Source organism: Hemicordylus capensis, chromosome 1 (assembly GCF_027244095.1).
Source record: "Hemicordylus capensis ecotype Gifberg chromosome 1, rHemCap1.1.pri, whole genome shotgun sequence".
Classification (NCBI taxonomy): Eukaryota; Metazoa; Chordata; class Lepidosauria; order Squamata; family Cordylidae; genus Hemicordylus; species Hemicordylus capensis.
The window spans coordinates 67,992,774-68,136,952 of record NC_069657.1 but is presented as its reverse complement, the minus strand read 5'-3'; the positions used below and the strand labels follow the sequence as shown (position 1 = coordinate 68,136,952).

Sequence of the window (144,179 nt, the reverse complement as noted above, 5' to 3'; positions counted from 1 at the left end):
CAAGCTTTTACACCATATTGTACCATATTACTATCAGAGCAGATGCATATATTTATTTATTTGCATATGAGGGAACTAGAATGAATGGAATTAATAAACCAAATGGGATTAACTGCTCACGAGAATAAATAAGTTTGGAGTAAGTATTAAGAAAACCTACCTTAGCTCTGTTCAGCTATCGAACTGGGTTATACAGAGAGTTACAGGTCAAACAGGATGATCTTATGGTCTTGCTTCACTAGGCAGTTACTACACGAGGCAGCCTCTATGCCAGGGCTAATACAGGCATGACAATTGTGCTCATCTCCTGATCAATGAGTGTAACTGAAGAACAAGATCACTCTGGGAGATTTGAATCATTTATTTTATTTTATATTTTATTTTTACATTTTATATCCCGCTCTTCCTCCAAGGAGCCCAGAGCGGTGTACTACATACTTAGGTTTCTCCTCACAACAACCCTGTGAAGTAGGTTAGGCTGAGACAGAAATGACTGGCCCAGAGTCACCCAGCAAGTCTCATGGCTGAACTGGGATTTGAACTCGGGTCTCCCCAGTCCTAGTCCAGCACTCTAGTCACTACACCACGCTGGCTCCATTTAAAAAGGAGAATAAAGTACGAAAACATCTAGTAGAATTCATAGTATAATACTGGGAGTAAGCTATGCTACATAGTTTAATAGGCGTTTTCCATATCTAAATTCACACTCTAGGTTTTCCTAGAAATTTGTTCTGCTGCTGAATTTGGAGATTGTTTCTGGGCACTCTTCAAAGGCAGCTTCACATATAATGCATTGGAGTAGTTTGATCTAGAAGTTACCAGTTCATGGACAACTGTGTCAAGATGACATCTCTACAGGAGGGGCTGCAGCCATGTTCGCTGCAGTTATTAGGCCTGGCCCAAGGCCTGGCCTCAGTGCCTGAGGTGATGTGGTGAGCTGCCATCCATAGCCCCAACCCGTGGCACACAGAGTAAAGCACACACCAAGCTGTCCCCCCACTTCCACAGTACTCAGCATGCTAATTCCCCTCAAAATCCCCACCCCCCCAGGACAATCTCTTCACCCTCACCCAATCTCCCCCTTGATCGCTTTCTCTCCCACCAGAAACAGCAATCAGGTTTTTATACTAGAACTGTGTTGTGCGTTCCTAGGAGGGCTGTCATGTGATCATAGGCTTTGGAATCTCTTGGACAGTTTACTGAATGGCCATAGAAAAAGTATTGCTATAGTTATGGACTTAATGGACTTAGCAGAAAGAATTTCCAATTCAGAAGCGACTATTTGGAATATTTTCTTTAGTAGGATGAAGGAGATCAGCCCACTGCAAAAATTCACAAGATCGTATCATTATGTATAATGCTGACGGCTTTCTTGGCACCTATGGCAAGCCTGCATTTTTGCTTGTGATGACTTGCTTCCTTGCAATTTTAGTTATTTGCTACTTTTTATCCCATCCTTCCTCAAAATAGCTCAGAGCTGCATACATGGGGCCCACTTTAATCCTCACAATGTTCCTACTGAGGAGGTTAGGATGATATTTAGTGACTTGCGCAAAATCACTCAACAAGCTTTGAGGGTAAGTGGGATATGACTCTGGTCTCAGTCCAGTCCTCTAACCCAGGGATTCTCAAACTTGGATTCCCAGTTGTTGTTGACCACAATTACCATCATCCCCAGCCACAATGGCTAAAGGGTTATGAACATTGTGGTCAGGAATGATGGGATCTGTAGTCTAACAACATTTGGGGACCCCAGTGCTCTAGCCACTATACAACGTGGCCCTGTGCTAGCCACCTTCTTTTTTTATCAAATCTTTGTCCTTTTATTATCTAGGCCCATTGACATAGTAACAGTAGGTTCTTTGGGTAGAGTTGCCACAGAGGACTGTATAAATGTGTTGCATGTTATCAGGATTATATAAACATTATATTTAATGCTCTGTCTCTGTTTATATCTGGTAGGTTCTTTAGTTTTTATGGGCCTCAGTTTTTAGCTTTTAAAATAACTTTTAATTTGAAACTTTAAAAAGCTTGTAATTTTAAATGTGGATTTAGTCTGGTCTTTGACATTGTTTAACTTAAATTTGGTTAACTTTATTAGTCTTATTTTAAATTGTATCTTTTTCTTCATGTTGTGAGCCGCTCCCACTGGAGGGGCGGGGTATAAATATTTCAAATAAATAAATAAATAAATTGCAGTCCCCCTGGGGGTCATCATACTTGCAGCATATTCAATTTTGTCCCGTCTTTCTTTACTTTTTATTGATATGAGGAAAGTAGCAATGATATTAAGTCTGTGTGATGAGCATTTGGTCTGAACAGGCACTACACATTATGACAATTTGGCATTTGTATGGCAATTATCAGTCTGCACCTTAGAAAGGGTCATTCACGTGAATAATTGCCCTTCACCTTCATTCACATAAAATGGTTGTAATGTCCCCACAAGCATGTGTTAAAAACACCTTATGATGACTTCAGGATACCAAAAAGAAACCTGAGAACCTGTCCTTAGATTTAGTAGCATATTGTCACTAAAATGGACTGTTGCACCTCATCTTGTTTCCCCCCAGGAGAAGCTACTTTGAAAGAGGGCGACTGTGAATATAGAAGCACTATTTACAGGGGAGGGGGCAGTGTTTTCCTCCTCAGTTACGCCCTCCAGCCTTCTTTACCACACATAGGGTTCCAGCCATGTATAGTTAGACTTGTAGTTCTCTCTCAACCAGACAAAACCTGTTGGCAGATCCATGCATATAAACAGTGTGGCTCAGAGGATAAAACCTACATCCAGTGCCTGCTCACCTGAAAAGCTGTCAGGCACACTCTCAGTAACCCAAATGATCCATGCTATGGGGTACTCCATGTGGTTTATTGCTGACTGGAGCTATAAGATGCCTTCTCTTTCCAGCTCCATGTGTGTGATGGCTACATTTGTACTCCATAGAGCTCAGAGCCACTTGCATAGACTTCACAGGTGGTCTGCCCTCCAGCAGTTGCTTAGAGAAAGGCCACGTTGCTCTGTGAGAACCACAAGCAACAGGAGTAGGCTGCTGCACCCAACATTTTTTGGATCCCAGCCAATGTTTGTACTTCTTTGGTACAAAGGAATAGAATCTAGGAATAGTAATACCTTGATATTAGAAACAAATTGCTTTGGCTTATTTTTCTCTTTTTGACATTAGAGCAAGAAATTCTTTCATGAGACAAGTCATAAGTTATTGCACAATGGCTTATTCAGACTGTCCCTCAGCTCTGTAGGTCTGCAATAAATTATCCCTAATCTAAAACCCAGATGTGAACTTATCTTTGTTAAATAATCTCTTTGCCTGGTAGACTCAAATTTATATATAAATTTATATATATATATATATATATATATATATATATATATATATATATATATATATATTCTAACACTGATATTTCTAGGCAGTTTGCATATGTTTGGGGCTGCTACCAGCTAACCAATATTCTATTCATCACTTTAGAGTCCATATGTGGCAAGAAAGTATACAGCAAGGTTACCTTCTGCCTTTACCTGGTCCAACAGCCCCTTCATCCATCCTTCTCTCTCTTCCAATGGACAAGTTTGAAAGTCCTCAGTGTAGGACTAAATTTCAAACCCAAACCCCTTCCCTTTCTGCTAAATGCCTTCTAAACAAAGGAAGAACTAAAACAAACTCAAGCAGTTAGCAAACAATCACTGGTGCATTCAGAGGTGCTGTTACCCCTGGACTTCTGGGCCAAAGTCCAGGGCCTCCACAGCCCCTGGAGCCTCCTAAATCCTCATTCATCTGCCCCAGATGGTGTGGTTGCCCAACTGATCAAGATGATACTTAATTTGCAGGGGAGTGGGGGTGTTCAAAGACCTCTAGCACCACATTCCAAAATTACCTAGGTGTACCTCTGGGTGCATTTAAATTATCCCCCCATATTTTGGAATATGAAGCTAACTGAAGGCATATGCATTGTTTTTAAGCATGTAGAGGCAGAATGCTGGTTTATTGCTCATAGTCATATTTATGTGGCATATTTATATCCATTGGCATTAGAAACTAGGGGGGAGAAATACAGTGAGTGAAAAAAATACAGTGAGCTAATGGAATTTATTTGCAAAAACATTCTATCACTGACAAGAAGCCAGATAAGTACAATTCCACTATGTGCATTTATAAAGTCACAAGAAGCAAAAAAACCCAAATTGATAACTGAACATTCATGGTGAATCGGTTCATGAGTATGATTATATTGCTTTGTTTATCAAATTGATAAAGTTATCAATTTGAAGTTTTAATAATGCTTTATCTGACAGTATGCTGGTTTGGTATCTGATATGCAATGTGGAGGGATCTGTCCACTAGGGGTGTGCACAAATCAATTTTTGCAATTTGATTCAAGCTCAGATCGAATTGCTTGACAAATTCGCAGCCACTTGACAAATCAACCTTAAATCACTTGAATAAATTTGAGTTATTTGAGTGCCATTTTGAGGCCCATTTTTCCAGGGAGACCTGGAAAAATGGGCCTCAAAATGGTACAATTTTACCAGAGAGAGCTGGAAATTTGGGTTGGCAGGTAGACCAGACCTCTGCTCTGGACTTGGCATTTCAGCCAGCCTCAGAGGACTGGACTTTCTGCTCCAAAGTGGGCAGACACATGAAGGCCAGAGCAGAGGACTGGTCTACCCAACAACTCCAATTGATAAACCAGCTCTCCCCAGATAAGTGGCGCCATTTTGACTCAAACGGGCCTCAAAATGGCACTGTTTTTCTGGGGGGAGCTGGTCTACTAAGTCTGTTCCAGACTTAGCGTGTTGCCCACCTCGGAGGACTAGTCTATCCATAGTGGAGGGCTGGTCTACCTGCCGACCCCAATTGGTAGACCAGCTCTCCCCAGAAAAATGGTTCTTGGATCACCCGAATTGATTCGGGTTCAATCAGGGGTGATTCTCCTTGACCCCAAATCACACCCTTTATTTTTGGAGCAATTCCTTTAAAGGTCAAACCTGCAAATCACCCCCGAGTTGACCTGAATCAATTTGACATCAGATTGCACTTTCTTCTGTCCACAAGGACAGTACTGTAGCTGGTGGACCACTATCTGAAACAGGATGCTGGACTAGATAGGCGTTGGGCCAGATTCAGCAGGGCTGTTCCTGTGTTCTTACATTAGCCAGTAGCACTGCCCTAAATGTCACTGGTTATCCTCAGAATCAAAGTATTAGTTTATTATGCTCTTGCATTCAATTGCATCCTAATAAATAGTTTGGACTGCAACATTTATTCCATGTGTCTCCTGTTCTTGTTACCATCATTGTTGTTGCTGTCTGGTTTAGTGGTTGGGAGGGTGGGTGCTGGTCTATGGATATACAACCTATGTCATCGCTATTGCTTGTATACACAGCAGTAACTGCCAAGAAATGATGCAGGCAACAGTGGGGGAGAAGAAAATATTCTTTTTGGCAGAAAATGTTTTTGTGCCTAAAGCTTCCTGGAAAGGATGGACTTTGAGGAAGGATTTGAGGGAACTAAGAGAAGAGACTTCATACAAGTTACCTGGGAGGAAGTTCTAGGCATAAGGGACAACAAGGGAGAAAGGATGGAGCAAGGGAGAAAAGTAGGGCTGTTATTTCCCCCTGGTTCATTCTAGCCTGATTTCATTTGTAAGTAGAAGCACACATTTTTAGGCATACGTAGTTGGACAAGTCTGGGAAAGAGGCAGTAGTCTTCAGACAGCAACAGGCTCAGAAGCAAGATAGCTGCTTCGGGGGGAGAGGAAGGACCTTATTCAGTGGTGCTAAGTCTGCTCTCACAGACCACAGAGAACAAAAAACACACAATGAAAGGAAAGATTTTGTTCTCCTGCTGCTACTTCAGCTTGCAATCATGTTCAAGAAGAAGGCAATGACTACCAAAGGACTATCTGCTGGTGATGGTTCATTCACTCATAACTGTTAGGAATATACAGTACTTAAATCCTTGATGAAACAGCCATTCCTCTGTTTGCTCTATTTTCTTGAGTAAAAATATATCTTGTTTTCTCTGATTAAAAAAAAATTAAACTGACTTTTATTCTCATCTGGAGAACCTCAAGGCAAAATGAGCCTCTGCAGCTCAAATTTGCATTCTTGAACTCAGGCACAGATGGGACCCCCTCCACGGGCCACGAAATTCGAACCCTCTCACTGTTCCTGAAGATTATTAGAACTACAGACCTCAGTGAAAAGCAGGCATACTTTCTAAATGTAGCAAGAATTGTTTGGACACACATGGCCTGAAAACAAATGCTGTGGAATGAGACAAATGTGTGCTTGAAATGTTTTCACCACAGTTTGGAATATGTGGCTGTCATCACCCTTAAACTTCTCATTTCAGGAAGTAATTGCTACACTTTAGGTACTTACACTTTATATAAAGTCGCCTTGCAGAATCAGATCATAGCTCCATCTTGCCACTATGGCAGGGGCTCTCCATGCTCTCAGACACAGATCTTTTCTGGATCTGTGGATAAAGGGACAAGTACATGTGTGGATTGCTAACTGGTTGAAGGACAGGAAACAGAGGGTAGGTATAAATGGAAAGTTTTCACAATGGAGGGAAATAAGAAGTGGGATCCCCCAAAGATCTGTACTGGGACTAGTGCTTTTTAATTTATTCATAAATGATCTAGAAGCAGGGGTAAGCAGCGAGGTGGCCAAATTTGCAGATGACACCAAACTATTTAGGGTAGTGAAATCCAAAAAAGTGTAAAGTGATGCACATGCAGATGAAAACCCCCAACTTCAAGTATGTGCTGATGGGATCTGAGATGTCGGTGACTGACCAGGAGAAGGATCTCGGAGTCATGGTGGACAGCTCGTTGAAAGTGTCGACAATGTGCAGCAGCTCTGAAAAAGGCCAATTCCATGCTAGGGATCATTAGGAAGAGGACTGAAAATAAAACTGCTAATATTATAATGCCTTTATACAAAACTATGGTGCGGCCACACTTGGAGTACTGAGTGCAATTATGGTCACCACATCTAAAAAAGGACACAGTAGAACTTGAAAAGGTGCAGAAGAGGGCAACCAAGATGATCAGGAGCCTAGAGCACCTTTCTTATGAGGCAAGGCAACAACACCCTGGGGCTTTTTAGTTTAGAAATAGATGACTGTGGGGAGACATGATAGAGGTCTATAAAATCATGCATGGTGTGGAGAAAGTGGATAGAGAGAACCCCCCCCCCTCACATAACACTAGAACCAGGGGTCATCCCATGAAATTGATTGCCAGGAAATTTAGGTCCAACAAACGGAAATACTTTTTCACACAATGCATAATCAACTTGTGGAATTTTCTGCCACAAGGTGTGCTTAGAGCAAACAATCTGGAGGGGTTTGGATAACTTCATGGAGGAGAGGTCTATCATCGGCTACTAGTTGGAGGGTTAGAGGCCATCTCCAGCCTTGGAGGCAGGATGCTTCTGAATACCAGTTGCAGGGGCGTTACAGCAGGAGAGAGGGCATGCCCTCAACTCCTGCCTGTAGGCTTCCAGTGGCATCTGGTGGGCCAGTGTATGAATCAGGATCCTGGACTAGATGGGACTTGGGCCTGATCCAGCAGGGCTGTTCTTATGTGGATCTACTAACAGAGATCCTGTTGGTGGGGACTAGAGACAGGGCCACACACACCCCAGTCTTTAAAAAAAAAAACTTCTTAAAACACACCTTTTTAAGGAGGCTTTTGAATATCATTATTTTGTTATATCTGGTAGGTTCTTTAGCTTCTTTAGGTTCTTTAGCTTTTTATAATTTTCAGTTTTAATTTGAACCTAATAATTGTTTTTAATCTGACTATAAAAAAATAATTTTATTACTTGTATCTGTGTCTATGTTATTGTTGTAAGCCGCACCAAGCAGTATTGCACTGGAGGGGCGGGGTATAAATATTTTAAATAAATAAATAAACATTCTTATCTGTACTGGGGATCCACTTTATTAGATACTAGTATTTTTAAGCCCGTTATGATAACGGGCGCTAGCTTTCTATCCCGTCTTTTCTGTCTCTCTCTCTCTCTTTCTGTCTCTTTTTTCCCCCCTTGTCCCCCCTCTCTCTCTCTCTCTCTCTTTTGTTGTCTCTGTTTTTGTTCTTCCTTATTTTGCTTTTACTTTTTGGGTGTGTGTGTGTGTGGATGAATAACGGCCAAAATGGCCCATGAGAAGGTGGCCGCCCCCGCCTATCGCCCTCCCGCGCACCCAGCTGCCGGAGCCCACCTTACCCGCTCCAGCCCGAAGGAGAAGAGAGGAACTCGGGAACAGAGCTACTCTCTGTGTTAAGCTGCTGCCCATACTGTCGCAATGGACGCAATAGGCGTCCTTTGTGTCCATAGCAGCAGTTTGAGCAGTGACTTAGCACAGAGAGGAGCTCTGCTCGTGAGCTCCTCTCTTTTCCCTCGGGCTGGAGCGGGTAAGGTGGTCTTCGGCAGCTGGGAGGGCGATAGGCGGGGGCGGCGACCTTCTCATGGGCCATTTTGGCCCTTAATCTTTTTTGGGGGGGAGCGGGGAAGGTGATTTTGGGCAGCTGGGAGGGCGGGTGAGCAGGCGGCGGCAGTGGCTGTGAGCGGGCGGGGGCCTCGTTGGCGGCTGCGCCACCACCTCGCCCAGCTTCATTTTGGGCAGCTGGGAGGGCGGGTGAGCAGGCGGCGGCAGTGGCTGTGAGCGGGCAGGGGCCTCGTTGGCGGCTTCGCCGCCACCTCGCCCAGCTTCCCTGTCCCCCGTCTCGGTCTTCCCCCGCCGCCATTGCCCTCACCTTTTTCAGGGCGGCCGCTTCTGGTTGCCTCGGCCTCCTCTTGCCGTGCCGCAGCTCATGGCCGAGGCGGCGGCAGAGCCGCCGCCTCGGCCACTTTCCCCCGCCGCCACACACCGGCTAATGGCCGCCCGTGGCTGTGGGACACTGGTGTCTGCGGTCCTGTGTCCCTTGGGCTCAATGGCCGCCCGTGGCTGTGGGACACTGGTGTCTGAGGTCCTGTGTCCCTTGGGCTCTTCTGGGCCTGCGCTTCGCGCAGGCCCAGAACAGCCCAGGGAGGCAGGGACGCAGATCCCCAACGTTCCAAAGCCACGGCCACTCACTTAGCCTTTTATTATATAGGATGTCAGAGGTTGAACTTTGTACCTAGTACATAGCAAGCACAATGTAGGGCATGTGTCCTACCACTGAGTTATGGCCCTTCTCTTATTTTCTTTGCTCTCCAAATTAGTCATGGATAGCTGCTAATTTTGAGTGGGTCACACATTATCTAACTGGTTCTAATATTAATTTGTGTTCTGCATTCAAATATGGACACACCCACTGCTATCTCTTGTGGGCTGAGGTGAAAGTGAGGTGATTATGTTCACACATATTTTCACCAGCACTGAAAGGTGCCCCTTTGGTGATTTTTAGCTTGTCTTATACAGGCTTCATTTGCCCTCAGTGCCCTCCCCATGTTCACTGTGTGATCCCTGACTGGCTAGTATAATGAATCTGATCAATTTGGGGAGCATTACCATTAGATGAAAAGGCTTCATTCATGCTCAGTAATGTCAACACATAGCCAAATTACATAGACTATATAGCTTCTTGATATCACTCTCCTCTGTCCATATCATATAACTACTCTGCCACCAGTCTCTAGTTATCCTTAATATTAAATCACCTTTGAATCCTCCCGCTCCTGCAATAGGTAGCAATAAGGCACTGGCATGGTTTGAATCACTGGTGATATGCACACACACACACATAAACACACACCCCAGAACAACTGCAAATAAGAAAAACAAACTGCAGCAAACACAATAAAAACTGGACATTATCATTAATGAAGTGGGATTTTACATCTGTTTATGTACCCACCAACTTAGAATACTTCATATATCTGCTTTATAATTATCACAACTGCCAAGAAGACCCTCTCTTTTCCATTGCACCTCTCATAGTGACTTGTGGGATATTTAAATAGAAATTGTTGGAGTTCTTTATATTCTTTACATGTTTGTCAATATTTGAATGTAGCTATGTACTGACCTGGGGAGCCACCTAATGATGTAGCAGAGAAAGGACTTGATTAGCCAGCCAGAGGTTGCCGGTTTGAATCCCCGCTGGTATGTTTCCCAGACTTTGGGAAACACCTAGTATATCAGGCAGCAGCGATATAGGAAGATGCTGAAAGGCATCATCTCATACTGCGCAGGAGGTGGCAATGGTAAACCACTTCTGTATTCTACCAAAGACAACCACAGGGCTCTGTGGTTCCCAGGAGTCAACACCAACTCAATGGCATACTTTACTTTACTTTTACTGACTTAGGGGTGGAGTCACAATTTGTCTGCTCCTCACTTGTTGCACAGAATTCAAACTGAGAGGTTCTCCATCTTGCCTACATAAAAAACAGTTTATTGTTTTCTTAGCCTATGATTAATTAGTAATAAATATCAAAATTGTGTTTCTCAGTTAAAGTAAGCTTCCTGTGTAACCACTTATGCAAGATAAGTAATTTCTCTGAAACATTGGGTTATGGGCCAAGTTGTGAAGCAATAAGTTGTGATATAACAAAGAGTTTTTAGGCAAGAAAGCGAGACAAGATTACCACTTTTGCATCTGTGGTGCAGTATCTCACTGTTGAATTGCTCCATGAAACAAACTACAGAAAATGGTCCTTGAGAATAAAGATGTTGCTGAGTACTCATGAAGATGTTGCATAAGCTATCTTATGTTCTGTAGGAACAAAGACCAACAGAGAATGAAGAGAAACAGCAAGAATGGGATTCTGCAAACAAACAAGCCATGGGACACATATCTCTGACTGTAAGTGATCAGTTAATCTATTATATAGAAGACAAAAATACAGCAAGAAAGATGTGGGAGAGACTGAAGGAGGTCTTTCAAAGAAGAACTATGAATAGTCAAGTTTATCTTATGCTGCAGTTGTGTGATAAGAGATTCAGAGAGGGAGAGAGTCTGTAAGGGCACATATGCTCATTTTTGGGAACACTGAAAGAGTTGGAACTGCAAGAGATAAATATGCCTGAATCAGTAAAAATTAGACTTTTGCTTAATACCTTGTCTAAATAATATGAGAATATTGTTAACTTCCTACAAATCAAAGAAAATGTGAATGTAAGTTTTGTGCATGGGTTTTTTGCAAGAATTCAATTTTAAAAAGGTAGGGATCCATTAAAAAGCAAGCCTACAAAGTTCCTGATGTGGAACGTTCCACAATATCTTATATGTGGAAGCACCTTGCATTTGAATAATGCCTGTCCTAGTAAAGCGCAAGGGGATTATTCCCAAAAGAGAAAAGGAAATAAGACTACATTCCAGAAAAAATGGACTTTCTAACAAACAAACTTGCCTATCCAAAAGCAAAAGCAACGAAAAGGGTGCTGTGAATGATGAAAAATTGTGTGCTGCAAAAGAAATCCTCTTCAGGGTTGATGCAAGTCAAAGCAGAAACAAAACATATTTGGATAGTGGAGCTACTTCACATCTCTTCAATAATTTGTAAGATTTCTCTGAGAAGCATGGAATATAAAAGTCCTATATACTTTGTTAACTGGCAGCAAATTTTTGCAGAAGGAAAAGGGACAGTTTGTCTGAGGTGTTATCTTGGTGCAGAGTGAATGAAGTGTGTATTCCAGAGGTATATTATGTACCCAGTTGCCCAAACAATTTAATGAGTGTAAAAACAGCTACAAGGTGTGGATGTAGAGTTGTTTTCACAAGGGACCATTACTTTATTTTCAAAGGAGAGAAGCCTCTAATGAAATGAGGGAACCCTCTAATCATGTTGGAAAATGAACTGTATGAGATAGATTGCAAAAGAGAGCAAGCTAAAGTTGCCATTTAGTGTGCACACAAAGATTGCATGAGTCTTTTGCATCCCTGATTTGGGCATCCAAGCAAGGAATGATTTCAAAATAGTAAAAGAACAACTGGTCAAATACAAAAGTAACAAGGGGCACATATTTATCAACCACAGAAAGGCAATCCAGTGAGGATTTGGATTTGATTCGTAGTGATATTTGTAGGCCCTTCCCAGAAAAGACATCAGGAAAGAATCTCTACTTCCTGACTTTCATAGATGAGTTTTCTTGCTATACTTACACTTAGCTACTAAAAGAGAAAAATGACATTTATTTATTTATTTATTTATTTATTTATTTGATTGATTGATTGATTGATTTATATACTGCCCTTCCAAAATGGCTCAGGGCGGTTTACAAGTAAAACTTGTTGCCAAAACTTAAAGAATATGTGGCTAGAGTAAGCAACAAGTTTGGAAGTAGTAGTAGTAAGTTTATTGCAGTCACGGACCAGATTAACAATTAATAACATTAATAAGAAAATTCAAAAAACTTTAAAGTTTACAAAATCACAAATTGTTCAAATTATTAATAAAATGTTTATGGAGCTTTGACACCATGAAACAGAACTTTGCCATGTTATCTGAAATTACAGGTTTGAAATTGGTCAGCATAATTTCCAAATAAAATTTATTCTATTCTATTTATTTATTTATTTTATTTGTATACCACCCTTCCAAAATGGCTCAATTCCAAATTGGTCTGTGTGACCAGGATAAATGGCTAAAATAGGAGCAATAAATTTGGTGTGCGCGTCCTTATAAAATTAGCAATAAAGAATAACATAGGTGATAAACTCTATATCCCCTGAACCACAGGGGCAACAATGCTGATCATAAGGAAATTTGAATTTACCATCAAGTACTGCTGAAGGGAGAATGTTCAATCACGTGAGGGTCAAAAATCTCCTAAATTTTGGTACCAAGATCTGGTCTAAATATTCAGCCAGTTTATAGTTAAAAGGTTGAGAACCTAATTATATTCGCTTGGGCAGCCGTGCAGACTCCTCCTGTAAATCTATATCTCAGAGCCGTTGCTTCACAAAGCAAAGAGCCTGCTCTAATCCTCACCCAATAAGAGCTTCTTGAGACGTGCCCAAGTGATGCAATTTTAATTTCAGAGCTGATTTCCATTTGGAAACGAAACTGTCTGATAACACTAAAGGGGCTAGATCGGCCAGAAAGAAGATCAGGCTTAGCCAAAATTTAACTATGCAAAACCATACTTTTGCTTTCAGAGTGGTGTAAGTTTGGAAGGAAACCTAAGATTTTGTGCACTGATAATGGTGGAGAATAAACTGAGAAAAATATTGAGCCGTACTTAAAAGAATAAGGAATTAAACATGAGAGAACAATACCTTATACTCCAGAGTGGAATGCAGTGGTAGAGAGAAAGAACAGAACTTTGACTGAAATGTCTAGAAGTATGCTTCTTGACTCAGGTCTGGAAAGCAAACACTGGGAAGAAGCTGTAAAGACTGCAACTTATTTGAAGAATAGACTTCCAATGAAAACTAAAGGAATAACAGCCTTTGGACTGTGGAATGGGACAAAACCTAAATTGAAACTGTGCAGGGTTGCGTACTTTGATAAGAGGCAAAAGTCAAATGCCAATGTGATGTCTGACTGTGACCTGGATTTTCCAGTAAGTGAAAAGGCTGAGCAGCAACCACATCCATAAAATGTGGTTTTATACATCAATAAGTACTCCACACTCCCACACGATCAGCCCATAGAACTCTCTGCTGGTTTGCTACAACAGATGAACACACTTACCCCTCTGAATTAAGAACTGCAGTACTTATGTAACATGAATAACTGCATTATGCTTACATAATGACTCCTCCCTTCCTGAGATAATGGAATCTCTTGTATGTCTCAAATACATGAAAAATACGTTAAGACACAATAATAATTTTATATGAGGGGTTTATAGTTTATTGTTCTGTTCTGCTTTGCTTACCAAAAGCAAATGAACTTTAGAAACCTAAACAGCCAACCGTTCAGAACTAAAGCCAATAAAACTGTCAAACTTGTTTCCAAATTGTTATAGTCATACAGCCCTCACATTCTTGAAAACGTTTAGTAAGAACTTAAAAATATCTGAGTGAGTATGTTAACAGAACTATTGCATCCACACCCCAAGGAGACACGAGATACAATTTTTTAGTGAAAGGGCCACAATTTTATTGAATAATAATTAACTGGAACTGTAATGAGACTGGAATTGGGGCTCCACACCCTCAGTGGAGTTCCTAAAAGCAAACCACACAAGTGGCCGCCTTAGCCTATTTGACATGGGTGAAAAATCACCTGGCTCCAGGCAGTCCCATAGCTCTAGAGCGGAGGCTGCCCATCTTAGCCAGGCTAAGGTCAGATCTCTGTCCTTGGTGTCACCACCACCCCCTAAGCTGCCAAATCTTTCAGAGGGTTGTTGTCTGACAGAGTAGAGTGGGCTAAGTCAGCATCCCTGATCCACCAAGCCTCAAGGGATCTGAACACCCGCCCTGTAGCCAAACGCTTATCTAAGGTGCTCACCAAGGCTTAGATGTTACTTCCCACCACACTGCACCTGCCACAGTGGAGGTTAGACTAGCTTAACACCCCACACCACCCACCAACGACGAAGGATCGCTGCAAATCCTCACCATAGGTCTTCAACAAAAATCTTAGTGCCAGTAGGCGAAAGATGTACCCTATCACCTCTGTAGGGGCCAGGCACAGAGAATGTTAGGATGCGCCAAACAGCCTCCTCCTAAGGAATCCATGAAGTGAGCTAAGGCCATGTTGACTTTTCTCCTCGCCCTATCAATCTTACCAGGTTGTCTAGCTCCCCTCCAAACCCTGCACTGCAGCACATCAGAACAGATGATGATTAGGTCCAAGAATCAGATCTGAACTACCTCTAAGCCTGCATGCACCTTGCAAATAAGGGAGAGCCCTGACTGCCTCACTAAGTCATTCTCTCCCTCCCTCCCCCAACCCAATGGGGATGGTGGTGGGTTATCTTCCAAAAATGCAAACAAAAATGCAAAAATTGGGCAAACAGAATGCCCTGCCAGCCAAGCCAAGTAACTGAGGCCCATTCTCCAAGGCCCAGCTGTGTTCCGGGTTCGACACCATGTGCCCACTAGTGGGCCCAGAACCCACAGAATGCCCAAGGATGAGAACCCTAGCTTGTTCGGCCAGCAACTTTGGTCCTGTAGGGGAAAGAAAGACACTAGTGACTGCAGTCACCTGCTCTAGTGCACATACCTCCGGTACACCTCAGAATGCCATCGGCCAAGCCGTTGAATGGCCATCCCAGGATAACCCAGCTTAAAAGTGGCAGAAGCAGTGCTGATCTGAAAGGAGTGTAAGGACAGGTGAGCTGTGGACACCCCAGTGGCTCTGAGTGCCTTCTGCACTAAGGCCCAAAACTGATACTGCAAGAGGGGCCGCGCATCAGCGTGAATGAAAAGGCACCCTCCCTGATTCCCTCGCAGGGCAGCAAAATGCTCTAAAGCACCCATGGGGCAGAGTACCAGATTATCTGACCTATGAAGTGTAATAAGCTGTCCCCTGCCCTTCTGATCTGTCTTGGAAAATTTTAAACATAACTCAGCCAATTCTGACTTAAAGGCCAGGCCCCCGCATTGCATCACCCTAGAGGAGGGACTACCCTTACCCTTAAGAAACAATTTGCCAGCTCAAAAAGCCCCCCAAAATGATACCAGAGTAGCTGCGTGGAAAAGGGCCATCTCATAAGGCAATGAACATAAAGACTCGAATTGCCTGATGGTGCCCTGAAGCACTTCTGGTATAAGAGGCAGCCGCTGGTCTCACCGTGCCAACGCCTCACAGGCCTACCCTTCCTTCGCCTAACCTCAAAATCACCAGTCTTGCAAACCCCGTGACTTAGCAAAGAATGAAATTGCTGCCTGATGACCTGAGAGAGTGCTCACAGCCAAACCTTGGGATTGAAGATGCACCATGTACTGCATAAGATGTTCTGGCAGGGCAGGCCAGAGCTGGCTGAGTCCTACCTGAAACCTAAACTCCTGGAAAGCCCTTACTCATTTGTCTTATGCTGCCCGAATACTCGGTGCCAAAGAAGCACCAATTGCCCTGAATGCTTCTAGATGTCAAGGCTCCAAAGCCATTCGGGCATGCAATTGGACCAAGGCTCTACTCCTGGTGCCAGCTGGTGAAAATCATGCACCTGAAAATGAGACAGGGCATCCGCAATGCCATTCTGGACACCGGGGATGTGTCAAGCCACAAACAGTATATTATGTTGCAAGCAGGCTAGAACAAATGCCCTGACTAATCCCATGACTCTGGGTCTGGGATTTTATGGGATTTTAGGTCTGCCAATTTATGACTTTGACTGTAGTGTGATTATTACACCAGAATCTCACAGTGGAGTCCTGAAACAGCTCAGACCAAATGTGGACTGCCACCACTATGGCAAAAAATTCTAGGAAGGTGAGATTCCAGGTGATGCCCTTCTCGGACCAATCCAAAGGCCAATGCTCAGCACACCAATGGCCCCTGAAATACAGACCCAAACCCAGGCCAATGGTGGCATCATCGTGAGCTTACAAGTCAGCCTCCACTAATTGGAGACTGCGCCAAAAGGAAACCCCATTGTAAGAGTAGAGGAAGGAGGCCCAGAGCCTGATGTCAGCCCTCATTGGGGCAATGGCTCTGACGTAAAAGTGAGGCTCATGCACCCCAACTGTTGCATCACGCAAGCACCTAAGGAATGCCCAGCTTGGAGCCACTACCCTACAGGTGAAATTTAAATGCCCAATTAGCTTCTGTAGTTGCCTGAGTGTAATCTTTCTAGCACACCCACATTCGGCCAACAAACCTCGTAAAATCAAGAGCTTTTCATGAGGGAGGTGTGAACACTCCTCCTAGATGTCTAGTTCTATCCCCAAAAGTGTCAGCCTATTCGCAGGACCCTGGGTCTTCTCCTGGGCAAGGAGAACCCCCAACTCTTGACAGAGACTCATGACGGAATGCAGCAAGTGGCCATATTGATCTTTATCTTCTCTGCCTGAAAAAATGAAATCATCTAAGTAATGCACGGAGGATCACAGTCTCGCCCTGCGCTGGACAGCCCATTCTAACATGGAGCTGAAAGATTAGAATGCAGTGCAGGAGACCGAACAACTCATGGGCAAAGCTGGGTCAATGGGCAAAGCTCTGTCAATGTAATTACCCTGGAATACAAATCCCAGAAGATCAAAAACCTCAGGGTGGACTGGTAGAAGGCGGAAAGCAGACTTGATGTCGCACTTGGCCAAAATGGCCCCAGGCCCACAGGTTCGTACCATATTAACTGCCTTGTCAAATGAAGTATACCAAACTGAACAAAGTTTGGGTGGTATGCCATCGTTAAATGAGCCACCCTGGAGAAAAGACAAATGGTGAATGAGCCGTACTCCCCAGGAGCTTTCTTTGGCACCACCCCCAATGGGGAGACTTGCAGCGTGGGCAGTGGAAGGACCATAAAAGGGCCAAGTACTCTACCAAGTGCTACCTCCTTCTGAATCTTTTTTGCAACCACTGTTTCCATCTCTTGTACTAATTTTAAATTCTGAGCAAAGCTGTGCACCCTAATATGCTTATGATTGGCAGGGAATCCTAAAACCCAACATAAACCCAGACAACAAGAACTCCACGTGATCCTTACCTGGAATGTCATGCAATAAACTGTGCAAAACTGGTAGCTTAATTGGGCTGGGGCCCCTTACCACCCCCTTGTGGGGTGGCACCGCCTTGCTTGTTCCCAGCAAATTGATCCCTAAAGCCTCCCTTGAAACCTTTGGTGTGATGGCAGGTAACACCTGAGTGCTTTCCCCTGAAAAATCCACAATCATATCTAAACTGGCAGGGAGAGCGGGAACATTTGCCACTGCTGTTAAATTCCCAGCACACTAGGGAGCTTTGAACCCCTTGAGCATCTGACTGCGAAGCAGCAGGCACTCCAGATGCCTTTGAAATTATATGTCTGCTATCTGACTACTCTCCCTGTACGGGTTGTGATGGAGTCATGATCAGCAGCGACAGCTCTTGGTGCTGCTTGTCCCAGGGGATCTCGGGATCTAGGGCTACCCTTATGCCAAATGAGCAGTTGTACCACTTCCAAGCATTACCCACAAAGTCCATATAGCCCCTGTGGATAATATCAAAATACTTAACCAAAAGCTGAGCCTTTTGAGGGCTGCACTTGCAAAACTACCACCATGTACACAGTAAATGTGGAAACCCAATTCATCCAATTATGCTCTATGGGCTTCCGCTTCATTTTCTCCTTCTCCTTGCCCTGTTCAAAGCTGGAAAATATCTACAAATTAGCCCCTCCAAATCAGCTCTTTGACTGATAGCAGTAAGTGGTCACCCAAAGGCAAAGATGTGTCCCCTGGTGGATAGTGCTCCTGTGGCATAGCTGGCATTGAAGGTGTAATGTGCGGTGCAGGCTATCCCACCAGAACCTGTGTGGGAATGCCTTGCCAAACCTGATTTCAGGCATTATAAGGCACGGGCTGCACAAATGCACCAGGGTACCAGCCTTAGGAATACTCACCCACGTCAGAATCGCCCATCTTGTGGCTGTCACCACCAGTCTCCTGGAACTATCCTTCTCATTTGTCAGGTCAACCAGTGCCAGAGCAGGACTGGGTTTTTCAGCCTCCAGCACAGCAAGTCTGTCAGACAAAGCCTGCATTAATTTTGAACTTTTTTGCCCCCCTAGTGAGTTTCTTAAGCTGCAGTGGCACTGCCAATGGTCCCTCCCATTATCTTTCTCTTCCTGGGGCACCCTGTCTTCTTTCTCTAAGGCTTCAAGGTGGGCATTGAGTGCCCTAATGGTGCCCATATCCCCATCATCATCTGAAGAGGAGGAATCATGAGAGTGAGGCCTCCTAGGGGATTGAATGGGCTCCCCCCCATTTCTTCCCAGATGTTTTCTTGGGACCCATAAGAATATAACAGCTTACTGATCAAAGAGCCACCATTTAAAGTGGTAGTTCTCTTCGATTTAGCAAGGGGAGAGCAATTGGCCCTAGCATCCCTCCACTGGCTGGAGAACAGCGTCCCTCCAGTGGCTGTTTCTAGTGTCAACCTTATGTTTCTTTTTAGATTGTGAGTCCTTTGGGGACAGAGGGTCATCTTATTTATTTATGTATTGTTTATTTTTCTATGTAAACTGCTTTGAGAACTTTGGTTGAAGAGCAGTATATAAAAAGTAGTAGTAGTAGTAGTAAGACCACAGGCCAACATATCAATCAAGGAGGTTATCCGCCCCCCCCCCCCGCCCGCTACCAATAATAGGCCATTAGCCTAGACAGCAGCACACAAAGCCTTGCAACCCTCCAGACAGGGGCCTGGCCCACAGCCGACAAAAACAACCCCCAATAATGCCCCTTCATGGCCAGGAGATCCGCTCAACCCACCATTGAAGAGGCCCGCACTAGCGCCGCAGCACCAGGTTAAAATCGCAGCCTGCAATCCCCTTAAATGTCCTTCCAAACCGTGAGCCAGGAAGGCCCGGTCTGAAACAGCTGCTCACCTCTCCCAGGGCCCCTGAACCCAGCCAGATAGTCCCACTGCCACTCAGCCATGCCTCACCGCTCTGAGCACCGCCACAGGCCCCCGCCTTCACCGCCACACCCTGGCGCTGTCGAAGGAGAGCCGTCCCCACACAACTGCTCTCAATGCCTGAGAGAAACGGACTGAGGGGAATAATGCTGGCCTGATCACTGCGGGCCAAAACTCCGCCCCCTCCAACCGAATGAGCCAATGGGCTCAAGCCGCAGCCTCATGCTCCTTGTTCAGAGGGGCTGGGGCAAACAACCTGCACCACGCATTTGGGCAGCAAGCGGCTGGATTGTGACAACCTGTGTGTTCCCAGAAGTGCTCAACATACCTTTAATCAGGAATGGGATCCTAATCTTTCATTAAATGGATTCAGCAGTAAGCTCCTTTGATTCAAAAATGTTACTCCTGTTTCATTTATCAGAATTAAACTCTTCAAAATGTTCAGGCTAAATTGTCATGTTTACGATCTGCTTTTAGCGAATAGTTCACATGATCATGTATTCATTTATCAAAAGCTCTTGAAAGTGCTTTATAAAGTCCCAGAATTTATAAAACAGAGAAAGGATTAACTTTTTAAAATTATTGTCTGCTCCCTGAATTTCTACAAGCTGTAATTACTTATTTTACTGGCATAAACAATTATGGGTGTGCCTTTTTCTTTTTATTGTTGTTATTACTAAGAAGCCAAACACACTACCGCAACTGAAATGGATTTTTTCCTCTTTTTATTGGTCAACAAAGTTGAATACTGGCTGTACAAGTCTTTTCTAAGTTGCTGAATGAAGTTTAATGTCCACTCCAGCTTTTTCTTTTCAATGTGAGATGCTGGAAGATTTATTATTGTCTAAACTGTCTCCAATTTGGATTTGCAAGAGGTAACCAGAATCAACAAAAATTACACTTAAAAGTGAAAGAGATCATGCAAGAATAGCCTGTCTCTTCTGTTTGCCTTTTGAGTAGGAAGCAAATACACTAGAGGAACCTGTAGGATTATTCTCTCAACACTTTTCACATACTTTTCCACACACGAGAATAAGGATTATTTATACCTTATACCGAGTCAGACCATCGGTTCATCTAGCATAGTATTGTCCACACTGACAGGCAGTGGCTTCTGCAAGTTTTCAAGCATGGGAACTTTCCCAGCCTTGCCTGAAGAAGCCAGTGATTGAGCCTAGAGACATTCGATGTGAAAACCAACTGAGCTACAATCCCAACCCCAACTTCATGAGCACATTTCCCCAGGAAGTTCTTCCGTACAAGCCCCTTTGATCTTTGCTCTTGCACAATTTGCTTTTATTTCCACAAAGCTTGTGCAGGCAAGTGATTCATGGGATTGTGCCCCGACATATACAGAAAAATTGCCATAGGAATCAGCGCTGATGCAATGCAGAACATGTTATAAGTGCCTGAATGTATCAGCTTCTCAGTTCATGTGAGAAAGATACTCATGCCTTCATTCATACCTTATTAAAGGGGCACGGGAGTGCCCCTATAGTTCAGGTGAGCAGCAGCAAAAAAGGTTCAGCCATTATAAACACCACATTCTATTGCAACTGTTGAGCTAACAACTTGAAACTTGGTTTGTGTGGTCTTCTTGATGAGGTCTACCAATATGCCTAATTTCAGGGAGAATTGATAAAAATTGCCACAGCTACAAGAAGTTAAAAAGTGCTGACAACTGACAATCTCACCCTTTTTGCCCAAATTTTATCCAGACATATCAAAAATCAGATATTCAGAAAACCTGCTGGTTTAAAGACCAGAGTTAAGGTTATCTTGTTTTGGCTTATGTTCCACAAAGCTGGGAAATTGGAACTTTAGGCTGATGCCTTAAGAGATGTGCCATGTGACCAGTAACAGTGTTGTGCAATGTCACCTGAGAGTTCACCTTCCATCATTAATAGGCATTGGACTTGCAACACAATCCACCACCTTGCCAGAGAACTGGCAAAATGTGTCAGCATTATGGCTTCATTATCAAACAGTCATGCTCTGATAATTTTGCCAGCACATTATCCATAGATTTTAATGGGGGAGAAAAACCTTAATAACTTTTGAACCGCTGGTTCACCAAACCAACATAGGATTGCCTTCCTAGACAAACCTGAACAGATTTTATCAAAATTTGAAAGATTATGATATGCCTATATGAATTAGGACAAAACAGGACCAAAGTTTTCAGCATTTTTTACCTGCTGTAGCTGTGGCAGGTGTCTTTAATCATCAGCTGGCAGAAGATCATATTTTTCCAGTTCAAATATTTTTCCCCTGGGCAGCTAAGTGCAGTATTCTTCAAAACACACATAATCATAAGTGTGGGCATGTTAGTTCATTGAAAGAAAACCTACAGATCAAAAATGGGCAATACTTTTATAGGGAGTGACTGACTCTATGCATGAGGTGGAATGTAACATCTGTACAGTTGTTCAACAGTACTGTTTAGCAAGCACAAATTACATGAAATTGCACAATAGTGAAGCCATTATGGGTGGGTGGCTGTATAGTGTTACATTCCACTGCATGTGTAACACTGTGCAGTATGTCAGCCACTAACAAAACAAAATTGGTTCTAGTAAGAACTAATCAGCCTACTTTCCTTTCACTGTCTCTACAACTGGACTAAATTTGGTTCAAACCGAGGTCTACAAGTTAGATCTCTTGCACCTCAAATGTTCATGCATCCACCATTTTGGATCGGGGTACAAAGCATCATCTTGAATCAGTGTAGATGACATAATCACAAACTATGCCATTGGGTTGCCCCGTGTGTCACTCACTGAAACTGAAACCAATTTGGTTCAAATGGATTAGACAGTCCACAAATTAGTCCGCTTGTTCCTCAGATGTTCATGTGGCTGCCATCTTGAATTGGAGTGGATGACATCATCACACACCATGCCATTAGGGCATCCTTATGTGTCTCTACAGCTGTAGCAAATTTGATTCAAATTGGTTAAATGGTTAACAAATTAGCCCTCTTGCTCCTCAAAAGTTTACATGTCCGCCATCTTGAAATGGTGTGGATGACATCATCACAAACTATGCCGTTGAGGTGTCCCTGTTTGTCCCTCACTGCAACTGTACCCAATTTGGTTTAAATTGGTTAGACAGTCCACAAATTAGTCCACTTGTAGCTCAGATGTTCACATGGCTGCCATCTTGAATTGGAGTGGATGACATCATCAGACACCACACCATTTGGGCATCCCTATGTGTCTCTACAGATGTAGCAAATTTGGTTCAAATTGGTTAAATGGTTCACAAGTGTGTCCACCTGCGCTTCAAAAGTTTACACATCCGCCGTCTTGGATCGGGGTGGATGACAACATCACAAAATACTCCGTTGAAGTGTCCCTATGTGTCCCTACAGTTGTACCTGATTTGATTCATATTGATGCAGCCATTGCGAAGTTGATGTGGGGGGGGGGGACTCACAGATGGACACACACACACACACACACACACACACACACACAGAATGCCTAGTGATCTCATAAGTCTTCTGGAAAGTAGACTAAAAACAGAATTTTTTAATTATCAGAACCTTCACCAGCCTAGATGTTAAGTAAAAAGACAGGTGAGGGAAGAAGGAAGACTGAAATTGGATTGCAAAGATCGGTAGCTTCAAAGCTTTGAAAGACAACTCTGTGTACCTTGTATAAATAAAAGTGATGACAGTAAGCTAGAAGACAGCATGGTTTAGTCTGATTTTCTTCTAGTCCTGAACATCAGCTGGCACAAATACAAAATCCCATCAGAGTAAGTCAGTGACTGTTGCCCACATGTGCACACAAACACACTCACAAAGTCAAGCTTATCATTGCCAACATCAACATTCCTAGCTAACAAATCACCCTGTATAAAATAATCCATACATCTCTTACAGGAAACGGTGAGATGGTGGGCAAGGTAGAAACAGAAGTTTCAGAGGAGATCAGGGGCAGGTCCCACTCTTGTGTTTCTGACCTCAGGAACAACAACTCTTTCCATCTTGCTGATTATATCATCTGAATGATTATAGGTCTAATTCACTTTGGTGCACTTCAGATGATATTTGACATGATCAGAAAGGGAATGCACTGAAGGCGAGCCAATTGTCTTCCATAGACATCCCAGTGCCTTCTCTGCATGTCCCTTTATCATGATGGGAGCTGTTCATCTGAATGGCTGCTCTACATGCATACCAAATATTTCTTTAAACGGAGCCATCTAGTTTACCTTTTACTTAACATGGTCATTCACACAATCAAAAAAATTGTTCAGTCCAAAGGCGAACCACCCCTGGTTCATCTCGACCCTAACCTGAACCTCTTTCATGGGTTTGGGGGGTTTGCAGACTTTTTAAAAAATGTCAGGCCAGGCCACGCAGAGGCCCATTGCGAACGCTCCGCAAACCCGGTTTTTGGGATCGTGAGTTGCCGCGGCGTGGCTCTGCAGCGTTGCTCCTCGTGAGCAGACCCCCAGCCGGGAGGCTTAAAAGCAGCCTCCCAGCTCGGGGGGCTTAAAAGCAGCCTCCTGGCTCAGGGGTCTCTCCAGTATGCCCTGCGCACTTGCGCAGGGCATACTGGAGCTTCCAGGGGCAGCGCGGCCCCCAAACTCCCCAGCCTCTGCCGGCTCTGTCAAGGAGCCAGCAGTCATGTGGGTGGCTGATCTGGCCGCTCAGGCAGGTCTGCCTGATCATCTGTGGGGAAAGCGGGCTTAGCCCACTCTCCCTGCAAAATCGGTCAAAGCGGGTCTCACTGATCATGAGACCCGCCTCAGTATGTGGAATAGTGTTCTTGTTCTACCTGGCTTCCATAATCTCATTAAAGGGAAGCCAGAAGCAGGATAAAATGAAGAGTCCAGAAAGGAGCCAAGCACCTGCTGTGAACAACTGAGAGCCTCCAATATGAATTAAATTTGCTGGAACTAGGGAAGCTCAACATCCATAGGAAGGCACAAAATACCTGTCGGGTCACACACACACACACACACACACACACACACACACACACACACACACAGCTAAAAGGAAATCTTTCAAGAAATGAGGAAGAAGTTGAGAGATGGGCTGTAATGACCATGTAAATGTATATGAAATTTCCTCTTTGATAACCACAAGCTTTCCCCAGCCTGTGGCCTTGATGTATTTATGGTGTTTTTAAGAAACCCTTTCCTTTGGGTTGTTAAGGCTTCATTGAAAATATACATTTGCCATGCCATGTTTCACACTAATCAAAAGCATCTCACATATGTCAGTGGGAAAGGGTAGTTCTGTAAATGGCATCATGTGCATGATGAAGAAAAATATTGTGTGAAGAAATCTTAGTCATGGGACATACAAATAATCTATCTCTTGTGGCTTTGGAAACTGAATAGATTATGAATGAGAGCCAGTTTATAGTTTTAGTTTGTTCTGTACAGTGCAAGACTTTGGAAGCTTCATTAACTGCTTTCCAAACCAATACATGATTATCTCAGGCCACTTTGATAGAAATTCTAAAGTATTACCATTTCTAAATTATAAATATTGCATGTTGCATGACCTAGTTTTCAGCCAGGAAAAAAGTAACTAAAGGATAACAGAATGACAAAAGGTTTAATATTAGATTATAATGGGGTTTTACATTTATCATCGTGGAATTCAGATTTTGAATAGGAAGACGTGTTGCTAGCGTACCTAAGTTATTATATTCCTTGGATGCCACCCTGAACTTTCTTTCTCTTTATGAAAACTGGAAAATCATTTTGCCATCTAAAGCAGGGCTGCACAACTTTGTTCCTCCAGCTCTTGTTGGACTACAACTCCCATCATTCCCAGACACCATGGCCCAAAGTCAGGAATGATGGGAATTGTCCTACAGCAGAAGGGCCAGAGTTATGCAAACCTGATCTAAAGCCCCTGCTAGCCCCTGGGATGTTAACCGAGTACTCCATCCAGGGTCCATACTAGACAGACCCAAAAAGACATCACTGCACAGCTATCAGGATCAAGGTTCAGATATGAAGTCCAAATAGAGTGAACAGTTCTTCAGGGTTTTTTCTTTTCTTTTCATCCTTCATGACCAAAATGGGAACCATGTTTGGCTATACTATCTAAAATATGCTAATGTCTGCATATAACTTTCTTAATATCATGAGGACTGCCTTCAAACTGCACACTATCTGCACAGGGTGGGCCATGGCTGTAAACTATATGAGCCCTGATCCTAAGCTCTCTGTGGCCTCTGTCTAAGCCCTGGTAAATGACAGCTTGATCAGCCTTCCAGTCTGATCCATGATAATCAAATCTTCGTGTGGAAAAATACTTTATAAACCCAGATTACCTGTACAAATGACTGCTGTGTGAGGAACAATAGACCACATCCAACACACAGTAAGAGAGGCCCAGTTGTATGACTTATAGCACAGGGGTTCCCATAGGGCCAACACATGTGTAGAGTGGGAACTTCACAGCAGCATGCATACAGCCTTCTTCTGCTCCTGTTCTTCATACTAGATCAAGAAATCTGTATGTCTTTCTTGTATTCTTCTGCAGGTTTATTGATGGGAGAATATACATATGGATGTTTATTTAGATAGTCTTATCCCTCATGCTCAGCACGTGGGCTCTCACAAAAGTTTACATCCATCTTTATTTATTTTTATTTCTCTCTGTAAACCAGTTTGGGAACTTTTGTTGAAAAGTGGTATATAAATATTCGCCGTCATCGTCATCTGAAGTTAAAACACATTTAAAACAACCATCAAAAGAAATATTGCCCACTACAAAACATAGTTAAGAGTAAGCTAATAAAAACACAGCAATAAAACCACACATAAAGCTATCCCAGCAATCCAAATGCTTAAATAAAAAAGAAGGTTATGCACTGTCTCCAAAAGCATATGCACCACACTGAGAGTTCCAACGAGAAGGGGCCATCACAGAGGAGGCCAGACATTTGGATTTCCATATCTGTTATGTCAACAAATGAGATGATCCAAAGCAGGACCTTCTCAAATGAACTCAAATCGTAGGGGTCACCCATGGGAGAAATCTTTCCTTCAGATAACCCAGATCCAAGTTTCTTAAGGCTTCAAAGATCAAAATCAGCATTTTTAAATAGGGCCAGAAACAAAATGGTACACAATCCAAACGTTTTAAGAAAAGGAGCAACATATCTGGGGGTTTATGGGACTTCACTATTAAGGGGCCTATAATTACCTTTAGTTACTCTGTGGATGTAGTTTAGTTAGAGTGCTATGAACTAGGGTGAAGTTGGAGCTGTATCTGTCTATAAATTCCTATGACTTAATGAACTCTGTTCTAGTAAAAGAAAGCTATTTAAAAACTTCCGTGTCTCTGCTGAATGCCGACTAGAGGGCATATCCTTTTGGGGCAAAGAAATCTAAGTAAATGCTCCATTCCTGGACCCACATCGAAAGAGTTAATATTTAATGTCCTCTGAAGCCATGCCCAATAAGAACTTTGCTGCCATTATCTAGACAAGTTAACGTTTCCAAGTCCTTTTCAAATGCAGGGTCACCTAGTGCATCTTGCAGTGCTCAAGCCTTGAGTTTGACTTTGCCATAGCATGTTTTCCAGTAGCCAAATCCTTGTTTCCTATGGACCCCTGGTCCACCTAGCTCAGTATTGTCTGCACAGACTGGCAGCGGCTTCTCCAAGGTTGCAGTCAGGAGTCTCTCTCAGCCCTATCTTGGAGATGCCAGGGAGGGAACTTCAAATGTGATGGTATGTACAGTCTTTTCATGGGGTTGTACCACCTTGGTTTGTTCTTTAAAAACACCCCCATAAAATAAATCTCCCAGCATATGAAAAGCCAACATGTGAAGAGAAAGGCTATGACACGGTGGCTTTGTATGTGCTTTTGGTTATAAGGGCACTTTAAAATAAGCAATGCTGCCTGTTCATTTGATACAACATAATTTTGTGAGAGAACTGCATCATATCCTCTTTTGTACACATTCTTTTTTGGCCATGTCACAGACTGCAAAACCCTCAGGGACATAACTTTGGGTGGAACAGAATGCTTCTGGGGGGAAGCTGTGTGGTGGAGGCTGTGTGGTGGAAACTCCCCACACAGACACGAGTACCCAAGTTTCAGAAGCAAGACAGCAGCTGCTGCATAAGTATTTCTTCAGATCAATGCATGCAGCCTTAGTCAGGATGCCAGGCAGTGATATTTGCAGTGCTCAGAACACTGTTAATGCAAAATAAGGTAGTGGCACTACTGTTACATGTTTTGTTGTGCAATTTCTATATTAATCCATACATTAATACTTATCAATAATACATTAGCTAATCCTTAGCACAGGCCGAACTTCAGCACAGATGTTTGTGGGTCAGAGGCTACCTAAGTGGGGAAGTTAATATATGCTGATGCTAGAAATGTTGGAATAGGTTACTTGTGGTTAAAAGGGGTTTCAGCATGGGGCAGAAAAGGAAAACAGGAAAACAGCTAAACCGCAGACATCATGTGGGCATAACTCATAGGGTGTGTGTAATGTGTGCGTGCTGTGTGGCACTACCAGTCAAATTTGAAAAACAACAACTATTGTCAGCAAATTGTAGAAGATATAAAATAATTGTATTCAGGGGCGTAACTATAATAGGGCAAGGGGAGACAGTTGTCTGTGGGCCCACTGCCTTGGGGGGGCCCCCAGAGGCAAGTCACATGACTGACTCCCCCAGCCACGCACCCGCCTGGGCTTCCTTCAGTTGTATTCATCCTCTGAAATTGATGTGAGTGTTAAGACCTGAAGCTACCAGAACAGCATGTCTTTCTCTAGTACCATTCAATGACTTGCATCGTCCACGATGTACAAAACCTTTAAAAAAATAATAATTTAGGATGATGTCCTATTGCGGCATATATATATATGCTTTTTGTTACCACCATCCTCATTTAAGATTGCTTTACTTCATGAGCTGAGCTTCGGGTGTGGGGGGGGACATTTTAAAATCTTGTCTCTGGGCCCAGTCCAACCTTGCTACGCCCCTGATTGTATTACATTTGTTCTTGGTCTGACTGGGTCTCTAGTCAGTCCCAACCGGTTGAGCAGACTTGCTTCTATGCGCTTGCTGAGATAGTGGTGAGGTCGTATAAAGCCTTGCAGAACTTTTACCTAAGTTTCTTACTTGAGGAGGGGTTCCTGGGTACAGCTTGCCAAGATCTCATTCACCACCTGAGATCAATTAGGAGTAGATTACTCAATAGTCCCTAAAATTTGGACCGAAATGCTTCTTTGGAAAAGGCCAAATCCACTTGAACAATTTCTTACAAGTCATTAAATTAAAAAGTTTTTAAATTGCAATTCTTGAATCTGACAGTAGAACAACAACTCAGGTGCATCTTCTTTGTTCTCACTTAAGAAAAAAATGAAATCCAGACATGACTTTGAAAGGAAGAATGTTTGGTTAGGTAAGACATTAGATAAAGTCTTTTGAATCTGGATATCTAGAGTGGAACTCTGCAGGGAGGAGGAGAGAGGAATTCATCATACTTCAAATGCCAGATGCATTTCAGAAACTTGTCAGATTCAGGAAACATTCAGATAGCTTACCCATCTAGTCTGCACTGCATTTTGTCATGAGTTTTTATTTCTGCACTTGAAGCCTCCCAGGCCCCGAGGTGACTAGTGGAGTATAAAAGAGGTTTTGTGGGTTTTCCCCTGTAAAAATGTATGCAAAAATATGGCTAATCTCTTCAGTATGATTTAGAAAGCTCTCTTGCTCCCCACACTCTAACACACACAGGCACACTTTGGTCACAGGTAAAGAGGTGTTCTGTCCTACAAACTCAATCTTTCGTCTACAGCCAGTTGTGCAAACATGTCTCTTGGCAATCAAAACCACTGGAATGGAGCAGAAGAAGGTTAAACACACACATTTGGTGGGTTTTTTCTGTCTCGCAACCCCTTCTTTCAGTGATGTGCATTTATTTATTTATTATCATATGTGTATACCGAGATAGATATAGGTATAGATATAGATATATACACTATGTACACAATCCAAGTTACAATATAAAAATAAAATAAACAAAATACTTTAACAGAATAAAAAACAAACAATTAAAAATAATTCACAGAGTAAAACATTTACCATACCTTTGCACATAGTACTCATTGCACATATACCCATAGGACCTTTGCACATAGGACCCACTCATGGCAAGTGCCCACACCTGCCTAGAGCCTGCAGTTCTTTGGGGTCCTTGTTCAAAGACACTAGTTCAAGGCCCACATTCAGCTGTTCTCCATGGGAAGATAAATGGGGAGGCGGGGAGAGAAACAGAGAAGTGGGGAAAGGCACTGGGGGGGAGGGGGGATAGGGCAGCAAGGGCAGAAACAGGACCGTGAGGAGAGAAAAGGGGTGGCAGGGAGATGCAGTGGGAGAGAAACATAATATGGAGAGAAGCCATCGTGTAGAAATGTACAAGAAAACCTTGTTATTTCACTTGGAAACATATTTGCAGACAGTGCAATTCTTTCAGAATCTGTGTCATATGGTCCCTTCGGGATGTCCCAGAGACCAACCTGGCTGCTGCATTCTGTACCAGTTGTAGTTTCTGGACTATGTACAAAGGTAGTCCCACATAGAGTGCATTACAGTTGTCAAGCAAGGAGGTTACCAGCATATTTACTAATGTTTTAAGCAGGGGCGTAACAAAGCTGGAGTGGGCCCAGAGACAAAATTTTAAAATGGGCCCCTCGCTGATATACACACACACTTCACAATATATAGTGCACTCACACTCACATCCCCATTATGCCAGCTTCTCTAGAAAACTCCACTCCCTCGCTTTAACCCCATCCCTCCACCCTCCCATGGGGAAGAGCGCTCCCGGCTCAGAGTTGCTTCTGCAGACAAGGACTTTGCTGCATGCATGCCGCCTTTGCTCTGAACTTGGGGTTGGCTTTTCCATGGCACCAAAGCTCTGTGGGGGTTGGCAGGGGCGTAACTACAATTAGGCATGGGGAGGCCATTGTCTCAGGGGCCCCCGCCTTGGGGGGGCCCTTAGAGGCTCTCCCCCACCCAGCCTGCGTGTTACAAACTGATGCTTAACTTGCAGGGTGGGGGCTGCCCAGGCCTTTCGGTGCTGGCTCCAGCTGCTGCCCTGGGGCCCCTCCGGGAGAAGCTTCTGGCTGGCGCCCGGCCGCAGGCTCAGCGAGCGAGGTCTTGAGGCACCCCCTCCCTCCAGCCAGAGAAGCCTGCGTGCGGGGGGGGGCTCCCCCGGGGCCGCAGCCGCGGCCTGCTGCCTCTCGGTGCAGGTGAGGCTGAAGCCCCGCAGCCAGCCCAGCGCGCCCCACCGGCGCCTTCCAACGTGCCTGGAGTGGCAAGGTGCTGGGCGCACGTCGTCCTTCTCCTGGGGGCTAATGGGAGCAGCTGGTGCTGGCGGTGGTGGGGGCGCGGTTGCCAAGGTAACCCAGGCGCGCATGGGGGTCTCTCTCATGCCGCCGACGTCGTGCGCCGGCCTCACAGAGCAGCAGATGCTGCTGGTGGAGGTTTCTTGGAGCGGCGGCAGCAGCACACACCTTCCTCGGCTGCCACGGTGCACAGCCTCTCGCTCACTCGCTGCTCGCTGGCTGTGCACGGCCGCCTCCTGACCTGGTCCTAACTGCTGGTGCCTGCTCTCCCTCCTGCCCTGCTCTGTTGCCCCCCGCAGGGCTTCCTGAGCCGCCGGCTGAAGGGCTCCATCAAGCGCAGTTGGTTCTGTTGTATTAGTTGGTTCTGCTTTTCGTGTTATCTATACCTTGCAACTAGTTGGGATAGTTAATCGGGCCAGAGGAAGGAGAGGTAAGCGGTGACAGGGGGCCCATTTAAGAATCTTGTCTCAGGGCCCACTCCAACCTAGCTATGCCCCTGGGTGTTGGGGAGTCATGTGACTTGCCTCTGGGGGGGGCCTCGAGGCGTGGGGGCCCCCAGGCAGCCACCTCCCCTTGCCTAATGGTAGTTATGCCCCTGGTTTTAAGGTCATTTACCTCCAGAAAACCAGAGAGAGTTTTGTATCCAGGAGCACTCCCAAGCTATGTGCCTGATCTTTCAGGGGGAGTGTAACCCCATGAAGAACAGGCAGATCTAAACCATCTCTTGGGTCTTGAAACCCCCCCCCCATCAATATCTCTGTCTTATTTGGATTCAACCTCAGTTTCTTATAGGGATGTGCATAAAACCGGTTCTCCCGGTTCGGTTCGGGTCCGAACCGGGTCCAGACCGGACCGGGGTGGTTCGGTTTTGGTTTTGCCAGACCACCCCCCCGGTCCGGTTCGGTTTCGAACCGGTTCGGATCCGAACCGAACTGGTTCGGATCACAAAAAGTGGCTGGTTTTGAAGGGGACATTGTGTTCTACCTGCCACCCAAATTTCAAGTCGATTGGACCTTCCTCTGATTTTTTACAAATTTTTTTCAAAAAATAAATTTTTGCCCATAACTCACAATGTGGAGCCCTTAGGGGCAAAAAAGCTGGGGTGGGTGGTAGCCACCCATGGGTGTCCTCCACCCCAAAAATCCCAAGGCAATTGGTGGCTCCTAGTATTATTGGTGAATTTCTGAATAAAATTTTTTTTTCCATTGGCTAGAATGGGGGTTTGGGGCTGCCCCAGACCCACCTCTGTGGGGTGGCAGCACCCCCAAAGTGGGTCCGGGGCCATGGAAAAAATGCCCTCAGTCCCTCCCAGCATTCCCTGTAGAGATAGGAGTGATGGTTCTGTTGTTTTTCTGAGGTATTCTGAGTGTAGATTCTATGATAGCTTATGAGATTTCCAATGAGACACCATGAATCCACTCTCATTTGCTATCACAGAATCCACACTCACTCAGAACACCTCAGAAAAACAACAGAACCATCACTCCTATCTCTACGGGGATTGCTGGGAGGGACTGAGGGCATTTTTGCCATGGCCCCGGACCCACTTTGGCGGTGCTGCCACCCCACAGAGGCGGGTCTGGGGCAGCCCCGAACCCCCATTCTAGCCAATGGAAAAAAAATTTTTCTTCAGAAATTCACCAATAATACTAGGAGCAACCCAACAATTGCCACCCCATCTTTTTGGCCCCTCTCTCTGGGCGCCCTAACACGTAACACCTAGTCAGTCCATCTTAATGCCTACCTACTACCACCACTCCTATCCAAGCAAGTAAGAGGAGGACACTCAGAGAGACAACACCCACTCTCTGATCTAACAAAAAGGCCACTGCTGTGCTGCCTGCCAGCACAGCAGCAGCAGCGGAGCAGCACACTAAGCACAAGAGCAGCACACACAGAGAAGAAGCAGGAGGCGGAGCAGCAGAGCAGCGGACCTGCCGCTCTGCATGATGGGTGACGTGATGCCCAAAGAAACCACTGCCTCACTCAGTGCCTGCCACTGATTAGGCCTGACAGACAGAAGCCAGCCAACCTGCTCTGCTCTGCTCTGATGCTCCCCATGGATGATGCACACACACCCTACATCTGCATCCCAATGACCAGACCAGACCAAGTGCGCAGAGTCAGCACAGGCCAGCAGCCACCAGCCCAGCAACAACAACAGCTACTACTGCTACCACCACAACCAGTGTTGCCGCTACAATAACATTCCCAGTCCAGTCACGCGTGCCACAGCCTGAGCCTAGCACACAGCCAACAGCTGCTGCCAGCCAGTGCCTGGCAAGCCCAGCCAACATGAGGAGGAGAGAGCTAAGTAGACGGCGCACGCACATCACCAACCCATCACGACGGCGCAACTGCAAGGGGAGAGGGCACAATTACAGGCAGGAGGAGGAGGAGGAGGCAAGGCAATCCTAGCACAGATTTGAAAGTTTAAAATCCACCAGGACATCTTCTAGAATCTAGACTTCTTTTTTTTCTACCACCAGCTGTAGTGTCTAGTTAGTCAGTGTGCTGTGCAGCTGAGCTGCGTGTGAGGAAGGATGATTGTAGCTAGTTCTTTAGTTTCAGCAGACTGAGCATTGAGCATGGGCAGTGGCCTTGGGAAGCAACACAATTACACGACGACACTCACCTGCTGCTGCTGGTTCTAGAAGTTGCCTCTTCTCGTCTTTTCACCTCTTCGTGTGTGTGTGTGTGTGCAGTGAGTGCATGCCTTTTGCCTTGCTGGAAAGAAATGCTTCTCTGGTCCACCACCACATATCTGCTCAAGGACACAGAGGCCCAAGGCAGAGGTGGTGGTGGCACCAGTGTGAGTGCATGTGTGCTGGTGGTGTTTGCCACCACAGGTGTTTTGTGTGTGTATGTGTGCGCTGCTAGCTAGGAGGGGGGAGGAAGGCAGGGAGGCAGGGGGGAGGAAAGGGGAGGGGGAGAGGGATGTAGAGGGGATTGAAGGGGGGAGGGTCCGGCTCAGAGTTGGTCAGCCACATATTTGTGCACACACGTGCTCACGTGTGTGCTTCGGTGGGAGAGACCAGACTCTCATCATCTGCCAGACCGGGGTTGGGGGCAGGTGAGGCGGTGGTGGGCTGGAAGGGAGGGAGGATGGAAGGTGGTGAAGAGGAAGGGGAGAGGATGAGAGGGGAAGGATGGAGGGAGGCATGGGGGGGAGGAAAAAAAACATGTAGACAGACACACACCACACTACACACAGAAAGCATCCACACACAGAGACAGTGCTAGGCATCCATTCACACAGACAGACAGACAGACACACACACACAACAGGAAGAGACAGACTGAGCCTGCACCACACACACACACACACAGACCCAATTCCCCCCCTGCACAGTTATCAATCAATATGTTGTGTTGGCGGCCAGTTCATTGCTATTCTGATGGTTTTGGGTTTTTTGCCATCAGCCAACATCAACAGTGACCACAATCAAGATGAACATAAGATGATAATAATTCATTTGTTTCATTTGAAAAAATCACCCAGTCATTTTCTCCATGTAAACCAAGCCCCCACACATGATTTCTGGCAACATTTTCAATAAAATCAATTCATTTGGCATTCATCATTTTGTTCTCCCTCTGTCACCTTTTTTTCTTTCTTTTGCATAATTTTGAGGCTTGATTTTGACATGGGGTTTTTAAAGAAAAAATTATTTACATGTTTATTTACATACAGTATTTACATATCTACACTGCATTTTAGAACGTATACCCGCCGCTGCCGCTAAGTCTAGTACTCCGTGGGCTGTGCTACTTTGGGGGGGTGTGCCGTGCCCACGCCAGGTCCCCAAATGCTGACAGGTGGATAGATAAAGGGCCTGTGCTGGTCAGCATTGGGTTTCTTTTTAGGTGGGCGTGGGCATTGTAAACATCTGGCCAGTCGCAGCACTACAACTACTACTACAACTGCATCTCTGTGTGGGCACACTACACGCTGCGACTGGCTGGCATGGCTCAGCATCTGTCACGTCAGCTCAGCTAGAGGTGGAAGGGGGGAGGGTAGGGATAAGCACAGAGGTCGAGCCAGGCAGGTGACCAACCATGGGGCAACCCACGGTAATCACTCGCCCGTCTCAAACTGCAGCTTGGGGTAGCCCAACAGGGGGAGGTTCACCTTAAGGAAGACCAGCTGCTCCACCAGACCAGGGTTCAAGCGGGAGCGAGAGGGTGTCACCACGTCCCCGGCACGTGAAAACACCCGCTCGCTCTGGACACTGGTTGGGGGGCAGGAGAGGAGGCGCACAGCCACCACCGCCAGGTCCGGCCAGACTTGGCGGCGGCTCGCCCAGAACTGTGCGCAGTCCACGCTGTCTCCCTCCACAGGCTCCTCCAAGTACTGCGCAACGCATTGCTCAGCACTGGAGGGGGGCCTGGCAGGTCGAGCCTCCCGCATACCAGGCATGGCGCCATAGCAGAACCGCTGAAACCACTGGGCGGATCTCGAGTCGGTAGCAAATGGCTGCTGCGATGGCGCCGCCTGGGATGCCGCGCTGCTGGACTGGGAAGAGGGAGGGGAAGGGGAAGCTGATGCCGGCTGGCCGCCCATGCTGCTGCTGGGTGCGGGTTGGGCCGCGAGGGCTGCCCCCGCACCACTACCAACACCCTGGTCTCTGCGGGCCCTAGCGGCCTCCTCCTCCCTAACCTTCTCGACCAGGATGCCCTTCCACCTGGGCAAGTCGTCGGCACTCACGGCATTGCCCTTGAGGGCTGGGTGACAGAGACAAGCGAGGACATACTCCTCCCTGTCTCCCAGCACATCAACGAGCCGCTTGTCAACCCCAGACCTCAGCCTCCCAGCCAGAGCACGACCCTCTGGCGTGGTCAGAGAGATATGGAGTCCACCCATCAGCTTCTCGAGACCAACAGCTGTGGGCAGCGCCTGGCTCAAGGGAGTGGTGTCGCCACACAAGCCCTTCGTGGCAAGCTGGAAGGGCTCGAGTGCCGACACCGCCTCGGACATCTGCTTCCACTCTGCGTTCGAGAAGTCGCAGACATCCAAGGACTCGTCCCTCGCCAGGGCGACAAGGGCTCTCTCCTGCTCCAACAGGCGCTGGAACAGGAGGAAGGTGGAGTTCCACCGCGTCTCCACATCCGTAGGGATGAGATGGCGAGGAAGGCCAAGGTCATCCTGCTTCTGGCGAAGCAGTCTCCTGGACTTCTCGCTGCGGTGGAAGTGGGCGGCCAGCTTGCGGGACTTATCCACAAGCGTGGCCGTGGCAGCAACAGCAGCTGGGATGGGGCGGGCCCCCTTCTCCTGGGACGCCCTCAGCTCCTTAAGGCCAAGGGCGTCCCTGACGGTCAGATGGAGCGTGTGTGCCATACACCGTATGTTCACACAGTCCATGACTGTCTCGACAGCGGCGGTAACGTTGGCTCCATTGTCGGTGACAGTGAAGCCGCGGGAGAGGTGTGGACACCCACCAATCCACTCCTCTATCTGGCGGTCGAGTACGGCCGCCACCTCCTCCGCGGTGTGCCTCGTGTCCATCGTCTCCACGTGCAGGACGGCCCACCTGTGCCGTAGTGCAGCGGGAGCCGCGCCGGACCCGGAAGCATCGCCCGCGGAGGTCCCCTCACTCTCCGGTCCCCACCAGTGGGCAGTGAGGGCCAGGAAAGAAGCGTGCATCCCACTGACACTGGTCCAGAGGTCAGTCGTGAAATGCACGCTTGTCCCGGCCGGAGCTGCACGCAGCTCGGCCGACACGAGCTCCCTGCACCGGCGGTACAGGGAGGGGACCACGTTCCGGCTGAACGTCGTCCTTGAGGGGATGACGTATTCGGGAGCCAGGTATTGGAGAATCCGGCGGAAGCCGTTGTTCTCGACCACCTGAAACGGCTGGTCATCGGTGGAAATCATCTCCCCTATGAGGCGGGTGAGGTGATGATGGTCCACGCGAACAATACGCTGGCTGCCCGAGGACTGCGTCCACCGCTGGACGGGCAGTGTAGCCTGCCTGCTGGCTGGCACACTGCCGCTGCCCGCCCTAGTGGCAGATGCACAAGGCGCACTAGCGCTGCCAGCCTGTCCCCTGAGACCTGGGTGGTGACGCTCTAGGTGTCTCCACATAGGCGTCGTACCCAGGTGCGCAGGGTCCCTTCCACGGCTGACAAGCATCCTGCAGTGGACACAGCGGGCGTGGAATGGGTCATCTTGAGGGACCTCAAAATGCACCCATGCACCACTGCCCTTGGCCTCCTGCGCCCTGGGTGCCGTCCTAGGCCGTTTCTCGCAGGGTGGCTGCAGTCCTAGGGGGGGGCGGCCGCCGCTGCCTGCCCACTGCTGCCACCCAACCCGCCCCTTCCACCCTCCACAGCGGAGGAAGGGCCCGGCTGAACTGGCATCGGAGAGGCAGGCCTCTCCTCCACCACCTTGCCAGACCGCTCCCCACCAGAGTGTCGGGCTTCACGAGGGAGGGCCCCACTGAGCGGCGAAAGGATAGGGGGAAGGGGCCCCAGAGGGAGGGAGAACCTGGCTGCATCGCTGCCAGCCGCACGGTCCTCACCGCCCTCTACCTGCTCTTCCAACTCCACAGTCTCCTCCACCTCAACAACTGGCGGTAGCTCAGCAGCACCTGGTGCCGCCGGCGAGGAGGGACCCGCCACAGCCCTAACGGTGCCTCTGCCTCTGCCGCGATTGGCGGCAGCAGGCGTGGGGAACTGAATCCTGCGCACCAAAGATGGGGCCGGAGCAAAGAATTCTCCAATGGGGAGAACTGGGGTGTCCTCAGGCTCCCCGCGTCCTCTCCCTCCCCGTGCCGCAGGCGCACCCCGCACCTGGCCTCTCCCACCTCTGCCTGCCAGCCTTGAGCGAGCCCTGCCCGCCACACGGCGCTCAGACATGCTGCTAGGTCAGAAGGAGGGAGACTTTAGGAGGAAGGCCAGAGACAGGGTCAAAAAAATAATTTGGAGGGGCTTAGGGGCCAAAAAAAAGGCAGCTGATTTGGAGACGGCGGGGGGGGGGAGTTTGTTTTTAAAAAAGGAAGCCAATTGGGGGGAAAGGAAGACTTTTTGATGGGGAGGGGAAGCCAATTGAAGTGAGGGGGAGGGTGTCCTTTTAGAATTTGGGACTCGGGAGTCAACCAAGCCAATTGGGGAGATGGGTCTGGGAGGGTTTTTTAAAAAAAAATAGGGGGTTAAAGGGTGGACCCCTGGTGTGGGTGGCACGGGCAGTTGGGTGGAGTAGTTGTGGTGTGGGTGGCAAGTTTTTAAGTTTTTTGGGGGGGAGAGTGGATGGGGGGAGGGCACAGCACCTACCGGGGGTGGGGGAGGGACGCAGTCAACGCTTGGGAACCTGCAGATCAAAGGAGGAAAGCCTTATTTAGTGAACTGGAACACAAAGTGTGGGTTCTGGGGGGTGGTTCTCAAGTAATGCTCCTGTGGGGGGAGCATCAAACTCAATGCAGCCTATTTAGTGACTCTAAATTGCACACAACCAAAACCAGAACCCAGTCACACCTAAACAGAGGTTGAACCCACCCACTCTGTGACTCTGCCCGCCCAATGCCATGGCAAGCAAGCAGCAGCAAACACTTGATGGCAGCATCATGGATTGAACCTCATCATCATATGTGTGTATTGGCCCAGCATGTAGTGGCAGCATCAGAACCCAGGACCCCACTCAGACTGCCCCAGAGGCAAGGAAGCACTCTGGCATGGCATTGGCCCAGCATGTAGTGGCAGCATCCGATCCCCTGACCCCACTCAGACTGCCCCAGAGGCAAGGAAGCACTCTGGCATGGCATTGGCCCAGCATGTAGTGGCAGCATCCGATCCCCTGACCCCACTCAGACTGCCCCAGAGGCAAGGAAACACTCTGGAAGAAGGCACCTGTTCAAAAACCACCTGCAAGATGCATGCAATGCAACGCAACACACAGCAGCAGCAATTTCTTTATTGGGCATGAAGACACAAGTTGCAACGGTACATCTCCTCTCCCTCCTCCCCACACCCAAATGCATTTCAAGATAGGGGTGTCCCTATTTAAAACCGCCAGCTAGGGAGAGAAAGGGGGCAACAAAAGGTGCACAATTGCACATGCACTAACCCCTCTTCTTCCGGTCCTTCTCCTGCCGCTCACTGCTGGTCACGGATGCGCCGCCAACAGCCAACCCCCTGGGCTGGGACACAACAGGGCGGCCGCACGAGGCACAGGCAACCGGGGTAGTTCAACGATGGAGGGGCAGAAGTGAGGAGACCACACTATTTATGTGTTGTTGCTCAACTCACCCCCAAGCAGAGACAAATGAAATAAAACAACTTTCAAAAGAAAAATAACCGATGGCGGGGACCTCCAGGTGAGGTCGGAGGTAGGATACTGTGTGGCTGCAGCTGTGGGAGGAAGAAGAAGTGAAGGGATGAGGAGAGAGAAAGAGAGAGAGAGAGAGGAAGAAGAGAGGAGGAGCTGTAATGTAGCAGCAGGGAGGGGGATTCGGGTGTGGGAGGCAGCAGCAGCGGTGACGGTCCCAAGAGGGGGAGAGACCAACAGAGGGTGTTTGGGGGGTGGAGTGTGTTTCAGGGGGTCTGGGGTATGTAGCGGGGAGTCGGGGGGCAAGAGGGGGAGAGACCAGAGGGTGTTTGGGAGGTGGAGTGTGTTTCAGGGGGTCTGGGGTATGTAGCGGGGAGCAAGAGGGGGAGAGACCAGAGGGTGTTTGGGAGGTGGAGTGTGTTTCAGGGGGTCTGGGGTATGTAGCAGGGAGTAGGGGGCAAGAGGGGGAGAGACCAACAGAGGGTGTTTGGGGGGTGGAGTGTGTTTCAGGGGGTCTGGGGTATGTAGCAGGGAGTCGGGGGGCAAGAGGGGGAGAGACCAGAGGGCAGGGTGTGTTTTGGGGGGATTAGTATGCGTCAAGGGGGATGAATCTGGGTGGGAGGGGGCAGGCAGAGAAGGAGTGGAGGAGGAGGAGGTGGCAGTGGGGGGAGTGGGTTTCTGGAGGGGAGGGAGGGGGGAAGCTGGGAGCAGAGGGCCACACAGAGAGGGGAACAATCAATGAATCAATCAAAGCAAACCAAACAATATGAAAAAAAAGTCCAAAAAAAAAACCACCTGGGAACAATGGGCAGAAAGTCGGGGGGGGGGAGAGCAACCAACAACAACCAGCAGGGAGGAATGGGACACACACACAGCAAAACCAGAACCAAAAGAAGCTAATTGATTTCACACAAAAAACCAAAGTAACTAAGACAGGACTCAACAGGCAGCAGCAGCACCAGGGAGGATGGGGAACAACACTCAGTCTGGGTGGGAGGGGGCAGGCAGGGCAGGAGTGGAGGAGGAGGAGGTGGCAGTGGGGGGAGTGGGTTTCTGGAGGGGAGGGAGGGGGGAAGCTGGGAGCAGAGGGCCACACAGAGAGGGGAACAATCAATGAATCAATCAAAGCAAACCAAACAATATGAAAAAAAAGTCCAAAAAAAAACCACACCTGGGAACAATGGGCAGAAAGTCTGGGGAGGGGGGAGAGCAACCAACAACAACCAGCAGGGAGGAATGGGACACACACACAGCAAAACCAGAACCAAAAGAAGCTAATTGATTTCACACAAAAAACCAAAGTAACTAAGACAGGACTCAACAGGCAGCAGCAGCAGCACCAGGGAGGATGGGGAACAACACTCAGTCTGGGTGGGAGGGGGCAGGCAGGGCAGGAGTGGAGGAGGAGGAGGTGGCAGTGGGGGGAGTGGGTTTCTGGAGGGGAGGGAGGGGGGAAGCTAGGAGCAGGACCACACAGGGGAACAATCAAATTTGAATCAAAACAATCTATACACAAAGTAAAAAAAAGGAAACCAAAGGGCAGCCAGAAAGTCTCAGGGCGGGGGGGGGGGGGTAACAACTACCAGGGGGAGGGACTGGGGGAGTGGGTGGGACACACACAGGGAGCAAAACCAAAACCAGAACCTAATTCCACAAAGAAATCCAAAGAATGCAAGGCTCAACAGGCAGCAGCACAGGAGGGAAACAATCTTATCTGGGTGGGAGGGAGGGAGGGAGGGGGGAAGCTAGGAGCAGGGCCAGAGGGGAACAAATTAACAATCAAAATCAGAACACAAGGAATCAAATTGCAGCAATAATATAAACTAAATCCTCAGAAACACAACTCAGACAGGCAGCCAGCAATAACAATAGCAGAAGTTATTAATTAAAAACCAAAATCAGCAAATATATAAATTTACACAGAAGCAATAATTGAATGAAACTCAAAAAGTGGAACAAAAGTCAGGCAAGGCACAAAAACAGGAAAGCAATGCAGAAGAGGGGGGTGGGGGGGGGGGAGGAGGGAAAGCCAAAACTTTGGAAGAAGGGTTGAGAGAAAGGGTGAAGAGAACAGAAAACACAACAGGAAAAGTTGGAAAAAGTTGAGGGGAAAGTATTAAAGAGGTTTGGACAGAGACAGACAGAGGGCAGATGGACAAGGTGGCACACAACAACACACAGAGAGAGCAGAGAGACAGACACACACTAATGTGACACACAGTCAGCAGGGACTCACAGCAGACACCAGCAGCAAAAGAGCAAGCAAGGTCTCAGAGATGATCCCACAACTGCAGCCAAGAGAAGTTTCCAGAGAAGAGGCTTGGGTTTATATAGGTTTGAAATTCCCTCCTTTGGGAGCCCCCACCTTTGCACTCCCCCACGGCCAACAGGGTGCCAGCTCTCAACAGTGCAACAGCCAAGCAGCCTACCAGACCAAAGGACTCATTCTGGCCAATCAAAGGATCAATAGCGCAGCCAATACAATGCCTGAAAATAGCATCACAAAATGGATGCTAGGAGCAAAAGTTTCAGGAATGAGCCACAAAATGGAGGACACACTTCAAACTTTAAAGGGACACTCCAGAGACTCAATTGAACTCCCGAACCGGTTCGGGAAACCCGAGCCGGTTCGGAGCCGAACCGACTCGGATTCGGTCCGGATCGGTCCCAGAAGGGCCCGATTCGGTCCGGGATCGAACCGCCGGATCCGGACCGGTTCGGGACGAACCGGTCCGGATCCGGACCGAACCGCACATCACTAGTTTCTTATCCATCATCCAGCCCATTACTGCCTCCAGACAGGCATTTAGGAAAGTTATGCCTTTCCTGATGAAGTTGATAGGAGAAATAGATTGGGTGTCATCAACATATTGATAACACCCTGCACCAAATCTCCTGATGATCTTTCCCAGCAGTTTCATGTAGATGCTAAAGAGTTTTGGAGGCAGTATGGAGACTTGTGGAACTTCATACAGTAACTCTCAATTTACAGAGCAACAGTCACCAAACGACACCTGTAGGGGAAGAATGGCAGTTCAATTCCCATTAGCAGAGCAAAGCCAGTTTGGTGAGAAAGCAGCAAAGCAAAAGGTCTTGAGACAGCTCTTTAGTATTGAAGAACTACAAGGATTTATTTAAAGAAAAGGTTACAAACAAATGTGAAAAGCCTGCAGCTTAATTCCAGCTGCAGCTCATGGCTGAAGAGAGAGACCAAAACAAACAACCATCTCTGGAGAGACAAAATGGAGACTAACACTGTAAGAGCAAAGAGGGGTCGAGTCCAGCACTTTTATCCATGTCCCTAATCCCCACCACCACAATGGTCACTATGAGACATTGCAGCTGAATGCTGATGCTGCCAGGGTCCTAGTTCCAACAACACCATCTCCACGTGACACCGAGAAGTAGGAATGGAAGCACTGTAGAACAGTGTCACCTAATCCCAATGGTCTAATGATAGCCTCCTTAAGACAAGGAGGCATCGTACCCTCCCTCAGAGAAGGATTTATGATGTTTACCAGACCCTGTCAGATAATCTGATTGTTAGATAAAATAAGCCACGCTGGGCAAGGGCCAAGAAAGTAAGTGGTAGGATGCACAGTTCAAAACAACTTGTCCACATCCTCAGGAGTCACATACTGAAAGACATTTCTGGATAAATTGGGAGAAATCACTTACACAGCATAGTTTAGCTAAACATGATTGCTGCGTTTGTTAAATCTTCAGAAGAGGTCAGTGTAATATATAGCTATGTTTGCCTTGCTGTTAAGTCTAAATAGATCCTTCCACTATGGATGTGCACGAACGGCTCATGCAGGTGTGAGTGGGGCAGGGAGCGGTTCCCTTGAGAAGCAGGTCCTCACTTGCTATGCTGCTGCCCCACTGCTCGCATTAGCAAAGGCTACGGCAGCTGTGGCACTGCTCCCTCCAGCCTGCACATGTGGTGTCAGCACACACATGGCCACTGCACATGCACACAGGCTGCAGGCAATGTGCAGGCTGCAGGGAACATCGCCGTAGCTACATCCTTTGCTAGTGTGAGCACCATGCCCGGAGAAGTGGAAAGACAGCAGCAGAGCAGGGAAGGATCTGCTTACCACCTTCTTAAGGGGTCTGCTCCCCACACCGCTGAACCAGTTCAGCTGCAGGCGCCCAAGTCAATTTGACACTTCCCAAAGGAGGTGTTGAACCTTCCATCTTCTTGTCTGTTCTCAAAACCCCAGAAATGAATCCCTGAATGGAAAATGTGTGTTGTGATCCATCCTCTAGATACAGTTGTAGCAGGCCAAGACACAAGGAATGCAAAAAAAAAAAAAAAAGAGAGAGAGAGAGAGATCAAGTAGTGGCATCTTGTAAGAAGCAAGAGAAGCAAATCCACCCTACTTTGTACTGGTTGCAATTTCAAAGAATAGGGTTGCCAGATTGGCAGCCATGAGATTCCTTTTGCCTTAAGTCTCCCAACAGTGGGAAATGCAGCCAGTGAGGTAAGGGGGGAGGTAATACTCCTTGACCAATGCCACTTGGTGACCGAGGGGCAAAGAATCCCACACAAAAAATGGGATCAAGGCAACTGTAATTCAGAATAGAAACACAAAAGTGCAAAGCTGCTGGGACTCATGTTCCTTTTTATTGATGTTCCCAATGCATTTCAAATATAGTATTTCTCAAGGGAATATCCACATGAACATTATATGAGAAAACATTTTAAAATAATCCAAATATAAGACACAGTCAGTGTTCCCTCTAATGCAGCTCCCAGAATCCCCAGCTGCAGAGGGCTTTGCTTGGGGATTATGGGAGTTGTAGTCAACAATATCTGGAAATCCCTGCTAAAGGGAACACTAGACACAGTATATCCACATGATAATACTCTTAAAAGTTCTCAGGTCAAATTGGATAACAACCATTCTAATTCTAGAATTTTCACTACACTTTCTTCTGCTCCATTTCTTGAAAAGGATGTTCCTCCAGCATATACACCTCATTGAACAGATTGGCCTGGTTCAGATGTAACATGGAACTATGGGTCCAGTGGACCTGTGGGTCCACACACCCCCTTCCCCCATTGTCCAGCCTTCGTTCGGACGTGTGTTTGGATATCAGCAAGACTGCAGGGAGTTGGGGGAGCTGGCAGTGTGAGCTTCTTTCTTTCCTGAAGGACAGCCTACACAGCCAATCGAGCCAGAATTGGTTCCTTGGGGCCCAAACTGCAGTGCAAGTATTCAGATGTAATGCTGGCACCACAGAAATGGAGTTTGCAGTGGCAAAACTCCACTCCGACTGAAGGTTCAGAGTGGAATTTGGCAAAGGAAACTGCAGGTTGCTTTCCCCTGCAAACTCCATTTCCCCAAATTTGGATGTTCAGGTTAGGAAACCAGAGGTGAAGGGACCTCTGGTTTCCTGTTATGTTCCTGTTACCAGGCTACAGTAACAGGCTGATATATACACGTTCTTTTCAAAGCTTTATACTTTTTTGTATATGTTCATGGAGATATTCCCTTGATGGATATATTCAAAATGAACATCGTGTGCTTTGGGGAAATTAATGAAAAGAAAAACAGTTCCAGCACCTGCTCTATTTTGGTCTTTCTGGAAGGGACCCCACACCACTATCCATGGGTGCTGAGAGATGGGTTGGCCAGGCCAAAACTGTAAAGGTTCATGATATCACACTGCAGCAAACTCAATCACTCAGAGGCAGGGAAGCATCTGGGGTTGTGCACGGAACCGTCTGATCTGGCTCAGTTCAAGGCCAGACCAGCCTCGAACTGAACTGGGCCAGTTCGGTCCAACACCCCTTGAAACCCCCCGCCCCGGTCTGGTCCGGTCCGGGGGGTCCGCGAATTTTAAACACTTTAAAAAAGTTAATTACCTTTAAAATGATTGTAGAGGTGGTACGGGGTGTGTCCGCGGAGGTCCCCCCTGCCCCCACCAGCCTTCAAAACGCACCCCTCGGGCATTTTCAGCCCATTTTTCGGCCCATTCAGGCCTTGCTAAAAATGGCATGGTGGCCAAAATGGCGGCTGCTGTGCATGCGCAAAAGGCCTCTGTGAGGCCTGGCATGACCCATGGCTTTTCAATTTGCGCATGCACAGTGGTCATTTTTTGTTTTGGTGGCCACTTTTTAAAAACAAAAATGGCCACCATGTATGCACAAATGGCCTCTGCGAACCTTCACGTGCCCCGCCCCCCACCGCCTCAATGATCTTTTTATAGGTAATTTTTAAAAAATTAAGTGTTTACAATTCACAAACCCCCAGAACCATTGGGGTGGTTTTGGTTCTGGGGGCTATCGAGCTGGATGGTGTTTGGTCTGGGGGTAGAACCATCTGAACCAAAACCACGAACCTCAAACCCCCGAATCTGTCTGCACATCCCTAGAAGCATCTTTGCAGTCTGATAGAATTGGTAAGCCTTAACTCTCACCTCCTTAGCCAATATTTATATCAGGGCCAGATCAAGACCATGGGCAGCCATACCCAAATTCAGATTTGTAGTATATATTCCCCTATCTAGGGTCCCGAAGGTCAATGGACTGAGTGGAAGTATGCCATGCAGAACATACAGCCCTGTTGACCAGGCAAGAGTAGAAGGCCAGATTCCTTGTGTTTATACTAGGTAAAATCAATCGAGAGGCTTTGTGCCACCTTCGAATAAGAAATTGTATTTTACCTCTATTCCCTTCTACACCTGAAGAAGGCTTTGAGGCCTGACCATTCAGTGAGGCTATTCACACAATTGCAGAAATTCGGGCTAGCTTTTCTGCAATCGTGTGAACCACCAGGCTCGGCTGCGAGCCTGGTGGTTCTAGAGTGGGTAACCCGCTCAAGTACCCCTCCCCTAAAACTGGGTTTGCGAAGTGAGCGCTCTGCAAATCCGTTTTTTAAAATCGTGAGTAGCCATGGTGCGGCTCCATGCCACAGTTACTCACGAGGAGACCCCCGGAGAGGAGGCAAAAAGCTGCCTCCCGGCTCTGGGGGTCTCGCCAGCACTCCGCACTGCTCCTCAGCATGAGTTTTGATTTGCTATTTCCATCTATCTTATCTGCTATCTTTACCTTCAACAATAAATAGCATATTTACATCAATAAACAGCACGTTTATTCACCAATAAACAGCATATTCAGGTACTTGAAAATGGACTGGGGTTGTAGTCTGCAGTTGGTGAGAAATCCATGACAGCGCTACACACACAGAGTTAATTAGACAAAGTTAGAGAAAGACAAAGTTAAAAACTGAACTTGTATATTAGAAAGTATTGGGACATAAGGTCTGGGTATTTAATGCTCAGGTAAATGACCAGATTAAGAGATTGCTGGTAGATATCCAGAGGAAATACAAGTCAACTGGACAGCAATAGGTTGATTTGAATAATTTGTATAATATGCAAATTTGCAAGCTGATTAGCATAGCATGCAAATTAGGATGCCCAGATTTGGAATGCTTGAATATGGCAGCCCTAATGGCAAGTGGAATCTTATTGCACGGCTGGGACCCCAGTAATCTGCTCCCTAAGGTGACTGCCTCATCTTGCCTTATGAAAGGGCCACCCTGACTGGCACAGTATACTGATCGCCCATTCTCTGATTTGTACTGAGATCATTGCCCAGTTCAGACATAGTGTGGAACTTCAGGTCGGTTCTGCATCCCCCTCCCCCTGCTCTCCTGTCCATGCTTAGATGACAGGGAGAGTTGCCTCTCTGCTTTCAGCGAGACTGCAGAGAGGCAGAGGAGCTGGCTGCGTGGGCTTCCTTCTTGGCAGAAGGACAACGCGCACAGCCAATTGGGCCAGAGTGAGGGAGGAGCTTCCTCCCGCAACTCTGGCTCCATGGGCCCCTAACCACAGGTCATTTGTACATAATGCTGGCACCACAAAACTGGAGTTAAGGGTGGTGAAACCCGACTCTGACCAAAGGTTCAGTGGAGAGGGGAACTGCAGGTCCTTTTTCACCCATGACTCCGGAATTCTGAGTTTGGCTTTGGAAACCAGAGGTGAAGGGACCTCCAGTTTCCTATGTCATCTGAATTCAGCCAATGACTCACCATTTCCTGTTTCAACCAGAGTTTTATAATCCAGACGCCAAGAGGTCCAGGCCCCAATTTCACCAGGAGGTGTTGTCTGGCATCGTAACATCACTGTAGGGAAAACCAAACCTAATTTAATTTAATTTACTATGTTAAAGGTACATTTGCTTTCTCAAGACTCCACCCATGATGTATTGAGCCACATTACATACAATACATGTATGTATTGAGCCACAATACATACTAGGGCATTCTGAAAAGCAGTGGCTTTTCCAAAATGTTAGTGTGAATCACATCTCTATTCTGATGAACAGTAAGTAGCGTACCTCTTATTTTTCTTCTATAAAGAACTACACATGGATAATCTAATGGGCCCCAAATCTTCACTCTGCACTACAGCAACACCAGTCTATTTATGGGTGCAATTAGTAGTATGATTACTACTAGGGTTAAAAAAAATGTACAGTAGTATTTCTTTATGTGTCTAAGCCCAGAACAAAAATATTTCCTTTAAATTTTATTTGAATAATGCTTTCTTCAGGTGAGCTCTGGCAAGCACCATTAAAATTGTAAATCGGGGAACCTAGGAAATATAGAAAAAGGAAGGAAATTACCTCAGTTTGGCATGAAATACAATGTTACTTTCTTTAAATAAAATTTATCCTCTGTCCTTACTAACCCCATACAGTCTAATTTAACATTTCATTGTATTCTCTCATTTAGCCTTACCCTTTGCCAGACACACATGCCTGCTTATGTTATAGTGGCTGGAATTACAAAGAGCCTGTATATCCAGTCCATGCACTATTTCTCACCTCCTTCTAAATCTTTGGTTGACTGGCACTTTTCATTCAATTATGAATATGTCTTTTGGCAACAAAAATCCTGGCTTATATTCTGCACAGCCAGCTGTGCACCCAAGAGGGATGTGATCTTGCTGGCTGCCTAGGATTCACCTGTGCATGGATAGTCCTACTAATGGCGAAGGAGGCTCTGTGCAGCCTATGTGCTGCATCAGAGTAGCTGTGACTGACTCCCATCATTCCCAGTAGGCGTGGGTCACAGCTACTGGGAAGCAATGCTTAGGGTGCATTTAGTCTCTTCCACTGCTGGTGAGTCTCACACAGCCAGCAAGATTGTATCACTCTTGGGTGCATGGCTGGTTGCACAATATGTTAAGTCACTATCAATATTAAATTAGGCACTTATAGCGGCTGTACCATAAGGAAGATTTGTCACCAAATTATTCTAAATTCAAACAAACCATATTTACCCAAAGATGATTCTGAATTTAAGATGACCCCCTTTTAAAATGCAGGTTACAAATAGATCATACCTGTATTTTCCCAAAAGGAAGAGGCCTCTGAATTTAAGATGACCTCCCCACCCCATTTCTAACATCAAAGAACTTGGACAAAAACCCAGTCTTGGATTCAGATAACACAGTATCTGGTTTTTTGCATCACTGTTCCTTCAAAGCTTCCAAAAGCTATTGTCAGATACAGCTCTGGGAGCCAAAAGTTGCTGATACTATCCTAATTAGGTAAAGCCCAATGAGGTTGACAAGACTGAAAGGACATGTTGGAGATGGAGTTCCAGTGCATTGACCTTTTCCACCAACTATCCCAATGATCACTAGGGGCATTGCGAGCAGAGCTAGCTAGTGAGGGTCTTCTTACCTGTCCCTGCTTTCCTCTGCTCTATGACCCCTGCCTTGACTCCTCAGGTACTTCCTGTAGTGAGTCAGTCCTCTTCCTGTCCTCCTAGAGAGAAGATGGAAACATATCTCTCTCTCTCTCTCTCTCTCTCTTCATTATGTAGCTGATAGATAGGATAGGTCTTTCCTATCTCTATTGGTGCTTCACCAATAAATCAATTTTGTTTAGACTCTACAGTGATTTCCATGTGTGTTACTTAATTAGCTGCAACAACTGAACTCTGCACTCTGTAACTGGAGTGGTAGCTTCCTCGATGCTTTGCTAAATAATCACAAACATCAACAGGGTTAGGGCCCAGCAGCCCAAAAGTCTGTAGCAGAGTTAGTTAGTAAGACAGCATGGATCCAGAGGTGAGCAGCATTGCCTTCTCCAAGCTGAATGGAAGGAATTACTATCAAGGGGTCATGAAAATGGAAGCCCTCCTGAAGGCAAAAGGACTTAATGTAGCCCTCTCAGAACCAATACCCACAGATGGGGTGGCTGCCCAAAAGAAGACAGTATGACAGAGCATATGGCTTGATTCTCCTAAATGTGAGTGATGACTTGTTAATGCATTTCAAAGAGACTGAAATTGCCTCAGAGGTGTTGAAAAAGCTCAAAAAGCTGTATGGCAGTATCTCCCCCAACGCTGCTGTCCTTTTAATTCAAAGGATTTGCAAAATGCAGCTGGAAGGGGATATTTCAACCCATATAAATATAATGCAGGAGATTCACAGATTACTTAAACAACATGGACCTACTTTGGATGATCAAGTGTTAATTTATTTGATTCTGAAATCTTTGCCACAAAGTTATAATCATGTAAAAATGGCACTGGAGGTTTCAAATAGTAAGCTTGAATTGGAAACTGTATTCACATGCAAACTGCCCAGAGCCAAGTGAGAAATGCAAAAAGAATCATAGAGGAGGAAAACCTGGTTACCATAGCTACAGAGATTACTCACAGCCTGTGAACACAATAGAAAGGAAGACAAGCGTTTCTCACAGGCACAAAAGCAAACAGCGTGCTGGTTAAAGAACAGGAAACAGAGAGAGAGAGAGCCAAAGAGCCAAGTCTTTCAATGTAGCAAGCAGGAATACAAGAAATGATTTTATTATTGATTCAGGCGCTACCCAAAATATCCTGAATTCTCCTGAACTGTTTGATTGAGAAAAAATGACAAAGTTGTTGTTTGTGTTGCTGATGGGAACAATCTTTATTTGATTGGGAGAGGATCAGCTGAACTGTATTTCAGACAATTTGATGGAAAAATTGAAAAGATTTTGATACGAGATGCACTCTTTGTCCCTGATATGGAGAGTATCTTGATCTCTGTGGTACATGGAGTCAATAAAGGTTGTAAAGTGACATTTGAGGACAAAGTTTGCTACATCACCAAAGATTATGATTTAATTATGACAGCCTATATGTGTAAAGATGGTCTTTTTCAATTGGACAGAACAGGCAAGCCTCTCAGCCTCATGCGAACACAAGAATTGTTCTATCATATGGCATAAAAGACTAGCGCATAGGCAAATAAATGTGATAAATGAGCTCGGGGGAAATGGACAAATTAAGGACTTTAAAGTGGAGTCATGCAAAGAAGCTGCCACAAGATGTTGCTTACTTAATAAAGGGGTGAGACCAAGCTTTTCTGGACAGACACTGATGGAATCACAGCATCCTTTGGAGCTAATATATTCTGATGTATCTGGTCCACTTGAAAAATAGTATGGGTGGCAATCGCCACATACTCACATTTATTGATGATTTTTCAAGATTTACTTATGTATATCATCTGAGAGAGAAAAGTCAAGTATTTGAGAGATTTAAAGAATATATTGCACTAGTCAACAACAAATTTGAAAGAAAGCTTCAGAGGTCAGAAAGAAAGCCTCAGAAAGGTCAGACAATGGAGGCTAATACATGTTAAATGTAAACCACCCTGAGCCATTTTTGGAAGGGCGATATATAAATCAAATAAATAAATAAATAAATAGAATGACATCAAAAGATTCTTAAAGGAGCATGGGATTTCACATGAAACTATTCCTGCATACACACCTGAACTCAATGGGGTGGTGGAGAGGGAATATCTCTCTCTACTAGAAATGACCAGATGCATGTTACATGGTGCTGGCTTGGCAAATAAATTCTGGGGAGAAGCAGTGATGACTTCAAATTACTTGCAAAACAGATTGCCAACCAAAGCAATAGACAAGACACCATTTGAATTTTGGTACGGGCACAAACCCTCTCTAAACCATGTCTCTGTGTTTGAATCAAAGGCTTATGCATACGTCCCAAAGGCCAAGAGAACCAAACTCAATTGCAGATGCTAACTGCAAATGTTGGTTGGATATGCGCCTGCCCCAAAAGGGAAACAGAATCCTTGATCCTGCAAGTGGAGAGGTCTGCACTCAGTAACTGGAGTGGTAGCTTCCTTGTTGGTTTGCTAAATAATCACAAACCCCAACAGGACAGCCTGTTCAAGATAGAAAGCAGAAGAAAGTGTAGTGAGAACTTTAGAATTAAAATATTTTTGGACATTTCTCAATTTTCATTCAGAACTGTTAGGTTGAAAGCCTGGCAATAAATATTGCAGATAAACAAATTGCTCTTTAGATGAAGACACAAATAAATTGCACATTTTTCTATATAAAAGATAAAGGCGATAAATACATTATCTCTTTTATCTATAAAGAGATAAATAAATTACTATCACCAAGATTGTTGTACAGTATGGCAGGTCTGTTAACTTGATTCACAAAGAGCCGATTTGGACAAGTATCCAGCAGCTCACATGTTGGAGGCAGGGACACAACGAGAATGCATGTGCCCTGATATCACTAAATGACATGCAAAAGCACTCTTGCGACATCCTTTAATCACGTAAAAGGGGTGTTCATCCAGATTGATGAACACCTTCAAAACATAATAATAATAATAATAATAATAATGATGATGATGAAAGGTCAAAAAATGTAACCAACAAATGCAAGATCTAATAATAACACCAGAATTAATAAGTGAAAGAGCAAAGAAAATTAAAAATTGGACTGCTCCAGGCGACGATGAACTGCATGGCCTTTGGCTTAAACACCTAACAAGCCTTCATAAACACTATCAAAACAGTTCAATCACATTTTGCAAGGAGGTGATATTGAACAATGGCTAACAAGTGGGAAAACTCATCTCATCGTGAAAGACCCAGCAAAACGTGCAGTTCCAAGTAATTATAGACCGATAACCTGTCTGCCAACCATGTTCAAATTATTAACTGGAATAATAGCAGATGAAGTGATGCAACACTTATTTAGAAACACTTAACTTATTTAGAAAATTGCAAGAGAAGAAAAACCAATCTAAGTGTTGCATGGATTGACTACAAGAAAGCCTTTGATTCATTGCCTCACACATGGATACTAAAATGTTTAGAAACAACTGGTGTCAGTAAAAACATTCAGATATTTATTTTTAAAAAGCTATGAGCATGTGGAGTACACAGTTAACAATCAATGGCGAGACACTTGGACAAGTTAGCATTAGAAGAGGCATTTTCCAAGGGGACTCACTATCCCCTCTGTTGTTTGTAATCGCCATGACTCCACTTTCACAAATACTAAACAAAACAGGCCTCGGATACCAAACATCTAAAACATCAAGTAAAATCAACCATCTGCTGTACATGGACGATTTGAAGTTGTATGGAAAGTCCCAGTCAGAAATTGAATCACTGCTAAACGCTGTCCATATATTCAGTAGCGATATAGCAATGGAGTTTGGACTAAACAAGTGTGCTACATTAATAATGAACAGAGGGAAAATAAAAAAACAGAAGGAATAGAACTGCCCAATGGAAACAAGATCAAGAACCTGGAAGAGAAAGAACATTACAAATACTTCGGCATTCTCCAGGCTGATAACATCGCACACACTTAAGTTAAAAGAAAAATTGGAAGTGAATACATCAGAAGAGTTAGAAAAATCCTCAAGTCCAAACTCAATGGCAGGAACACCATACAAGCCATCAACATCTGGGCTATACCTGTTATCAGATACACTGCAGGAATAATATACTGGACCCAGGCAGAGCTAGAGATGCTAGATCGTAAGGAAAATCATGACCATCAATCATGCTCTGCACCCCTGCAGTGATGTAGATAGGCTATACCTCCCTCACAGCTCAGGTGGAAGAGGAATGCTGCAAGTCCATCAAACAGTAGAGGAGGAGAAAAGAGGCCTTGAAGAATATATCAAGGACAGTGAAGAACATGCACTTCAAATGGTCAATAACGCGAAACTATTCTACACAAATGAAACAAAGCAGGCCTACAAGAAAGAACAAGTCAAGAACCGAGCAGAAAAATGGAAAAACAAGCCCCTGCATGGTCAATATTTGCACAATATAAGTGGAAAATCAGACATCACCAAGACCTGGCAATGGCTTAAGAATGGCAACTTGAAGAAAGAAACAGAGGGTTTAATACTGGCTGCACAAGAACAGGCACTAAGCACAAATGCAATAAGAGCAAAAGTCAAAAAATCAACCACAAACAGCAAGTGCCGCCTTTGTAAAGAAGCAGATGAAACCGTGGACCACCTAATCAGCTGTTGTCAAAAGATTGCATAGACTGACTACAAACAAAGGCATGACAAGGTAGCAGGGATGATACACTGGAACATCTGCAAAAAAGACAAGCTACCTGTAGCCAAAAATTGGTGGGACCATAAAATTGAAAAAGTTGAAGAAAATGAAGATGTAAAAATATTATGGGACTTCCGACTACAAACAGACAAACATCTGCCACACAATACACCAGATATAACTGTAGTCGAGAAGAAAGAAAAACAAGTCAAAATAATCAACATAGCAATACCAGGGGATAGCAGAATAGAAGAAAAAGAAAGAGAAAAAATCACCGAATACAAAGATCTACAAATTGAAATGGAAAGGCTGTGGCAGAAAAAGACCAAAATAATCTCCGTGGTAATTGGCGCCCTAGGTGCAATTCCAAAAGACCTTGAAGAGCACCTCAACACCATAGGGGCCACAGAAATCACCATCAGCCAATTACAAATAGCAGCTTTACTGGGAACAGCCTATATTCTGCGACAATATCTATAATAACAACAGCAACAACATTGACAATAAAATTCTGGCATCCCAGGTCCTTGGGAAGGACTCGATGTCTGGATAAAACAAACCAGTCAATAACACCTTTCTGACTGTGTAAAATAATAATAATATATTACATTTTCTATCCCACTCTTCCTCCAAGGAGCCCAGAGTGGTGTACTACATACTTAAGCTTCTCCTCACAACAACCCTATGAAGTAGGTTAGGCTGAGAGAGAAGTGACTGGCCCAGAGTCACCCAGCAAGTATCATGGCTGAATGGGGATTTGAACTCGGGTCTCCCCGGTCCTAGTCGAGCACTCTAACCACTACTCCACACTGGCTTTCACACATGCTACAGGGTTTAAACAGGGTTTTGTAACAGGATGTACAGGGTCAATTCAGATGTCAGTTCATTGAGACATCCTTCAGTGATGTCAGGACAGGTATGCTCTCAGTGAAAACTTGTTTTCTTCATGTGAGCCACTAGACACTCACCTGAACCTGCTCAGAGTAGAGTTACTCAGGTCCAGGGATTGTACCCAGTCTGAGAAGGGGAGCAGTTCTTGGACTCTACATGTTTTCTTCATGACAAATAGAAGGTAGGCATTGCAGATCCTGGGTTGGATCCTGAGCAGTGCAGGAGGAAGGAAACTTGAAGAAAGATTCCCACCCCCTTCTCCCCCTGCACTTCTTGAAAACCTACTTCTGATGGTTGGGGAACCTTCAGGAATATGAAGGCATCAAATCCTCTGCAATCACGTGGGGACACCTAGCACAAGCAGAACTCCCATTCATTCAAGACTCCTGTAAGATATCTCCACCCAGTTTTTGGAGTCTGCCCTTCCCTTTGCTGCCTTCTGCACCACATGCTATCCTGTTCCCCTGCAGATGGTGAACAGGACTACAGAGAGGTTTAGAAGAAAACAAAGCCTCCTAAAGTAAGCACCCTTCTACTCATACTTCTCTGAAATCAACACGTTGCATTTGACCAATTTATCTGATCCTAAGAAATAAAACCCTCTAGAATGTGTCACCTGTTCGATTGTTAACTTCTACACACCATGAGGAAAAGGAGAAGGGCTATGAAGGAGCAGCATGAACCCAAGGCCTGCATATGTTCTCACCCAGGAACTAAATTGTGCATGAGCAACTCTTGGCTTACTCATGTCAGAGCTGAGATCTTATATGAATGCCAATAAATCATGGAGATAGAGGGATCTTGCAGGTCATCAGCCCTTTGCTCAATACAGGAAATCGAGAGCTAAAGCATTCCCAACAGATAGCTGTCCAGCCTCTGCCAGAAGACTTCCGGAGAATGTCAGCCCACCACCATTAGTTTGGTTGCCATATTGCTCTTACCTTAATACGTTCAACTAAAATCTGCCCTCTTGTAATTTAACATTAAAGGCCCATTCACACGACTGTTTGGGAGAGCAGGAGGGTGGGCGAGGAGGAAGACTGCTTAGCTTCTGCACAGATGATTACCAAGAAGTTGCTGGGAGCATGGGTCGCACAACCAGCCAGTCATCTGCTGCCCCAGGCAGTGAGGAAGCCCAGGGGTAGGGATGCTTCATCCTGGTCCCCAGAAATCCCACAATGCATTATGCAATTGATGATGCACAATTGCATGGTACATTGTGGGGATCTCCCTAGCAATGGCCAGGAGCCCGCTCTGGTGCCAGCGCTGGCTGCTTGCACACGAGCTGTTAGCCTGAGTTAAGGGCATGCTTGTACCCTTAACCACGGCTGTGAGGCTCTATAGATGGATTTTCTGCCTTCCTGCCGCCAGGATCCGCTTGGATCCAGGTGGTTCTCACAGGCAGCCAAGCCCAGGCTTGACTGCCTTACTCCAGTCTTGGCTGCTTGTGAGAAGAGCCTCTACATCTAGGCCTGCTCTCTAGGGCAGCAAAGAGACTTGCCGTCTTTTATGTCAGAGCACTTCAGGTCTATGAAGAGTGCCAAACTTTTCTTCAATATACATGTGAATTGAAACCACAATGTAAAAGAGTGATAGACAACCATTACACATGTTCCCAAACCTGTGTTTTGTCAACAACAATAGTATGGGGTTGGAGAAATTGTCAATGGAGCCTCTGTGAATTAAAGTGGGGTGCTTTGCTGTTCTCCTTACAATTCATCACCCCGCAGCTGTTCTTCCTACAGCAAGGCTCCATGTCTGGCTATAACGCCAGCAAGTGGGTTTTCATACTGAATAGGGGTGTGCAAATGGGTTTGAAACTGAACCAGTTCAAAGTCAAATGGGTTCGGTTTGAAGGCTTGGGTTGAGCCGAACCACCCCTGGTTTGGGTTGACCCCGGACTGAAACATGCCCCCAGACCCGTTCAGGGAGTTTGCGAATTAATTTAAAAAAATAAAAAGAAAATAATGTTTTTTTTAAAAACTGACCCCCTCCAGAGCGGGTTCTCTGAGCCAGCTGGGGAGGGGGGAGCTCCACAGAGGTTGGTAGTGTACAAGATTTTCCATTTTGTTACTCTTTTCATTTTCATTTATTAAATCCCAAATCATCATCCTGTTTGTACTTGCATTTTTAAAATATATATATATATGTTTTCATTAGCCTGTTATTCATTTCATTACTCCATCTTTGCAGGGGAGGGGGTTGGCTGTTTATTTACACATTTCCCACAGCTGCTTCATGGAAGGGGGTGGCAGCTCTTTGCACAGCAGTCTTATTTTCCCACAATGCCCCAGATGCAGAATCATTCTGGAGAACTTTGGGAATAAAAATGGAAGCCATTGGTGAGGTCTGTCATCCCCTGCACTCCGCCACAGAGCAACACTGTGTACAAATCATTATGGAAAAATAAAATGGCAGCAGTGCAGAGAGCAGCAGCTGGTGGAGGAGCAAAAGGGAATGAATGAGTTTCAAATATCCGAAGATATACTTCCAGAGGCATATCTAGGGAAAATAGCGCCTAGGGCAAGCACGGAAATTGCGCCCCCTGGCCAAACATCTGACACCCATCTTTCAGATAACTTTACTCTAATATCAACTGAAAAATATAAGTCAAGCTCATTAATCTTTTAAAATTTCAAAAACTATTTAGCAGTGGATGTAGACAGACCAAAAACTGCTGGAAAACTACAAATTTCAGTATGCTGGGGCTCATGAAATACCCACATACTATGTGGAGGTATACTTGGAAAACTGTCTAATTCTCTACTATGCATCTACTAGCATCACTATTACATAAATTTTAAAAATAAATGGAGAATTTGGCTTTTCCCAGATACTCTGAAAATAATGAAAGGCTATGCAGAGTAAACTGTGTCACTGCTTGGAATATATTCTAGTATTTCAGAAAGACAATTAAAATGAGAGAAAGAGAGCAAGAAACTCCCAGTGGGCCTTAATACTAAGGATTTCACACTGATTCAAAGACAAACTCACCATTAATAACCATATTTTAAAGACACATTTAACTCACTTATCATAAGAAGCAAAGTAAGAGCAAATGAATACAATCCTAGCTCGTAAGCTTCAGCTCAGTATTTACAAGCCCTGATTCCCTGTACATTGTGCCAATCTGAATATGTGTACAGTGACTTATATTATATTAAATTAATTTTTTTAACCTGTAGCCCCTTAGGGGCGCTTCCTATAGGCTGTGGGGGGCGTCTGCAAAGGTTACCCCTCCCACTGCTGGCCTCTAGGGCCTCGCAGAGACCATTTGATCATGTGCAGTGGCCATTTTTAAAAATAATTGTGTTGGTATTTTTAATGGCCACTGAAAACAAAATGGCCACCACGCATGCTCAAATGGCCTCTGCAAGGCCTGGCATGGCCTAGGGCCTCACAGAGACCATTTGAGCATGTGCAATGGCCATTTTGTTTTTGGTGGCCTTTTTTATTTTTTTTTAAATTAATTTTAAGAATTTGCGCCTCACTTCAAGTGGCGCCCAGGGCATGTGCCCTGCCTGCCCTACCCTAGATACGCCCCTGTATACTTCAGTACCACTGATAGGCTGCTCAGGACGTAGGGAAGGCTTTCCCCTTCTTCTTTAACTCTAAGAAGTAGTGGATCAGCCACCTGACAGGCTTATATTCATGTAGTCTTAGTGGCTATGTATACACACTGTTGTACTGGAGCCAATGACAATTATGGCACACATGTTCTCGTGATATTTTCAATGCCTAAAGCCCTTTACAGTCACAATCATGAATGCCTCTGACAGATTTTGTCAAAGTGACTTTTTAAAAAATCAGTCTCTTACTGAAAGATAAATCTCTTGCAAAGTTTGAGATCCATCTAAACCATAAAATAGTGATACGTTCCAGATGATATCTCTGTTTACTTTAGTGCTTTCTGTTTGCCCCTGAACTATGTTTGTTGTGTGGTGTGCACACCCGTGTGTGTGTTTTCATTTCCAATTCAGAGTAAATTGGCCTGACTTCTAATACCTGGCACAGTGGCACACTTCCTCTCAGCAACTGAAAGTCTGTCTGGAAAACAAAACAACTTTCTCTGAGGCAGGGTGTTTATATGGCCAGCTTGCAGTTGCTGTGGCAAATTTGCCACTCCACATGAAAGGGATTTCAAAGGCGTGCTCACCTGACGAAAGCATTAACTGTTTTTCATTTAACTACTTGTCATGGAAGCAGCCAGCTCATTTGCTCAGCCCAACCCAAGAAAGAAAATGTAATGCACACACAGATGTTTTTATGCCCATGGTTCATCAACTTTCCTTCAGCTTTCCACAGCAGTATAAAGACACCAGTGATAAAAAATGTCTCAGAATTCAGAGATGGCAGGGAGAAAGCAAACTGTTGGGGGGAAATCTGCCAAATATGTTGGTGTTAGAAACATTAGATAAATGTAACCAAGGTATGTTATATTGGTTGCAAGCTGAATATATAGACATAATATTGAAGCATATCAAAGCACTGACTGGTACTTGATTGATTTCACCTTAATGTGGTGCTCTGTGGGCAACGTGACAAAAAGTGTTCAGACTAAATCTAATATTACTTTATTTCTGAAAATAACACAGATAACTTGCCTCTCTCTTTTTTTTCCCCTGGCACTGTTGGAAGTGAAGGACTTTGCGCTGTCTCTTGTCTCAAAGACAGTGAAGGACAGACTAGTGAGTCAGAGGGCTAGAGGGTCAAGACACTGGTGATCCCTTCTCTACCGCTCTGACACTATCCCTTTGGAATATAGATTGCTACTCTTAGGGACTAACTAACTCCCTTCCTGCTTTGCACTTCCCCTTCCCTTTCTCTTCCTGTTTCTTCTACCTTGCAATATGCAAGCTCCTCTCCCTGCACCATGTGTCCAGAGATGCAGAATCCATCTGCATCCAGCTAGATAGATAGATTAGAGATCCTAACTCCTCACTTTCCTATCCAGAATGGAGTTCTCTGATAAATACCATTTATATTGATTTGAAACTATGAACTGGCTCCAAGTTACTTTACTCTCAGCATACATGCATGCCTAAATAAATTCCGCTGTGTTGTGCCTCTGTGCACTCTGCTATAATGAAAGGGGGATTCTCCTACCAGAGAGAATTCCCAACAGGCACAATATATATTTCAGAAGCTCACTTTTGTTCAGGACCAGGTTCACCAATCTAGTGGTCTGTCTTTTTACAAAGTTTCTTGCCTTATATGAACACCAACATTTTAAGAGTAGCTTCTAAATATGTATTGAATATCTGTTGGAGATGGAGTTACAGTGCATTGACCTTTTGCACCAACTATCCTAAAGACCACTAGGGGCATTGGGAGTAGAGGTAGTTAGTAAGGATCCCCTTACCTGTCCCTGCTTTGCCTCTATTATATGACCCCTGCCTTGACTCCTCAGGTATTTCCTGTAGTGAGTCAGTTCTACTTCCTTTCTCCTTGGAGAGCAGATGGGAGCAACTCTCTCTCTCCCCTCCTATTCACTATGTAGCTCATAGTTAGGATAGGTCTTTCCTATCTCAAGTGTACTTAGCCTAATAAATCTTATTTACTTTATACTGCACTACAGTCTCCATGCTTATTCTTGACTAACTGCAACAATAAGGCTCTGCACTACTTTGTAACTGGAGTGGGCAGCTTCTTCTTGGTGTCTTGCTAAACAATCACAAATTACAGCAGTATCTACATAATGCAACCATCTACACTAGTAGTAGAACTGAGAAAAAATAGTGAGACATCTATATGGGAGTAGCCCACTCTCTTCGCCCACTCTCCCTGCAGACGATCAAGGCTGCAGCCCTGGGTGGCCGGATCGGCCGCCCACACAGCTGCCGGCTCCATCACGGAGCTGGTGGGGGCTGTGGGGATTGGGGGCCATGTGGCCCCCTTGTGGCATTCTTCCTCATATCCACAGATGCAATGCAGGTGGGCAATATCCCAGTATGGATTGAAGAACCAGTACAAGGGCAGAACTACCCGTCTTTGTGGGTGTCCCTGGAACATGGGCTGGCTCCACCTCTGGGAGGCCCTTCCCTCTTCCCCCTCCTGTGCTGTTACTGCTACTGGCACATGCCTGCCTCACATGCACTGCCAGTCTGCTTGCTCCCCCATCCACCTGCCTCTCTGTCTGTGCCCACCCACCACCACTTCTTGCCATTCTGCGCCTCTCACAAACACTGCCAGCCTGCCTCCAGTCCCACCTGTCCTCCTAGCCAGAGGCGCTCTTACCCCCAGACCTTGGGGCCCTGGACCATGGCCTCCAAGGTCCGGAGGGTGCCAAATATCCAGGGGGGCTCCTGCCGCCACCCCACTTCCACCCTGCGCCACTGCCCTGCCGAACCTCCAATATTTTCCATAATTTTAGCCAACATGTGAATGGCCAGGGGTGGCGGGGTGAACCAAGCAGGCCTCCCCCCCTATGGCGGCAGGAGGTGGAGCAGCCACTGGGCCTGTCTGTCTGGCCCAGTGGCCCTTGAGAACTGTGAGGCGCTTCAGCGCACCTGAGCAGATGGAACAGATCATCGCAAGCCCATGCCATCACAGGCATGCGACAATCTATTCCAACTGCACAGACATGCTGGAGCACCTTGCAGTTCTCAAGGGTCACTCCACTCACTGCTGCTGCACTGCCACCACAGGGGGGAGGCCTGTTCGGCTCACACACCCCCGGCCACTGTGGGGGCAGTCTGGGTGCCAAAATCACCTAGGTGTGCAAATACTCCTACCTGCCACAACCTCCACCTTCCCACCATCCTTTCCTTCTTCCAGCCCAGGAGCCAGAAGGAGGAAGGGCTGACAAGCAGTGGCAGGACAATGGGTAGGAGATGGACAGGTGTTGCATGTGAGAGGCACTGCATGGCAAGTGGCGGTGGTGGGTGGGTGTGCTCAGAGGCAGATGATGGAATGGCAGTGTACGCAAGGATGAGCAGGACCATGCACACACAACAAGGGGGCTGTGTACTAGAAGGGCTGAACCCCTGGGCACTAGCTTTGCCCTTGAACCAGTCACACATGGACAGTGGCTACTGCTTAAATATCTGCTGTCAGATAACTCTGCCCCTGATGCACTTTATGCTTGGAACTGCTTCTCAGTACACATGAATGAGGCCTCCTCTCTTACTTCAAATAGATTTTGGTTTTCAGTCAGCCATCCAATTTCAGGGATTTAATACACTTAAACATATCTAACCTGCTCCTAAGCACACCTCCTGTGATGGAGAGTAGCCCACCCCAAGCAATGTGCTTAGTGCACTACCATGCTATTCCTAATGCCCAGTCTAAAAAAAAATTATTGCCATTTGAATATATGCATCTAAAGGAACAGCGTGGGTTAGGGACCTGTGCTGAAGTAACCACAGTGGAACAGCATGTAACATTAAAATGATAAGTGGTCCTAGAAGGAAGTGTTTCTTCATGGTTGGAAAATATGATGTGATTATTGTTTTTATACGAGGATACATAAAAATGTAGCCATTCTCATCCCATTTCTTCCTGCTATATAAATGTTTTCCATTTCTGAGGTGAAAGACTGCTAAACCAGTTGACAACATGTCAACCGGCACAGGATCTTGGGAAGGAGCAGACCATCAAGCCACAATGTTACTATGCGGGGGGTGGTAGATTTGCCACGACAAATATTTAGCAACTTGGTGCCAGTTATCAATGACACATGATTTTCCATGCCTACATTTCCTGTGACTCTCCATAAACAGGATTTTCAAATGTGACCTTTCTCAGCCATAGCCAGAATACAGAATGGAAACAGATAACCTGGGAGTTCTTCCTGAGGGTACATAAACAGTTTGATTCAAATTACATCATTATATTGTATTTAATATTAATGGAAGAATATTAGATTTTCTTTCAGGAAAAAAGATGCCCTTTCTAGTAAACATTATGCACATACCTTAGCATACATCATTGAGAAACTCACTATTATGATTCTTTTTGAAAGAGGAGGCTCACAGATGCCAATGTTATTAAAAGGTGAAAATAACTGCAAATGAGAAAAGACATTTTTAAAGATTCAGTTGTGCTAGACCAACAGTTATACCCTGAAGCTAAATTTATTGCCTGAAATTATGTTATAGCGCTTTCATGGAACTTGTTTCCTCATAATATACCTAGAATTGAGGCCAAGACATTAGTTCCACAATTGTGTCCTCCATGGGGTTCACTGACATGGCCAAATTAAGTGATTAATTTTAAACCTCCTTTAGGAGACATTTCAATAGAATTGGCAACCAATGGTACTTGCTAGTTTTTTTCGCATGACCATTAAGTAGTAATACAAGCATCCTATCGAGCTTAGGGAGCTGTGCGCACTCCTGATTTTTGGTCATGTGTGAATTAAAAGCTAGATTGGAGGAGGTAGAAGTGATGGTGTGGGAGGCAGGCATAGGCTCGGGCAGCCTCATCCTACCCAGTATATTTCCCAGGTAGAAGGAAATGTCAATGAAGCATGCACCAACTACCCAAACAACCACTTTCCCCTCCTCCAACCTATCTTTTGACATGAAAGAAAACAGGGAGCATGCTCCCAAAGGTGAACAACAGAACACTTGTCCTACCCGCTTAACAGCCATGTGAACAAACTTACTGAGGCTATTATCACGGTCTGCCAAAATCGGGCTAAGAGAGCCTAGCCCGATTTTGCCAGACTGTAAGAACCACTTCTCCTACGTGGGTCACCCACTTAACTACCCCTCCCCTAAGCCCAGATTAGTGGAGCATGTGCTCCACTAACCCGGGCTTTCAGTTCATGTGTTGCCACAATGCACCTCCATGCCACGGCAACTCACAAGGAGACCCCCCAACCAAGAGGCTAAAAAGCAGCCTCCCAGCTCGGGGGTCTCTCCAGCATGCTCTGCACGCTCACACAGAGCATGCTAGAACTTCCGGGGGCCATGCGGCCCCCGATTCCCAATCACCGCAGCCCCCGCCGGCTCCATGATGGAGCTGGCAGTCGTGTGGGCAGCTGATCCGGCCACCCAGGATTGCAGCAGGGATGATCTGCGGGAAGAGCAGCCTAAGCCCACTCTCCCTGCAAACCCTCTTGTGGCGGGTCTCACCGATCGTGAGACCCGCCTTATTGTATTCTAGGTTAGTGTGTTTTATCCCATTACTGCAAAAAGGATAATAATCAGCTTATTGAAATAAGGAGGGCTTTACTCTTTCTACATTTGATAACCTAGGGTCTGTGTTGACTTTATTTTCATTTCATCATCAAAACAAACATTGGCTGATATGATGAGGAAAATTACTCAAAATATTCCGATTGGCTGCCATGATGTGCAGTCTTCCAGATTCATAAGGCTTTGTGTGGGGATGCAGTGAAGCCGCAAGATAAGCCCTGATGCTTTTAAAACCCAGAAGCTGCAGAAGATACATTACCATATTTATCCCCACTGTCATAGATGGGAATAAATGTGATAATGCTGCTTCCACAGCCACCAGGTTTTAAAAGTGTTGGGGCTTATCTTGCAGCTTCTCTGCAGCTCCGTGAGGAGTCTTACAGCTCTGTTAGACTGCATATCATAGCACCCTTGGAATTAAAAGGACAACTTACACAATGCCTACTTGTCTTTTTAATTTCAATGGGACTACTTTGAGTAACTTTCCTCATGTTAACCACTCTCTTTTACACATTGTTTTTGAAAGTACAGCCAAAGATAACTTCATCTTCATTCACACAAAATGTATGTAAAATCACACTGCACATTTAGAAGTGATGACTGGTACTCAGTGAAGTTATTGGCCACCTTCACATATAATGCCAAACCGGAGGCAAACAAGACAGAGGTTCAATTTCATGGTTGTCCAAATGCATGAAACCAACCTGAGGTTTTTGAGCTGAAACCATAATCTGAACCTTCCGTTTGTAGTGAGTTTCACTGCTTCACCCTGAGGTTTGAAGGAGTCATTGAGCCAGGTCTCACTATCAGTGAGACCCGGTTTCAGGAGCTGAGTGGGGAGAGCGGGAGCCCTGGGCGGCCAGATCGGCCACCCACACGATTGCCAGCTCCATGACAGAGCCAGCAGGGGCTGGGGAGCTTGGGGGCCACGCAGGGCATACTGGGGAGACACCCAGAGCCGGGAGGTGGCTTTTTGCCACCCCTCCAGGGGTCTACTCACGAGTAGCCATGCTGCAGAGCCACACCGCGACTACTCATGATCGGGAAGCCCGGGTTTGCGGAGCGCTCGCTCTGCAAACCCGGGCTTTGGGGAGGGCTACTAAAGTGGGCTAGCCGCTTGTAAGCCACCAGGCTTGCCTGCGAGCCCGGTGGTTTACACGATCAGGCAAAATCGGGCTAGGCTCCCCTAGCCCACTTTTGCCTGATTGTGAGAATAGCCCCATTGTGTCATCCAAACTCTGCTGCCACCGTAACCTGGGTTTGGTGCAATGACTGCTGCCAAAACGATAGAAAGGGTAGCTCAGACTAGTCCAGAAATGTGTCAGCTCTGTGCCCACCATGCTTCTCACTGCCTGCCTCTCTGAGTACTTGCCTCACTCCCCAATGTCTCCGCACTCCTCTAGCCATTGGCCAGCAACAGGGACATTGCATTGCTGCATCCCAAGCTTCAAACTATGTCAAAGGGGAAAGCCACATTGGGGGATGCCTGCTTCCTATTGTGTCTCATGTTCCCCCCTTTGGCAATCTGCAGAAAAAGGGAATGGGGTGACAAGATGGGCACTTTGTGGAGAGGTCTCCACAAACCCAGTGATGGTAGTATTTGCACAAGCACATGGAGTCCCGGTGGCACCATAAACTGGGCAATTGGGTAGTTTCCCAACAAAGATAACACATGCCAGGGGAATGATACGTGGTTTCTGGGTTGAAAGGCAGCCCCAGGAATTCTTGAGTGGCTCTGCTCTATTTTTGGTACAAATTAGATGGGATAATTAAACCCCTTTCCCTCGGGTGTGAGCATGCGCATTGTGGCATTACTCATGAGAAGAAGTGTCTTGGGGTACATCGGGCTGGATCAATAATAATGTGTGATGATGCCCCTTCTTCCAAAGACTGCTCCCTCTGTTTAAATGCCCTTTCCCTGCTGAGGTGGTGGTCCGTGCTGAAATGGCACAATCGTGCTGGACACACCCACGAAGATTGTGGCGATGCAAGCACTACAGAGTTTGCTGGGATTTGGCCTTGGCAGACCAGGAAGAGGTAGGAGATCCTCTGCCCTGAAACCGGAGGTTGCCCAATATGGGTTGGAAGGTCATCTGCAAGACGATTCCTGGGTTCGAGGATTAACTTCAGGTTCATCAACCCACAGTGTCAGTTTCACACCAGAGTTACCAGAACCTAAGGGGTATACTCGTGGGTCAAATGGGCTGTAAGCCAGAATTTGGCTTTTTTAAAGCCACCTGGAGAGGGTTAGCGGGGAGAGAGGGCTTAGCCTGCTCTTCCCACAGACGAGCAGTCAGTCTGCTCTGGGTGGCCACAGCGGCTGCCCACATGACTGCTGGCTCCGTCACGGAGCCGGCGGGGGCTTGGGAGTTCTAGGGCCATGTGGCCCCTAGAAGCGCCAGCATGCCCTGCGCAAGCGCACAGGGCATGTTGGAGAGACCCCTCGAGCTGGGAGGCTGCTTTTCAGCCTCCTGGTTGGAGGTCTCCTCATGAGTTGCCACAGCATGGAGCCACGCCACAGCAATTTAAAAAACATGTTTGCGGAGCGCTCACTCCGCAAACCTGGTTTAAGGGCAGGGGTAGTTTAGCGGGTTACCCGCTTAAGAACCACCGGGCTTGCAGCTGAGTCCAGTGGTTCTCATGATTGGAGAAAATCGGGCTAGCCTCCGCTAGCCCGAATTTCTCCCATCGTGTGAATAGCCTCACTGTCTGAAAGGGCTCATTCATTAACTACACTTCTGTTTACACTTCTGCAGTACTGGCTGTTAACTGTTCCAAATATGGCAGCAATTAATCAGCCTCATAACTATTTAATAGTGTCTAAGATCTTTGATGTATGCGCTTTTATTGTGGCTTCATTCACACAATCATGGTGATTGTGATTAAAGAGTTAACAAGGATCTCTGAGCCTGGTCCCTCTAAGGAATCACCTCTGCCCTTGTGGTGTAGGCGCAGTTGAGTCAATAGCTCATGTTTTGCTTCATTGTTCCTTTTATAAATCAGTTCATTCCATTTGGATTGAGTCTTATATGAAAAATTGTTCTGGGCTTTCTGATGATTATCATGCTGCTTTCTTTCTAGCGGATCGCCAAGAGGAGACTACTTACAGAATTGCATGGTTTTGTGCCGTGGTGTGTAAAATAAGATGCTTGCAAACTGGAGTTTAAATTTATTTTATTTGGTTTTAGATTTCTAATTATGTACTTACTGTTCAGGTGCTGTTTTGTTTGTTCATTGACTATAAATAAAAATAACTAACTAACGATCACTGAACCCTGCGGAGCAGGTTGTGAGAACCCAGAATTTTCAGGCAATCCTGGTCAAACCATTGTAGTTGTGTGAACACTTGTATGTGTATATTGCCTGACACAATGAAAGCCTATTTTGAGCTTTTGTGACATGGCAAAAGTATATTATCATGGACACACTAGAAGACTACTGAATTATAATTAAGAAAAAGAGCTGGGAAGTCCCACTACAAACTTCATTTCATCCAGGTATCTTTTAAAAAAATGCTTAGATTTGTTGCAGCTGTTGTTGGCTGACCTTCTGTCACGTTTGGCATGCACAGAGGCTCACCTAGGAGTGGACAGGGCAGTGATCTCAGTTGGTAAGCAAAGCATTCCTTGGGAGTAGCAAGCAGGAGGAAATCCAGGACACAGTCCTGCAGGGTGCAGTCCCTGCAGAGTTCTAGGCTCAGGGAAATAGTGCAAGACAAATTAAGCCTTATCAGAAGCATGCAAGCCTTGGCCTGAAGTTGGCAGAAGGGCTCAGCAAGAAGATCCCTTAGTGAGCCGTTGTTGCCAGCAAGAAACCTGCTGGAAGAAGTGTCTGAAGTAGCATTTGGAAGGAGCCCCACCCCATGCTAGTGATCAGCAACAAAGAGACCCTACTCCTGAGGAATCCTGTTCTGCCTCTTGAGGAGACTAGTCAGAACCCAGATTCCTTGCCGCAAAGCAAGCACTCTTGCTAACTGGGCAAAGAGGCACCTTTTACCATGGTGATTTTCTTTATTTAGCAGGGGCCCTATCCACCCCCAGCAGAGTACTTCCAGTGACTGTTGCTGGTGTCTATTTTGTTTTTTGTTTTTAGAATGTGAGCCCCCTGGGGACAGGGAGCCATCTTATTTATTTATTATTTCTCTGTGTAAACCGCCCTGAGCCAATTTTGGAAGGGCGGTATAGAAATCGAATAAATAAATAAATAATAATAATACTGCTGCCGTGTTTCTCGATTTTGGTGCCATATGTGAGCCTGGCAACTAGAAGGAGAGACCCTGAGGCATCAGAGGGGAGGGACCCAAAGAAACTTGAAAGCAAAGGAATAATGTACAGAATGGAAAGGATGAGGCTGATGCTTAAAACAACATGCAGCTGAACTGGAGTCCATGGAGTTGTAAGAGAATAAGTTTATTGTTGTAACCACAGGTCATAACACACATATGAAAGCATAATAAACCAACATAAAAAATAATCTCTAATACAAAATTTTAAAAGAGAAGCCATGGTGGGGGCGAGGGAGAAGGGACCTCCTTACAGTTGTTTGTTATTCTGAGCTTGGGCAATGTTGCCCCATGTTTGCTTGTGCTAAGTAACCAAATTGCTTAGTTTGCCAGATCTGGGCATAGGCAGAGTTCATGATCCCGTGAGCTCAAGTATCCAAGATGGAGGTTGCAAACCTGCAACTCCAAATCACATGAAAGGGTGCTGTTTGCAGCACCAAGACAAGCTGTTTTGGACTCTCTCACACACACTCACACCACCCTCATATTCACATCCACACACCTGCACAACTGTGGGCCCCTGTGGGCCACATCACACCTGTGATGTGAGATCAGCATCCAGGGATGGAAATGTAACCCTTTCCCTAGAGTTTTCCCACCATCAACCAGTCCCTGAAGTTGCCTGAAGCAACTGTTCACTGATTTCAGTGAGATCTGCTTCTAAGTAAGTTTGTTTAGGGTCAGAATCAACTTGCCTTGTTGTCTGTTTCCTTTATACCAATTTACAGAAGCTACTTCAGGTCACTACCTAGTACAGAGTCTGCTGCCCTTTGCCCTGTCTGAGAGTAGGACTTGTATGTTCCAAAAGCAATTCTGAATGAATGGAAACAGACAAGGCCCAGGTTTCTTGCATGGGAGCCCACAACAGCCTGCCCTCTCAGGTTCAAATCTTCGGTAAACATCTCGCCGCACTTCTAAAAGTTTGGATTTTGTTTGGAATTGAAATAACAGGAAAGAGAAATATACAGCCTTTCAGTGCTTGGTATGGCAAACGTGTCATGTGGGTAAGAAAGGTATGTCTGGGAGTATCGTATAGCAGCTAGCCTTGACACAGAGGACCTTTGTATAGTCCGTCAGTGAGGATGCCTCAAGCCGAAAACACAGACTTATAGCTGGAACGGCTTCTGTCTCGCAAAGATGAATTTTTCAGTCACCAGAAAAGACAGCCTCTTCTCCCCTCCCCCACGATATTGCGATTCTGAAACTGCAACATAATTTTTGCTGTACAAATCTAAAAGCCCAGTGCCTATTTAGGGCCCTCTCTCCCCCTCTGTCTCTCCATCCCACTGCCATCCCTCACTTCAGACTCAATATTCAGTGGAAAGGGGAAGTTCTTTACAACTCCAGTTCATACAGTGGTCAAATCAAGTCTTGTTTAGGGAAACCCTGGTATCTAATTATGTACTCAGCATTTCCTTGAATGGTGAGAAGTTCCAGGGACAATACAACAAGGTTTCTCTGGGCAAGAGCACACTGCAGATTTACAGTGTCTTCGTAATATTTCTTTTATTGACACATACAAATACCTAAGCAATACACATACAACAAGCACATGTTATTGGCAGGCAACAAGGCTTTGTTCTACATCAGATTCCAAAAGAGAGCCCCTGCCCCCTAAGGTGCTTCACCTTCAACCAAATCTCAACTCTCTGTCGTTCTCTATAGACGTTCATTCTGGCTGTTGCCGGTTCTTTCTTTCTTTCTTTCTTTCTTTCTTTCTTTCTTTCTTTCTTTCTTTCTTTCTTTCTTAGATTGTGAGCCCTGGGGACAGGGATTCATCTATATATATAATTCACTAAGGCATACCCACAGCTAATTCTTTGCGTGGCAGCTCTCACAAGAGTTTGCAAGCAGAAGCACCGTGGTGATTGGACAGTGGGGATTCCATATGCAGATAGGGAGGAGGAGCCTGTGAGAGCAGAAGCACCATGGTAACTGGGCAGTGCGGATTCCACATGCAAAAGGGGAGGAGGAGTCTGTGGCACCATAGTGACTGAGCAGTGAGGATTCTATATGCAGATAGGGAGGAGGAGCCTGTGACGGTTAAGGTCAGTTGGAATGCAACTGTTACTGGTCAGAAGATGTTCTTGATTGTAGAGAAGAGGAATCTATATATATAAAAGGATAGTGGGCAGGGGTCTGCAAAGAGAGGGGTCATGAGGGAAGAAAGAGCCCCTTCAGGAGAAGGCTGCCATTATGTGAATTAGATGAGGAAACAAGATTAACAAAATCTGTTAACTCAGGAAGAGAGGGAGGGAGGGAGGGAGGTGCGCATGGAAAACAGAGGGGAAGAGCAAGTGGAGGAGAGAGAAAGAGAGAGAAAGAAGGGAGGGAAAGAGAGAAAGAAGGAAGGGTGAGGGATGGGCCCAGGTCTGTCAATGGCCTGAGCAGAACAAGCAGCCATGGTGCTGGCGGCAACAAGGAAGGGCCCAGTGCTGCTGTTTGGGGCTACTGAGGCCATTGATGGAGGGAGGCAGGGGGTGCAAGGGACAGGTCCAGGCCTGTCAGCAGCCTGAGAGGATTGGTCATGGCAGTGGCGGCAGTGAGGAAGGGGCTGGTCAACCACTGCTGCTGCTCCTCTGGGGAGGAACATCTTGGCCAATAGGTGCCAGCAACACTGCAGCCCCAACCAAGAGGGGTGAAGGGAATGGAGTAAAGGGATGGGGGAGTGACCAAGAGGGTTGAGGGGGATGGAAGCTCCCGGATGGTGGAGGAGAAGCAGAAGTGCGGCTCAGATGAGGGTAGAGATATCTCTGAGGTGAGGGGGGCTGTAGCAGGGGGTTTGAGGAGCAATCAAGTACTAGCATTCAGATGTTCTGTGCGGGTTAAGCTAGTTTTATTTATTTATTTATATCTATGCAAACTGCTTTGGGAACTTTTGTTGAAAAGCAGTATATAAATATTTGTTGTATTTGTAAACTATTTTCCTGTGCTTCACCTCCAGCCATCATGGATGTTTGATTTGTTGCTTCAGGTATGTATGAACGGCCTTGATTACATTTTTAGAAAGGAAGGATATACATTATAGCAATCCATAAATCAATATATTACTTTTGCCCAGTCCCTGACCAGACCATTGAGTAATATAACCATGGATAATCTCTGAGCAAGCAAACAGCTTAACAAAGAGTAATCATCTGGCAGTCCCAACACTATATAGATAGATGAGTCACAACTGGCAAAAAGATCAACTGCCATCTGTGCAGCTACAAAGAAGCAAACTCTTTTTTTTCCATTGTCAGTAAAGTTTCCATCAAGAGCAGCTACTTCACATTCTCACATTTCAAAGAAAGAAGGAAAGGAAGAAACCTGTGCTACTTCCCCAAACTTTGGAGACACACATAAAGGTTATAAAGCACCCCCTGTCTCATTTTACTGAACCCCCGCCACACACACACACACACACACACACACACACACACACACACACACACACAGCCTAATAACCCATATTGTCCAAATGGGCCCCTAGTCTTGGATTCTAGTAAATAAAATAGTTTGGTAAATACAGTAGTCTGCAAGCTTGGCCACCTTACTGCTTACCCATAAATTCAGATAGTTTATGAAAAAGTACTGATCCCAGCACATCTCCTGTGGGGTCACCACATCTTACTTCCCTCATTCTGAAAAATGTCCATTTATCTCTGCTCTCTTTCTTGTTCTAAAACCAGTTATCAGTCCATGAAATGAAACATCTTCTTATCCCATAACTGATTGGTTTATTCAAGAACTTTTGATTATGGATCATTTCAAGATCAAATTGATTAGACTTCAGTCTGGTCGATTCAAGGGATTCAACCTCAGAACGAACCTGCCCTGGCACCCCTGGCCAAAATAGAACTAGAATCGAATCTCCCCAGAATTGATTTGAGATTTGAGTTTCCCTTAGTCATTGTCATTGCCATTTCATCATGTCCTTCTGAGCTTCTCTGCTGCTCTGGTTTAGAAATTTTTTTAGTTTTAAGTTATTTTGAATTTTTCTGCCATAGGGAATAATGGGGATTTGAAGCAGCCCAATTATTCCCCGTGGGAAGTGCCTAGATACTCCAGAGTTGTTAGGGGGTAGGGCAGTATGGGTGCCAACTACCACCCAAGCCACAAGCATGTGGGGTACATGGGTGATTATTTGGGAATTTTTTATATATTTTAGATGATCTGATGTTAGTTAACCTTTTCTCATAATTAATCCCTACATAGAAGTAATGTAACATCCAAGAGTCTAAACACATTAGATTCTCAGATGTTACATTGCTTCTTCATAGGGATTCATTATGAGAAAACATTAGTTATCACCAGAGATTTTAAAATACATAAAAATTCCCTAAAAATCACCAGGGTGTCCCACTGCCTTGCAGCTTGGGTGGTAGTTGGTATTCATAGTGCTCTACCCCCAAACCCTCTTTTGAGCACCTAGGAGCTACCCATGGGAAATAATGGGGCCACATTCAATCCCCATTATTCCCTATGGCAGAAAATTAAAATTTTAAAAATTCCTTAAAAATCAACCAATTGCCCAATCACTTTGCAGTTTGGGTTGTAGGCAGTACCCATGGTGCCCTGTCACCCAACCCACCTTGCTGCCCCCTAGCCCATTAAAATCAAATTTGAATAAATTCAGATCAAAGTGAATCAAATTTGAATCCAATTGAATCCAAATTGAATCTACCCTGATTCAAAGGCAGCAGATTCATGTTCAGATAGAATCAGGCTGATTCAATTTGAACTTGAACCACATCGCAAAAGTCATTTTATGCACATCCCTACTTTTGATGAGGTACTTTGTCTATTTTTCTTTATCCAAGTACACAGTATCAATATCCACATACCTGTTGACACTATCAATAAACTCTAAGAGGTTAGTAAGGCAGGATTTATTTTTGCAAAGGTCATGCTAATTGCCCTTCTGCATGATCTGCTCATAGACTCCCCCTACATGCGTTCATTCCATACAATTTCATTATGTGACGGGATGCCAAACATATTTATAAAATGAAACCCAATGGTAGAATTCTAGTTCCAACTGTTCTTCTGATAAAAAGCAATGCAAATGAACCCAGAATTACTTGATCCAATGGGCTGGATCCAAAGGTGCCTTGGTGTGAGTGGAAAAGGCATTTACACTCACTTAAGATTACTCCAAGATTTCCCCTTCTTCCTCCTGGCTGCTGCAGCCCCTGTACTCCTTGTCACACTGTTTTGGAGGGCCCTCAATTCTCAAAAGCAGACTGGTGGGTGCAAGGTACTGCAGTGAGGAGCGGGGCCCAGAAAGCCTGATGCCTGAGTCTCCTCAAATGTCTCTGGATCCAACTCAATAAGTAAATCTTCTGTTATAGCTTCCTTCTTTTCTTGGCAAAACTGAAAGCAACATTCTCCTTATTTGCATGGCAATTTAGTAAAGTTATTTATTGACACTGAAATCTCATTCAGAGTGAAACATCTGTGAAGTGTCAAGGGAAGTTAATCTAGTTTCTTTAAGACAAATGAAATTTCTCAGTGTGGCGTTGTATAACCTTATACCCAGCAATAGGTTGGCCTTGCTTGTGTTAGTCGTATATTTTCCAAAGGAAAATCTAAAAAATGAAAAATTAAAGCTTCAACCCAAAGTAAAGCAACATGTACCTGGCCATAGGATCCTTCCCTGTTCAGCATAGCTTTGTATGTTTTAGTGACAATTAAATATGAATATGTATTGTTGATAAAAGGCATTAGTGTATGTCGGAGATTACCTTTGATTCCACCACATATTTCATGCCATTGTTGCTGCCTATTACATTTACATCGTGCAGAAGCCTTTAAACAGTGTTAGTTGAAAACTCAGCCAAAAAGCTGCTCTGAGAAATGTTAGAAAATTTATTAGCTGTTTTTCCTTCTGTCTCTGGAGCCACTGCCAGTGGAAGCAAAATCCAGACATTTACAGCTCAACACCAGGCATGACAGGCTAATCTCATCAGTGGTGACCTCAGGAGCAAGTTATCTGACATGCCGAGCCATCATTGCTAAGTCCAACTCATGTTATTATGAAACGTTCCTTTAGAGTCTAGAGTGCTCAGCTGCAGTTCAATTCAAGAACAGTAATGCCCATTCATAATTCCCTCCCCCTCTCTTTTCAAAGGCTATGGAAAGTATGGTACTGTTGGGCTTCCCCTCGGTTGCCTGATGGAGCGAGCCACAAACCCTGCCATGTGGCGATGAAAGAGAGTGCCAAGGAATCCCCAGCCTCCATGGCAGCCAGTTCGGCTCTTCCCCCAGGCAAGAACAAAGAGAAGTGGGAGGTGACTGCCCAGGTTTGGGCTGGAGCAGCCCAGCAATGTGTTGCCTGGTAGTGACGGGTAGCCCCCGCCACCTTGCCATGGCCTGGTGTGATGACATCAGCAATGGGGGTGGGATTTAATAGGAAGGCCCTCCAAGGCTTCCTATTCGGAAGGCCAGGCATAGGGTGGCCAGGATCAGCCTGGCTGAAGACAGAGGAGCCAGCGAGAAGGAAACATGACTGCCCTGGTTGCAGAGCTTTATTTAAGGGTCAGGCAGCCAAGGATGAGGAAGTCAGTAGGGACAGGGGCTAACAGGTCTGAAAGTGTCCTGGGGAGGAGCAAGACCATCTTTCCCACTGAGAGATGGAGGAGGACAAGGGTGAAAGTTAACCCACTCCCCACCACTTCTGAGGCACAGCCAGACCCCAAAGGGAGTCATTGATGCCAGTCTTGCTGCACCCTCACTGGGGCAATGGGAAGCAAAGCCAGACGGCACACAATGATTTGTGATAGTTAGCTTGGGACAGTCACATCAAAATTTCAGAAGCTAATCAGAGCTAAGGGATGACCTAAGGTGACCTGGAAATATCCCTCAGTAGAAGGGAGGTACTGTAGCTCAGTGGTGGAGTACATACTTTGCCAGTCAGATGTTTCAGGGTCATTCTTGACATCTCCAGGTAGGGCTGGGAAAGCCCTCTGTCTGAAATGCTGGAGAGCTGCTACCAGAGTGTGACAATATGGAGTTAAATGGACCAATGGGCTACTTCAGTATGAGATAGCTTCATATGTCAAATCTTTCCTGGACAAGTTTAAACAATTTGTCATTCAGATATATTATAGAAACTGATTTCCATATACAGTATTCCCACTGTCTATAACAGAATAACTATTCTTTCAATAGAGTGACTGATTTCAGATAGGGCATTAGCAGAGTGCATGAAATCCAAATACCAGTACTACCAGAGGAAAGAGTAAGGCATATCTCCAGTTTAGGGTCCTCATTCCCTTTAGATTAAAGGTGCTGGATACAGACAGAGAAAAGATATAATGACATGAAAATGATATAACAATGAATTCCCAAACATTTGGTGAACATTTCAAATTCAGATATAACACAACACACTTATTATTTGCTCTGACAATGTTCCAAGATTTATTGCAACGTCTTAGCTAAGAAATGTGACAGATCTAGGGATGAGTGGGACCTCCCAACTCCACTTTGGGTTATTTTGGTGGTTCCACGTTGCCTCAAAATCCTGGACTCACTCTAGAAGGATGCCATCATCAACCTCATAAAACACCAGCCCAGATATTAGCTGACATCAGTGGCCTCATCCCAGACCAGGGCCCTCATGCATGCTCAAATGGGCCTTGTGGGACATCCCCAGCCTGCACTAGCATCATCCAGGCATATTCAGAGGCCTTCAAGGGTCTTTGGCATGGCATAGTTGATTTCACTGCTCGGGACTCGCAAAACAAAGTCTACACCTGCATCGCATGCTGTTTCACAGACTCCACTCAAATCCATTGGAAATTAGCCATTCAAACATCTGGTCTTAAAATTAGTCTCCTCCAACCAAAATCTGGAAATTCATCCAAATTCCAGCTGGGGATGACTCAGTGCCATCCCTAGTCAGGTGTCAGATACTATGTACACATTTGTTTTCCAAAACTATTTTCTGGTTCCTGCTTTCCCCTCATTCACTATGTACTCAATAGTCCCTTGCCACTCTCCTTCCACAGCTCCACATAATTCCTTTGGTAGATCTTACTTGCCCACCAAAGCTTTGGACCTACAATGCTTGTCAGGGAGCTTATTTCTAACAGTGTCAAACATTAATTATTGCTTCTTCTCTTCCACTTTTCCCTTTTGTATTGTGTCAGCAGTGGGTGGGGTTATGATGAGAACTTTGTCAGGAACTGGGTATTTTTCAGTCCTTATTTTTTGTGCAATGCTTGGTGCCATTTAAAATGGTATAATAGAAATAAATAACAGTGAATTGGTCTCTAGCAGCTTTCACAATAGCTTTGGTAGATTCCAGATAAATATTACCATTTATGTGAGTGTCCATACAAATTTACAAGTCTCTGCCCTCAATCAAATTATAATCTGAAGCTGCAGTCCAACAAAGACTTTGATAAAGAAGTCACATTAAGTAGTCACTAGAGCTGAATAAGGTCTCACGCAGTAAGTATAAACAAAAAGTATAAATAGATAGAGGCACTCTTATGGTTTAAAAAAAATCTGGAGAGAAGACATTGCACCATTTAATTACTGCATTTGTACTTACCAGGGTTTTTGGGTTTTTAAAAAACTTTTATGAATATTACAGCAGTGCCAATGCAATGTATATATGCAACATAATGCATATATGTGATTAGGAACTGACATGGATTTTATATTATTAGGAGCATATGAATATGCTAACTGTTATATCAACTCATTGATATAACTAACATCTATGTCAGTTCCTAATTACAGGTATTTAGCTAAATTACCCCACAAAGAATGTTATTTTTAAAAGAAGAGTTTTAAAAATGACTGGGAAGTCTATGGTAGACATGTGGGTACTATAAGTCATCACTAAAACGTCTCACTATTAAATCTCAGTATTCTGTGCCACCAAATGAATTGTAATCAGCATTATACAAGTTCTGTTATTAGGCTTTTAAAGCCACAATGCCGACCCACCAATGTAAAAACCACATGGTAAAAGCTTTGTTTGGCTTTTGTTACTAATGGCAAATTCATACGTTTCCAACAAGAATGCAGCCAAGAGAAAACAGAAAGCAATAGGAATGCACAGTAGTGAGTCACTCATGACAAACCAAAGCACTAGGAGCATCATTAAGGCTGGTACTGCATTCCAGGTTTTATATGGGAGACCATTGTTTTTTCAAAAAAACAAAAAAACTCAGATTTCAGAATGTCATGAAAAGTATAATATTTGCTTAATGGAATCAGAAAAGCACAATCTCTTCCCATTATTTTTAAGACTTTGAATGAAAATTTGGTTAGGGTTATTGAAAGACTGTCAGTGACAGAAACCAACATTGGTTATTTGGAAAGAAGTCATAGTTTAGGCAGGCAGCTGACAAACAATCAGTCAGTCTCTCTCAAGCTTGCCAGTTACATTTGCCATATTTCCCAGAGGCTAACCACTACTCTGACCATGAATCACCCCAGTAAGTATCTAGAATGGGAACAAATTCAACTCAGTTTTAATAGGCATGCACTCATGCTGAATCTACATATGCAGCAGAATGCTAGTCCATGCAATACTCCAACCAGCCCTTATCTGTCATGTGGAGGAGGAATGTGGACAGACCGCCCTACTGTCGTTCAATCTACATAAAAGTACTACTTAATTCATGTGTTGAAGGGTGGTTCAGATCAACTGCCCCACTCCCCGCAATTAGGCAGTGGCACGACAGAGTGCCTGATAGGATGGTGAGATGCCTAAACCCATGCTAGGGATATGTCGAAACACAATTTGGAAGCTGAATCACGGGGTACCTCCCTTTAAAAATGAGGCTTTCCCAGCCCCTTTAAAGCAGAGGAAAGCAGGTAATTACCTGCTCCTCCTCTGAGCACTGCCATACTGCCGGCATTCCCCCAGGACTAACTTCGCACCGGTGAGGCATCTCCCAGCTGCCCCTGTGCCTGATGCCAGTATACACATGGTCTCTGTACATACACGCTGGCCATTTGCATGGTCACAAATCCAAATCGTGTTTTGGCACATCCCTAACCCATGCTCCCCCAACCCACATGATTAGGCCTGGTTGGTCAGAATAATATCAAAAGCAGCCTGAACTGAGGTGAGAATGGGATGGTGGGATGAACTACTGTATCACTTCAGGTTATAGTGATATAAACCCCCAGTCTTCCTGGCCATTCTATTATATTGTACCCCTACATTTGAGGGCTTTTTCTACTGTCATAATTTCTTGGTGAACCATTTGATTCTTGCAGCTCTTATATATTCATGTAAAAAATAGCAAACGACTGTATCAGCAACAATCACAGAAAAAGAAAACCACATAAAGGTCGCCAGACACTGAACATGCTTATCTATGAATAGCCTGCCTAGGTGAAACTGTGACAGATTATTAGATCAGCAGATGGTAGCTACCTTTATGTATATAGCCCCACCGATAAACTAAGAAATAATGATCTTTTCATTCTGCAGCTTTGTATACGTATTACAGTATTCTATTCAAGACACCTGGCAATTGCATTCTATATAGCAATTTAGCATAATTGTAATCTTGCCTCTGTCCCCTCTTGCATCAAATCCCCATTTGAAAGTCTGATAAAGACTTTGTGACCAAAGGACCAGAAAGGAAAAGTGATGACTGTTTAATAATTAGTGGCCACATAATGTGAAACCAGAGGCTGACGAGCCTGCAGTTTCTTTTTGAACCATGAATTGCATCGCATACATTCATCCAACCATGTCCTCTCACATCGCCAGACTGAGTGCAAGGCATCAGCGTATCATCTGGGTGGCCACCATTGGCCACCATTCCAAAGGGGGGTGTCAATCATGCTCGATTCACTCTGGCTTTGCCGGCAGGCTTTCTCAGGCCAATGGCAATTTTAACCCCTTCCAAACTATACTCCCAGCTATGTCACCTCAATAAAACAGCAGCAGAATATGAGATAGCATGCTATTTACTTGGCAACAGAGGGGCACATCCTTGGGTGGGGGGAGTGCCTCATCCAGGCAGGAGAGCTGTATTATTTGAACCTCTATGCATTTTGCTGGATGTGAGCGGTGTTGATGTGGGGGGCGGGGGGCAGGGGAGTGCCCTTGGGGTAGAGGAAGGGAAAACCAAGTTATTTGCTTCTGCCCAATGCCCCAGTGATGACATTCATGAATTTGCATATCGAGTCCACCACACCTTGGAGGGTCATGGTGCAGTACTGCTTCCACATGAAGTACTCATTGTGACATCAGGGTTGGGGTTACTAAAATCTCCATGTGTGTGCTGTCTATACAGCCAAGGATGCCCGGGAAACCCTTCTCCTAGAACCCAACATCACCTTCTGTGAGTCGCCCATGCAGATCACATCCTCCAGGAACATTTCCACCATGAGGTCCACCACTTACTTGACTATCTTGCAGATGGTAGATGTCCTGTTGCAAACCGTTGGAATATCAGGGACAGTTAGTTCCCATTGGAGGCCAGGTTGTAAATTTTTATGGCAAGCCACTTGCACACTGAAATGATGTGACGCATCAGTGTCCTGCCAGTGGAGCACAGGCTCCATCTCACTTGCCAGGAAGTTGAAGGTTGCCCAAGACATCCTAAAGCTGCTCCAAAATCGCTTTTCATCCCACATGTCCACATCCTCCATTGACTTCCAGGTGCTTGGCAGCACCTTTCTCCTTTCCCCATCCAATCTTCTTGCAGGATGTGAGAAGCAGAGGAGAGAGCCACTGCATGTCTCTGGGCTGTTTCAATGACTGCCCTGGAGCACACAATCAGCACCTCGGATCTCCTAGAGATGACCAAGAAGCTTGCAGCCAAACCTGGGCAGCTGCTGCACCTGTGGGCCCCAAATGCACCTGTACCTGTAGTAAGTGGCTCCTTTGCTGGGCTCTGTGGGTTGCTTCCTCCTCCATGGTGCTGAGAAACATCTGCATCACAATGTGGACCGTGATGATGGGTGCTGTGCCTGCCATGGCAAAGCTTTTCCTCTCTTGCTGGGAGGGAGGTCAGGTGATGGCATACAGCCTTGTGGGAGACTGAACTGGGCATGGTGCCTACTAGGGATGTGCAAACCAGTTTGAAACCGAACCAGTTCAAAGTTGAACCAGTTCAGTTCGAAGACTCGGGGTTGAGCCAAACCACTCAAGCTTTGGCTCAACCCCAGACCGAACCCGTTCAGGGAGTCCGCAAACATTTTTCGGTTAAAAAAAACTGAATAATGAATTTTAAAAATTGACTTCCCCCCTCTGGAGGAGGGGGTTTCTCCAAGGCAGGGGGGTACATGGAGGCTCCCCCTCCCCCTGCCAGCCTCCCTGCCTTCCAAAACTGGCCCATTCAGCCATTCTTTGACCCATTCAGGCCTTTCCTCCAGCATGGTGGCCATTTTGGAGGCCGCCACACCTGTGCAATGGGCCTATGCATGGCCTGGGTCATGCCAGAGTGGCAAGGTGTGGTGAGGACAGGATGGCGAGGTGTGTGAAAATGATGTTCAAGCATAGTTGGTGTGAGCAAGACACTTGTAAGCTGTGCTGCCCGCCCCAATTTCACACTCACAAATTGAGGAAGGATGTTCGCTGAGCACCCCTTTGGTTGGTACTCCAGTTGTATATGTTCCTGCAAATGGCAAATCTAGCCACAATAATACACAACATCATTTTTAGATTACTGCAATGTACTCCATGGGGGTTGCCTCTGAAGAATGTCCAGAAACCGCAGCTGGTTCACAATGCTGTGGCCAGACTGTTGACTGGAGCGGGCTATTGGGATTATGTGTCTCATCTGGTACAACAGTAGCACTGGCTTCTGGTTCATTTCTTGGCCCAAATCAATCTGCTGGTTTTGATTACCATATTTGCACATACAAGCCGCGGGTTATTCACTTTTTTTACGAATAGAAGGGGGTATGGGGACTTATGGGTGCAGGCTTTCTAGCAATACATTAACAACAGACCACCACATTTCTCTCCCTGCCATCTCATTTCTCTCCCCAACACCCCAAATGCCCCATTTCTCTCCCCACATCCCCAATGTCCTGTTTCTCTCCCCACCCCATCACCTATGGTGCCCCCATTTCTCTCCCCACTGCCCCAACCACTGGGGCACCATTTCTCCCAGTTGCCACTACCATCTTATTCCTCCCTCTGGGCACACAGGTTGGCACCAGCCATGCTCCCCACCCCTAACTGTGTCCTTGTAGTCAGTGCTGGGAAGGCAGCCCTCTTGCTCCACTGCCCCTATGTGCCTACCAGGATCTCTGCAGCCGAAGAAGGTGCGAGGAGCAGCTGGGTGCGACTTTCCATTTGACGTTTAAGAATGATGCTAATGAACTGTGGGCTCTAGGCAGGCACAGGTTCTTCCCATGGGCAAGAGGTATACTGTATATGGCTTGGGACCCAAATACCTAAAGGACTGTGACCTCTACATTAATTTGTGTACCCACTATATCAAAATAGAAATGTTCATGACTGAATTTTGTTTGATTATTCTGAGATCTTTATTATATACATTTAGGACAAGTTGGAACATTCACAATATTTTTATGCATATCCCATATTATGATCAGTCAAAATGAAATATTTGAAACTTTGAGCAACTTCAGAGCAGCTTTTCCGGGGGGGGGGCAATATTGTTCATGTAAATATTTTGCACATCTACTCTTGGGGGGAGCTGAAATTTGTAGTTATTACTGAAGAGGTAGCAAAGAAGGCAAGTGCCATGAGTCATCTAGCATAACTGATTCCTTCCAAAATTGCCATGTGGCCAAGAGGTTCTGTTTGGCCTTATATCCTCAGAGGCCCTGGCTTGCAGCACAAACTTGGACACTATGAAAAAACTAAATAGCCAAGCACACCCTGCACTGCAGTATTTAACCTCAGATCAGTTTGAAAAATAAAATGCTTTGCCCTATTTCACCACAACAATGGAAAAGATAAATCTTATTTCAAGCAAAGATAAATTTTATTTCTAGCATAATACACTCCAATTAGATTCAGGCAAGTAAACATATGCTAGAATCATATATAAAAATGCAAATGATGTTAAAAAAATTCCCCTTATTAGCATAACAATAACCACCTTTAAAAATAAAAAAAGGATACTGTGCGAACATGTCTTCTTGAAGCATTTCCAGAAGATGCTCAGGCTCTAGTGAGTCTGTGGAATAGCCTTGATGATGCTGTTGAATGCATCCTGTAGGCTTCCATGCTTTTAAAAAAACTTAATTACCATGGACAGCTTCACACAATAATCCCAAAGTCAATAAACCAAGAACCAGAACTTCCCAGTGAGTACATGCTCCTGGCGGTCATGTCCAATTCCCCAAATCCAATTCCTACACCATGTTACTGAGATTCTCCCAAATTCCATCCAACTTCTGTAACCAAGATTTGATTTTGGGCAGAAGAAGTTGGGAAAATATTGGTAATGAAGAGCAGGAATCTAGTTTGATGTGTGAGTCTAAACATCATACCTGCCAGGAGTGCACACTCACCAGGAATCTCTGGTTCCCAACTTACCGATTTCCGGGCAATTGTATGAAGTTGCCCTATATTTACATACTGCCTTTCTGCCAATACTTTCAAGGTGGTTTACAATTTCAAATAATGCTATACAATCTAATATTTGTTTACTTGTTATTGGATTTATAAACCAGTAGTCACAATATGTCACAAAAGTATAATAATCAAAATGCAAAAGAAAAAATAAATGGGGAGGGAAACTGAAATTAAGTAAATTCAGGTACCCATTTACATAATTATATACTTATGTAACATAAATTTAAATTATGTGATATAAATTTACATAATTGTTGTTTTCTAGAACTGAAACAGAAGTACTCACTTGAGAAATTCCAACTCAAAATTGGGGTGAAATTGGGGGAGCAATTTAAGGGAGATGGTGATAATCTGCAAAAGGTTCAGGGGGTTTACTGGTGGGTGACTAGAAGCCATCTTCTTTGTTTCACCTTTCTTTTTGTATTTCAAAGCTTCAGAGCTCTTCCCCACAGCTGCCAGTGGGGGCCACTATTTTTTCCTCAGAAGTCCATTCAGAATTATGTTACATTATGACTTAGCAGTTTTGCTAGATGTTGCAAGCATGGAAATTGCTGCTGAATTATTCTGAAAGTGAATATCTTTTAAACATCTGCTACATAATTCCTTATAAAATATCAGTTTACTAGAACTACATTTTTCTGATAACTTTATTCTAAAACAAGGCTTCTTGGGATCAATCTACAAAAGATAACTTTAGACTAAGAGGTCATTCACACAATCAAAAACTGAAGTTGTTCACAAGTGGCAAATGCGGTTCAATGTTGGCAAGTGTAAAGTGATGCAAATTGGGACGAAGAACCCCAACTTCAAGTATATGCTGATGGGATCTGAGCTGTCGGTGACTGACCAAGAGAGGGATCTTGGGGTCATAGTGGACAGCTCATTGAAAGTGTTGACTCAATATGCGGCAGCTGTGAAAAAGGCCAATTCCATGCTAGGGATCATTAGGAAGGGGATTGAAAATAAAACTGCTAATATTATAACGCCCTTATACAAAACTATGGTGCGGCCACACTTGGAGTACTGTGTACAATTCTGGTCACCACATCTAAAAAAGAACATTGTACAACTGGAAAAGGTGCAGAAGACGGCAACCAAGATGATCAAGGGCCTAGAGCACCTTTCTTATGAGGCTAGGCTACAACACCTGGGGCTATTTAGTTTAGAAAAAAGACGACTGTGGGGAGACATGATAGAGGTCTATAAAATCATGCATGGTGTGGAGAAAGTGGGGAGAGAGAAATTCTCCCTCTCCCATAACACTAGAACCAGGGGTCATCCCATGAAACTGATTGCCAGGAAATCTAGGACCAGCAAACGGAAGTACTTTTTCACACAACGCATAATCAACTTGTGGAATTCTCTGCCATGAGATGTGGTAAAAGCCAACAACCTGGAAGGCTTTAAGAGGGGTTTGGATAAGTTCATGGAGGAGAGGTCTATTGACAGCTACTTGGAGGGTTGGAGGGTTCTAGGCCACCTCCAGCCTTGGGGACAGGGTGCCTCTGGGTACCAGTTGTGGGGGAGTAACAGCAGGAGAGAGGGAATGCCTTCAACTCCTGCCTGTGGCTTCCAGCGGCATCTGGTGGGTCACTGTGTGAAACGGGATGCTGGACTAGATGGGCCTTGGGCCTGATCCAGCAGGGCTGTTCTTATATTCTTAGTCCAGGCTAGTCTGGGCTAGGCTGCATGTATGAAATGCCGGGATTGAGCCCGATTCCCGGTGCTGCTATACCAAGCCTGAGTATTTAACCTTGGCCAGAGATTGCCTGGGCAATAGCCACTGGATTAAACGGCTTCCCACCAGCCTGTCATTTCCAGCAGCCAGCTGGGGGGGGGGGGAAGGAGCTGCCACACTGAGCATGGCAGCTGCTCTAACAAGAACAGCCATCGCACTGGTTTCCCAGGGCACCTTGGGAAGTGGGAGGCAGGAAGTCCTCCTACTCTCTGCTCCTGTGGTCACTACGCCACCACTTGTGCGGCAGAGGGGAGGGGAGGGTGGCCGCTGCTTGTCTGCTGAGGGTACAAATTCAGATGAATTCCTTTCTTCCCCACAGTTCACCCAGCGGTGGTCTCAAGGTTGTGTGGAAGATCTCACTGTGTTCTACCCGGGTTTGGGAGCCGTTTGTGCTCCCAAAACCTGGGTAGAAGTGATTGTGTGGAAGCAAGGTAGGAGGAAAAACTACCCAGGTTTCCTCCTACCTTGCTTCCACACAGTTACTTCTACCTAGGTTTTTCTCCTACATAGCTTACACACAACCAAAAATTGGGAGACTGGGTTGAACACCTGGGTTGAATACCATTTTTGATTGTGTGAATGACCTCTTAAAGGTTTATTTAAAAATTGTTTCATTTATGCTAATGAGTTCAAACAATCCAAACACATTCTAAAAGACACTTGGAATATTAAATCTAAATGATCATTATATGAGTGATCTCCCTGCTAGACCACCAATTAATGATTGTTTTGATTGCTATAATATTTATTTTTGGCTTCTTCTATTATTGTACACTCTGCAAAATTCAGGCTGAAGCAATTACCTTCTATGGTCATTTTTATTTAAGGTAAGCCTGAGGTATGGAAAATTGAAGTTCAGATGTTCTTGGCAATCACGATAGAAGTCAGCTTGGGATATGTATTTGTTCACTGATAAATAAGTCTAATTATTTCAATGTGTTTTATAAAGGTGTACAGTGTGTTCCTTTGAGCATCTACTCTCAAGGATATATTGTACTTGGAATTTTTCCCCATTTTTGCTGCAATACCAGTTTAAGGAAAACACACACCAAAAAAGTTCTTTCATTTAGATAACCAATGGGCAGCTGGCATAGCACACAGCAATAATATAACCGTTTCAGTTTTTGGCAGCCATCCTTCATCAACTGACTTTATAGAATATGGCCGCTCAGCATGAATCTATATACTTGGTGGTTCTAATGGTGCAATGCGTTATGACCACTGGCAACGTTCAGTTTCCAGTTCTCTAAAGGACAGAGATCTATCTGTACAAATTCTTCAGAATGTTATCCTTGAAAAGACTATTGGTGAAAGAGACTTGAACATGCGTTCTGGCAAAATAATGTAAGCAGTACCTGGTAAAATTGGTTTTAAAACATTATGTCCATTCTACCAAGATGGACAATCTGTATCTTAAACAATCTGTATCTGTAAGTACTGGCTGAGAACAGAAAGAGTCTGTTAGATGTTTATTGCTACAACCTCTAATCTGTCTTAAGAAACAGAGTGGATTTTGACTTTACAGTTACTGGCCACGCTCCAACACAGAGTTATGCATGCTTAAGTCTGTTGAAATCAATGGGCTTTAGCATGCTTAATATATGTTGGATACCACATTTTTAATTTTTATTATTTTTTATATTTATTTATTCTAAGCAGGCTGGATTTGGAGTACAGGAGTGTTTGATCTTTTTTGCCAGTTGCCACACAGAACCCTACTTTTGTATGATTGCATCTCATACCACACAGTTCTGCCCCATCCATAAGATCAAGCAGAGAGGTTCTCTTGCACGTTCCACCATCTTCTGAAGTATGGTTGGCAGTGACACACGGGTGGGACTTTTCTGTGGTAGACCTAGTCCTTAGGAATTCCCTGCCTCCTGACCTCCAGGTTATATCCTCTTTGTTTAGCTTGAAATGAAAGCTGAAGACTTTTATATTTAAGTGAGCCTTCTCTCCTTTAGATTTAGATTATTTTTGTTTTAGATTATTTGATTTAGATTATTATTGTTTTGCTGCTCTTCCGTTTTAATAACATTGCCAGATTTTTACTACTGCTTTTGACTGTATTGCATTTTATTATATTTTGTTTACGTTGTAAGCCATTTTGAATTCATCAAGATAGAAATATTGGCTAACACTATGAGGAAAATTACCCAAAGTAGTCCCATGGAAATTAAAAGGACAATGCCCTAATCTCAATGGGACTGTTTTGAGTAATTTTCCTCATCATGTCAGGTATTAAATAATACCATTGATGCTTTTGAACTTTGGTGCTGGAGAAGACTTTTGAGGATACCATGGACAGCCAGGAAAACAAACAAATGGATCATAGAACAAATCAATCCAAAATTTTCACTCCAGGCACAAATGACAAGGTTCAAACTATCATACTTCGGACACATAATACAATGACCCAGCTCCCTTGAGAAGGGAAAGTTGAAGGAAAGAGAAGAAGAGGATGACCAGCAACAAGGTTGATGGACTCTATTATGACAGCAATGAATGCAGCACTGAGAGACCTTAAAGGCCAATTTGAAGACAGATCATCCAGGAAAGAATCTATCTATGTGGTCGCTAAGAGTCGACACCGACTTGATGGCACTTAATCAATCAATCATCAAATAATACCTGCTCATCAGGTATTATCAATCAATCAGGTATTAAATAATACCTGCCCATCCATTTTCATTGGAGGTCCTGGATGGCCCAGGGCCTCACAGAGACCATTTGCACATGTGTGGCAGCCTTTTTATTTTTTATTTTTTTTGGCAGCCATTAAAAAAACATTTAAAAAATGAGAGGCCATTTGCGCGTGTGCGGCGGCCTCCAAAATGGCTACTGCACCAATCTATGGAGGCCCAAACGGGCCAGAAAAGAGGCTCCGGACGGGCTGTGGCGGTGATGTGAGAGGCCGGTGGGGAAGGGGTAACCCTCGCAGACATACACACACACACACACACACACACACACACACACACACGGCCTACAGGAAGCTCCCTGAAGGGGCTGAAGATTAAAAATAAATAAATAAATAAATAATTTTTTTTTAAAAAAAAATTGTGAACTTGCGCAGCGGTTCGGTTCTGGTCTGGATGGAACTTGAGGGGGGGTTGGTCCCAAACCCCCAAACCAATTCAGCACATCCCTAACTTCCAGGAGGCACCCATAAGGAACCTGGCACCAGTATTGTGACCAGATGCTGTTTTCAAGGTCATCCCTGCATAAAGAATGTTGTAATCAGCTATGAATAAGACTTGCCACCCCTATGCTGCAGAACCTATAAATACTCAGCTCATGAAATGACATCCCTATGTTCTGAGTCTCCATGCCCCCACCAACAAACATCATACCTGTGCAAGGGGTATGGTGTTCACAATTGTGGTGCTCACAATTGAGAACGCAACCTCACATCATGAGTATTTGTAGATATTACTACCCTGGAGTGGCCGGGATACAGGTAAAGTGATGAACCTCATCAGTTACAGTCCCAGCACATGCAGTTCTACTTATCTACTGCTCGTGGGAGCCCTTGAGTGCCTTTGGGAGTCTTTCTTCAACCATTCCTGTGCATCTTATTGGAGGAGCCTCTTGCAGCACTGTGCAGCCCTGGTAAGATGCTAATTATCACTTTAATCCATTTAATTTTAATGGAATTCCATTTTTTAAATTTAAAAATTCAAATAAATTAATTTTAATCTTGGTAATTAATTATAGTACTGTGCTATACCATATGACTGTACTTAATTTAAATTGCAATTAAAATTTAATTATACATTGAAACATGTTTTAAGTACCAACTGTACTGTACAGTACTGTATAGTACCCATTAAAATTGATTTTAAGTATCCATTGGAAATTTATTTTAAGCATTGATTGAAAATTGACTTTAAGTATCCATTGAAAATTGGTTTTTAATACTGTATCCATTTAAAATTGATTTTAAGTATCCATTTAAAATTGATTTTTAATACCTGTACTGTATCCATTTAAAATTGATCTCAAGTACAGTACTGGATCCATCAAAAATCAATTTTAAGTATGTATCCATTGAAAATTAATTTTAATCATCAGTTATTACACTATCCCGTCCTTTGCTTTATCGATTTTTTTTTGGGGGGGGGGTATGTATGGTATGTTATGTTCCATACATAATTGTACAAATTTTCCTTCCTCCACAGTCAAAATGAGCAAGTGCACAGTGGAGAGCTCTGTTGAGGGGAGTGGCAAGAGGTCTCACAAAGTGTTGCCCTTGAATGAGAAGGTGAAGCTGCTGGACATGTTGGCTTGTGGTGACAGCACAGCATTCATAGCACGCCATTATGGCATCAATGAGTCCACTGTCTGCTCCATAAAGAGAAGAGAAGCCAGGATCCATGAGAGTGTGGTGTCTGGCACATCTTGGAGTCTGAAGGTGGCATTCCATCCACACATTCCCCACATGGAACAGATGGGAAAGGCCCTCCGTTTATGGAAAGAGAACCAAGCCCTTAGAGACATACCACTTAGTGGACCTGTTACCGTGAGAAAGCACTGCGGGTGTACTGGCAGTTTGTGGTGGGAGGTGGTCAAGTGGTAGGAACATCTGAACACACTGAGCATGGCTTCCAGGTGAGCAAAGGCTGGTTTTAAAGATTCAAACACCACTACAGCCTCCACAATGTCAAACTGGCATGAGGCAGCACAAAGATTTCCAGAGGAGTTTCAGCAGCTGATTGAACCCATAGAGTACAGGCCCAAGCAAGTCTTCAATGCTGATGAGACAGGCCTGTTCTGGAAGTGGATGCCATCCCACTCCTTCATTAGCAAAGAAGAAAGAACTGCTCCAGGTTTCAAGGCAGCCAAGGACCGCCTCACTCTGCTGGTGTGTGGCAATGCTGCAGGAGACTGCATGGTAAAGCCAAGCTCCTGTACCAAGCACAGAACCATCGTGCCCTGAAAGGGAAGAATAAAAGCCAGCTTCCCATCTTCTGGTGAGCCAACAGGAGAGCATGGGTGACCACAGTAGATTTCTCTGACTGGGTCCAAAACTACTTTCTGCATGAGGTGCAAAGATATCTGGCCTCCAAGAACTTGGCCTTCAAAGGTCTCCTGGTGCTCAGCAATGCTCCTGGCCATCCTGACACCCTTCAGTTTGTACACCTAGGCCTGCAGTTCACCTTCTTGATGCACAATACCATCTCCTCCATCCAACCGACAGACCAAGGTCTCCTCATGACTGATCGTGAGTGGCCTATTACACTAACTGTACCTTCAAGAGGATGCTGGATCTCATCGAAGCTGATCCCTCTCTGTCAGTCAGCAATTGCTGGAGGAGCTACAGCATTGCGGACTGTGTTGAGAGCTTCATAACATTCCTTGCCAAGATCAAATCCCAGACATGGAACACAGTATGGAAGAAATTATGGCCTGGGGCAGTCACTTCTTCATCTGCTGCAGCCATTCCCTCAGTAACTGACGGAATTGAGCTGATCACCAATCTTGTGTGTACTGTTGTTGGAGAAGGCCTGCAAGACATCAAGCCACATGGAGGGAGGGACTCCTCTAATCCCATCAGGAGGAATTGACAGAGGAAGAATGGAAGGACATCATCCAGACAGCTCCTGAGAGTGAGAGAGGAGAAAGAAGAGATCCCCCCCCCCCAGTCCCTCACCACGTAGGGGCTGTTGGAGGTTCTGCAGCTGGTGACTGCCTTAATGGACAAAGTCTTCAAGATTGATCCCCTGATGGAGTGCAGCATAAAGTTCAAAAGGCAGCTAGAGGCTGCTTTGCAACCCTTTAAGGACCCCTGCTAGGCTCTGGAAAGCAAAAGGAAGCATACAGTCACTACCAGCTACTTTGGAAAGGTAGCTACACCCACCACCACAGCTGTAGAGTGTTCAACATCAGAAAGCTAGTTAGTCCCCTGCTAACTGAACTGAACTTAGTTCTTCTGCTACCTGAACTGTGCTCAGTTAGTCTCCTGCTAACTGAGCTGAGGCAAGTGGTGATTTTCTTTACTGAGCAGGGGGAGAGCAGCTGGGCCTATCCACCCCCAGCACAGCACCCCTCCAGTGGCTGTTGCTGGTGTCTATCTTATGTTTCTCTTTTAAATTGTTAGCCTTTTGGGGACAGGGATAGGGGTGTGTGAACCGGTTCGAGCTCAAATAAGGTTCAATTCAAACCGGCCTGGTTCGACCCAGAAAGGGGGGCTGGTCTGAGTTGGAGCCAAACTGGGCCCATTTTGGATCAAACCAGTTCGACTGGTTCTAGTGATTGCAAAGGGGAATCCAGTAAGGTTGAAGAACCTTATTTTGAAAATGGGAGGGGGCAGGTAGGAGGTTACCTTATGTGCCACAGTGGCAGTGCAGCTTCTTAGGCTGAGTGGCCAGATTTGGCTTTTTAAAAGCCAAATTCTGGCTTACGGCCCATTTGACCCACAAATATACCCCTTAGGTTCTGGTTGGCTAACCCACCCACCCTGCACTCCCCCCCACCCCGCCCATCAGCGCTGTTCTAGGCATGAACTGAACCACTGGCCAGTTCTAATAAACTGGCTCACATATTGAGCAGTTCAGTTCAAATTTGATTCGAACTTTAACCAAACTGCCCAGAGCGGTTCCATGTATACCCCTAGACAGGGAGTCTATCTATCTATCTATCTATCTATCTATCTATATGTAAATGCTTTGGGAACTTTTGTTGAAACATTGCTATGTAAATATTTGTCGTATTTGTAAAGTGACACCTGCACTTTCTATGGCTTTGAGGAGGAAGAGGATGGTGATGATGTCAGCAGCAGGCCTGCTTCTGCTACCTGAACTGTGCTAAAAAAAACCCACCAAAATACCTGGAGATGGATTGCAGCATACTCCAGCAGTGGAGAGAAGGAACTCCACTGCTTTTCCAGTTTGATTTTTTACTGCTGCAGGCCTGAGACTGGAGAGAGAGATGGAGTGCTGCTAACCCCAGCAGTGAAGCGAAGGAACTCCCCTGTGTGTGTTTAAAGTAAAGTGTGCCGTCGAGTCGGTGTCAACTCCTGGCGCCCACAGAGCCCTGTGGTTGCCTTTGGTAGAATACAGGAGGGGTTCTACCACTGCCATCTCCCGCACAGTATGGGATGATGCCTTTCAGCATCTTCCTAGATTGCTGCTGCCCGATATAAGTGTTTCCCATAGTCTGGGAAACATACCAGAGGGGATTTGAACTGGCAACCTTCTGCTTGTTAGTCAAGCATTTCCCCACTGCACTGTTAGGTGGCTCATTGTGTGTTTACTTGAACTGAAACCAGTTCTGTGCTGCATCTATGGCCAACCTACCAACCAGTCAGGACAAGGGTTTGTGCTGGACTTCAACTATGGGGTGGGGAAAGTTAATGATTACACATTCGTGGAGGAGCTGGGGACCATTGCTGGAGCACCTGGAGAGTGGCAGAGCTGAGGTGGCCAAGGTACAGTGCTGTATTTCGTCCTCTGATTTCTTCCTGGCTTTTTGGCAATTTTTCTGTCATTTTCCAGAGCTCTGGAACCTAACCCCACAATTCGCATAGACTCAAGGTCTCATTATTTGCAGTTTCATTATCCACAGTTGTAGCCTAGAATGGAACCCCCACAAATAACGAGGGCTACCTGTATAAACATACAGCCAAGGCTGTGTGAACTACTTCCACTAAATAGTATTGCATTTGAGAGTATGTGAGATGATCTGAAAGTCCTGTAATGGCTCATTCACATATGCAACTCAATACTTGAAGCTACAGTCACCAAGTGTCTCTTGCTCACTAGTTCTTAACTTGTGTTTCTCAGCATTCAGTGTACATGCACTGAATCTTATGTCCTAGTTCTCTACCACATATCATAGAGGACAAGGCAAAGTTCCGCCATTATACATGCTTAAGAATTCAAAATGGTGCTGAAGTCCATAAATTGATAGTAGTCAGACGGATGGAAGGGTTTTGGTTAAAAGCATCAATTAGAACTGGGTAAACCAAGCAAAGGATCTGGAAGTCATTGAGAAATGTACACCCTGTTACTGCATTTAAAAACGGCTGCATGTTTATTTAGTTTTCTGGAAAGGTGACAGCTGATGGTAGAACTGCTAACACTATTACTGTCTATTCTCATGTGAAGAAATGAGATCCTAACAAAGAGACACCCTTTTCTAACCACCATGGGGATATATTTATTTACAGCTGGAATGATGATTACATATGTGGCTCGTGTACACTGAAATTTGGTTCCTCCTTTAACCTTAAAAGGGCCAATCCTACCACCAAATCTGTTATTACCAGTGCTGTTCTCTTTTTCCTGTAGCACATAGCTGGCTGCCAGCTTGCCAACTCAGCAAAGATATAACAAGCACCTGTTTTACAGAGAATAAGAAAAGTTCTGCTGAATCAGGTCAAAGGGTCATGTAGTTCAGTATTCTGGGTGATTATTTATCTATCAACTTTTAAGCCATATTTAATTGAAACATCCCAACAGTGGCCATCCAGATGCTCCCAGGAAGACCATAACCAGGGGATGACGTCAAGGGCCTCAATCTGAAACATAGAGGTTCCATTTAGCTTTCATGGCCACTGGCAGAAGTATTATCCAGTGCATAGTTAATCTATGGAATTCATTGCCATTGGATGTGGTGATGGCCACCAGTTTGGATGGCTTTAAAGGGGGCTTAGACAGATTCATGGTGGACAGCTCTATCAATGGCTACTAGTCTGGTGGCTGTGGGCCATCTCCAGCCTCAGAGGCATGATGCCTCAATACCAATTGCAGGGGAGCAACAGCAGGAGAGAGGGCATGTACATACCTCTTGCCTGTGGGCTCCCCAGCGGCATCTGGTGAGCCACTGTGTGAAACAGGATGCTGGACTAGATGGGCCTTGTGCCTGGTCCAGCAGGGCTGTTCTTATGTTCATGGAACTGTCTAATCTCCTTCAAAGCTATCTAAGCCAGTGACTCTAGCTACCCTGTCTCTTGCCAAGAGCCCTCAAGGTCTGGAAAGCGGTGAGGTGAGGCAAGTTAAACTGCTTTGTGGTTCAAGATAATCCAACACCAGTATGAGGTAGAATGAGCTGTTGAATAGGTCTCAGTTCAGACTATCCCTCCTGGGCTCTGCCTCGCTGCCTGGAGAGTAGACCTTATAAGGTCAGCCTTCTAGTCTGGTGCCTGGCCTGCCTCCTCCTCTCCACATATTGCTACATAGGCTGTTGCCAGCACGGATGTGCAGATATCAGAAAGTCTTATGGTGCAGGAGGGGCCAGGTCCTTGAGGTAGCCCAGTTTGGGGGCTACTACTTTGCAGGGGCAAAGTAGAACTTTGCAGTGGCTCAAGTTCTGAAGGTACTGTTTCAGGGGGCTCCAGCTCTAGTGCTCTCTCAGGCTCTGACCCAGGACTTGATTCAGTGCTGGTCCTGTCTCCTCAGTGTAAAACTCAGATTAACTACCTGGGGGTGGGAGTCATGACAATCACTGCATCCTGTTGCAGTACATAAATTAATTTGCATTAAACCAACTAATTATGCATGGGGCTGATTCAGACATCACACAGAAGGGTAGTTAAATCCTGGTTCTACACAATACTCCCACATGTGAGGAACATGTGCTTCCCACTCCCCTTCTCGCATATGTCTCAGAAGAATTCTGAGTCTGATAAATGGATTATCTAGATCCTATAAATGGCAGCAGCAATAAGGAAGGTGCTGAAAGGCATCATCTCACACTGGCAATGCTAAACCCCTCCTGTATTCTACCAAAGAAGACCACATGGCTCTGTGGTTGCCAGTGTTGGAAGTGAAGGACTCTGCGCTGTCTCATGCCTCAATGACAGAGGGGGACAGATTAGTGAGTCAGAGGGCTAGAGGGGTCAAGACATTGGTCATTCCTCCTCTCTACTGCTCTGACACTATCCCTTTGATATGTAGATTGCTACTCTCAGGGACTTCCTTCCTTCCTGCCTCCCTTCCTCTTTTTCCTTCTTCTTCTCCCTATCACACACACTCACCTCTCTCTCTCTGCACCATGTGTGCAGAGATGCAGACAGCATCTCTCTGCATCCAGCTAGCTAGCTTGATTAGAGATTCTATCTCTCTACTTTCCTATATAGAATGGAGTTCTCCAATAAAGACTCCTCATATTGATTTGAAACTATGAACTGGCTCCAAGTTTCTTTTGCTCTCAGCAAACATGCATGCCTGGGCAGACTCCACTGTGTTTTGCCTCTGTGGACTCTGCTGTAATAGAAGGGTATCTCTTACCAGAGAGAATTCCCAACAGCCAGGAGTCAACACCAATTTCTGGATAGGCTAGCCAAGCTGGGTGTGGGAGACACTTCTTGGAGTTCCACTCCAAGCAGTGGTTCCACCTTGAGGTCCATTTCCAAAAGCGGGGTTACTGCTCAACCCCTTGGCAGTTATGCTTTGGAGTTCCACAGGGTTCCATTCTTTCCCCTATGCTCTTTAACATCTACATGAAACTTCTGGGGGAGGTCATCCTGAGATTTAGCCTGAGGTGTCATCAGTATGCAAATAGCATTCAGTTGCATCTCTATTTTTCATCAGATGCCAGTGAGGCATTGATTGTCCTGAATCATTGCCTGGAGGCAGAAATGGACTGGATGAGGATGAACAAATTGAGACTCAATCCGGGTGGTTCCTCTGCCTGGGTGAATGATGTTCAGCCTGTTCTACATGGGGCTATACTCCCCACAAAGCTCCAGGTTTATAGTCTGTGGGTGCTCATCGATCCAGCTAGAGGTTCAAGTAGCATCTGTGGTTCAGATTGCTTTTTATCAGCTTTGGCTGATACGCCAGCTGCAACTGTACATGGACAGAGATAGCTTGACTGCATTTCTTCATACTCTGGTGACCTCTTGCTTAGATTACTGCAATGCATTGTACGTGGGGCTGCCTTTGAAAATAGTCCAGAAGCTGCCGTTGATACAAAATAGGGCTGCAAGATTATTAACTAGGACTGGGCATTTTGATCATATCACACCAGTGCTTCATCAGCTGCACTGGCTCCCAGTACATTTCCAGGCCAAATCCAAAGTACTGGTTTTAACTTTTAAAGTCCAGAATGGCTTGGGACCAGGTTACCTGAGAGAGTGCCTTGTCCCATATGTTCCAACTTAGACATTAAGAATCATTTAAGGAGTCCCTGTTCCAAAGGCCCTGCCAAACGAGATTAGGCTGGTGGCTATTGGGGCGAGGGCCTTTTCAGTGGTTGCACCCCATTTATGGAACAGCCTCCCCAGTGAGGTTTGCCTGGCACTATCACTTTGTTCTCTTAGACTCTAGGTAAAGACCTTTCTGTTCACTCTGGCTTATTAAATTTGAATTTTAAAAACTGACAAAGTTTTAAAATGGTTTGGTACTGTAATTTGTTTTAATGCTGTGTTGTGAGCCACCCAGAGAACAATTTGTTATGGGGTGGCTAACAAATAAAGAGGCTATTCACATGATGGAGGAAAACTGAGCTAAGGGAGCCCAACTTGGTTTTCCTCCATTGAGAGGACCACCAGGTCTGCAGGCCAGCCTGGTGGTTCAGTGGCGGCTAGTCCACCAAAGTAGCCCTCCCCTTAAATGAGGTTAGCAGAGTGAGCACTCCACTAACTCCATTTCTTTGATGAAGACCCCCGACTGGGAGACTAAAACAAGCCTCCCAGCATTGGGGGTCTCCCCAGAATGCCCCGCACACTCACGTGGGGCATTCTGGGGCTTCCATGGGCTGGGCGGCCCTGATCTCCATTGCCTCTGCTGGCTCTACGACACAGCTAGTAATTGTGTGGGTGGCCAATCTGGCCACCCAGGGACCACTTGGTGGTCGTCTGTGAGAAGGGCTAAGTTAACCCAATCTCCCCACAGACCTGATCGTGAGAAGCGTTTCAAGGATTGTTGTTGTTGTTGTTGTTGTTGTTGTTAATTCCACCAACTTGCTTGAAATAAAATGATCTGAATCCACTTCTCATTTCCAGCATTTTGGTTAGAATAAACCCAAATTGGTTGGTTTGGACATCACAACCAAACTCAATATTGCAAATGGTGGACTGAGGATGAGGAAGGTACTGGCTAGAGCCAGACCTACTTAGCAGCAATATGGCTACTATATGTGACTTCAGATCAAACCCTAGGAGCATGGTGAACATCCTTCATGAGCCAAGCCTTTATGGATACTAAAGTGTGACAGTAAAAGGACACTGTGCAGAAACAGCTGGTATGTGGTAACATCCAACATTCAGCTGCAAGTCTGTGATGCAAAATCAAGCAATAAGAAACCCAGTGATGTACACCCAGACTTTTTAATATTCTGATAAGACTCTTTCTAATATTATATTGTGGCATAACTCATGATAAGGATATTAGAGATGAGTGGATTCCTTTCTCCCTCCTCAGTTCAATTGAACAAGCCTCCTGATCTCTAGAAAAATAAATAGCTGCAGGTTCCATTAATATTCCCTTTCCCACCTCCATCACCCCAATGCTCCTCCATGCAAGACCGCTACATGAAGATCTACTCCCAAACCACCAAGTGGGTGTTTGGTGTGGGAGACACTCAACAGTTCATACAAAGAAGTCAAGTTCAATTGCCAGTCTTAAAAAAAAAAAAAATTCAAGAAACGTGTTTTCAGCTGTCCTGGTTTTGGTATAAGGACAACCACAGAGAAAACCTAATAAAATATCCCCTTGCAGCAGAGTTAACTTGAGATGATCACAGAGTACTGATCTGTCTGGGCAATAAGGAAAACCACATACAGCATCAGACAAATCAAATTCAAAATTATAAGGAAGAGACAGCATATATGTATTCCACTGCATTTTTAGACTCCCTCAAATGGAAAACTTCCCCCAGCTTCATGAGGACACAAACATAAACAAAGCTATGTCAAGTATTTCCCTAGGATATCAAGACAGTTCATACACTCACTTGGCTGCCAGTCCTTCTTGCATGGTGGAACAGCAGGTGCACACCGCCACTCCTCCTTTACACACAGAAGGTAACATGGTGACACATAAGAGTTTTGTACATATGTCTATGAGGACCTGACTAGCACACTTAAGAGTTTAGACTATTCAAACCTGATGTACACTCTATCCCCTTACAGAAAACTGTCAATTCAGAAGCTTAACTACCTTTCAATTGAGGGCTGAGCCTCTGGAAGGCAAACTATCAGCAATGTTCTACTATTCCCTGTTTTAGGTCCCTGCCTCCTTGTCTTTTCACAGTGCTTATGTCCATTAGTGGCATTTGCTTGTCATCTAAGAAACAGAGGCTGAATTCAGGTGTAACACAAAACCGAAGTTACACGGTCACGGGGCAGAGGTTGGAACTCTGTTACGTCTGAATGTGTGCAACCACAGCTTTGCAGAGAAAGCGACTTATGATTTGCCTCGCAAAACTCCAATTGGAGCCTTTGGTTTGCAGTAAGGTTCACCACCGAGACCAGAGGTTTGGCCACTGAGACCAGAGGTTTTGTCCAAATGAGGATGATTCCATAACCATGGTTACATGCAGTTTTTGAAACCACAATCTTATAGATGGCAGCACAGACCCACCCCGGATTGAACCTGCTCTGCTTCATGCCTGCAGCACTTCTTGCTGGCCACCTCTTTGAACACCAACCCTGCCCCTGCTGTCTCTGATCCAGCAATGCAGTTGTATGGCAACAAGGATGCCACCATATCCCATCCCAAGCTTGTCAGCTGTCAAGCAGTAAAGTCACACAGGGGCATTCTCTCTTCCCACTCTATCCCTTGCCCCCTACTCCTGGCAAACAGGAGGGAAAGGGTACAGGATGACAGGATGGGCACAAAGTGCTTTGTGGACTAAAGCCACAATGAGGTACATTCACAAGCACAAATACTCCATGTGGCAACATCAGCTGGGCACCCCATAAGAGTGCCCAGCTGGGTGGGGGGACCTATGGCCATGTTTATAAGGCAGCCCCAACCAGGGATGTTTGAACAGCCAATTTCTATTTTTTGCACAACAAGGTTGGGGAAGGGGCGTGCAAGCCCTTTACCTTGGGGTTACCTGTGTGGTCCCTAGGCTTACTCATGAGAAGGGCCAGACAGCGGGAACAGCATTGCCCCAGTGAAAGGAGTGATTCGACAAATGTGATGGTGATGGATACTGATCACTCATGAGAGTATAAGGCAATGGGGACAACCCCTCACAACTAATGAGCAGAACCATCTGTGGGGACAGGGGTGTCGGGCAAAATCTCTAAGAAAGTGTGAAGACAAAACAACCCCTTCTCCCACATACAGCTCTCTCACAAGTGTGTCAGGCCATGAGGGCTCTATACTTAGCCAGGTTGCTCAGTACAGGAAAGCTGTGGAGATGGGTACCTTGGCAACTGCTGCCAAGTAGCTGTCAAAGTGTACCCCCTGCCAGCCCCTCTACCTATGGGGACATTTGCTTGTGCCCCAAAATGGTGGCCTCATTTTCCTGTGGTCACTGGAAATTGGGGCTCCTCTTTCCCACAATCCCCCATAGCAGCAGATCTGGATACAGCGCAACGCCAGCCCAAACCCAGGAATTGTGAATGGTGATAAAGATCTGTCCCCACACCCATTGTTCCCCCTGTCCTCACATGTGGCTAAGTTCTGACACATGGAGCATCACAATCTCCTTTGGATCCATGCAAGGCTTCCCAGACGAGCAAAAAAAATTTCTTTAACAGAGAGAGTGGGGGTCCATGCAAGTGGGGCCCCTTTTGTTGGGATAGCTCAACTCATGAGCATGCAGTCCAATGGAAGACTGAGGGTATCTAACTCAATGGTCCTCCCCAGTAGACTGGGCCTCTCATGAGTATACTAGTCCACTGGCAGCAAGCTTACAGGGGAGTAGGAGTGTGGTTTGGTCTACATGGACTGCTTTGCCAGCGTGAGCCCTAGCAAGAACATCCCAGGTCATGGAGGGACAGACCCTACCCCCTAGGATACTTTGCCCTACCTCATATACATATCGCCTCCTAGGAAGTCATCATGTTCCCTTTTCTGAATAACAGGAAAATAGCGCCCCCACAAGTTTCTCTCCCCGCAATCATGCTTGTTTGGGACAGTCTTGTGGCAGGGCTCTTTGGAGGCAGGCAGTGCAATCACTGTCAGAAGTGCTGGCCTGGCCTGGCATTTAAAGGGATTTCAATTCCCTTTACATGTTGAGGGCAGACAAACCATTCCGAAAAGGCACAATCGTATTCGGCATGCCCCCTTCAAGATCGTGGCCAATTGCAGCTGCTCTTGTGACGTGATGACGCTTTGTCCACAGTCTGGCGATGCAAACACTATGGAGCTTGCTGGGATGTGGCCTTGGCAGAGAAGGAGGACGGAGGGGCTGCTCTCTCTTGAAACCGGAGGTTGCTGCATGAACATCTACAATGCTATTTACAGTTTTGTATTGAAACCACAGTTCGTCAGTATCCAGTTTCATGTTATGTGCGAATGTGGCCTGTATCACTAACATTCCAAACCACAATTAAAATACAGTTGCCCACAAAGAATGTGTTTCTTAAAAAAAAAAAAAATCAGGATATCAAACCATGGTTTGATTCTGGTTTGATTTCCTGGTTTGTTGAGATTGCTTAAACTAGCTTCCAGGTTGAATGTCGCAGGAAAGTGTGGTTTAAAACATGCAAAACAGGAAGCTTTGTTTTTCTGCTGGGTACATGAGGAGAGGAGAAAATGCAAAGGGGAAGAGAGAGCATGCAGGCCTCTTGCTCCTTCCTTGATCATTTGCCATCCCAAATTGATCATTTGCCATCCCAAGCCCTCCTAAATTATGGTTTGTTGAATTGGCTGGACCAGGCCAATGTGTGAAGAATCTTTTAGATTTTAAGGTCGTACACACAACCATGAGAGGAGAGAGGAGGGTGGGAAGTGGGGAAGGCAGGGATGAATATATCTCCCCACCCTGATGATTGACAATCTCTTTGGTGTGCTGACACATGTCCACAGAATCCAAGCTCTTCCAAGCAGCATGGCTCACTGGAGGCTGGGAAAATGAGTCCCAGCCTCCAGAAATCCCAAAATGCATTGCGTGAACAGCATTTTGCATTGGAGGAATCCCCCATACGTTGGGTGCTCTAAGTGCCCAACTCTGTGTGTACTCAGGCTGTGTGCAGCCCGAGCACACACACAACTCTGTGCCTAGGGTAAAGGACATGCTCATGCCCTTTGACACAGGTTAAAGCCTGGGTTAAAAACTCGGGCTTGCATGGCAGACAGAACCAGGATCAGCCCCAATTCTGGTGCTTCACATGGACAGCCAAACCCTGGGTTTGGCTGCTCATGTGAACAGTCTCTTTGAGCTAAGGCAGCCAAGCCTGCTCTTGGCTGAGCATGTAAACCTATGGGAGCCAACAGGCCTCGGCGGTTCTGTGGTGGCAAACCCACCTGCGGAGACAGCCTCTTAAATGAGGTTAAAGGAGTGACTGCTCCCTTAGCCCCATTATTTTGAATCGTGTGCAGCACTGGCTGCTTTTAACCAGTGCTGTAGCAATGATGGACACCCACTTGTCACTGTGGGGATCACCACAATCAGGGTCGGTGCTACCATTAGGCCAACTAGGCAGCCACCTAGGGCGCACACCTCAGAGGGGCACAGAGTGTACCAAATCAATCAAAATGATTTGTGTGCCAAAATCTTTTCTTTTGTATTTGAGAAAGATAATCAAAAATTGATGTATTACCTATTCTTACCATTTAAAATAAATTTAGCAGTTTCAAGTTTTGTGCTTTTCATTTTTTCTACAAAACATCTGTTTTTGAAAATCAAAGTTGAAATTTTTTTTGGGGGGTGCAAGTACTTAGCCTTGCCTAGGGCACAATATAGTCGTACCGGCCCTGCCTACAACCCACTAGGCACTCACGCAGTGCATTATGGGATTTCTGGGAGCAGCAGAGGATCATCCAGGTATACAGTGAGCGTGCCCAGCAATGGAGGAGCGGTCGTCTGTGAGGAAGGTAAGTTTAAGCACCCTTCCCCACCGCCCACCCTCCAACCCTTCTCATTGATCATGAGAAAGGGCTCTTTAAATCTCTTAAGCATTAAGCCTCCACATATATCATTTGTATTCCACTTCCCCGGGCACTTCAACACACCAGTGGCATGCTGATCAGTGTTATCCCCCTCTCTGCTGTCCATGGCAGAGAATACAGAATATGAAAATAGTGTTGGAACTTTGAAACAAACTTCCCCTAATATATAGCATTGCTTCAGACTGCAAGATTAGTGACTGCCAGAAAATGTAGCTTTTTTTTCTTTTGCATTGAAAAACCAAAAAAAACCTACCTTAGCTGGGTTAATCGCTTTCCCAACTTGGCTGCCTTATGAGCGAAAGCCACTGGAATTAATACTCAGAACTAACATCGTAAGCACACATGACTATATCAGTGCTCCAGGGACACGGAGTGTCTAAAAGCTTAACTGCTGTTTCCAATCAGTTGCTCAACAATTTAAGCAGATTGAAATGTGTTGCAGCTGTGTTTCTCCTGTGAGACTCTATGATAATTTCTGCTACCATGAGTCACACAGTCATACTCCATGATTTGATGTTACTATAATATGTGCCTGAAGCCCTTGGGGGAAATTGCCAAAACTAATCAAACAATGAAATGAAACAGCTTATCTTACCAGGTTTTTTTTAAAGGACACTGTTTAAAGCAGAAACTTATTAATATCTATATTCTACTGAGTGCTGTTTAAAGCAGAAGCTTATTAATATCTATATTCTACTGAGTGCTACTCGAATACATTTAAAATGACATTATGTCACACCTTTTTAGAATCAAATGAAATCTTTGGATTTCCCAACTCTTGTGGTTATGATAATTGTTTATTATTACTCAAACTGGTGTTTTTGTGGTTTTTTTTAAAATGTGTATTTTATGGAACAATATAGTAATACTAAATGCACAGATCTTGGAGACTCCCTTAGCATTTTCTTGGGTCAGTTTTATACGAGACGAATAAACTCCATATAAGAAAGAAAGAAAGAAAGAAAGAAAGAAAGAAAGAAAGAAAGAAAGAAGTTTGGGAGTGCTGTTAGACCCCTGGACCTCCAAGCAGTGTCTTTGGCATGAACCACTTTCCACCAGCTTAGGCTGATGCACCAACTGAGACACCTCCTGGACAGAAGTAGCCTGGCTATGGTTATCTTTACCCAAATTATATCCAGGCTTAACTACTACAATGGAATGGAACTGCCCTTGACGAGCTTCCGGGAACTTCAAAATGCAGCAGGTTATAGGGAACACCCCTCAGCAGGCCAAAACACTTTCATAGTTCATTGTGCATTTTCAAATATAATTCAAGGTGTTGATGCTAACCTTAAAGATCTTTTAGGCTTGGAAACAGTGTCTCTGAAGACCTGCCTAATCCTATATGAAGTGAACCTACCCATTTTTAAAGATCACCTGTTAAGCCCCTTCTTTGGTTTTCCCCATCTGCTGAGGTTCAACAGGTGAGGCTTGGGGAATGGGCCTTCTCTGTGATAGGGAACTGCATGGAACCAGCTGGCCTGGTTTGGTTCGAGTCTGGACCAGACTCAAACCTGACCAGACCAGTTCAGTCCTGCACCCCTTAGAACCCACCCCCAGTTTGGTTCGGTCCAGTGGAGTTCGCAAAGTATTTTTTTTAAAAAAAATATTATTAATATTTGTTTACCTTTAGCCGCTTCTGGAGGCTTCCTCTAGGTCGTTTGGGGGGGGGGGAGTCCATGAAGATTCCCCCTCCCTCCGCTGGCCTCGGTCAGCACCATTTTTTAAAAAATGTCCACCACACATGCGAAAATGGCCTCTGTGAGGTGCTGGGCCATGCCAGGCCTCACAGAGGCCATTTGCACATGTGTGGCAGTGGGCAAAATGGCCGCTGCACCAACATACAGAGGCCCAACAGGCCAAAAAAGGCACTAAAACGGGCCTCAGCGGTGCTGACTGAGGCCGGCGGGGGGAGGGGAAACCTTTGTAGACATACACAACCCCTCCCTGGGGCCTAGAGGAAGCCCCCCAAAGGGGCTAACGGTTTTTAAAAAATTAAAAAACGTTGCAACCCCCCCCGGGAACCAAACCGTTCGAGGTCAGACTGAATGAGGGGGGGTTCGATTCCACCCCAGAACCGGCTCGGCGTAGAACCGAACCCCCCTCAAACTGTTTGCACACCCCTACTCTGTGATGGCATCCCACCTGTGGAATGTTCGTTCATTCATTCATTCATTCATTCATTTGTCATATTTCTATTCCACCTGATATGTACATCTCTAGGCTGTGTACAGAATTTAACAAGGAATGTTCTCCTTGTTCTATATTTCTGACACCAACACTTATGTCCAGGTAAATTATGACCTCAGCCTTTCAATTTTCTGTGGTTTTTCTTTTTATTCTACACAATGGACTTATGACCCACCTCTCCAAAACATGCCTGAAGCAGCTTACAAGAGAGATTAAACCTAAAATACATAGTAAAATGGATCATATTAAAACTAAGGCCATCACAGCAGTAGAAGCATCTGGCTGTATAAAAAAACAGTACAGGTTGCGCATCCTTTATCTGGACATCCAAAACCCTGAATGCTCCAAAATCCGGACACCATGCCATAACAAAAACAAAAAACAAAATGCCTGAGCTCACTCACTTGCAGATTCCCAGTTTTACTGCTTTTAAACTTGCAGTCAAAACTTACTTATTAACTTACTTATTTCAGAAGGCTGCACACATCTCATCCCCCTCATTGCCCACCCAGGACATTTCTCCCTTGGTTCCATCATCCCAAGCCCGCTCCCTGTTTTCCTCCCTTGCATCACCCCCCATGGCTCTGGGGTCCCCATGCACACCACCTACATTGGCAACCATTTAGTTCTGTTCTTCAAAGGGGGGGGCTGCAGATCCCACAGGCAGGAAAAGACACAAAGGCTCCTTTCTCAGGGGAGGGGCCAGAAGGGAAGGCACTCCTGCCGAATGTTTCTTCCCAGTTGCCTCTCTAGGAACCTGGACTCCCTCAGGTTAACCCTTAAACTGGCCTTCCCCTGGCAGGAGGCAGCAAAGGGGGCTCCTCCATCCCTGCCTTGCAAGAGTGAGCAAATATCCAAAATCCGGAAAAATCCAAAATCCGGAACACTTCTGGTCCCAAGCAGTCCGGATAAGGGATACTCAACCTGTATAATGAAATAAAAACTAATACATTTGTGCCTTATTGCTGCTGTGTTTATTCTGTTGTAGTGTGTGTGTGTGTGTTTAGACCAGCCCTCTGCTTCTACTGCTGTGATGGTCTGAGTTTTGAGGTGCTCTATTTTAATATGTATTTTAAGTTTTATCTTTTCTTCTTCTTTTTTCTCGCGAGCCACTTCAGTCATTTCTTGGAGAGGTGGGCCATTAAGGTTCTCTCTGCGGTCTGGCATTCTGACCAATCTTTAGGCTCTAAACTGCTTCCTGTCAGTGAAATGTAAGCTGCCACTGTCTTTTGGACTTATCCTAAATCCCTTCTCGACAGATAACATGCAGTTTGCCTTCAGATCTCAGTCTTGAGCTGGGAGCATTGCTATACCTTACATTCCTTATGTCAAAAGTAGTCATATTTAAACAATGAGAATTCTGGAGACAGGCAGGGAATGCTGGAGTGGGCAAACGTGCTAGGAAGCACTGGGCACTTTCCTCCATCTCTCTACTGTTTTTCTCAGGGTGAAACTAGACAAGTTGCTGGAGACCCGCTATGAGATCTCCCTCTCTTTATGAGCAGCTGTGGGAGGAGTGTCCAGTTTGCATTAGTACCATGGCAGCAGACAAGGGGGAGTTTTCCCATACCATTTCCCCAATGAAATCACCCCCTACTCCAAATCTGGGTTTTTGGCTTGGAAGGGAAAATGTATGGATACACATCACTAACAAAACAAGTAGTGGCTTCACAGAGGGCAACCTTTCATTGGGAAAATGGCAGGAGGGGATGGTTAAATCCTCTCCCCCAGTGCAGAGCCTTGATCTTGTCATGGATCTCCATCTGCTTATTTTTAATCTCCTGTAGGGACTAATTGTTCCTAGGGGATGAGATGTTGCAGGGACAATTAGCTGATTAATCACTAAAGAAGAGATAAGATAAACAGAGTTAAATGGCATACAGATAGAGAAAAGTGGCCAGCCGTTCCTGCTTTCCTGTGTGTTTACCTACAATTTATTCCTGCATTCTCCGTTTGTCTCTGTGAGGTTGTCAGAATTCATAGTGTTGTTCACCTGTTGATGCTTTTTGACATGATTCGTATAATGAGGCTGTTCTCATGAGCAGCCAAGCCCAGGCTTAAGCAGCCAAGCAGATCCACGTGGATCCCAGCAGTGCCATAGCACCAAACACAGAGCCGAAGCCCAGCTCTTAGCTAAGGCTGCAAATGCACCCTTAACCCAGCTGCCAGGGTCATGTGTCAGCGCAGGCTGAGGCTACTTGCAGCTTGCACTGCCACAGAGATGGGCACCTAGAGATCAGTGTGCAGTGCACTGTGGGATACCTGGAAGCCGGGATAATGAGTCCCAGCCTCAGAGTGATCTGCCCTGCTCCATATCGGGCAGCATGGATCATGTGGGAGCATGATCCATGCCCCCACCAAGCATTTCATCTGGGTGGGAGGCAAGATTTGCAAAGCTTCCCCACCCCCACCCCATCCCCTGCTCAGTGGGTTGTGTGAAAGGCCCCAAAGTGTAGCAAAGCTCTAAGCTCAAGACTGATGTTGGAGGCCAAACAACGAGTTATCTGTCAGGTGGTAGAGGCATGTACGAGCCCAAAAATGCCGTTTGGTTCAAATTCAAATTGAATTAAAACCAAACCGCATTCCGCTGAACCGATTCGGTTGAACCAGTCTGGTACATTCCATCGAACCGGTTTGGCAGTTTGGGCAGCAATACTTGCAAAGGGGGATCCAGTGAGTATTCCCCTTTACAAGTAAAGGGGCGGGGCAGGGCAGCGGCATTCGCGGAGGCTGGCACTGCACCACCACCACCATGCAGGCGGCCAGTTTAAAGAGCGATCTGGCCCAGTAATTCAGATGTACTGGGGGGTGGTGAGCAGCGGCAAGTGGGTAACCACCTTAAACAACCTTTCTCACCACTCTGCCACCACCGGCTGCTCCCCCTTCGATGTCAAACCTGTTCACATCAAACTGGGCTTGGTCCAGTGTGAACATGGACTGAACCAGACCTGGTTCATTTCATGACTGAACCGCTGAACCAGGCCAGTTCGATGCAAACCAGTTCAACATCTAATGGTTCGTGCACACCCCTATCAGGTGGGGATTTAGGGTAAGTCCTCCGAGTGATAGTAGCAGCTTATAGTTTCACTGGCAAGAAGTAGGGGTGTTTTAGTAAGCTTTGAGGGTGACATGATAAAGAAGAATGATAATGTTCTGCAACATTCTCTCCTTCTCCTGTTCATTATAAATGACAGGCTAACAAGCAGACAAGTTGTCCTTGCATGTAAGCCTTTCTGTAATAACATCACAAACAGTCTTGAGTAGCTCTGTTTCTGACTAAAATTTGCCATTGTTGAGTATTAGCATATTATGTAACAAGATAAATTAGATTTCAAGGGGGGGGAGGGCCTAGCAAGGGCTGCCTTCTAATGATCTAGTGAGTCACTAATCACCTCTTAAAATTCTGGATTTTATGGAAGTCTGGTCAACCCTTATCCCTATTAAGAAATATCTGGAGCAGTGCTATGTTGTTCTTTTGGAATGGTCAGCACTGTTACTCTACTTCCAGCTGACAATTGAACACTGACAGTCTCCGCAATGGGCAATGAGATCAAGCTCTAAGCATCCAGCTGTCCCTGGCAGAGAAAAAGTGGTAGCCAGGGAGGTCCGTGATCTGGGTGTGGTGTTGCTAAAATAAGAAGATCCTGAGGGGTAATTTGAGGACATTAGAATAACAAGGTATTTTTCATAACAGACACATAACAAAGCTTCAGTGATCGGATGGTAGAGGCTAGACTTGTGTCCCAAAGACTCGGGGTTTTCGTTGGATCAAAACAGTAAACGTAAGCCATAATCCACAGCTGGTCCTGAGATCTCTAGGAACCAGCTGAAAGATAACAAGCAATAAAAAACCCTGACTTAGAAGCATGTGCAGTTATTAGGGATACACAAATTGTAGCTGGTCTAGATAGCCATTGTTTGTAGACCCCTTTGATCCCTCCTCTTCCCCAAGTCCTCGGGCTTGTATAGAGAAATCAGGGGATAGGAGAGGTCAGCATCTCACCACCCCAGGGCATGAGGATTCTTGTATGCTGTGAGAGTGGGAAGTTGCACAAGCAGCACTTCCACAGATTTCCCCCATCATCCTGATTGGGAAACCCTGTGGAAGCACTGCTTGCACAACCTCTCATTTTGGGCAGCCCTGACACTATCCTTGAAGGGTGCAGCAGCCCTCAGTGCAGCATTACAGACACATAACACCTTAAGTGGCACAGCCAGGAAATGCTTGACTAACAAGAGGGTTGCCGATTCGAATCCCCACTGGTACTATATCGGGCAGCAGCAATATAGGAAGATGCTGAAAAGCATCACCTCATACTGCGTGGGAGGAGGCAATGGTAAACCTTTCCTGTATTCTACCAAAGAAAACCATGGGGCTCTGTGGGCGCCAGGCGTCGAAATCGACTCAACAGCACACTTTAACACTGCACTAGATGTCGGCCAATGGGAAGGATTCTCACTGCTTCCAAGTGCCAGCAAATCTCAGCATGCCAGTGGACTAAGGGGAGGGTTGAATCAGTTTCTCCTACTTTGGATTATTAAAGCAAGAGACACTGTCTCCCTCACTGCCCCTGCAGTTTGCAGAGAATTCATGGGAAGGCAGTGTCTCTTGTTGTTCTGGAAATATGTAATCTGTTGCTATGCGGCAATTCACATTTGCCAAATAGTGACTTGGTAATCACATGTATGGAGCTCTAACTATTATAATGATCAGAGAATAAGAACCGGAGCACTTATTATGCTTATCATGGGGATGTGACAGGAAATGGTCTTGCCGCTGATCACCACCCCAAACCATAATATTTGCAAGTACTCATTACGTGACTTACCCCCCATCATATTGTAAGTCTCTTTGTATCGCCCCAGTGGCTGCTGGGAACATTGAGCAGGGATGTGGATATTCATGACATAAAGGCAAGAAATATAATAAGTACTTGTAAATGTCATGGCCAGAATGGAAATGCTCACCAAGAGGAAACCATTTTTGGCAGCATCAATGTGATGATTGTACATGTGGTGATATAGCCCTTATTTAGGAGAGACTAATTGGAAAAAATAAGAACAGAAACCTAGTTTCTGGGCAAACAATGTCATCAAAAGAAAATTGTGAAGAAAGTCTAGCTCCTGAAAACATTAATAACTTATACGTATTTATTTAGGTGCAAAAAGTACATTTCAATCTCTGGGCGGTTTCACACGCAACAGGAGTATGCACACTTCCTGTATTACAACTTCTTCCTTGTTGTCTGAACCTGCCAATGTTGAATGGAGAATGTCCGGTCCTTCTACCGCCTGACTGTTGTCTGACATTTGTAACCAAAGGGAGGGAACCCAACATTCTCCTCCACACACTGGCAGGTTCAGATGATGCAGAAGAAGCAGTGGTACTGGGAGTGGGCTCTTGCCAGGAGCCCGTGGTTTTCTCTTACTTACATGCTGTCCTTATGTTTGAAGCCACCTGTTGTGTTCCATCAAATGATCTTTTATATATTGTTAATTAGAAGTCTGTCCCAGAGGGGATTCTGTAGAGAGGGTGGGAGTTGGAGTCAGAAAAGGAAAAGGGAGGGAAAGGAGAAGAAGAAAATTTGAGTTTTTGAATCAAGCTTAGTAAAACAAACATAAGATTGCTTTGTATTTATGAGGGAAGCAGATATAAAACCTTTAGCAATGAGATTTTGAACCAGCTATGCCTGTGAGTCTGCAAAGCTCAGGAAGGTTCTTGCATCTTCATTTAGTTGCATTACTGGGTCTACATTCCTGGACTGTTGTATTCTACTATTGTTGCTGTTGATTGTTTCTCCAGTTTCATGACCTGCACAACCCCTTCTTTTTCCTTATCAACCCCGGACTCTGTTGTTCACTGGCTATCCACTTCAACATGGCTCAGATCCCACCACCACCTTTTTTCTTGTCCACCCCAGGAGAACCTGCTCTTCCCTGGAAACAAAAGAGGTCCTATTCCTGCAATTACCTCCTCACTATACAGACCCCTTATTTTATTCCAGCAAAGCAGAAGGCTATATTGTGTCTGGGCCCTGAAGGCCAAATAATATATATGTATTTGCCCTTTCCTGCCAACTTGGAAGGGGATGTCAATCCTTATGAAGCTGCTCTTCAAGCCTTAGATGACCATTTCAACCCTACTGTGAATGTGATTGCTGAATATTACATGTTCTGTTCTAGATTCCAACTGCCTGGTGAATCAATCAATCAATTTGTCACAGCATTGTGTGACTTGTGTAACCTGTGAGTTTGCCAACATTACTGATGAAATTATCAGGGATCAGATTGTTATGAAAACAAACTGCACCAAACTGTGTGAAAAATGGCTAATGGGTTAGAAACCTACCTTGGATAAAGTTGTAGAGATGGTTAGGAGGGTGGAAAATGCTCTTCACTGTGCCAAATCACTCTCTTTGGTACCCTAAAACCAACTTCCTGAAATCCAGATTGTTCAGTCTAAATCCTTCCAATCCCAATTTTCTCATAGAACATAGGAACATACGAAGCTGCCATTTACTGAGTTAGACCCTTGGTCCACCTAGCTTAATATTGTCTACACAGACTGTCAGCGGCTTCTCCAAGGTTGCAGGCAGGAATCTCTCTCAGCCCTATCTGCATAGGAATAGGGAGGGAAGACGTGACCAGGAGGTTCACGTGGATGAGACAGTAAATCTCTTCTGGAAAAGTTTGTATGGTTATGTGCAAAAAGACAAGTGTATCTCTTCTAACCAGCAATGGGACAAATTGTGGAAATGGACATTGGACGTACCCCCCCCCCCGATTACCTGATGTGCCCTGTAATCCCCCATCCCCGAGTTACAGTACTGCCTGCATATACTTTATAACCCTGTGGGTCTCCAAATCTTTGTGTGTAAATCTTTGTAGATATATGATATACAAACAACTATTTTGTATATAATTGTGCTTTGGCAACGTACTGTATGCTTTGGTAGTTTGTTGGTTCAATTAAAAAAAAATCTTGTCCTATTTTTAAAAAAATAAAAAAAAATCTTGTCCTATCTTGGAAATGCCAGGGAGGGAACTTGGAACCTTCTGCTCTTCCCAGAGCAGCTCCATCCCCTCAGGGGAATATCTTACAGTGTTCACATATGGTCTCCCATTCAAATGCAACCAGGGAGGACCCTGCTAGTCAGTTGATTGGGGAAAAGGGACATGTTGGCAGATATGGAGTCACCCCTGGTTAGAGTTGCCATATGCTGGCTTTTCAGATCTGGGTGCCTAATTTGCATATTATGTAAATTGGCTTGGAAATAATTTTTGAGTTGAATAGTGACTGCACATTTTGCTCCATGACTCCGCTTCCACAAGGGCTAGAGCTTAGCTTCCCCCACCCCCAATGAAAGCTGAAATCCAGGCAAATCTGGGTAGGCTAAGCAATCTGGGTTAGATGCTTAATACACAGGTGAAACACGGAATTCTGGGGGGCATGGCAACTCTACCCCTAGTCCCTTGCTTTCTCTTCTCCATCTTCCAGCATCCCACTTACAGCTGCAAAAGAGTGTATTTTCATTCTTCAGCAGAAATCTGGGATTGTGGACTTGGAAACTGTTAGGATCCTTTCCTATAAAAGGGCTTTTCCCAGCTAGGAGCTCACTATATTGCACTTGCTCTCTCTCTAAAGATATTTAGTTCTTTATATTTAAGGCTGCTTGTGCTTCACTCAGTCACTGACATGAAACTTCCAGATCAATGCACACACAAAATCTATCTAGTTTCTGCAGATAGTTTCCCCACACTATCTCCCTCCCCCAACCACCACCACCACCAAAAAAAGAAAGACACCCAAACCCCACAAAAATGCATTACTTTCCCAGAAAGTAATGCCCGAAAATGCTGGCATTGAAAAAGCATGGACAATGAAACCTCATAGAGATAGGAACGGCTAGAGTCACCAAAAAAGAAACGATGTTTAAATATGGAAGAATGCTTGTAAACTGCAAGCCCTTTTACTAATACATACCTGAGGTGCTCCCTGAGAGCTCCAAACATGCCCATTTAATTTGTACTTAAAGCTAGCAAGCAGGTAAGCATGTCTCTACAGAAGGCAAAGGAGCCAAAGCTCTCCATTCTGCCTTGGAAAAGAATTGCAATGCAACAAGTGATAACTGCCCATGACTCTATCATTTTATGTTGTTGTGTATATGAGAAGGTGCTGAGTTTGAAGCAGGAAATACAACAAAGGAAGCCTGGGAGGAGGTGAGAAGAGCCTCTAGGGGGGTTGCGAGGAGAGCAGGCTAAGCTCACTCTCCTCGTAGACGAGCAGTCAGTCTGCTCTGGGCAGCTGCAGCAGCCGCCCACACGACTGTCAGCTCCGTGACAGAGCCAGCGGGAGGGGCTGGGAGGATAGGGGGCCGCACAGCCTCAAGAAGCTCCAGTATGCTCCAGCGAGCGTGCAGGGCATACTGGAGAGACCCCCGAGCCAGGAGGCTGCTTTTAAGCCTCCCAGCTGGGGGTCTACTCATGAGTAGCCGCGGCACAGAGCCGCGCTGCGGCTACTCACATTTTTAAAAACCAGGTTTGTGGAGCGACCGTTCTGCAAACCCAGTTTAAGGGGAGGGGTAGTTAGGCGGGTTAAACGCTTGGAAGCCACCAGGCTCACCTGCGAGCCCATTGGCTCACACGGTCAGGCGAAATCGGGCTAGGCTCTCCCAGCCTGATTTCACTTGATTGTCAGAATAGCCTCTGGGAATCATAGAGAGAGGAGAGTGATAGGCCAACATCTGTGAAAAGAAGGTTCTAAACACTGGATTGGAAGAATACACTCTACCCACATTGGTCTGTTCATTCCAAGTTAGTATAAAAAACCACAGATATACTAAATGCACATTTAAAAGTAACATATGAACTGGCACATATTAGTGTCCCTCCCGTTGGCTTTTGTTGGTGTCTCCCTTATGTTTCTTTTTAAATTGTGAGCTCCTTTGGAACAAGAAACCAAATTCAAAGTGGTTTTGCTATAAAAACCATTTTGAGAATGTTTTTGTTGCAAAGCTGTATATAGATTACCATAAATAACAGTAGCCTCCCATTTAAGTTACTTGCCCTCCATATTACTTATGAGAAAACTGTATTATTATTATCTTGTTTACACAGTCAGACAGGTGTTATTGACTGGTTTGTTTTATCCATACATCGAGTCCTTCCCAAGGACCAGGGATGCCAGAATTTTATTGTCAATGGTTATAGATATCGTCGCAGAATATAGGCTGTTCCCAGTAAAGCTGCTTTTTGTAATTGGCTGATGGTGATTTCTGTGGCCCCTATGGTGTTGAGGTGCTCTTCAAGGTCTTTTGGAACTGCACCCAGGGCGCCAATTACCACTGGGATTATTTGGGTCTTTTTCTGCCACAGCCTTTCAATTTCAATTGGTAGATCTTTGTATTTGGTGATTTTTTCTATTTCTTTTTCTTCTATTCTGCTATTATTATTATTATTATTATTATTATTATTATTATTATTATTAATAATTCGATTTCTATACCACCCTTCCAAAAATGGCTCAGGGCAGTTTACAAAGAGAAATAAAACAAATAAGATGGCTCCCTGTCCCCAAAGGGCTCACATTCTAAAAAGAAACATAAGACACACACCAGCAACAGTCACTGGAAGTACTGTGCTGGGGGTGGATAGGGCCAGTTACTCTCCCCCTGCTAAATAAAGAGAATCACCACGGTAAAAGGTGCCTCTTTGCCCAGTTAGCAGGGGTAAGTGTGTTTTTAAGTGTGTCTTTATATTTTAGGATATTGAAAATGTGTTTTTTTAAAATCTAGGATTATAATCACTATGGAAATAAACCAACAATTAATGATTCATAATCAATCAAGAGGAAACAAGAGAACCAGATGGAAACTGTATAATGTTATTATCCTAAACATAACACCTAACTGTCCCTTGTTAACAGAGGATTGAGGTCTTCATTCCCCCTAGACAACATCAGTCTGTATGACTCCATATTTATCACTACCTACCACAGACTGCTTCTATAGCACTTTTCAGTTCAGAGTACCACAGGATAAGCAAACTATCAGATTAAAAACAAAGTTAAGAGTGCATGGCCCTAGCTTCAGAGCCATTAAATGCTTAAAGCTAACTTTAGTTTACAACCGCAATTCTTGTTTTAAATACTTTGGAAGAAATGGGGGGAGTCTAAATTATACTTTTTGATAGATCCAAGTATATACTGGATTGGTGGATGTTGGTTTAAAAAAAAAATCCCTCAGAAATCTACAAACACAGCCAAAAATACAAAGTGTCAGCCACATTCAGTTCTTGGGTAAACACACTAAGAGGTATGAACTTTTCTATATGCACAGTGTGTCCAAGAAGGTATGTCTTCTTAAAAAGGGAACTTGTTCTAATGCCTGCCAGTCTTTTCCTTCCTGCCTGCCTTTACTAGAACTTAAGGGCAGCTTGAACACATGTTGTACTGAAATGCATAAGCTAGCCCTAGCTCATTATGAAATAGTGGACTTTGTATTGATTCTCATGCTAGAACTGAACCAGAATTCTCTCTGGACCCATTTGGACAATATATTTTCTGGCACATCCTAATGCATGAGGGAGAGTATAGGGTAACCAATAGATACAACCAAATTGGTTTCCTGTGGAAATGGATAGTAGAGCATTCATCATCTGAGTGGTACTGATATTGCTTCAGAAGAAAGTGAGAAGCATCAAATAATTTGCATACTCACTTGCTCTTCTTATCTTTCTTCCTAGCAAATGAGAAATTTGTTCTGGATGATCTGCTTCAGCCTATTTATTTATTTCATTGATCTATATCCTGCTTTTCAACAGGACTCCCCAAAGCCGCCCACGAGATTAACAAAGAGCAACAGTTACATGAAAAACCATATGCCTTAAACAAAACAAACACAATCCACCTGGAGCAGGAGTAGGCATCTGATGCTGCCTTTGCTTAGATTCTCAATCCTGGATTCCTTCCTACTGGGAAGATGGTTATCCATGGCCCTGGGACAGGCAAACAGTCCATCTGAAGCGGTAGCAGACAATTAAATAATCCCCCTTTCAATCAAATATCCCACTTTTCAACCAACTACTGGGTTTCCGTTTCACCAGCTGATTTCCAACATGGCTCCCAGCAATTAAAATACAATGCAAAATACTACTTTGGGGAGGTGGATTCTCAGAATGTGTTCTCACAATGAAGGGGTGCCTGGCTCCTGGCTACCCTCCCTCTGATGGGTTTAGGGACAGCAGTTAATTACAACAACATTCTCATAATTTGCAAATGTATTGCTTATACATCATTCTGCCCTAGAAGTCAAAATTGATTCTCTTCTGTCTCTACATGTGAAGAAAGGAAAGGCAATGCACGACAAGTAGATAGCATAAGATAGAAGACACCTAGAAAGACTGTTAATTTGGGAGGAAGCTAGTATGTATCATTTGACATATAAATGGGAGGCTGCTGCTGCTACTACAATGTTTGTTTATAAATATATTGGCTGTGAGACGTGTTAGTTTTTATTTTATGTTTGCAGAATAATTGGGCTCTGACGAAGGACTACCGAAATGGGCTGGAGAGATTCCCGGGTTAGCCCATTAGATTTTTCTATAAAGATTTCTCTATAAGGATCCAATTTGAGGATCTTCTCACAGGATTCAGCTGTTGAAGAAGCTTTGTCTCCTCCTTGTAGGATTTTTTCACAGGACTCAGGACTCACAACTCAGCTTTGCAAGAAGCTTCACTCCTCCTGTGTAATGCTATATATATTTTTCCATATATGTCCAGATACCAACAACCATATCTATTCACCATTGCACATCTGAAATTTCCATCAACGTTGGAACATCTACCTTATTTTATATGGACTTATATACACCATTTGTAGTACAATTGTGCTATTGCCTATATGTATATCTATTTTGGATATAGTTCATTACTTATTATTGGTGTTTAGAGGTCTAGTATTGTGCAGGTGTAGAATTAAGTGTTACATCTATGGTAATTCTTCTAGTTTTCTAGATCTTTGATGGATATGTTCATGGCACAATATAGCATCTTGAACTAGTTATGTGAATACATACGTTTTGCCTCCTTCATTTGTAAAAGCCTTGGCTATGCTTCAAGCATTAATAGTGTTGCCATCCTTATCAGTAATTTGATTTTTGAATATTCATTTTTGCACGGTGTCTTCTGTCTTATGCTATCTACATGTGAAGGAACTGGTGGTTTCTCTGAGCTGTGGATTTCCAGAGATACAGGCTGAAATAAAGCTTTACAGTTAGAAGCAAATACTATTGAAATCTTGAGATTTAGAAGTCTAACTAATGTCTTCAAGGTTAGGAAATTAATACAAAATACCAGTTTACTATGAGACACTGGAGTGTAGGCTGATCAACAGCCAGCTTGAGCCATGTGAAGAGGGTGTTGCAAAAACTACTGTGTTGAAAAAACTATAGGTTTCCATTTCCATCTCCAGATAGCAAAAGCTTGCTCCTGGGACAATTCTATTTGTTTTTCAACATTTCAAGTCCTGCTTCACAAACCTAAAATCAAAGAACCATTCTGACTTCTGTATAGCTAGAATCCTGGCCGCAGCAGCTGGCTTTCCTTCGCACATGTGCAGCTAAGCAAAAATCATGGGGTGGGGGGGTGGAATTAAACATCTTCTCCTCATCCATACTTTGCTTCCCCAAAGCCTTGTCTTTTACATAATTGATCAGGTTTATTTGAAATAGTGTGTTTGCACAGCTTTGGCAAGCAAACATATATTTTTTTTATTCTCGTCTCAGGCTGGAAGGAACAGTTTATTTTGAGAATTCAACCGCCACAAAACCCCTTGAGATGCACTACATCCTATAGCTGTGGTATGTGCTCTGCTGAGCCTTAAACCATATACTGTACTGCAGGCTCCCTCAGAGGAAATGGCTATGTAAACCATCTTACAGAATCTTTTCCTACAAGGACTAAAGGCCCAGTGTCCACAGACACGGCCTCAGCCATTCCTGTAATTGGAAAAATTGCTGCTGCTTGAAAGGATCAACAACAGGAAAAGGAATGAAATGAGTAGGTAATCCAAACACATGCCTGAAATTCCTTAGTTAATAATGTAATTGGTACTAATGCTCCTGACAATGTACTACTGTTCATTACCTACAGTGTTGCAGTTGAGATAGTGCTGGACTGCTTAAAACAACATGTTACCATACCATAAAGTCCTGAAAATTCAAGGTATGCTAACAGTAATATTTGGTTGTAATTCCTTATTTATTTTCCTGTTTTGTACACATGGAGAAAAACTCAACAATGACCAGATAATTAGGTCTGCAGTAAGTTCAATTTTTAATTATTGTTGTGAGATGAAAGATTGCATACAACTATGTGCCTGCTGGCCTGGGACCAAAGTCTAACCAAACCGCCCTGAGCCATTTTTGGAAGGACGGTATAGAATCGAATAGTTAATTAATTAATTAATTAATTTAAAAATAGCTCACACATGCACAGGCAACAGGAAAGAAATGGCTCTTTCAATAATGCTGGCTGTTTTAGTGGAGGGTGACCTTGATTACTGCTAGTTCTTCCTCCTGTGCTCCTCCTCTACTTGCAGGCTGGAAGCCATTGAACCTAGTGCCCTGCCCAAACTTCTATCTCAGCCCAATCTTCCGAGTTTTATTTTAGGAAATTTTGCTAGGTTTCTATTCAGATATTCAGATGTTTCTCTTGCCTTTTTAGCAGCCCTGTGAATCAGTGCTCAACTGTATATGTTGTCATGCTGTATATGGCAGGACATTTTTAAGGGCATTGAAAGACATTGGCCACATTCACACATAGCGTGACACTGGAGGTAAACAGGACAGAGGTTGGAACACCATTACATCCAAATTTGTGCAAAATCGACCTGCGGTTTGCCTCACCAAACTCCAGTTTGAACCTTTGGTTTGTAGTGAGTTTCATTACCATAACTCGAAGTTTTTCAGCAGCAGCATTACATCCGAACATGGACATGACCACTGTTTTGTTCACTTTCTGAAGCTGTAATCATAGAGATGGTGGCTCAGACCCACCAAGGATTGTGCTTGCTCCATCCCTGTCCCCTGCTAACTGAGCAAAGAGGCACCTGTTAAAAGTGGTGATTCTCTTTATTTAGCAAGGGGAGAGCAATTAGCCCTATCCGTCGCCAGCACAGCATCCCTCCTGTGGCTGTTGCTGGTGTCTGTCTTGTGTTTCTTTCTCAGATTGTGAGCTGTTTGGGGACAGGGAGTTATTTATTTATTTATTTATTTATTTATTTATTTATGTAATTATATATGTAAACCACTTTGGGAACTTTTTAAAAAAAAAGCAGTATATACATATTTGTTGTGAGTGTATGTGGCACTTCTCTTTGGCTGCCTCTCCAAGCACTCACCCCACCCATCTACCCCTGTCTGGTGATGGATGCTGTTCCTGAGCGAATGTAAGACCACGGGGATACCCCTTCACAACTCATGAGAACTGTCTGTAGGGACAGGGGTGTCAGGCAGAATCACTAATAATGTGTGATGATAAACCCTTCTCCTATGGACTGCTCTCTCACGAGAGTGTCAGGCCATGGGGGCTGGATGGCTGATGCCACCAAGCCAGTTTGTTCTATACAAGCAAGCAGTGGGAACAGGTGCTATGGCAATAGCTCTCCCTGTCTTGGCAACTGCCACAAGAGGTTGTCAAAGCATGCCCTCTGCCAGTCCATCCGCCCATTTGAACATGTCCATCTTTGGTTTTTCCTGGAATGGTGACCCCACTCTCCTGGGGTTGCTGGAAATTGGGTCTCCCAACTCCCATGATTCCCCGCTGTGGCAGATCTGCATAAGGCACAACACATGTCCGGACTTGGGCATTTTGAATGAGCATAAAGATCCATCCCTTCACCCAATGTTTCCACAGTCCACCCACCCGAATATGCCCAGACACATGGAATGTCAAATTTTCCTTTAGGTGTGTGAAAGGCTTCCCTGGGGAGGAGGCAGACCCTGTGCAAAGGTTCTGTCATTAACCAGAGACAGCAGGGGTTCCACTCTAGTGGGGCCCTCTTTGTTGGGTTAGCTCAACTCATGAGCATGCAGTCTGATAGAGGGCCAAAGGTTTTGATGAGCCTAAGTTCCTCCCCAGTAGACTCACCCTCTCATGAGAGTGCAAGTCCTCTGGTGGCAAGCTACCATGGGGCAGGAGTGTGGATTGGTCTCCATGGACTGTTTTGCCAGGGTGAGCCCTCGCAAGAGTATCCTTGTTCACAATGGGCTAGACCCCAGAATCCTTTGCCCTCATATACATATCCCCTCCTAGAAAGTCACCTTCTTCCCTTCTGTTTCCTGAGTAAGAGGAAAATTATGTTCCCCCAAGTTTCTCCACCCCCAGAAATCATGCTTGTGCAGAACAGTTTTGTTTTGGAGCTCTAGGAGGGCAGTGCTATTGCTGTCTGAAGAAGCACTGGCATGGCATGGCATTTAAAGGGATTAAAATGCCCTTTCCATGCTGAAGGTGAGCGGACCATTTTGAAAAGGCACAATCACACTTGGCACACCCCTTGCAAGATTGTGGCCAATGGCAGCCCCTCTAGTGATATAGTGATGTGCCCATGGTCTAGCAATGCGAGCGGGGCTTGCTGGGATGCGGCCTCGAGAGACCAGGAAGTGGGAGGGGCTCCCCTCTCCTGAAACTGGAGGTTGCAGACCACAGTTGGATGGATGTCTGCAATGCAATTCACGGTTAGAAAAATTAACCAGGGGTCCAGCAACCACCAGTCTCCCTTTATGCGTGAATGGGGCCATTGGCTGGCATGAAATTATCATCAAAGAAGTGCCATTTAAATTAAAAGGACAAGTTAGGCAATGTACTTTTTATTTCAATGGGACCACTTTGGGTAATTTTTCTCATTATGTTTGTCATTTCATTTTTTCTGGTTGCCAAGGAGCCATTTTCAAGCATGTCTACAATTCCCTAAAAGACAATGTTACCACACTTCCTCGCAGTCGTGTATACTATACATGTGTGCACCTACTGTATGCTTTGAGACCAAAATGGGGGGATTATTTAGAACCAAATGTGCAAGCATGAATAACAAATGGATCACAGTCCAGAAAGTGGCAAGACATGCTAGGATACCACAAGCAGACTCAGAGGCAAGACTTTTGAAAAATCAGAAATAAGGTTTACTAGTTTAACCCATGCAGAGCATCTGCGCACTAGTACTTGATTGCTCCCGTCACCCCCTGCCACAGCCCCACTCACTTCAGAGATCTCTCCGCCCTCGCCTGAGCCACACGCCTGCTCCTCCTACTCCATCCCTTTACTCCATCCCCCTCACCTTTCTTGGTCATGGCTGCAGCATGGCTGGCACCAAGCTGCAGCCCCCATCCCCAGAGACCTCCCCACACTCACCCAAGCCCCGCGCTGGCTCCTCCCCACAGGAGCAGCAGCAGCAGCTGTTGACCAAGCCTCAGGGATGTGGTAGAGGCATCCCACTCCCAGGCTGATGGCGCTTCTGCTGTCACTGAGAATGAGGGTCTCAGGGAAGAAGGACATTGGTCTGAGGAAGAGGGAAACACTCCCTTAACAGGGACCCCTTCCTTGGGTGATGCGTCCATATCGTCTTGCACAGAGGATACTCTTCTAGGGGTTGGGAGCCTCTTAGTAGTGGGTTATTCAATCATTAGGGACATAGAGTGATGGGTCTGTAACCCACATGTAGACCACATGGTTATTTGCCTGCCTGGTGTGAAGGTTGCAGACGTCACACTGCGTCTAGGTAGACTGTTAGACAGTGCTGGAGAGGAGTCAACCAGGGGCGTGTCTAGGGTACGGCAGGCAGGCTACATGCCCTGGGAGCCACTTGAAGGGGGGGCGCAATTTCTTAAAATTAATTTTAAAAAAAATGGCCACCAAAAACAAAATGGCCACTGCACATGCTGAAATGGCCTCTGTGAGGCCCTAGGCCATGCCAGACCTCACAGAGGCCATTTGAGCATGCATGGTGGCCATTTTGTTTTCAGCGGCCATTTTTAAAAAACCAATTATTTTTAAAAATGGCCACTGCACATGCTCAAATGATCTCTGCAAGGCACTAGAGGCCAATGGGGGAGGGGTGACCTTTGCAGACCCCCCACCCACAGTCTATAGGAAGCCCCCCAAAGGGGCTACAAGTTTTTTAAAAAAATTTTTTAATATAATACGTCACTGTACACATATTCAATTTGGCACTATGTACAGAGAATCAGGGCTAGTGAATACTGAGCTGAAGCTTATGAGCTAGGATTGTATTCATTTGCTCTTACTTTGCTTCTTGTGATAAGTGAGTTAAATGTGATGTCTTAATAATATGGCTATTAATTGTGAGTTTGTCTTTGAATCAGTGTGAAATCCTTAGTCTTAAGGCCCACTGGGAGTTTCTTGCTCTCTTGCTCTCATTTGAACTGTCTTTCTGAAATACTAGAATATATTCCAAGCAGTGACACACTTTACTCTGCATATCCTTTATTTTTTCAGAGTATCTGGGAAAAGCCAAATTCGCCATTTATTTTAAAAACTTATGTAATAGTGATGCTAGAATGCATAGTAGAGAATTAGATAGGCACCTCTGTTTAGTTTTCCAAGTACACCTCCACATACTATTTGGGTATTTCATGAGCCCTAGCATACAGAAATTTGTAGTTTTCCAGCATTTCTTGGTTTAGCTATGTCCACTGCTAAATAGTTTTTGAAATTTTAAAAGATTAACGAGCTTGACTTGTATTTTTCAGCTGATATTATGGTAAAGTTATCTGAAAGATGGGTGTCAGATGTTTGGACAGGGGGCACAATTTCAGTACTTGCCCTAGGCGCTATTTTCCCTAGATATGCCTCTGGAGTCAACTGTCGTGGTGCAGGTTGGAACCAATGATGTTGGGAAATGCAGCCGGGAGGTCCTGGAAGCCAAATTTAGGCTGATAGGTACCATACTGAAGTCTAGGAACCCCCAAGGTAGTGTTCTCTGAAGTGCTCCCTGTTCCACAGACAGGGACAGCAAGACAGGTGGAGCTGAGGGGTCTCAATGCCTGGATGAGACGGTGGTGCCAGGAGAAGGGGTTTAGATTCATTAGGCACTGGGATATATATTGGGGAAAGTGAAGCCTGTACAAAAGGGACATGTTCCACTTGAACCAAAATGGAACCAGACTGCTGGCGCTAAAAATCAACAAGGTTGCAGAGCAGCTTTTAAAATGATGCCTGGGTGATTGCTGGTGGGAACAGGGTGCTTTGGCCAGCAAAATCCCCTAAGGTGTGAGGATGAACATGTTTTGGATAAACCAGAATGGGACAGAGTTTAGCCAGGAGTTGAGCAGAAGGAAACGCAGGACAGCTTGCCAAATAAGTCAAATGGTGGTAATGGGGATAGCACACACCAATATCAGGTGAGGGACCCAGTGTACAGGTGTCTGTATACCAATGCCAGAAGCCTCCAAGCCAAGATGGGTGAGCTGGAGTACTTGGTTACTAATGAAAACATACTGTAGATATAGTGAGTGAAACAGAAACCTGGTGGAATGGTGAGAACCAGTGGGACACAATTATTCCTGGATATAAACTCTATAGAAGGGACAGGGAGGGGGAAATTGTGGGAGGAGTGGCTCTGTATATCAAAGAAGGGATAGATTCCAATAAGCTAGAAAACCTAGATGGACCAGAGTCCTCCACAGAATCATTATGGGTAACATTACAAGGACTGAAAGGAAATGTTTTACTAGGGATGTGCTATCACCCTCCGGATCAAAGCACTAAGAGTGACCTGGAGTTGGAGAAACAAATAAGAGACGTGTCAAAGAGAGACAGGGCAGTAATAATGGGTAACTTCAACTACTCACACATAGACTGGGTAAATGCACATTCAGGTAATGACAGAGAGTCCAAATTTCTAGATGTGCTAAATAACTGTGCCTTAGAACAGTTAGTCACGGAACCAACCAGAGAGATGGCAACTTTGGATTTAATCCTGTGTGGTGCCCAGGACCTGGTGCTAGATGTCAGAGTTGCAGAACCATTGGGTAGCAGTGACCATAGTGTGGTCCAATTCAGCATATATGCGAGTGGAGAATTGTCAAGGAAGTCCAATACAGATGTGTTGGACTTCAGAAGAGGAAACTTCTCAAAAATGAGTGGACTGGTAAGAAAGAAGTTGAAAGGGAAAGTCAGCAGAGTCAAATAACTCTGGAACTTATTTAAATGGAACTTATTTAAAACCATAAATTTAAACGATAAATTTAAACTTATTTAAATGGAACTTATTTAAAACCACAGTACTAGAAGCACAGTTGGAACGTATACCAAGAAGGAGGAAAGGTACCACGAAGTTCAGGAGGATGCCAGCATGGCTAACAAGTAGAGTCAGGGAAGCTATAAAAGGGAAGAAGACTTCCTTCAGAAAATGGAAGTCCTGCCCAAATGAAGAGAACAGGAAGGAACATAAACTCTGGCAAAAGAAATGCAAGGACACAATAAGGGATGCAAAGAGAGAGTTTGAGGAGCATATAGCTAGAAGTGTCAAGGAGGGTAACAAAAACTTCTTTAAATATATCAGAAATAGAAAACCTGCCAAGGAGGTGGTTGGACCCTTGGATGAGGAGGGTGTAAAAGGGATTATTAAAGAGGATAAGGAGATTGCAGAGAAGCTGAATGAATTCTTTGCATCTGTCTTCACGGCGGAGGATACTGATCATATACCCTCTCCAGATTGAGTTTTTCAGGTTTAGCGGCTGAGGAATGGGGTGAATTTGAGGTGACAAGGGAAGATGTTCTAAACTGTCTTGAAAAGCTAAAAATTAAGAAATCACCAGGGCCAGATGGCATCCACCCAAGAGTTCTGAAGGAACTCAAATGTGAAATTGCTGATTGCCTACCTTTCCCTACCTTTCCAGAGGACTGGAAAGTAGCCAATGAGACTCCAATTTTCAAAAAGGGATACGGGGTGGGGGGTGTCTGGGAAATTAAAGCTTGGCAAAGAGTTCCAAGGGATAAGATATCCACCAGCCAGTCAAGGGAACACCAGGGTTCCAAGGCGGTCAGTTACAGAGATTAGCCTGTATTAAGCCTAGACAAAACATGATTCTAGGTCAGTGATTTAAGCTGAGGATTTCATTATAGGATTGGGATGCAGCAGTCCAGTAATTCAGCTTAAAAGGGACAGGGGTCCGAATGCAAAAGCTGGCACTTAGCCGGGTGATGCTTCAGAGCAATAGAGTACAGAGTGTAGACAATGCTACTACAGTCTCTCATAGGAAATCAAACATGTCTTAAAGCAGAGGTCTTTTAGCAGGGGCTGCAAAAAGACAAAAAATCCAGAATCTCTGTTATGGAGGCCAGGGGAAATGCATGAATGGAATGGTTTCAAGTGGATTGCCCAGCAAAAGGGCACCAATATATCAATTGTCTTAGATTTTTACTCAACTGAATATTTGGGTGAGGTTGCTCAGGTTCTGTCTTTTAGCCAAGACTATCCAAACCCAGGCCAGGCCAGGCCAGGCCAAGCAGCACAAGCTCTGATGGAAGCCGTTGAACCAGCAAGGAGCTGATGATAATGGAAGGCCTTTATGTCTTGCAAGGGCCTTGCCCCTTCCTGAATTCCTAAGGCAGCTCTGCTCCTGAGGAAGCACCCCAAACAGATTCCCCTTCTCCTAAGTAGACCATTGGGAGGGAGGCCCTGAGAAGACAGGCAAATGCTCCACCTTTGGAGCCAGAGCTCAGCCTTGGCTGGGCATTGCCTCTGCCCCTGGGGACCCAGAGGTGATGGAGAGAGTTTGAGGCTGCGGCCTCATCTGAGGCACCTAATCCTCAGTGCTCCAAAATTCCTTTGAGGGAGTGGCTGGCCTTGGCTAGAGGATAGGCTGTTATTGGGATGGGGACCCAGGCCAAGGCGAACTCTCCCTCTTCCTCCAGTCTGGTCTTTCATCCAGTTTGGTCTTTCCTCCAGTTTAAACCTGGCGCTGACTGAAGTGCCTTACGAACAGGACTGTGTGGCTCCATCTCCATACATCTCTTTGCCCCTGCTAAGTGGGCAAAGAGGCACCTTTTACTGTGGTGATTCTCTTTATTTAGCAGGGGGAGAGTAACTGGCCCTATCTACCCCCAGCACAGTACCTCCAGTGACTGTTGCTGGTGTCTATCTTGTTTTTTGTTTTTAGAATGTGAGCCCTTTGGGGACAGGGATCCATCTTATTTATTTATTATTTCTCTGTGTAAACCGCCCTGAGCCAGTTTTGGAAGGGCAGTATAGAAATCGAATTAATAATAATAATAAGTTTGGTCCAGGTGAACCCCAGCAAAGACCCCTACTTGTTCCATATGGAAATTCAGCTTTATTCAGGGTAGATGCTTTACCTCTCCAGGCTGTTCAAACTGACTCTGTTGTTTTGGTCCATTTGGAGGCCGGCTAATTTTCTGTCACCAAATGACTGTCTTTGCAACAGTCTCACCCCGTTCAAAGCTAAAATTCAAGATGAAGGGAAGGAAAGGCTGACCAGACAGAACTTCTGTTGTAAAATGAACAACAGAAATATGATGTGTGTGTGTTTTTAAGACGATAATAACTTCAAAGTATTGGAATCATTATTGGATGGATAACCTATTCATTTTTATGGAGTATTTTCTACTTCTTTATGTTAAAGATAAATAAGATCTCATACCCATTTTATTGGATGTTACAGAATGCTATGAGTGTTTTTCCATGCTTTTAAAGGGCAGAATAGTGCCATGAGTTCTGCCTAGACTTCCAAAATGCTAATACACTTTTAAAATGCCAAAGTCTTTGTATTTTACAAGGTAATACATTTTATTGTAGATCCCCATCCTTTACTGGGCAGTGTGCATGCAGAATGAAAGATTACACAACTGTTTGTGGCTTGCTGAGCAGACACTGTTGCATTAACAGTGTTAAATGTGGACTGATACATTCATGCTATGCTTTAAAAATGGGCTAGCCTATTCAAGAACCATCTATATTTGACTGTGCTTTGGGCAATGAAGACACTAGCACTGATTGGTTGAACTAGTATGACACTGATAGAATATTCACAAACAGCTCAACATGCAAATGATTCAGCTTCTGTGAGGAAAGAAAAATGTGTCATCTTGACTGGGATTAAAGTTTCATAGATGTACATACCAAGGACGACTCCTACTACTATTTGACTCCTGATATTATTCAGCTATTCCTAAACAGGTGGATTAAGCTTTTTGCCGCCCATAGGCAAAATAATATTTAACGTTTTGAATTTTAATTGTTGTAATGTTTTAATCTTTTTATCTGTTGTTTTTATTGTAAACCACCCAGAGACTTGCATTTTGGGTGGTATACAAACATGTTAAACAAACAAACCAACAAAATCTGGACCCAGAGAATGTAAACAAATAAATGCAACAACAATAAATAAACAACTATAGGCCTGCAGCCAATATTCTCTTCCTGGGCAAGCTGCTTGAGTGGCTGACCATCTCCAAACACTCTTGGAGGAAATGAATTATCTAGATTCATTTCAATCAGGCTTCAGGCCTGGCTTAGGAACAGAAACTGCTTTGGTCGCCCTGTGAGATGACCTGTGCAGAGAGAGAGAGACCAGGGGGCGGGGTGCAACCCTGTTAATTCTATTGGAACTTTCAGCAGCTTTCGATACCATTAACTATAGTAATCTTTTGTATAGGCTGGCTGAGTTGTACTGTATGTGGGAGGCACTGCTTGGAGGTGGTTCCACTCCTACCTCGAGGCCCATTTCCAAAATGTGGTGCTGGGGGATTACTGCTCAACCCCTTAGCAGTAATGCTTTGGGGTTCTGCAGGGTTCCATTCTTTCCCATAAGCTGTTTAACATCTTTTCATCAGACACAAGTGAGGCAGTGAGTGTCCTGAATTGGTGCCTGGATGCCGTAATGGACTGGATGAGGGTGAACAAGTTGAAACTCAATCCAGATAAGACAGAAGTACTGCTGGTCAGTGGTTCCTCTGCCCCAATGAATGATGTTCAGCCAGTTCTAGATGGGTGACACTCCCCCTGAAGGACCCCTGAAGGACCAGGTTCACAGTCTGAGGGTACTCATCAATCCAGCCTCTGTGGCTCGGAGCTTTGGCTGATACGCCAACTTCGACCTTGTCAGCTTTGGCTGATATGCCAACTGTGACCTGACTTGGATAGACATAGTTTAGCCACAGTTACTCATGCTCTGGTAACCTCTCACTTAGATTACTGTAATACGTCGAACGTGGGGCTGCCTTTGAAAACGGTCCAGAAATTGCAGCTGGTACAAAATAGGGCTGCAAGATTATTAACTGGGACTGGGCATTTTGATCATATCATGCCAGTGCTTTGTCAGCTGCACTGGCTCCCAGTCTGTTTCTAGGCCCAATTTACAGTGCTGGTTTTAAGCTTTAAGGCCATAAATGTCTTGGGACCAGGTTACCTGAAAGAATGCCTTGCCCCATAAGTCCCAACTCAGACCTTAAGATCTTCAGAAGCCCTGCTCCAGGTGCCCCTGACAAAGGAGGTGAGGTGGGTGGCCATGAGGGAGAGGGCCTTTTCAGTGATTGCACCCCATTTATGGAACACCCTCCCCAGTGAGGTTTGTCTGGCTTCATCACTTTGTTCTTTTAGACACCAGGTGAAGACCTTTTTGTTCACTCAGGCCTTTAAATTTTAAATTTTGATTTTAAAACTGACTTTTTAAAAAGGTTTTAAAATGTTTTGTATTGTATTTTGCATTTATTTATTTATTTATTCATTCATTCATTCGTGTGTTGTGCTATGTGTTTCATGTGCTATGTGTTTTTACATGGTGTTTTAATGCTGTGTTGTGAGCCTCCCAGAGAACAATTTTTTATGGAGTGGCTAACAAATAAAGTTAGCCACGCATCACTAGAGCAGCTGCCATTGGCCATGATCTTAAAGGGGGTGGGCTGAGCGAGATTGTGCCTTTTTGGAACAGTCCACCAACCTTTGGCAGGGAAAGGGCATTTAAATTCCTTTAAATGCCATGCCATGCCAGCGCTTCTTCAGAAAGTGATAGCACTGCTGGCCTCTGAAGACCCCCGAAACAAAACTGTTCCACACAAGCACGATTGGCTCATGAATTGAGCTAATCCAACACAGAGGGCCCCACTTGCATGGGTCCCCAATTCTCTCTGATTAGCAATTCTCTCTGATTAACTTTTGCACTGCAACTCCCTCCTCCCCCAAGAAGCCTTGCACAGACCCAAAGGAGATTCTGACACTCAATGTGTCAGAGCCTTGCTGCATGTGCAGATAGGGTAGACACCAAGTGTGGGGATGGACCTTTATTATTATTTATTATTTATTCGATTTCTATACTGCCCCTCCAAAAATGGCTCAGGGCGGTTGACACAGAGAACTAAATACATACATAAGATGGATCTCTGTCCCCAAAGGGCTCACATTCTAAAAAGAAACATTAGACACCAGCAACAGTCACTGGAGGTACTGTGCTGGGGGTGGATAGGACCAGTTACTCTTCCCTTGCTAAATAAAGAGAATCACCACATTAAAAGGTGCCTCTTTGTCAAGTTACTCTCATTCAGTTCCTGGGCTTGGACCAGCATGGAACCGTATGCAGATCTGTCACCACAGGGAATCCTGGGAAACGGGAGCCCCAATTTCCAACAACCCCAGGAAGAGGGGTTGCCATTTGGGGCACAAGCAAGGGTGCACATATCCACATGGACAGATGGGCTTGCAGAAGGCACACTTTTTCTTGGCAGCAGTCACCAAGCCAGTTGCCAGGATACCCACCCCCATGGTTTTCCTAACTTGCTTAACCCCAGTTTATGTATTGTTTATAATGTATTTATTCATTCGATTTCTACACCGCCCTTCCAAAAATGGTTCAGGGCAGTTTACACAGAGAAATAATAAATAAATAAAATGGATCCCTGTCCCCAAAGGGCTCACATTCTAAAAAAGAAACAAGATAGACACCAGCAACAGTCACTGGAGGTTCTGTGTTAGGGGTGGATAGGGCCAGTTACTCTCCCCCTGCTAAATAAAGAGAATCACCATGTTAAAGGATGCCTCTTTGCCAAGTAATCAGGGGTTATGTCCGAATGTTTCACGTTATGTCCAAATGCAGCCCCTGTTTTCAAAGTCTTTCGTACACATACACATAGCAGGCACATCCAAAACACCTTCCCACATGCTCTACACAAACAAGAAACACAGAGGTGCTGCTTCTTCTTCTTCTTCTTCTTCTTCTTCTTCTTCTTCTTCTTCTTCTTCTTCTTCTTCTTCTTCTTCTTCTTCTTCTTCTTCCTCCTCCTCCTCCTCCTCCTCCTCCTCCTCCTGTGGATGGTAATGGCATACCAGGACCGTATGATCCCACTAACACCACCTACTGGAAGATTGATAAAGAGCTCAAGCATTTAAACTAATAAAGATCTACAAACGTTCAAATAAACGAGACGACTTGAGAAAACTCCATAAAAGCAAGATTGCCAGTTTCCAACCTCGTCGATCCAGAAACAACTCCCATATAGACCTACCACTAAAACCAGCGGATTGAAGAGAGAGAAGAAAACCAACACGGTCGTCGCTGAAACGGATACAATCTCACAAAAGATGGTCCACAGTTTCAGAAACTCCACAAAACTGGCACAAATCATCCCCCGATTTTCCAAGAAGGAGCAACCTATCCCTAGTCGAGCAGTGACCCGACAGCACCCTGAACAAAGAGACTTGCCGGGACCTACCCAGAACACCAAACAAGCTGAAATCACCCAACTTCGGGCAGAAAGCATAAACCCTCCGACCCGTGGAGTCCACATCCCAATCCGCCTGCCAGACCTTCCGCAATTCCGATCGTACCCAAGATCTAACCTCCATACCGTTAAATGGGATTCTGCAATCCACATCCGGGCGGTCCAAAGACTCCTTTGCCACAGCATCTGCAAGTTCATTACCAAAGATCCCAACATGGAACCGTACCCAGCAAAACCGGACGCAAACCCCCCCCCAAATGGAGAAAGTTACTCAGGTTCCAGATTTCAGACACAACGGGGGATTTATTCAAAAAAGTACCCCCTTGAATAGCCTGCAAACCAGACTTGGAGTCCGACAGAAGCACATACCTCCCAGGGGGCATTCCCTGGACCCATTCCAGAGCTAAGAGGATCGCGGTGAGTTCTGCCGTCATAATGCTGACACCCCCAGTCAACCTATATCCCCTTCTCATGCCCAAACTGGGAACAACAAACGCCGCAGACACCCTATCTCCCTGGACGGTCCTGGAACCGTCTGTATAGATCCTGCAAAAACCAGAATCCACTGATAACCGTTCCAAAGCCAGAAATTTTGACACAGCATCAGACTCCCTAAAAGGGCCTCCCCCCGAACCGTCCAGCAGAACCGCAGGGGGACTACACAGCCAAATTGGATAGATCAAAGGCACATTCCGCGCCTGCCGTAGCCCCTCAGTGAGATCCGACTTAAGCCATCTGAACAATCTTACTGCATGAGGGCAGCGACCTCCATCAAACTTTCCAGGATCGCTAAACTCCCAGCATTGTTCATACACGGACCCCCAATTCCCAAATGAAAAATCCCGGAGCCGGTTCCATAGCACAATATCCAGGTATTCCCGACGCAATGCCCCAGGCATCTCGCCAGTCACCCCCCGGAGAACACTACAAGGAGTAGTAGGGAAAGCCCCACAAACAGTCCGGAGAGCCGTAGACTGAATTACATCCAACCTGTGCAAAGTAGATTTGGAAGCAGATGAGAAGGCCTGACATCCATAGTCCATCACCGAGCGAACCATGGCACGATACACCAACAGAAGAGACCCCCGGTCTGCACCCCAAGAGTCACCAGAAATACTTCGCAGTAAATTGAGACGCGGCCTACAACGATCTTCAAGGGAACGAACATGGGGGATCCACGTCAGCTTGGAGTCAAAAACTACTCCCAAAAACCGAAATTTAGCAACAAGTTCAATACAAGAGCCGTACAAAAACAAGCTGGGAGCCACCGATACTGAACGACGTGTAAAAATCATCCCCTTCGACTTCGAAGGTGAAAACTTGAAGCCCCACTCGTTCCCCCAAGCCTCCAAAGCAAGGAGAGCCTTATTTATTTTTTCCACAGCGCTACCCAAATTTTTGCTCCTATACCAGATCGCACAATCATCTGCATATATACTGCAGGCCACGCCTTGTGGCAAGACTAAAGGCAGGTCATTCACCATCACGTTAAACAGAGTAGGGCTCAAAATGCTGCCTTGGGGGATCCCATTTTGAATTTCACGGGGCTCAGAAACCGAGTCCCGGACTCGGACTTTAATACGTCTGCCCTCAAAAAAGGACAATAGCCACCGAAAGAGCCTTCCTTTTACACCACAACAATGCATCTTGTACAGCAAGCCCTCCCTCCAAACCATATCGTATGCTTTCTCAAGGTCCAGAAATGCCACAACCAAAAACCCCTTCAAAATAAAGGTCTTATGTACATCAGTTTCCAATCGGACCACCTGGTCCAAAGCGCCACGACCCCTCCGAAAGCCGCTCTGAAAGTCTGTAAGCAACTTATTCTTCTCAAGATACAACATCAGGCGATCATTAATCATCCGTTCCATGAGTTTACAAAAACAAGAAAGCAAAGCTATGGGGCGATAGGACGTTGGTTCCGACAAATTCTTGCCCGGTTTGCTCACGGGAACCACGATGGCATCTTTCCAGGATAGTGGAACAACACCAGCCTCCCAAATCAGGTTATATAACTGTAACAAAAGTTGAACTGAGTCCTCAGGCAAGTGTTGAAGGATTTCATAACTGATGCCATCCTCACCAGGGGCTGACCGCCTCCCTAGACATATAGCCCTACGAAGCTCCCAATGAGAAAAGAACACATCAAGCTCACATTCCAAATAAGGAGCAGACACGTCGAAAACCGCCCTGTTGCCTTCCAAGAAGGCAGCCTGACGTCGCACAAAGGAAGCTGGCCTATTTACCGAGCTACCAACTTGTTGAAATAAATCAGCAAGCGTTTCAGCCTTTTCCACATCCGAAACAGAAAGAGAACCATCTGCCAACACCAAAGCAGGGACACCTCTCATCTTTGGATAAACCCCATTCATCTTCCAAATCTGCCTAAAGATGTTCCCAACAGGAACATCTACTGACAACCTGTCGCAATAGGACCTCCAGCTCTTCCTCTTCGCCGACCGAACAACCAACTTCACCATAGCCCTCAAGCGCTTGTAGACAAGCAGATCAGCCCCAGACATAGTACGTTTAGCTTTCCTAAATGCACGATTCCGTGCTCAGACAGCCAGTTTACAATCCTCTGACCACCAGGGGACTAAACGACGGGATGTAACCCGAGCCCCAGATCTGGGAACAGCAAGAGAGGCTGCCTTAAAGATACCAGACGAAACAATGTCAGAAAGCTCCTCTACCAGAGCTGAAGCGGGGGCCAGTGCCAGCTCCCGCGTACAGGTGCTTTTTCCTTTCATACACATACATTTATGGCCCTGACTGACCTGGCAGTTGCTGCCGATTCCTGTTCCATTCTCTGGGCTTCACGGTGCTCAGCATTACATTTCCAGCCAACCATTCACTCATCTTCTTTCCAGGAAGAAACAGGCAGCAGGTTCAGGTGGATTGACATAGGTTGGGCTACAGCAGCAGCTGCTGCTACTGCTGCTGCTGCCATCACTTCCAGAAGCAGATTCATGGGCTCCCTGGGACAAGCCAACCCAAAATGAAATACGTCTCGCCCACTTCCCAGTCACAGGCTGACACCCCTGCTGCTTGCCTCTGAAATGAAAGACCATCAGCAGAGTCAGCCAGCCATACTTCAGCAGGGCTGGGGTTCTCACCACCTGCCAATCTCCTCAGAACTACGAGGAAAAGAGAGGGGTGGGTCTGCATGGCACAGCTGCCATTTTAAAGTGGATCTAGGTCCACTTGACACCACATCACATACACAGGTTTTAGGCTTCCCCCCTGCAAACCATCCTCAATGTGCATGTTGAATGTGCATGCACGTTGCCACATTAAGGTGAGGGACTGGATAGTCCCCTTATGATTTTGCTCTTACAGAGCTCACTAATGGTTAAAGCGAAATGCTTTTTGTTTGCCTCGTGCTATTGATTTTCTAGTTGTTACATTAATTTAAGAGCCTAGTCATACATACAGCATTTGCAAATTTTAACAACCCTGTCACCATATAAAGCAGACTCTTTGCCAAATTATTAACTATTATCCAATCTGTTTTTTCCTCCTCTTCCTGTTTTTGTAATAAGTAGGGTTTTTTGTAACCTGCAACGAATGTTGTATATCAGAATTCAACACTAACATGAAACAAGTAAAACAATAATGGAAAAATTCCAATGATAAAAGACTCCTTTGATACTCTTGAACATTGTGAAGTGCATCGATTTTTCATACAGACCTCCCTTCATTTTCTATGCAATTTGATTTATAGGAGGAGCACTCTAGAATGACAAGGAACTGCCCAGGCAATTGATCATCTCTGTTGTTTTCCATTGTAGCAAATGTCTGTCAAATGGTCAGAACACTGCCAAATTCTTATGTTGTTTATCGGTCACAGAGAGTCACTGTGTGATGCTACCCATGTCTGTCAAAATAAATTTGTTCTTATGTAGCCAAGTCACAGAACCAAGGAGTTTTCTCTGTGTACGAAGAATATTTTGGGTTGTTTATATGAAATTTTCTAGGAAAACAGTGTATCACACGGTAGAACTGTTTCCAGCCCATTCCATTGCAAACTGCTAGTCGGGGATCACATTACTGTGCTCTCTCATCGTATAAACATCTCCCTACACATAAGAAATAAAATGTCAGGGATCAGGGTTTAGCTTAGCCTTTTTCCTGATGTGCTACTTTCTTATGTATATTGGCTGACATCCTAATGTTGCGCATGTTCTGCCAAAAGAAGAATGGCGTGCAGTGGATGTGCTCTCATTTCAGAAGTGCAGGTACTCATGTGAGGGGGAGTTTGCCAATCTTCCCTTCCCTGGAAGTGCTCTGTGAAGCATGCAATTATATCCCTGAAGACTGTGTAGCCCTCAAGGACATTGCACATCGCACAGAGCACTGGTAGGGGAAGGGGAGATTGATGAAAATCCCCCGATGCACAAGCACTTACACTTCAGAAGCAGGAATACATCTGCTGCATGTGTATTTCTTTTGGCTGCTTGCATGCAATATTAGGCAGGATGTTGGCCAGGGATTTTTTTTTTTCTCTTCATGGGGAAAATATTCAGTTTTATAATCTCCCACCTGAATTCTGAAATGATACCATCCATGGACAGTATAAACACGTAATGAACCATTTATCAAGACAGCTGACCACTGAAGTGGTCACTGCTGCTTCCACAGTATTTCCTACCCTGATCCAAGTATGTGCAAAGACTTATGTTAACATAACAGGCAAGCAACATCTAGCCCTGTGGGCGGTGCAGTGTTTGCATTTAAGTAAACACATAGTTAGCAAGAAATACCTGGACTGAACTGTTTGCTCATTCCTGGAACAACATGGAAATAAGTGCGGAAGCTGCAGCACCTGTGGTAGTATAGGTATGCATAAATTGAATTAATAGGCCTTGACTAAGCTATGAGTCAGTTGTGGGTCTGATCCTGAAGATAAAAGGGGCCAGATGCCAAAATCATGGTTGCAAATGAGCAGGTTATCAGGTGAGGTGCAGTGGAGGCCACACTTTGCCAAGCAGTGTGTGTTGCTACTCAGTCAGAGATATGGTTCAGACTGAGGAATCAAGTCTGGAGTAGCTGTTAGATAGAGACAGACAGACCCCTATTGGTTCCTCCAGTCACCTGAGCTGAAGGGCCATTCCGTACTGCCTCTGGGCCATTAGATAGGTGGCACTACAGCTTAGCAGAGATCAGGCTAATAACTCCCTCTGCTTGGGAGCTACGCACAGGGAGTGAAGAGCCCAAGTCCTCCCTGCCAACGTTTCCCATTTGAGACCCTGGCATTTTACAGGGCTCTAAGTGGTAAACAACCCCCAAAATTGCACACTATTTAAAAAATAAAATATTTTAATGGAATAGAAACGGAAGTACCCCTGCAAACTGAGCAAAGAGGCGCCTTTAAAATTGGTTATTCTCTTATATTTAGCAGGGGGAGAGAGCAACTGTCGCTATTCATCCTGGCACAGAATCTCTCCAGTGGTTGTTGCAGATGTCTATTGTACATTGCCTTTTCGATTGTGAGCCCTTTTGGGACAGGGAAGCATCTTATTTATTATTTTTCTGTGTTTGAGCATATGTTGAAAAGCAGCATATGCAAATATGTTGCAATTTATATAAAAAATAAAATAATAATATTATAAAAAATATTTATATTTACTATAAATATTCATAGTAGTAATCGTGGTGCTAGTAGTGGTGGTGGTGGTGGTAGTAGTAGTAGTAGTACAGTAAGAAACATATTACATAGTACAAAGTTATGATTCTTTGCTCCCCCTGGCCTGCTTCACTCATACATTACGTTTCTACTATAAACAACTTCTAAACAGTTAACATTTTATGGCATAGATCTATGTTGGTTCTGTCCTTGTGAAATATTTGCCATTTTTAATTATTGTTTGTTTATTTATTGTTTGAGTTCTATACCACTTTTACATTAAAATCATCTCAAAGTGGTTTGTAATATAATTTAAACAATGCACAATTAAAATACAAAAAGTACAGATATTAAATATAAATGTAAAAATAATATATCTCTATTTAAAAGTTTAAAAACCTATATAAAACAGTAACACAAAAAACACAAAGCAGCAGCAATAAAAACTGTACTCTCATATAAAAGCCTGGCTGAAGAGCGACAGCTTTACTTGTTTTCTAAAAACTGTGAGGGAGGCTGAGGAGCGAATGCTCCTCATTGCCTTGCCATGCTCTTTATCTCTTCCTGACTAGCATATTTCCCCCAAGCAGGATGTTATATAGATGTTATATGGATGTCATTAACAAGATGACTGCTGAAAACATCCCAAAGTGGGAAAAGATGGTTATTTCAATTGGCCCTCAAAGAATAACCTGTAAGCCAAAGGAAATCAATCGATATGAGGTTTTCACAATGTCAGTTTTACTACAATAATGATGTTTAGCACTGAGAAATAAGTTACTCTTACCTCCTCATTATGTCCACCCTTGGGCATGTTTCCAGATAGGTTGTGAATTTTCTATTTCCTAATATTACTTTTATGAATTCTTGCTTTTAAGCAGGGCAGTAAAAGATCTTGTATCTTCTGAACAGTGAGAAGTGAATATGCCTTTCTGAGTACATGGAAAACCTATATGTGGTTAGCATCTCAAGCATAAATCTTGTAATTTTGGCATATCAGTATTACTATGGCCAAACTCAGACATAACGTGAAACTGGAGTTACACAGGGCAGAGGTTGGACATATGTGATGCTAATGGATGCTGATCCCAAATGGACCACTCACTCATGAGAGTGTAAGGCCATGGGGACACCCCTCACAACTCATTAGAAGAACTGTCTGTGGGGACAGGGTGTTGGGCAGAATCGCTAATAATGTGTAACAACAAAACAACCCCTTCCCCCACTTGCTTCTGGCCTGAAATGGTGACCCCACTTTCCGGGAGTCACTGCAAATCTGGGCTCCCTTCTCCTGCAATTCCCTGTGGCAGAATTGAATGGGAGTAAAGAACCATCCCAGTTCTTTACACCCAGTGTTCCCCCTGTCCCATACACAGCTAGTCTCTGACACATGGAACATCAAAGTCTCCTTTAGGTCCATGCAAGGCTTCCCAGGGGAGGAGGTGGTTGCAGTGCAAAAGTTCTGTCATTAACCAGAGAATGGGTGCCCCACGCAAACGGAGGCCACTTTGTTGGGTTAGCTCAAATCATGAGCATGCAGTCTGATGGAAGACCAAAGGGGTTTTTACCCCATGATCCTCCACAGTAGCCTTGCCCCTGCTGTGAAATCACTGTAAGAAGAAGTGTTGGCATGGAATGGCATTGAAAGGAATTTAAATGCCCTTTCCCTGCTGAGGGTGGGCGGTCTATTCTGAAAAGGCATGATCTCACTTGGCATGCCCCCTTCAAGATTGTGGCCAATCACAGCCGCTCTGGTGATGTTCTGATGCTTTGCCCAAAGTTGGTGACACAAGCACTACAGAGCTTGCTGGAATTGTCCTCAGCAGACCAGAAAAAGAGAGGGGATCCCCTGTCTTGAAACTAGAGGTTGCTGGACTGTGGTTGGACAAATATCTGTGATGCAATTTATGGTTTAAAATTGAAACCATAGGTTCAGCCACCTCTCGTTTCATGTTATGTGCGAATGTGTCCCATGAGTGTTATGAATAGTAGCCACAATGTCACAAAATCAGTGTTGCACTGCAGTGTACTGCAGATACCAAAACAAAAATTCACATTAAGTTCATGATATTCAAAGAGCATTTAAGTTTAAAAACACTTTTGTATTCAAGAAAAATCCTTAATTTTTCACTCCAAGCATTTGATCGTGTTGTTGATGAAAAAAACTTCACTTACAAGAGACTATAGCTCAAACACTTTCCTTTTAGAGGAAAAAGTAATCAAATGCATAAATGCAACATAGCTCTAAATCTTCCTGAGTGATGCAGACTTTTTCAGTCTAGTCCACTCCTGTTTCTGGACTGATTATGGGACAGGGGGAACACTGGGTGTTCCACCTGACACTGGGTGGTACCCCTGACTATCTTTATCTAAAGATTGATATGGGAAACAAATTAGCATGGTGGCTTGGATTCCAGAAGATGTGAGGGCCTGATCGTTAACAATATCTCCTTTCCTATGTGGATTAATCAAATATCCTGGACATTGAATCAGACCTTGGACTCAGGAACAGAAATGGTCAGTAAAGCCAAGAATGCTTTTAATGAACTTCACTAAATCTGCAACATGAATCTGAAGACAGGTGACTGCAGGGGCATAGTTATAATTAAATGGGGTGATGTCCCTGGACCCTTAAGGGAGGGGGCAGCTTGCTCTTTGCTCTCTCACCTCACTGACTCATTGGCATGCTGTTGGCTTCTGATTGGATGACTCCGCTTCAAGAGTTCAGGTACATATTTCTGGAAGCAAAAAGGGCCTGTGCAGGGAAGGGAGATAAGTGAAAATCACTTATGTGAAAGCCACATACACTTGGCTGCTGAAGAAGCCTTTGCCGCAGATATTCTCCAGCCTTCATGTCACTGCACAAAATAAAAGATCTATTTTTGTTTATTCCATCATAGTTGATTTGCTGAAGCTAAGATTTGCTGAAACTTTTATTTACGTCCATCATAGTACCTGCTAGCCGAAGCGCTCTGCAACTGCTTGAAGTAATATTGCATTAAAAATACTAATAAAATATGACTATCACAACAAACTGCTACATTTATATTATCCACCTTAAAAAAGTCCAGTGTTCCCAGTTACAGGAAAGTAAAAACAAAAACAAAAACAAGCCAACCCCCATTTTAAAACTGTGCATTTTGGAACAGCCCTTTATTAGTTTTCTGAAGACAAAGTGTGGATCTGTGCGTTCACTAAGAGCACAGAATGCTAAGAACACAGAATCTATTATTGAAGGAAAAACAGACCTACTTTACACTAAGAAGAGTCAGTAACAACTGATTTCCAGTTTGCAGAGTAAAGGAAAGATTTGTTTCTATCTGTAGTTAACTGTATTATCTTTGGAGGTTTATAATAAATAATGATTATGTGTAACTTACATTACTGTTGTCAGAATGAGTACAGATGTGGCAGCAATTTTGACATTTGCCAATATTTTCTATAAGAATAATAAACCCTATATAAAGAATAATTTCTAATGACCCATGCTTCTGGAACTAGTGGTGTTTTCTCCAGTGCTTTAGAAGAGAAGTACGTCAAACAATGCATTTTTTATAAATCATCCAAGTCAGAAAATGCAAACTAGAAGTGATCCTTACACTGGTTCTGCAAAGCCTTGGATGTCAGGTTTGGGACTGGTAAATTAGCTAATCCTGCTTCTTCTGGGTTGATTATTGAACCAAATCACAGAAATGGAGAGGGATTCGGCATATTGGTTATTTCATACAATCCTCCACTGAAATAATGGGCATGTGTAGATGTGCTTTAAAAATAAACAAAATGAAGTTAATGTTCATTCAGAATAGGTCCCAAGACTGAACTTCTTGAGCAGTTTGGGCCTTTTGAAAATATATTGACTTCAGTGGAACCTACTTCTCAGTAAGGACTCCTTTATACATTGTGCAGCAGTGGAAATAGCAGCAAAAGATGTTTCTAAGTGATACAGGCTCTAGTTGGAGGCTTAGGATTTACTATGGGAAATGAAACTCTGGTGGGGAACCTCTCCATACTAGCAGCTTCTGGGAAAGTTCGGAGCTGTCATCAAAATATTTGAAATGATAACACCAATCCCCATGATGAGCTGCTTATGTATATTACAGCAGACACGAGAAGAGCCCAACATAAGTGGTGGTGCTGCAATTGCGTGGGTTGCAATTGGGCCCACCAGAAGAAAGGCCTTTTCTGTAGTGGCCCCAGTACTGGAGAAGCTTGATTGGCCCCCACTCTGTACTCTTTTAGGCAGTCAGTGAATATTTGACTTTTCATTAAGGCTTTTAGTTTGGGGTAACAGTATAGCTCTATTCAGACATTATGTTGTACAAGTGTACCAACAAATTACTTTATTACAATCATTGTTCAAATACACACTATAGCAATAATACAATCAGTTTAACAGTGTACCACTGTCTGTATAATTGTACTTGTTTTTTGTGTGAATGACTGTATCATGCATTTTAAAAGTGAACCTGGATGCAGACCTCTCAAATGCATGCTACAAATTGGACATGCACTGCTGTACCTTCAGTATATGAATAATTATACATACTTGCGTACATCTGTACCTGTGTACATTGCACACTGGTTGTATAAGCATTGAACATGCTGAGGTTGTTCTCACGACCCGCTAGGGTGAAGAGGTTCTCACAAACCAGGTAGAGCTGATCATGAAAAATGCCAGGAATGGTCCCAGTCCTGGCACTCCTCGGCCAGTTAGCCCAGGACCTTTCCCTGGCTAAAAGTGAGATAGGAGGGTGCACACATGCCCTCCTCCCTCACCACCCAGTCATTTGGGCAGCCAGGCTATCGACAGCTCCTTTGGGGCTGCCAGAAGCCATTTTAATGATAAAGGCTGGGCGAAGGAGCAGCCAGGCCTCTAGCATTTCCACCTTGTGCCATGCTGCTCACACGCTACACTGTGGGGTTCCTGGAGGCTGGGCTTCATTTCCACAGCCTCCAGGTAGCTGCATCGCTTGCCACAGCGACGATCATGTGCCCGGGTGAGTGGCGTGACTGGGAGGGAAAGGAGGTTGTGTGGGGAAAGGTAAATATGATCCTGCTTCCCTGCCTCCAGCCCCACAGGCAGCAGTCGTTTGAACGACCCTATTGTGTGAAGAGGAATTGTATGTTTGGATGGCATGCATTCTTTTATTGATCTGCTGGCTGTGGTTGTATGTTGTTGCTATGTCATAAAGTTTTTGTATTATGATTTTAAATTCATTGTAAACTGTTGTTATGCTACAGGAAAAGGAGAATATGCATTAAAAAAAACACAAAATAAGCATTTTCAACGGCAGCCACAAAATTGTTATATTGTATGGTGGCCCAAATTGTGCTTAAATGGGATTCACAAATTTCAATGTTTGCTTCAAAAATAGCACCAAAAATGAAATCACTCAAATTATTGACAAATGTTCACTTATTATTGTGTTCACCAAATTATTGACAAGTGTTCACCTATGAACACTTAAGTTGTGCTAATGCTGTTTGAACTTTGCACCATTTACCATCTTTAACCCCACTGTGCCCAATCTCATTTGCCCACACTGCTGTTTAATCTTATAGGCTATGGTGACCCATGAGAGTTTGTTTATAAGCACATCATCATGACAAGCTAGTACTGTGATATTAATGTCATTATCTTGTGGGTTCTCACTGCCAGATTAAATGGCAAATGAGGTATAGCACAGTGAAAACAAAGAGGAGGGAAGATGGCAGCATTGATATCTGCACTCAGTGCCAAAAATTGCCAGAAATGGAAGGTGCTTTTCAACACAGACAAAAATGAACACACAATGAAGTGAATCATATCAGCTCAACTCTAGTTGGGCTGTATTTCTCTGTGGAAATGAAAGTTGATAAAGTTACACCAAGCAAATGTCTGCTAAAAACATTTCCTCACTAAAATTGCTAACTGTGTCCCTGCATTATAAAACAAGAACAGGAAATATTGTGAAAGGTTATGATTACGTGAAGTTCTTATGAAAACAAAAATATCTAAGTCTTATACTCTTGTGGCTTATTATGATGTCATTAGAAACTCTCAGTGTATGGGTGTATATATAGCTATTTAGTTTGAGACCAGTCATTTATTCTGTAAGTTACATCTAGAATTTTCTTTACAAACCCAAACAACCTAACCTGGTAATTCTGAAACACCACAATTTCATGGAACTTTTGGAAGCCAGCATTGCCATTGCTTTTTGTAGCTAAGGGAAGGCACACAAAAGCAACTACTCTTCAAAGTAGACCATTAACATCTAAAGAGAAAGCTGCTCACCAAAGCTGAGGAAAGTAAGACTGTGCATTGGAATACACTGTGCTACCAGCCACAGAGTCCTTCCTCACGATCTGTGAGAAGGACTTGAAGGGATGAGGGAAGGAAGCCTCAGGAAGCTTACCTCCCCCACAGACGATCCTCTCAGATTGCCCACCCAGACTATTGCCAGCTTCTGCCAGCAGCAGGGAGGTCCAAGAGGCCCCCAGAACTCCCATAATTCACCACATGAGTGTGTGGTGCAATATGGGGAGTATTTTGATGCTGGCCGGAAGCCCGCTGGTGTGTGGGTGCCGCATGGAACCGCGCAGCGCCAACAAATGATCAGTTAGCTCAGGCTAATGGTGCATTTCCTGGAGAGAGTCTATCTATGTGGTCACTGGGAGTCAACGCCGACTTGATGGCACTTAATCAATCAATCAATCAATCAATGGCGCATTTACGCCCTTAACCCAGGCTAACAAATGGGCTCCCTTGCAGGTTTGCCACCGTGCTACCACATGGCTCCCGGTTGTTCTCAAGCTCAGGCAAAAACAGGCTGGGCTTCCCTAGTCCGGTTTTGCCTGTGTGTGAGAACAGCCTCATATTATGATATCCCAGATTTAGTGGCTCACATTATGCACAGCATTATGGCTTTGTAAGTGCACCTTGGGACTGTTGCAGAGTTGGAATGCAGCCCCCATTCTGTTGCAGATGGGCAGTTGCACTCACAGTGCAGCCGCTGTTTTCACCATTGTTGCAAATGGGGACAATCGCAGAGGCACTGCTGCACTCTTAACAGTGACAAGGCTGCATTCTGACCTTGCAGCAGCCCCAGGAGCCATAATGCTGAACATCATGTTGTCAATTACACTTTATTCCCATGGTTGTTCTGGATTTCCATGAAATCCTTACACTACATGAATAGTTTGCCATATTTTATGCCACATGAATTCTTGGCATCTTAAAATGGCTTCTCTTAAACCATGACATAGCTATTGTGTGAACCTAAGAAACATTGATATACATGACATCAAAGCCTAAATAAAATTAGCTGAATAATCATATTTAGTATGGAGGCTTTTAGAGGACACTAGATGAGATGTTTCCATAGGAAAATGACCATTCTGTTAATTAATTTTGTATGCTTGTAGTTGCCTATTTTGGGAGGCTGTGAAAACAGAATATTTTAGGCCTGTTATTCAGTTAATATTTATTTTAACATTTAAAATTTCCTGCTTAGTGGATTTTCCTTGGAAAGTTCCACTGAAAAAATATTTTTTTCATATTAATACAAGTTTTTGTGGAATTTAAAACCTGAAGGTTTTAATTTTTTTTTAACCTTTGTCATACATAGCATACTAAGTATGTTTCCTCTATGCAACAACTGATGAAGTGACATATAGTGCTGGATTTTGGGGAGAAAGTTTGTTTTCTTCAACATAACCACAATCTTTAGACAACAGTTCCAAAATATTTTGCTTTCTATGATGTGTCTAGCTGTAGCATTTAATTGATTATACATCCCTGCTGGCAACTGAAGTGACATTATCAGCTCATATCCATACGGGCCACTGCTGGCTATTTACCAATCGTGCATCTACACTGTACTGCATAAGCCGCTGCCACCAGCTTCCACCTTGGTTGCCTCCAGCAAGCTACTGGGCTCCCCTACCTTTAAGTGACCTTTCAGTGGCAGTGGCTATTTACTGCTTTCTGCCCCATTTCATTGGCCATTGCTGATCACTGCTGAACTGTCTATATATAAACCCCACAGAAAACTTCATCTTAAATAACACATTTCAACTTAAATAAACAGAGAATTTTAGTTTCGACTCATTTAAACTGTGTGTTGATGCCATCTCCTGGCTTACAATGGTACACGCATTTTGATGTCTATTCCCTGTTGCACCTGCTTAAGAAAGATATTTTTCTGGCAGAAGTGCAATCTTAAAAATTATTGGAAGGCGTTAAAGCCAGATTATGTGGAATAAAAGGTGGGGTTTTCCCCTCAATCAGACTGAGAGAAATATAAATAAGATTCAAGAGCCATATTCCCCTCCCCAGGCCAGTCCAAGGCTGAAATATCAAGGGGATTAATAGGTACAGAAAGAGCAAATTTCATAGGGCAATAACAGACATGAGAGTATTACAGTTCATATTTTATACTTGGCAACTTTTCATATTTATACCTTGATTTCTATTACAGTTTTAAAAATTAGTTTATCACAAAGATTGGTCGTTGTGTTTTGCCATCGATCACACAATATGGCTTTGTTATATAAAGCATCTGCTCATGACTGCTGGGCAGGCGGGAAGGCTGTGCCAAATGTATTTCCTAACTAGACGATCAGTCCTCAATGGTTGCGCTGCCACACGATCCTTGCTGCTTGGAGCAGTGTGGATCTCTGGAGATTGGAACAATGCGTCCCAGCCTCTGGAGATCCTACAATGCACCATGCAATGAGCAGTGAGTGTGATGCACTGGGGGAATCCTGCAGGAATCAGGTGCTCTAGGTGCCCAACTCATTGTGTGCTCGGGCTGCCTGAGCCCACACATGGCCCCGGCACCGGGGTTAAGGGCCAGGGTTAAAATTATGGTTAGGCAGGCGGGCAGCCCCAGGATCCACATGGATCTCAGCACGGCACACAAGCAGCCTAACCCAGGCTGGGCTGCCCTTGCCTGGGTTAGGCTGTTCATTAGAATAGGCTTATAGTGTAGATAGCTACAAGACAAAGATAGACTCATGTTTTTTATGTATTAAAATTTTAGATAATTTTTGCTGACATTAATGAGTTGTTTACTTGACAGACTGACGGTATTCCATAGAATCTAATGCCTTTAGTTTGCCATTCAATAACTCATCCACATTAGTAACTTGAATAACATATGGGCCAGCACTTAAAATGTTAAGAGAGATAGTCGAGAAGTTTCCAGGAATGTATACCACTTCCTAAATTACACTGAAAATAAAGCTTTTACGCCCAGTTCTGGTATTGTAATGTATCGTTTGAATTCATTTAGAACACATTCCTCACCCATACCTATATATTACAATGATTTTTGTCAATATAGAATATAGCATCATAATTAAAATAGAACATGTATCAATGCGATGTTAAATAGAATTTCACATTTTGTGAGGGTTTTTGTTAGTTCTTAATTTTTAAAATAGATATATCCTTTTCTTACATGGGGCTCCCGGTGGTCTTCCATCCAAAAAAGTAATCAAGTCCACACCTTCTTAATTTCAGAAACGAGTTGCAGACTGGTGGAAGTGGTCAACTGATTGCTTCCATGGACTCAT

The 144,179-nt window shown here is 44.8% G+C and overlaps 1 long non-coding RNA gene across 1 annotated transcript; it reads right to left on the bottom strand.

Annotated features, from left to right (window-relative positions):
- Window positions 1-47,562: 47,562 nt before the first annotated feature.
- Window positions 47,563-101,425, bottom strand: LOC128340762 (uncharacterized). The gene is made up of 4 exons (XR_008313936.1): window positions 101,303-101,425; window positions 62,263-62,352; window positions 62,044-62,139; window positions 47,563-47,693 (listed from the first exon to the last, which is right to left on the bottom strand). It is a non-coding gene; the product is annotated as an uncharacterized LOC128340762 (long non-coding RNA).
- Between the last annotated feature and the right edge of the window lie 42,754 nt (window positions 101,426-144,179).